At 38.3% G+C, this 144,179-nt stretch overlaps 1 protein-coding gene and 2 pseudogenes across 1 annotated transcript; 1 reads left to right on the top strand and 2 right to left on the bottom strand.

Moving 5' to 3' along the window:
- Nucleotides 1–25,413: 25,413 nt before the first annotated feature.
- On the bottom strand, nucleotides 25,414–28,303 carry LOC143390191 (coiled-coil domain-containing protein 34-like). The gene is made up of 3 exons (XM_076842729.2): nucleotides 28,181–28,303; nucleotides 27,501–27,642; nucleotides 25,414–25,529 (listed from the first exon to the last, which is right to left on the bottom strand). Exons 1-3 carry the CDS (start codon nucleotides 28,301–28,303, stop codon nucleotides 25,414–25,416), a joined length of 381 nt encoding a protein of 126 aa, XP_076698844.2.
- An 11,054-nt stretch (nucleotides 28,304–39,357) lies between these two features.
- On the top strand, nucleotides 39,358–103,163 carry LOC143390181 (short transient receptor potential channel 7-like; annotated as a pseudogene).
- Nucleotides 103,164–117,150: 13,987 nt separating this feature from the next.
- On the bottom strand, nucleotides 117,151–117,665 carry LOC143390180 (DNA-binding protein inhibitor ID-4 pseudogene; annotated as a pseudogene).
- Nucleotides 117,666–144,179: the final 26,514 nt, after the last annotated feature.

The raw sequence follows: 144,179 nt of genomic DNA, 5'->3' as shown, positions 1-144,179 counted from the left end.
AATACAACAACCGTGCTGCTATGCTGCTATTCTGTACAGCTTGACCCCTTGACAGTGGCAACCTGATTCTGAACATTGCCTTGAAACCTCTCCATATTGCAAGTTGCTTTTACATATATGGGTCTGCTGGCTGCACCATGTCAGTCACAAGTCATTTGAAAGCAAATGGCAGATCCACATGGTCCACCACAGATGTTATATCACACACCTGCACTTTACTTCTCAAGGCCCACTTCTCAGAAGGCTCCAACTTGCTGGCATCTCTGTACTACACCATTTTCATGAAATCCAGTCAATCAAGCCACTGTCTGGTACAGTCATGATCAGCAACAGGACATCCAAACATACTCCAGTGCCACCTGGTAATGGGAATTTCAAAAATTTCATGGTATTTCTCTAGCCATATTTCAAGGATGAAGTAGGAGGCACCATGGGATTCAATTCATTCAGGAACCATTAAATGGTGAGGGATCTCCTTTCAATGAAAGATCTGGAGAACTCTCACAGGCACGGCTTCCCAAAGAGTAGCCAAAAGGGGACATGAATCCAGACCCATTGTGGTCTACCATGTGAGGTCCATGTGTGTTTTGACTTTCAACTATGGCTGCCAAGTCTTTAAGAATAAAATCATGTGATATGATATCTTTGCTGAGATTCCCAGTGCTGTGTGGACAGCCACCCTGGGCCTAGATCTCAGTTTCCATGGTTGACTCTCATGTGTGGCCACCTAAAATCCCAACTCAATTCATGGCAATACTTCTCTGAGGTTAGTTCCAGCACTCAGTCTCTAAGGGGAATCACACTAGAGTTCAAATTGAGGTTGATCAAGTCATCTCTTCCAACCGCAACACAAATTACCACATTTAAAACCAAAACACTCCCACATGGCCCTCAACTTCTTCCATATAGACACTCATCATAATCTCTGGCTGGAGGTTTCTATGAGGGGGACAGCCCAAGACAGTGTCCAAAATAAGCTTCCATGCCCCTCATTTGCCTAAAATCAGGGTAGTTTGGACACCCGTCCTGAGAACCAGGAGAGATCAAATAGGCCTGCCGTTAATACTGCTCCACTTCTCAAATTTTAGGCCTACTGACTGTCGGTATAGATTCTTTATGTGAATTGGAGTCATGAGAAAACCCAAACAACTATGGGCTAGCCTCTGCAGGGCTTTAAAGACCTCATTTGACCCAAAGGATCCCTATTATCACTTCACGGAGGTCAGGAACCTTACAGAGAAAGGCAAGAGACTTCAAGCACAAAGACTACTCTTTTTGACATTTTTGTTTTGGATACACACTTGGGATCTTTATTTAGATTTATCAGGTGCTGAGAATCCAAGCAACAGCCTCACACAAGGCCAAGAGGCTGTTTCAGACTCATCCCTTTACAAAGCAGTTAACCAAAGAGCCACAGGTGATGCCTCTTCATTTCCATTTGGAAACTGTTTTCTTGAGGCTTCACAAAGGGGTGGCCTGAGGCAAAGACCTTCCTGACATTCAGGGTAACAGAACAGTAGGTAAGAAAAAGGCCCAAAGCAGGGTTTCTCCACTGAGACTTTAATGGTCACACTGATATCTGAGTTTTCTGAGATGCAAGGCATTCCCTTCAGCTTTCCAGTACATGGCATGTCACAGAGCTTGGAGGTGATACATATCTTGGTCACAAATTCATGAGCCTATTCTGGAGAGTGGCCAGAATTTAGGAAGCATACAGAAACTTAGGAAGATAGTAGGTTTTGCCCATCAATAAGGCAAGCCACAGTTCATTCATAAATTGCGCAGGATGAATGCTGGGAAGCTTTCCACTAGACAGGACACATCCATTGATGCATTCAGTTTTCTAATGTCTACAACCACAGACACATTGGGATACATAGAGGTAGAAACACTGGCCTTGAGCAAACGACTCACTAGAAACAGTTCACTCCAAACCAAACAAACTGCCTTTCCTACATATTCTCAGAACATGAGATAAAACCACAAATTCAAACACACCCACAAAGGCACCTCCTTTCCCCAAGTAGGTCTGCGACTATCTGGAGTGTCCTCTGATGGTGGGCCATACTATATTCCACGGCAAAGACCTATCCTGTCTTAGATCTGGTCTCCTTGGCCAACTCTGTGAAGTTGTCAGGAGCCAGTGATGAGCCACTACCTTCTTTCTCAGAAAAGGACACTCTTCAGAGCTTTCCTGGCATTTGGCCATCCTCACATCAGTAGGTACCAAGAAACGCTGACTGTCTCCTTGGTAAACCCAAAGAAGTGAGTCCACTGGGACTGGGACTGGCTCTGGGTGCCTCCCTACCTGGATTCCAAGTTCAGAGAGTTCCATTACCAAGGAAGTGTGGTGAGGTCACTTCCTGCAAGGAACTGAATGAGGTCACTGCCTTGGCAACTACTTTGTCCTAACAGTTGCTTCCAAGGGTCCCATGAGATGGAGGCTGCCCAATCTTCCTGTGACTCTTTCACAAGTTAGAATGGTATATAAACCATAGGCACCTGGGAACAGCTATCCACTCAGGCCTGGTTTGGTCCATCTTCCCTGCACTGAGAAGACAGAGGCTGATTCAGACACATCCCTTCATTCTGATTGGGTTGTTTGCCATGGAAGATGACTTTTGCTCTCTCAGGTCCTACATAGCTGCCTACCTCTTCTCCAGGGATAATTTCTGCATCAAACTTTGAGGTTCTCAGGAGGTGTAGGATCCCCTACATTCCTTTATTGTAAGATCAACTCTGTACCTGCTCTTCTGTAAAGTTAGACTGAGAGAACACTGTATGGTTAGGGTTAATAACATGTTTGATCTGGGTTAGGAATCATTCTGCTGATGAATACTGGTATTGGGTACCTGCAATATTTATAAGAATATATAAGTAAAATATAAGTATGAAAACAGAAATCTGGGTAAGATTTGAAGCACAGAAGGGCATTGGGCCCTAGATTGGGATACAAAGGTTTGAGTTAAGTTCTGTACAGCTGTATCAGATAAATCAATATACAATGGCATAAGATCTTGTACCTCGGATTATTGAATGTAGAAGAGAACATCCAGTCAAAAAAGAATAGTCGGAAGGATTAGGAAGAGAGTTGGTAGGTTTAAGAAGAAGAGTGAGTATAGCATTTGGACAAAAAAAAAAAAAAAAAAAAAAAAAAACAGGAAAAAATGTACCTGGACTAGTCACAAAATAAATAATGTATAAATTTTGAACAAATTCCATTAAAATGTTAAGTCAAATGTTAAAAATTAGAATTAGCCAAAGACCACAGAGAACTTAGAAGAATTAAAGAATTATTTTAAATAAGAAAAATGTAATTATATTTAATAACCTACAAAACCAATGTGTTAGCTTGCATAATGTCAGTGTTAATTTTCAGTGTTTACCATGTTTTCATTTCAACAATATTACAAATGTATAACATTTTTAATAGGGTAACTATAAAGGGTTAAAACAATTTTTTAACTCAATCGCACAGAGATGTCTAAAACAAATTTAAATGTCTGTTACTGAAATCAAATTTATGAATGAAATGAGCTTTTTAATGATTCAACTATACTTTAAGTTTTCCTTTAAGACGGGCACAGTGGCACTCGCCAGTAATCCCAGTAGCTGGAGAGGCTGAGGCAGGAGGATTACTAATTCAAATCAATCAGCAACTTAGTGAGGCCCCCAGTAATTTGGTGAGACCCTGTTTCTAAATAAACTACAAAAAAGACTGGAGATGTGACTCAGTGGTTAAGTGCCTCTGAGTGGTACTGAAAAAAAATTTCCTTTAAATGTTAAAGGAAGAAAATAAGAAAGCAAGAATATGTTCAAAAGCAAATATTATCTTAATGGTGTAATTGTATATATAAAGAATAAAATGATATATTAATGCAATTTCATATATTAATAATGTAATTAGGTGTTATCTTAATAGACTTTTGCATAAATAATAAAGTGTAATATTAGTACCATCACATACATTAAAAATATCATAGATCATCTTAACAATGCAATTATATATATTGTATTAATATGATTAAATACAATATTAATAATACAATTGCATAATATTAAAACACAATTATCTGCCATAAAACAATAAAATATTCAGTGTTCAGATATAGAGTCATATATAATTTCATATGAGGTTATCATATTAATCATATGTGATAATCATGCAAAAATTCTTTATAATATTAACAACTTAATCAAGGAAGATATTTTCTTTGTGGTATTCATTTTTATGCACTTTCTTTCTGAGGTAAAAACCGAAGCACTTCATGGAAGCAAGCTCACTCCACCCAGAACCCACATCCCTGAACCATTTCCAAGGCACCGACAAGGTCACACTGGGGCAGATATGGATTCTCCTGAGAATCATGCAGTTACTCACTTGGGGTGTTCAGATGGAAGAATCGGATTCCTTCTTCCTTCTTTCTCCTTTCTATACTTCCCTCACCCCAATTTCCTCGTCTCCCCGCTAAATATCCTCTGAAGGTATCCCTGAGAGATGAAGGAAAGGAGGACATAGATACATATTAGGGCATTTTTGTAAGATTTTTTTTTGCAGGAGGGTACCAGGGATGGAGCTCAGGGGCCCTTCACCGCTAAGCCCCGTCCCCAGCCCTATTTTGCATTTTATTTAGAGACAGGGTCTCCCTGAGTTGCTTTTGGCCTCACTTTGGCTGAGGCTGGCTTTGAACTCGCCATCCTCCTGCCTCAGCCTCCTGAGCTACTGGGATTATAGGACTGCACCACCACGCCTGGCCAGAATGTCTTTTTAATGCTGAATAGAATTCCATTCTGTAGCTATAGTACATTTTCCTTATTGGGTTATTTGTTGTTATTCTTGATATCAACATTATTCAAAGCTATACTATCACAGAAAACAAAGTCACATAGAACATGTGCTGAGTTTCTCTGCATTAGCATCTTTGGGATCCATCTAGTGACATGGACACGGTATCATTCAACCCACAAAGAGATCAGTTGACACCCGTGTAGCAAATTCCTCATCTTCTCATTATTGCCCCAGTCACATAAATCCCATTTTTTTTTGCTAATATAAGAAGACCATAGTATAAAGGACCACTTGCATGTTCCAGCTCAACTGACACGTATGTCACCTCCTACAAGAAAACCAAAGGGGGTCTTCTCCTTCCTCTGGCAGAGGTGACTTTTAATGGCTCAGGGTGCCCATAAGCCATATCTACAGCTGACCACGTGCATGTGTGCAAACGATCTAGTACAAGAAAACAGCATGTATGCCACACGAGGATAAATTGCATGGATTTACAATCATGCATGATTTTATCTATAATTACATATGTGCACATATAATCATTGATAACCCCATTTGTTCCAATGATTCAAAACGGAAGGTCAGTCTAAGACTAACTATAACAAAAAAGGATTTCCTGGTCAAAACATGTTCTTTCCGCCTTCCATAAGCCAAAGCCAATGTATAAACCAGAAGCCATTGGTGTATACATCAGGGAACAGAGTCTCACCTCTTGTGGGTCTGGAGGGAATTTTCTAAAGCCATTAAAGATACTTTGTATCACTTTATGTAGGTCCTATAAATAGCTGTCCCAATAAGAAGATGGGACAATGATTTGCTCATTCATTCTCATCTCCCCACATCTGGAGGCAATATTTTGGGAGGGAGGAGAGCGCGTGGTCTGGATTCTGCCTGAATTCCATGTTCTCAGCTGCTTAACTTTGGATAATTGACTGATCTTCTTCATTGATTCCTCATAAGATTTTAGGATAGGAATATCAATACGATCCATTAGTGATATCAACATCCTATGCATATTTATCTGTTTTTATTTTTTTCACACCTATACATCCATATTTCAATGAGAAACACCTTTTAGCAAAGAAATAAAACAAAACAAAAACAAAACCCATCAATCAAACACCAATTCCATGCCACGGGTTCCATGAAGCAACCAGAGCCGACCAGTAGGTGGCGATCTCTGCTCTGTGTCCAGAGAGCAACCTTCTGAGGCGGGAAAGGAGGCAATTGCAGGATAGCAAGATGGTGTGCCTGGGAAGAGTGTCACCAAGGGCCACCCTAGCGGCCAGATGTCCGGTGTCCATCTTCCTGCACACTCACCCCTGGCCCTCGTAGCACAGGAGAGTGCGCTGTGGAGTTGCATGGCCCAGGAGCACCCTGTACTTCTGAAGAATCCCTCCCAGTTCCCTAGGCATCGCCTCCATCCCATCTTGGATCTTTTCCACCATCAGTGAAGAAGTGGAGCTTTGGAGAAAGACGCGCCTGGGTCCACCCCCTTTAATTCACTGCACATCGTCCCGAGTATCACACTGGGAGCTGACAACGAGTCAGCCTGGGGTAATGGCCACTCTGCAGAACCCAAGGTGGAGATTTTATTTTTCTTTTCTTTCTTTTTTTTCTTTTTTTGTATTTGCAAGACTGGGCTTTGAACCGTGGACCTCGGGCCTGCAAGAAAGGGCTTTATCAGGAGCTAACCCCAACTGCCCTATTGAGTTAGTCATCCTTACTGAACCCACTTGTAGAAAAAGATGACGATGACTTCGAAATGATGGGACGTGGTGTATGCAAAGATATCTATACATATAGTTTTTATACATATAGTTTATAATATATAAATAGATAATACATAAAATACATTCTATATTAAGTATATGAGTATATATTATTTATAGATATGTTTACATATAACATATCTATATATTTAATATAGAATGTATTACATATTACATATCTATATATTTGATATATAATATTTTATATATTCTGTATCTTTATATAAATGTATTTCTATATTTTATGAATTTATATGATATATAAAAAATACAATATATGATATTTATATAATATATAAAATCCATCAATGATAAATTTATCTAATATTTAAAATATATATTTGAATATATAAATATATTTGTATATTTATATTTTTATGTAGATATATTAAATATATAATATATTTAATATACTAAATATATTTAAATATATACTTTTATTTATTTATTTATTTATTTTTTGATTTTACTTATTTATTTTTTTAATTTTATACATATTTTTTTAATTAATTTATTTATTTTTTCATCTTCCATACATTTGATTCAAATGAGTTATGCATTTCCATTTTTACCCCAAATACAGATTGCAGAATCACATCAGTTACACATTCACAATGTTTACATAAAACCATATTAGTGACTGTTGTATTCTGCTGACTTTCTTATCCCCTACTATCCCCCCTCCCCTCCCCTCTCATCTTCCCTCTCTATCTCATCTGTTGTTGTTCCATTCTCTCCCTTCCCCCCTTTTCCCCTCACAACTTTGTATATGTGATTTCGTATAAAAATGAGGGTATCCTTCCATTTCCATGCACTTTCCCTTCTCTCTCCCTTTCCCTCCTATCACTCGTCTCAGTTTAATGTTAATATTTTCCTCATGGTCTTTCCCTCTGTTCAGTTCTTAGTTGCTCTCTTTAAATCAAAGAAGACATTTGGCATTTGTTTTTTAAGGATTGGCTAGCTTCACTTAGCATAATCTGCTCTAATGCCATCCACTTCCCTGAAAATTCAATGATTTTGTCATTTTTTAGTGCTGCATAATACTCCATTGTGTATAGATGCCACATTTTTTTTATCCATTCATCTATTGAAGGGCATCTAGGTTGGTTCCACAGTCTGGCTATTGTGAATTGTGCTGCTATGAACATGGATGTGGCAGTATCCCTATAGCATGCTCTTTTAAGGTCCTCAGGGAATAGTCCGAGGAGGGCGATAGCTGGGTCAAATGGTGGTTCCATTCCCAGCTTTCCCAGGAATCTCCATACTGCTTTCCATATTGGCTGCACCATTTTGCAGTCCCACCAGCAATGTACAAGTGTACCCTTTTCCCCACATCCTTGCCAGCACTTATTGTTGTTTGACTTCCTAATGGCTGCCAATCTTACTGGAGTGAGATGGTATCTTAGGGTGGTTTTGATTTGCATTTCTCTGACTGCTAGAGAAGGTGAGCATTTTTTCATGTACTTATTAATTGACTGTATGTCTTCTTCTGAGAAGTGTCTGTTCAGGTCCTTTCCCATTTGTTGATATACTAAATATATTTAAATATATACTTTTATTTATATATATATATTTAATATATTGTGTATCTACACATAAAATATGGGAACATTTATATTTTGATATATACACATTACATATGATTATATATGATGTATAAATGTATTATGATTATAATTTATACATGTAATATATAAATATGTATTACATATAATATGATACATTACATAAAAATATATACAAAATTTAATGATATATTTTAATATATTATATAATAAGTGCTATTATATATGAATACATGTTCATATATAAATATTACATATTGCTCAACTATAGCAATATAATATATAATATTGTACATTCCATATAATATATATTATATTGCTGTAGCTGAGAAGTACGTATAATGCATATTATTATGTCATATGCATCCTATAAATACACATATATATCATATATGTATGATATATATTTTTTTTCTCAACTACAACAGTTACAAGCAATTGAGAACCAAAATAGGGATTTAGTTGTTTTGCATCACAGTGAAAACTCTGATGTCAAAGTAATTTCTTTTCTCCTTTTATTAAAGATTCCACTTGAAAATTTATTGTGTCTTATAATATATTGTTTTCCACTAAAGGAAAAAAAATTGCCTTTCATTAGAATGTACTATAATCGTTTTTGATTCATTCTTTTAAAGCTAAGAGAGGAAATTCCACTACCAAATGATTTCTTAGAATTCTTTTAACTTCAGTGCAATCGAGGGATGTGGGTTCAAGTATTTTTTGTTTTGTTTTGTTTTTTTTGGGTGGGAGGTTTAGGTACCAGGGATTGAACTCAGGGACCCTTAACAACTGAGTCCCATCCCCAGCCCTGTTTTGCATTTTATTTAGAGACAGGGTGTCCCTGAGTTGCTTAGGGCCTCACTTTGGTTGAGGCTGGCTTTGAACTTGTGATCCTCCTGCGTCAGCCTCCTGAGCCACTGGTATTGTCGTCATGTACCATTATTCTTGGCTCTTTTTCTTTCTTTCCTTCTTTTTTTCATTCATATGAGTGCAGAAATGAAAGGGTGATTATTTCTGCCATATGCAGATTCTCAGAATGTGACCACCCTCGCCCCAATCAAGTTTTTAAAAGAATCAAGCTTTTAACTCATTTGTGCTTAAACATGAGCCTGAGTTTCCTCAATTCACCTTTTGCAATAAGGGAAAAAGTCTGGCCTCTCCCGCCTTCTGAATACCTCCTCATGTAGCTAAATGCTCGGGATGACACTTGTGGTCACTACAGATGGAGCCCCCTGAAGTATAAATGAGAACACTCTCCTTTGCTCTTTAACAGGTGGAACTGAAAAAAGACACTCGCTGCCATTCAGTTCTTTATTGTGCCCAAGGCGTCGCAAGCTTGGAGCTTGTTATTGCAGAAACCAATGAGGAAGGGAAGTCAGGTGATTGATGTTTTATTTAGCACTACACCAATCGAGTCAGCTTTGATTAAAAGTGTGAAATGCAGAGTAATACTCCATTGTGTATAAATGCCACATTTTTTTTATCCATTCATCTATTGAAGGGCATCTACGTAGGTTCCACAGTCTAGCTATTGTGAATTGTGCTGCTATGAACATCGATGTACCAGTATCCCTGTAGTATGCTCTTTTTAGGTCTTTAGGGAAATTAGGAACAATGTAAAGGGCGATATTTTGGTTTCGTGAGTCACTAATTCAAATATTTGTACATATTCCATTTTTCTGTACTAACACATTTTTTAAAAATTTAAAAAGTTGAATCTGTTCAGTAGGCCTTTACAATCTAAAAAGGGAGGTAAGACACAACCATACAGAAGTTAAGTCATGTTACTTAGAGTTAATGATTAAATGGTAAGTAATGAGAAATCAGAGGGGGTACTAGGAGTATGGGAGCAGAGATGGGCAGGTAAGGCAGACCTTTAGATCAGGTTACAAAAAAGCTGGAGGAGTCATTTTGTATTTGAGTGATTATACTTTTGGACTGCCACTGATTAGTATAAAGGGGACAAAGCTCTATCTCTAGTTTTAGATCTGAAACTGTACAACTTTTTAAATTCAAAAATTTAAACAAAGCTCATCTGTTCTCAGTATTTATCAGAAAATTACCACTTCTAGGGAGGAAAAAAAACAAATCTATTGTAGAGTTAAAATATAGTTATAGTAAATTTAAGTAAAAACCTAATTATTTAGTTTTATACTGAACAAAATTGCAGGAATTGAAGGGAAACAGTTATTCCCATTCCCATTATGTAGGTGTGTTGGTCAGCTTTTCATCCCCGAGATCAAAATACCTGGAAAGAACAACTTGGAGGAGGAAAGATTGATTTTGGCTCAAGGTTTCTGAGGTTCACCACAGCTCCAAGGCAGAAACATCAGGTGGAAGAGTATATTGGAGAAAAACTGCTCAGCTCAAGAAGGTGGCAGAAGTGGAGGAGTGGGGGAGGAGGAAGGGGCCAGGGCCAGATACAGTTTTTTAATCTTTTTTATTTTTTGCTTATAAAACCCTTCCCTGAACCTTGCTGCATGGGGGGATCATGATTTTACCACAAAAGCTTTTGGGGTACATTCCACATCCAAACCATAATGGCATACCAGATAATGTAAATGCATAAGCTTACAGGGGCAGGATGATAAAGTAATTATCACTGCCTGGATGGGAGGCAATAGGCAGTGTTAAGAACTGTGTGTCTGTGCTTGTGTAGGGGGCTGGGGATGAAACCTCTGGCACTGTGCACATTAGGCCAGCACTCTACCAGTGAACTATATCACCAGCCCTGTGTTTTTAAAATAGAAGATACAATGACATAAACATAGGCTGTTTTTTCCCTCACTGACACCATGAAATTACAGTTTCTTTTCATGCATTTAGTGTGAAATCATGCATTGTTCTCTGTGAATAATATTCTATTGGAAATATTTCAAACACTTGTTCTGTTTGGCAAAAGCATTATGCTGGATGAAACAGAGTCACCCATGTACATTCATAACCTGTTTTAGTCTTGATAAATTATTCAGTTTGGTTTTAGTTTCTATTTAAGACCTAAAAATAAAGTTCTTTCTTTAATTAAATTCCACTTATATCTATGTATAAATGGTCTTCTACCAAATGACAACCTATCATATTAAAGTAGAAGAATACCAAAATATCCAGTATTTACTAGAATCAACAAAGCCTAACTTTTAAATTTATGGATTTTGAGGCAGCACTTTTTAACTTTTTATATGAAAATAAATTTGGTCTTACAACAGGTGAGCACATACTATTATTGAGAGTTTCCCTGCACCTTTCACCCATATTCCTCTTAGTTATAACCGTGGTGCATTAACACATAACCATGTATAAACATTTATATAACCAAGGCACATTTATCAAAACTAAGAAACTAACATGGCACAACACTGTTAACTCAACTGCAGACTTCATTTGAATTTCTGCAGTCTTTCCATCGATGGCCTATAGTATCCTGGGCTACTATACTGCTTTTATCTTCCTCCTAAGTCTCCTTTGATCTGCAATGGTTTCTTAGTCTTTACTTCTGGATCCTTTGTACTATCTAGATGAAACATTGTTTTCCAAAGTTATTTAGGTTAAGTCCTTTCTTCCATGTCCCTTCCAGAGAGGTTATTTTTGTAATATATTTTGATCCATTTGTTAGTCTGCTTTCCATACTGGTTAATTTTTAAAATTTGCATGCAAGAAAAATTACTTTTGGGGTATACAGTTCTATGTGTTTTGAAAAATGCAGAGTCATGTAATTCAACAGCATGGCACCAGACTAGCCCATCACCCCCAAGACCCCTTATAAAATGGGGCAGCATTTTTATGCAAACACTTTACTCTTTAAAAATCAAATATAAAATTGACTATAATAATTATTTCTAGACTAATATTTTTTCACATCCACTACATTTAGGTTTTTTCACAAAATATCATATTCTACTTAAAGGAATCTTCATTTATCAAATTCTAAAATTCTCTCTTGAAGAGATATCAAGACTTAATCACTAATGACATATATAGACAAAATAAATACACTTAGAATCCCAAAACAATTTCCCAACACATCTGATTTCTCTCTTGAAACAGTTATTGCAAAAATATTTTTATGCTAATTCAGAGAAAATAAAATCATAAAATACTTACAAAAACAACTTCATAATATAAATCACAGTCAAAGATAATATTCTTTATTGCCAGTTCTCTGAATCTCTCACATCACTGCTCTTTCCTTGAACTAAGATTGACAAAAGTTGATTGTCACTCTGTTCCCCTTTCCTTTAAAAATTTAAACAACTATTTCTGGAAGCCAGAATGATTTCATTGCTTTCCTAAATTCTTATATTCAAAAAGGGAATAAATGAAGGTGAGTCATTTAAAAGAAGGGGTGCCAAAAGCCAGACATGGATGAAATAAATTGTTTTCTGGTTAAAATTCTAAAGGAGAACTCTTAGGAAGCCAAGGCTTGTAGAACCACAGTAGCTAGAAGCCTAAGTTAGTGACTTGGTTAATCAATAGGTAGAAATCCAGAAAATGCTCAATTGGCAGGCTGGAAAGACTAGCAGGCACCAAGGGATACTTCTTCTCAGTCCATTGCTTTTTAGAATGGTAAGGAAAAAAAGGATTTCTCCTAAGGCCTCAATGAGTTTAAACCTACTAAGGGTTGAACAGAGATAATAATTCTTAATCCTCAAGCATATCACCTGTCTTCAGAACCCAAGCATTGTTTGTGATCTGATGGTGGAACCATACTTGTAATGTGGAAGTCCGTTTAAAAGCTTGAGTGGGGATGGTTTAGGGGTAGTGGTAGAGAGAACCATGAGGAATTATAAGTAAAATTGCACATGTATGTGTACCCAGGTGCATTTTCCTAAGGATAGATAGTCTTTAGATTTTATGAGATTTTTCAAAAAGTTATGTGTTTCAAAAAGGCCAAGAACAACTTGGGTTTAGATTATGGCTAAAGGAATTGGAACCTGCATAAATTTATCCAGTTTGATTCCTGGAGATGTTGGTTCCTTTTTTGTGGATGCTGCTTCCCAGAGTAGGTGTCACCAGAGAGAAACTTCATAAGATCCCTTGCCACCTGGAATACTAGTTCCATCACATCTCTGCTTTCAAAACACTCTTTTTTTCTGGTTTTTATACATTATGCTGGCTCTCCTTCTACAAATCTTTTGTCTACTTAACTCCTGAATGTCTGTTTTTTGAAGGCAGATGTTGCCCTAATGATTGGTCTTCAGTCCTTTGTTCTTCCTATATATGCTTTATTTTTGGAGTTTCACCTACCTTTTTTTAATTAAGTTCTCCAGCATGTAGTGTAATTTCATATTTTTAAAACATGTTGCAATGTTTCCATTTGGATAGATGGCACCCTCCCCAAATTCAGCAAGTATAAAACACACTTTTGTGATTAAACAAAATGAATTACTTTTGTTTTAGGTCTGTCCAACCTAAAACAGCTAATCTCATAGAAATTCATAGTAGGTTGGAGGTTACCAGAGGCCAGGGAGAGTAGGGAAGAAGAAAGGATGGGGATATTAAGTGCCATTTGATAAAAGAAAGATATTCTCATGGGCTACTATATAGTAGTGTGACTATACAATAATGTACTATACATTTTAAAAAGCTAGAAGATTTAAATGTTTTCACCATAAAGAAATAGTAAATATTTGAAGAAATAGATATGTTTACCTCCATTTGAACATGACATAAAGAGTGTGTGTGTGTGTGTGTGTGTGTGTACGAAAACATCACATGGTACCCCATAAATATATATGGTTTTATGTAGCAGTTAAAGTTTCTTTAAAAATATATAATTTTTTTTTCAATATTGACATATTTTGTTGTTAGCTTCTGTTAAGAATAATTCTCTGAATTTCTTGAAGTCAAAAAACTAAATTAAATCAAAGTATTATAAAATTTTAAAATCTAGAGGACATAGGTAACAATTATAGACCTATTAAAACAATTAATTATAGTATAACACAACAAGATTAGTAAGAAAAATACATAGGAACCTTGATAATAAAAAAAGAGTCTCAACCCAGTAGAGTAAGGAGTGAGAGTAATCTCTAAGGAGATAATCCCCACATTGAGAGATTTGCTGATTGCTTTCAAAACTTCAATTTTTTTTAAGAGAGAGCACTAGAGTGGGGTGGGTTGTGGCTCAGTGGTAGAGCACTAGCCTAGCATGTGTGAGACCTTGGGTTCAGTTCTCAGCACCACATATAAATTAAATAAAAGGTCCATTTACAACAGAGAGAGAGAGAGAGAGAGAGAGAGAGAGAGAGAGAGAGAGAGAGAGCGCACTGGAGAAGATAAAATGGTGAGGCATTCTAAAAAGACAGGAGAAAACTAAGCATAGGCACACAATTTAGGAATAATTGGTCTCTTCTGGAAATTTTCAGAAGTTTGGAGTATGAGAAGTTAAAGTAACAAAATAGAGCTTGGTGAAAGATGAGATTAGAGAAAGAGGGATACTTCATAAAGTGGTTTTGTATACCATATTAAGGGTCAAGCCCTTTGGTAGAAGAATATGTCTCAGAATGGAGAAAAGGGGACAGGGGAAAAAAGAAATGGTGGAGAGAACAAAGAGTTTCTTTCCCAAGATTCTAAACACTGTACCACGGAGTATACATCCAAGTAGGCTGAAAATCACCATGTATAATACTCATCGAAGGACCTGCCTGTGTTATACTGGTAAATGTTGTGGAGCCAGGAGGTAAAGATGTTGGAAAAGATAAAGGCAGAAGCATTTGACATGGTCATATTTGTATTGCTGGGAGATCACCAGGTTTGCCTTGGGGAGGATAACTGAAAAGGAAGTAATTCAAGTGACCTTTGACTAGTGTCATAATAGTGGGTATGGAGAGAAGTCATATTTGAAAAATTTTAAGACAGTGGTTTCTAAACTTGTCTGCACATACTACTTAAACTGGCATTCAAACATCTTAACATTCTAATTCTAACTTACTTTTGTAGTCCTACTTTCTATTCATACCCAGTATGACACCAATTTTTTTGATTATTTCCCAAATATATTTTATACTTCCTTATCCTCTGAGCCCTGAATACTCTACCTATACCCTGCAAGCCTACCATGTGCCTTTTTCTGCCAAGCCAAAATCTACCATCTTTCAAAATCTAGGCCTTGAACGTGAGGGCTTCCTTGGCCACTCTTTAAGAAACTTTTGGGGTTGGGGTTGTGGCTCAGCAATGAAAGCCCTCATCTAGCTGGGTTTGATTCTCAGCACCACATAAAAATAAACAAATAAATAAATAAATAAATAAAGGTATTGTGTCTAACTACAACTATAAATAGATAAATAAATAAAATAAAGTAATGTCTTCACTTTTTGAAACCATATAGTACTGAAACATTAAAGCCCTTCAGTATCTAGCATTCCCAAAGATGCTCTTAAGTACATTCCTATGAGGAATCTGGAGAGAAAAACTGTACAAATTTTTTGGCACACTTTCATGGCTGGAATTAAAAAGTAGAGAAAAAGGAAGCCTGGCAGTGACATTAAAGTTTGTGGGTGTGATGGCTGGAGTCGTCTGTCCTGATGGGTTGAAGTATTTATCAGTGACATCACTTAGAATTGCCAGCACATGGTGATAAAAAAAGACCAGAATATTTTAGTCAGCTTTATTATTTTCAAATTCTTTACACAGAAATTGTTCCTTTATTTCCTGATCCCAGAGTGGACTCAGCCTCAGTTTGCAATCACAAGTGCTTTTGAAATACTGTCAAGTATCTCAATAATTTTGTGAACCAATCGCTGAGAGAATATTAATTACATAGAACATAAGACTGTAACATAGGCTATGGGAATCAATAAAAGTGTAGTGGCCATTAAAATGGGAGTCTCATATCTACTGCAGAAGCAGTATTTTATCTGAGGCCGCCCTGCCAGTGGCCTACTTCTTGCTTGTGGTTCAGCACAGAAGGGATTCTAAAGCAGGCCCATAACTGCAAGTGGACACCTCTGCAATTTTGGTTGGAAAACTCATCAGACTGGTGGAACTTTTCTTAGAACTGCATTGTAATAAGACTTTTACTACCAAACTGTAATCCTTTTCTTCTCTCCTCCACAGGGACCAGACTTGCATCATGGTCTCTTGGCATTCATTGGCTTCATTCCCATTTACCCCCAGGCGATGACCCAAATAACCTCTTAAATGATTAATATTATTTTAGTGTCTGTTTCTTAGAGTATCAAATCAGACATAATAAAGTGATAACTTTTGAGAATTTTTTCTAATTCATTCTTTATGAAATGTGAGGAATAATTTCCCATCATTTCCACCAAAGACAACTTACATAAGTTTCCAAGAGACATATTAACCAAGCATCAAATTTAATGAGGTAAAACAACCTAGGCAGAGAAAACCAAAATGTTCCTGAATTACTTTATGAAATTCAAATGGAAGAGTACTACAAAATAAAAACAAAAAAAACTGGTTATACTAAATGTTCTATCTACATCATTAAAAGATAGTCAATCCTTAAAGCATCACCTATTTTCAGATAGATATCTGATCATGCAACTTCCAAAGACCCAATGTTTTACAAAACAACAGCAAAATGACACTAAAATTGAGTGAAGAAAATGTCAAATACTTGACAGTATTTCAAAAGCACTTGTGATTGCAAACTGAGGCTGGGTCCACTCTGGGATCAGGAAACAATGGCAAATTCTCTGTAACTGCACAAAATGTTGGTAAAATTGTACATGGGTATGTCTGGTGAGCATTTTACTGAGAGATACTTTCTCTGATTCACCTTTTAGATTTAGCTGTGTGGGCACTTTGCATCTCATCCTATACCAAGGGAGGAAAGCCTTTGGCTGAGGGAGTGGGAGCTGTAGACACGTAGGTGTTAGGTGGTTGTTTTGGTAAATTTATTCAAACTAAGAAGGGCATATACTACTTCCGTTATTAATAAGTACAGTCAAATGACATAATAAGCAATTCCATGTGCCAAACATTGTATTAGGTACTTTACATGATTAATCTTTGCATCCACCTATGGACTAAGCTTTATTGGGCCCATTTTTTAGAAGAATTAACTGAGGCTTAAGGGGTTTAGACTTGTCTAAGTCCCCACAAACATGTACTCAAACTCTGGTGAGTCGCTACTGCTCTCCTGAGTCCTACTACCTCCCAGCAGGAGCTGGGCATGGCCCATAGGAAGACTCCCTGAAGGAAGCTGTTTTTATTTCACATATACCCTTGTACAAAGGAAATGATGCTGCTCTCACTGTCCTTAGTAGAGATTAGTAACCAACATCTGCACCCTAAAATTACAAAAATTAATCACTCAGAATAATAAAGTGTTAGCATACAAAAGAGGTTTTGAGATCATCCAGGTTAGGGTCTTTAATGAACAGATAAAACTGGTGAGCATTTTACTGAGAGACACTTTCTCTGAGTCACCTTTTAGATTTATCTGTGTGGCCACTTTGCATCTCAGCATACACCAAGGGAGGAAAGCCTTTTGTTGAGGGAGTGGGAGCTGTAGCCAGGTAGGGGTTAGGTGGTTGTTTTGGTAAATTTAATCAAACTAAGAAAACATTCCACTCCTACACCACCCTTTGTTGCCACTAAAAAGGAACAATGAGAGATTCCATCTCCCTCTGGCCCTCAGGTGTTTCCCAGGGCCGTAAAAGGTAGGCTGGAGAGGCTTATCCTTTTTCTAAGTTCTGTGCTGATTCTATAAGCAAGAAGAACATGAAGGAGAAAAGGGAAACAGGGTGGGTGGAAGGGCTCTGCAGTTTCTAGGCAAAAAGGGTCATGTTCCTTGCCAACTTTTGCCCCTGTACATATAGCACAGCTTTCTTATGGTTGACAGATAATTGAATGTATTTTTAGTTTTAAGAGGAAATCCATGACACTGCTGTCCTTTCTGAAAAAAAAAAATATTTTCTATCAGGCATACTGCCATTATTAACAGTAGGTAGGTAAAGTAGCTTGGAGGGGCATGTTTTTCTCAAGCCAACATTTGATTTAATTTAGGATATTAATGGGCAATAGTAAGAAAACAAATATTGTTTTCTGTTTGAATAAAGAAAATTTAGTTTTTACTTATAAGGTGTAATTGTTGTAAACTACTCCATACTTTTGTTATTCACCTGGGCCATGGGTATCATAGTAAGCAAGTCAATGAGAGTGTAAACACTGAATTGCCAATTAGTTCACTGGAAATTTGTTTTTCAAATAAATAACCCATTTTTGTCACCTCAGACTTTGAGGTCACAGAAATATACTATTTATATTTACAAAATATACTATTTTTAACCTCAAAAGCCTCAAAGTATATTTTCCCATGAAATGCTTAAGATTTTCTTTACAAATGACTAAGAATTTTCAAATTTCCTTTATAATTTTGTATTAATATGTCAATGTGTACAAACCCTCTGAAAATCCCTTTGTTCTTCAAAAGCTAACATATCATCTATGGAGTTCTGAGTCTATTACTAATTCTTCAAAGTTCTGTTTAGTTGGGTGGCTCATCCTGAGTCTGTTTAATCACTCTGAGTGCCACCTCCTCATAGGGCGAGTATAAGATTAATTGTTGTTATCTCTGCTGGCATGTAATAAGCTCTTACAGTTTTCAGATTAGGACAGTCTTGTTCACCCAGAATCTAGCACCATGTTAGGGATTCAGTAAATAGTAGAAGTTCTCACTCACTCATTCTCCCTGAACCTTAGCTTTACTTGATGCTACAGAACACCTTTGTGAAAGTACCCACTCTCACTATAGGAGAACTCTCTTCATGTTCTCCTCCCATCACTTTTGGTACTCTTCAATGGCTTCTTTCCCTCTGCCTTACTTCTATGCTCCTTCCTCACATTCCATCCTAGTCCGTCATCTTCTTGCCAGCACACAGTGGACGCTTGATAGTAACATGTTGAGTGAATAAATGAAATAATGTCATGCTTCAGACTTTTTGGGATATGCTTCAATAATGATATTAATCTGATTAGGTCTAAATATCTATCACTAAGTGAAGTTTCTCAACTCTGGCAACAAACCTCTATCTCCACAAGCATATCTATAGTAATATGTTCAAAAGGAAACTTAAGAAGTCCAATTAAACATAGCAGATTAATCACACACAAGTATTCCCTTTCTGTCCCATTCCTTAGCATAATAGCTAAGAAATTTTCTGAAGAAAAAATATACAAATTTACAAAGACAAAGATTACAGAAGAGAATACAGTAGTTAACTAAAAATTCCACCAAATGTTTGTAAGAAAGCAGATAAAGGTGAAATGTCTGAATTAGAAGTCAGTATGAATGCAGTATTTTTTTCTCATCTTTAAGGACATTATAATAATTTATGTTTTTTCTTCTTTTTAATTAGTTGTTTCCACTGAGTTCCTTTTTCCTATCTTTTCTCATTAACCATCTAAAGTTTTCTAAGAATTGATTACTAAAGGAAAGAAGAAAGGAAGAGTAGGAGGAGAAGGAGAAGGAGGAGAAGAACAACTAATTTGGCCTATAGAACCAAGGAGAGGACAGTTTATGCACTGGCAAGTCTGAAACCCAGATAAACTGACAGTACATAATTTATAATAAACTCTGAGACACAGAACCACAGTTCATTATGTGTTATGGACTGTCAGTTTATCTCATTTCAGGCCCTGGAACCAGGCTTATGTCCCCTTAGAAAATTAGAAGCTGTTTCTCTAAGAAACTTTACATCCCCAGGGAGAATGACTTCTAACACGTTGGAGGTACCAGAAACAACAAAAATATCCACCACTGACAAGCCCTACCTATGCCCATATGGCTTCTATTCAGCTCTTTAATGACCTGTTCCTAAATACCAACAGACAGGGATTTGTATTGTGAATATAATGTCACACAGAGATTAATAAACAATTGAGGGAAACTTCTGAATATGATAAAATGAAAGGGAAAAAGGTATCCAGAGCAAAAAGAGCCAATTAAAATAGAAGAAAAATTGTAATTAATGTCTTTAGAAATGAGAAGATGTTATATCCATAAATAAGTATAGGATGCTATGAAAAAGGAATAAACAAAAAAAAAAACGCTTGGAATTTAAAAATAAGGTACCATAAAAATTTATCTAAGAATTTGAAGATAATACTAAAGAAATCTCTCAGAAAATAGTCCCCTCACTAGGTAGAGAGTCATGGTGGTAGGAGTAAGATAAAAGAAAAGCAACATTTAAAATACAGAATTAAATCAGAAATACCGACAACTGCCAAACAGGATTCTAAGGGGGAAATGAACAAAAAATATTATAGGAGAAAATTACCAAAGAAAAAAAAATAATATCCTCCTGAGAGAAGCACTAAGAGATAGTGAGAAGTGAAACAAAATACTATTTTCCTAACAAAAAAAATTTAGTACTATTTGACTTAAAAAAAGAAAAAAAAAATCTGGGCACGGTGGTGCACACCTGTAATCCCTACAACTGAGGAGGCCCAGACAGGAGAATCAAGAGTTCAAAGCCAGCTTCAACAACAACAAGGCTCTAAGCAACTCAGTGAGACCCTGTCTCTAAATAAAATACAAAATAGGGCTGGGGATGTGGCTCATTGGCCGAGCTCTCCCGAGAGTTCAGTCCCCTAGTACCCTCCCCCCAAAAGACCTTCAGTTTCCTCCCCCCAAATCTGTCCTTCATTTTGGTGTTCTCTTTCTCTGCCAATATTATTACCAATTATCTTACCAATTTGTTCTAAAACAGCCCTCCAAGTTCTGCTGCTGATGGATCTTTCAAACATCTCTCTCCAACCCTATTTACCTTGTCTGATCCTCACTCACCTCTCCCTGAAATAGTTCCACAGTCTTATTACTGGTGGCTCTGCCTTTGGTCTCTACCCATCCGAACCATCCTACTACAGGCATGCTTTTGAAAGTTGTTCATGCCTGTAGTAACCTCCTGAAAATACTGTTTTCCCTCTGAAAGTTTGAAGCTTGATACTGGTAGATAGGTGTCTTCCCCCCCCACCTTGTTTCCAATATTATTTCCAAACAACTTCATCCCCCCTTCTTCCTTCAAAACTGCCAGATATTCTGAAGATTATTTCATCTGACCATACAAGACCATACTGTTCCTCTTCACTGTCATTTGGGTAAGACATGACCTCACTTCACTGAAATTCTAGTACCTGGCTTACTGTCTTCCTCTTTCCACTACTTGTGCCACATTCTCAGCAATTTTAGTACCCATCTTTAAAAATAATAATTCTCTTCCTCATACTGGGGCCTCCCAAATACAACTCTCTCTCTCTCTCTCTCTCTCTCTCTCTCTCTCTCTCTCTCTCTCTCTTTCTCTCTCTCTCTCTCTCTCTCTCTCTCTCTATATATATATATATATATATATATATATATATATATATATTCATTCTATCTGGACCACCCACTGCCATGGTTATACTCTGGATACAGTCACTGCTACTCTCTACCACAAGCTCCTGCCCCTCCAGTCTCCTTCCAGTTCATCCATCCTTTGTGACATCTTAACAAACACTTTTCTACTAAAGATCTCCCCCTCTATTTCACCCCTCTTTACCCATCCTTTGTGAAACATCATGTTCCAGAACTATAATCACTCCCTGAAAACTCTTTAACTCCTTTGTTCCTCTTTCTCTCCATCCTACTGTCTACTTGTCTAATCATGAATAAACCTTACTCTGGGCCTAAATCCACATAGCTAAACTCCTCTTCATAAATGGAGAAAAACATGATAGAACAATGCTAATTGGTTTTACCCTATAATCAAAAATATCAAATGGAAAGCACCATTGCCAATTGGCTCTTCAGATTTCTCTGAAAATTCTGTTTTTCTCTCTCGAAAATGCTTATTACTCTATTACCTTTTCCTCCAACTTATAATAACCTATTCAGTTTTTCTGCAGATGATATTGCCTTTACTTCATACCTACATCAACTTCCTATAATACTCTCAATCCAACTACTTTTCAATCTATGAAAAATGTGCTCTCTATTAAAATAGAAGAAATTTCCTTACTTCTATTTAGGCCACCATTTTTGCTATTTAAGAACTGCATTTCTCAAATCATCCTCTAATTCTCAAATCATTTCTCTAATCTCTCCTAAATTTTCAAGTCACCTTTCAACTATAGCATTACCATCAGCCGAAACACATTTAATATTACTTATCTAATACAAAACAAAGTGACCTTGACCTTACATTTCCTTCCAGCTCATATCCCATTTAGCTTCTCCTTTCACTATAAAACTTTTGCAAAAAGTGGCTTTAACTTGTGGGCTCTGCTTTCTTACCTCCAATTCTCTATGAAGTCTACTTTGTTATAGTTTCATTCCAGTTTTTCTTCATATATATTATATAGGAAAGGAAATAAATCTGATTGTTAAGCTTGAAACTTAACCTCTTGCGCTCTGATCCATGTTCCATGATTTACTATCAATAAATGCAATATAATTTCTCTGTATCTCAGTTTCCTCAAGTATAAAATGAAAATAATGAAAGTAACTATCTCATAAGATTGTTTTGAGGATTAAATAGCACATATGAAAGCATAAGAATACCAGGACTGTTGAAATAATTCAATATATGTTCACTATTGTGTTAACAAAAAACTTCTTTCATCTTACCAAATCCAATAATGAAGGCTCTTCTTTGTCTTAGTTCTCAAGAGGCAGTAGACAGAGTTCACAACTCACTTCTATTCATGGATCCTGTGACATCACACTCTATTGGGTTTCTTCTACTCTACTGGCTGCTGATTCAGGATTTGGTGACTGTTTAACGTCTAAAAATTAGAATATTCAGCCCACCCTTCTTACTATCTAAACTCTTCCTAGGTATTCTGATCAAGTTTCATGTTTTTAAATACCATCTATGTGCTGATGTTGCTCAAATTCATATCTCCAATCCTGGCTGCCTTCTGAGCATCAGATACATATATTTAACTACCATCTCCACTAGGGTATTAAGTTGGTACTGAAAACCTAACAAATCAAGAACTGAATTCTTAAAGACCTCCCTCATTCTTCATCTTAGCCCATAAATCTGCTCTATTAATCTTTCTATTTCTGTCATAATTATCATTATTTACATAGTTATCAGGCCAAATAACTAGAATTCATATCTCATTCTTCCTCCTTCTCAATCTGATATCCAAATAATAGCAGGCCTGTTTGCTTCATCTCAAAAATATAACTCAAATACATCTCTACTTCTTATTACTGCTGCCATATTAATCCAAGTTATCATGATCTCTTTGCTAGATGATAAAAAATCTTCTAAACATTTCCCTCCTCCATTCTCCCCTCCTCCCAATTAAGTAATTTTCTTCAGAGCATCCAATGTAATCTCAAAGAATAAACCACACGTTATCAATTCCCTGTTTAAAATCTTCAGAAGCAATTACAATTAAATCCAGGCAGAGTGGTAGTCAGCTATAATTCCAGCAACAAGGGAGGCTGAGGCAGGAGATCACAAGTTTGAGGCTAGCCTCTGCAATTTAATGACACCCTAAGCAACTTAGTGAAACAATGTCTCAAAATAAAAAAATAAAAAGGGCTGTGGATGTGACTTAGTAGTAAAGCACCTGAAGGTTCAATCCCCAGTACTGAAAAAAGAGAAAGAATAAAATTCAAACTACTGATATCTATTGAACTCAGGATATACACTAAAATGATTAATGACTGAATGAAAATTCTTGCTAGAATAGTTATATTTAACAGTTAATCTCAGCTGTGAAATAGAATGTTTATTATAACAACTACATATGAAACCCTCAGAAATTCAGATGCTTCAGATACACATCTCTCTCTTTCTCTCTCTCTCTCTCTCTCTCTCTCTCTCTCTCTCTCTCTCTCTCACACACACACACAGAGTTATATAAATCTAAAATTGCTTTTATAGAGAAAATGCACATATATTTTTTAACAGAAAAATATTGCTACCCTGAAAAATTCTACATTTTCTCTATAAAGGCAAATTTACTCAAATAGAATGATTATCTGGAAGTATCACTATTTCAGGAGTTCTAAGAAATATGTTCAAGGGTCACAAGGGCCAGAAACATAGCTCAGCATAGCTCAGTGAGTGTGAAGCTCTAGGTTCAATCCTTAGTACTGCATAAAAATAAACAAACAAACTAAACCTAAATCTCACCAACATTTTGACTAAACAAACCCTACTGATTGCTAACAAATTGTTCTATGCTTAGAAGTGCATTTTTCTAAAGTTGTGATTACATGAATACGCTTAAAAAATTCTGCTGTCCTTGCATTGTTCAGCAAACTACCTGATCACTAGAAACTTGGCTGGTGACTAATCTGGCAAAAATATGGAATATATTCTAAATATAAATCACTTTCAAATGAATAAATTTTCATTTCTTTCTCAGGCCCTAAAAAAGATAACAGGCTTTTCCTAAAAAGCATATTTAATAAAATTTAATACAAATTGTGTGCTATTTTAGTAATCATTTCAACTTTTATCCTTAAAATGTGTTTATTAATAAGATCTGTGATTTCAACCTCAGCAACATAAAACTTAACAATTAACATTTCAATATTAAAAAATAATGCAATGACAATCCTAATTTCAAAGCTAACATAGAAGTACAATTAATGCATAAGTATTTTTACAAAATAAAGCACAATATTACTAAGGTCTCAAGATTGTGACACATCAAACTAAGATGCAGAGCATGAAACAATGTATTTAGATTTTCATTTGAAAGTCCAAACTCTTATTTCTGTAACAATATAAACTTTTTCTCAGTTATTTTTAAAATATCTAAATGGGAAAAGTATACTAAAAGCCATAAACAAAGACTGTTTTTGATTATTCTTGGTTTCTAACCCATTTAGAAAAGCATGCAGTTTAGAAATGCATATTTGGACAAATTAATCTTAATGTTATGTTCTTAAACATAAACATCAGCAAACAATATAGAGTATGAAATAATACAAGAAAAAATTTTGGTTTTCTGGTTATTACAGTGTGGTTTTAATACAAGCTAAACAAAATTGTTAGATTTATCATGCAAAACAATATGCCAAGATCAATCTTAAAAGAAAAACCAAAACGTAAAAAATACCTTTCTCAATTAATCCTTCAGACTCCATATAAAATACAAAAATTAGTATGTCAATAATCACATCAAGTACTAACTTGCTGATTGGGAGGTAAAAAATCTTTTTGATTTCAAAATTAAGTAGCTTTAGGTAAAAGCATAGTATTTTCCACATATACTATCTTTCCATTTTGCACAGAGTTCCAAGGCAAAGATTGCTTCTGGCTTTATGAATTACCAGAGATGACCTGTGTGGCTCTCTTATCACAGGTGTTTAATTCTTCTTTCCTGATAGATGGTTAGCTTCTTTGGGAGGTGGCATATGAATTGGTTTCCATGGAATTGGATTACAAAAGGCTGGTTTGGTATAGGAAGTTCCACTGTAAAAACCTACAATCATTGAAAAATCAGAAAAAAAACAAAACAACTAAACTTCTTGAGAAAAATTACTTATTTGAAAATTCCTAGAAAATGTTAAACTGTCAAAAAAGCGAACTATCACTGACACACCAAGCTAATCTGAATACTTTTAAAAAACTAGCACTTTCAAATATAGCAATGTAGTAAAAGATAATTCTGAGAAGCCAAACAATATTGTTAAAACATATACAAAAATTAATGCTGAGAACACAAATAATATTGTTAAAATCTATGCAAATAATAATACCTGCAAAGTTTTTACTATGGAATTAATTTCAGAACTATAAAATTGAATAAAACCTTTATTTTCTTAACCCTATCTAGGAAATGAGTTATTTGTGAACTAGATTCCCCTTGTCAGAGACTAAAATTTACAGAAATAATTATTTTGCTCATACAGCTAAAGTGAATCAAGATTTTTGTTTAGAACCAGGGAATTTTGATTTACTGTTATTCAAGTTAATATGATTTCACAGAATCAGTGCAATTTTATTACTAATTAGAGAGCATCATTTGATGAACATACTATTTAAAACTTGTGATTCCTGACAATAATAACTATGTGAAGGAAGAACATTCTGTGAATTATCTTTAAATCCTTTGGTCATTATAGGCACACAAATTCCTTTATTTCATAATTCATAAAAATGATAGGATAAAAAATAAAGACTTAAGGGAAGTACAGCATGCAGACAAATATGTTGCCTATTAGAATGAAGGGAAGGGATGGGGATAGGAAAAGAAAAGAGTGAAATGAATTCAAAATAATTTTTATATAAAGTATATAAATACACCATCATGTACATCCATAAGAATGGTATGTCCCATATTTGTATAGTTATATCAAAATGAATTCTTCAGTCATGTATAACTAAAGAGAACCAATAAAATAAAAAAGAATTAAACTCATTTAGAAAGAAAAGTAATTTAATAAAATAGTTCATTGATTTAGCAATTAATATCTAGTCAATATGTATATTACCATCTAAAATCTTAGCTTTACTATCTAATCATTAGGTTAAAATCACTGCTTATTGACCATTTTTTAAGCAAGGAAGAAAGAGATGGAGGCAGGGTGGCAGGGAGAAAGGTGGGGATAGGAGGAAGAGGAGAAGGAGGAGGAAAAGCCATCCTCAGTAGCTAAAATGGATTAATGGATGTAATGAATGACCCCTATGACATATAAGAGAGGCCTAATCCTGACAGCAGGAATGTGTCTTTCAGACCCTGGCAGCCCACTTTGACTGCATAATATGTCAACTCACACTTCACCAAGATGGTCAAAACAAAGTCTGGAATATGTTCCATTGTGTGAACAAAACAGAATGGGAGTATTTTTAATAATAAACCATTTATTATTGCGAAGACAGCTGTCATCAAGGTATGAGCTTTCAACATAAAGCACAAAGAAAAACATGCAATGCCATTTATCATCAGATCAAGCCTAAAGGCCAATCGGTTCTGTTTGATCATGTGCTATCTATATCCCACCCTGTAAAAAGAATGTGCCAAAGACACTGGAAGCTCTGCCTTAGAGAAGGTTAGAAAAAGGGTAGGCAAGATGAACCATTAAAAACATCCTGAGTAAGGCTTTTTCATCCAAGAATGTTAGAGCATTACCAGGGATGCTAGCAATTGAACCCAGGGAAGTATGCATGCTAAAGACATGCTCCATGACTGAACTACAACTTCATCCCTGAGAATTTCATTTATTTCCTAATGTTAGAAATCATTGCTTAAAAGTGTAAGTTTGAAGTTTTACAACTATTACTTTTATATACCATTTATGGTATATACCAACATAGTATAATTTTCTAAAAGATAGTAATTTGAAAGAAAAATAAATTTTATGAGTTTCTATTTCTGTGAAAAAGAAACAAAATGTATAAAATTTGCTTCTGCAAACCATACTTATGTAAGACACATAACATAAAAACTAACCTGTAAGTTTTCCATTCGAATAACCATAGCTCTTTACAGCTGGACGAGGTTTACTTTTTGCATTTTCCAACCATTCCTTAAACTTTTTATCTGCTATTTCCTTTTTCTCTTGTAATTCAGCTTGCTGTTGTTTTTCTTTTTCCTTAAAATGACAAGACCAAAGCATTTCCAAGATATTCTATAAGTAAACATTCCATTCAAATTCTACTGAGTCTTTTCTCCCAGTTGCTTCCTCTCTCTTACTGGCCACAATATTGAATTATATTTCTATAATTTGAGAGTAAAATTGAACATGATCAGGGATGTGATATTAATGTGTCTTCCTCTAAACAATAAGATAAAAAAATAAGAAAAAGAAAGCAATCCGCCTTCCTTTTAAAGTAATTTATTATACAGTAATATGACTAGATAAAAGTATATTGAAAAATATTTAAAACAACTAACAACAATTTTGAATATGACTAAAAATATATAGGCTTATTGAAATTACTCAATGTAAGGAAACCAAAAGTACATATTCATTTTGAAGCTTAAAGACAGCATAATCTAAGTAAGGATATTTTCATATCTTTATGCTATGATACAGTCAATTTTCTAATCATATACTTTTTTCTAAAATATAGTTGGCACCTTTGAACACCAAAAACACATATTCTAACTGGCTACTTTAATAAAAATACCTTTTCTTTCTTCTTCTTCTCACATTCTTCAGCAATTTTTTTCTTTAACCATTCTTGATATTTTTCTTTTGCTTTTTCTTGCAAATGTTCTTTCCCTAGTTCTTTCGTTGTTTTCTCCTCCATTTCTTTATTCACTTTCTGTTCTCTTTCTTTCCTTTTCTTAAATAAAAATAGAAATTTTAATTGAAATACCTGTAATCATTCTCACATAAGGAAGGATTTTTATGTGCAATAATTTTTTAAACTTCTATTATTCTTAAAATAAGTGGTGTAACAGTGGTTGGCACAATGTTGTTTATGAGAATATATAACATACTGCAATTACCTGTTCAATGTCCATAACAGGTAGTTACTGCTTGGCTGTAAGTTTCATTAGGACACTGACAAAGATCTTGCTCACCAATGTATACCTGCTACTGGGATAGTGCTGAGTAAATAATAGGTGCTCCATAAATATTCTTTAAATAAATTAGTGAATAAATATTACTATCTGTTAGACTGCTGAATTCTAGTATTTTTAATGGATGTTTACCCTCATGTATGTAAACATTTCCTAGATAGACAACTTGTCAATACAAATACTTCGATAAGTATTCACCAAAAGTGAGTTATAGAGTTCAAATGAATAATGCCTCCTGAAGATTGCATATAAGGACATAATTGGGCAAATCTTTAGGTATACTGTTTTATATAGATCAGAGGCTTGCAAACAAGGCTAAATGTCAAATTCAGCCCACAGGTCATCTGTATTTGTAAACAACATTTTATATAAGTATGGCCAACTCATTTCTCTTATACATTTGCATATGGTTTCTTTTATTCTACAATAGCAACGTTGAATAGTTCACACAGAGATTGCATGGGCAGAAAACCTGAGATGTTTAAGATCTGGCCCTTTTCAGAAAAAAAAATTGACATAGACTATAACTCAATGCTTTTCTTCTTTTTACTCAAATGATAACTTACCAACTGTAGTTAAATTCTAAATAAATAATGGCATAGATAGTTCTCTTTATCAAAGTTTTAGAAATTAATCTGAAAGGTATAAATATATATATATGTCAGTTTTCATGGAGCAAAGAAAGATGATCAAAAAAGAGAATTTCCTTCCCTGAAAGTATCTTGTAAAATACTGTAATATAAATTAACACCCAATTAACAAACATCAGTTACATACAATATATGTCCTGTTCAGTGCTGAGCAGCAAAAGCAAGTATTGAAAATCAGGGCTTGCACCATTCATCAAGTTGGTATATTTCTTTCTTGCTGTGCAGCCATTAGCTGTGAAAAGGAATCTTTTCATAACAAAACCTCAATAGCCAATGGAACAATAATGGGTTTTAATTACTCCTCACTGGCAGAAAACCTACAAACTGAAAATGGTCTTGGAATATATCTCCCTTAATCTGTGTGATTTATGACTCTCCTGCCTAACCTCACCAACAAGAAATCATGCAGTCCCTACAATGTTTTCAATGACAGAAACTAACACTTCATTTGTATCTATACCTCACACTATTCTATGTACTTTATTATACATATGGACCATCAGTTAATTCTTACAATCCCAGTATGAGGTAGGTACTATTATTATCCTATTTACAAAGGAGGAAAGGAAGGCACAAGAGGGTAAGTAATTTGTCTAAGATCACACAGTAAGTAGTAGATCACTATAGACCACAAAGACTTTAAAATGGAAGAATGCTAAAAAGAATGTTATGCCAAAAAAATTTAAACCAAAGTGAAATGTCAAAACTCCTTAAAACATACTACTTCTCAAAATTAATTCAAGAAGAAATAGTATCTGGATAACCATTTATTATAAAATAATTCAAAATTTACCACAAAGTACTCTAGCTTCTGATAGCTTCATTGGTAGTTTGCAGTGCACATTTAAGGAAGAAATAATACCAAATGACTACACAAATTAATTTTATGTTACAATATAATATCAGAAACAAGGCAAAATAACTGCTCTATAGTCCCAAATATGAAATAATTAGAAATACATGTAACAAATGATGCATAATACCATCATTAAAACTACATAAAACTGATGAAAAATAAGACAAATAAATGGAAAGAAAAAGCATATTCAAAGAATTTAAATTTGATATTACTAAGAGTCATTTTCTCCAAAACAATCTGCACATTTAACAAAATCCCAATAGTGCCAGGCACTATTCAAGCAGGCGTAATTAGCAAATCTCATAATCAGATGCTGAATTACATATAGAAAGGTGCAAAGAAACTAAAATAAGTTTGGAAAAGAAGACAAAAGTTGATTTATATTATCTATTTTTTAAAAAGTATAAGTTCAAGAATTATAGAGCTGTAGTAACAAGTTATTACTGCTGACACAGGATATAAATCAATAGAAGAGAATAGAATTCAGAAATAGATCTGTGTGTGTGTGTGTGTGTGTGTGTGTGTGTGTGTGTGTATGGTCAATTGATTTTAAACAAAGTGTCAAGGTAATTTGATAGGGAAAGGATTATCTATTCAATTAACAGTGGAACAATTAAATATATGTATGCAAATGAATGAATCCCAACATTTAACTCAACCAGATACTAAAATGAATTCAAAATAAACATACAGGTAAAGCTGAAGTTATAACTTCTAGAAGAAAACAATAAATAATTTATACTCTTGAACTACACAATGTTTCTTAAATAAAGACATACAAACCATAACCATAAAAGAAAAAACTGAAATATGGAATATTGTCAAAATTTAAAACTTGTGCTCTTTAAGTTGGGCACAGAGGTGCGTGTCTATAATCCCAGTGAATAGGGAGGCTGAAGCAGGAGGATCAAAAGTTCAAGGCCAGCCTCAGCAACTTAGGGAGGCCCTACATAATTTAGCAAGATTGTGTCTCAAAAAAAAGGATGGGGATATATCTAAGTGGTAAAGTCTACATGGGTTAAATCCCCAGGGAAGGAAGGATGGAAGGATGCTCTTTAAGATATATTATTGAAAAAAATAAAATGGGCCATGAGTAATGGCACACACCTGTAATCCCAATGACTCAGCAGACTGAGGCAGGAGGATCTCAATTTCAAAGTCAGCCTCAGCAACTTAGCAAGGCCCTCCTAAGCCACTTAGTAAGACCCTTTCTCAAAACAAACAAATAAAAAGTGGCTGGAGATGTGACTCAGTAGGTAAAAATCCCTGGATTTAGTCCTGGGCAAAAAAAAAAAAAAAAAAAAAAAAATTAAACGGGAGGAAATATTTTCAATGCATTTATCTGACATTGGACTTGCGGTCTGAATATGTAAAGAATTCTAGGACTGGGGATTAGCTCATTGGTAGGTGCTAGACTAGCCTGATTGAAGCCCTGAGTTCAATCCCCAGCACCACATTAAAAAAAAAGAAAAGAAAAAGTGAAGAGAAATGTACAAATTCACCCAGTGTCACATGTACCTATATTCCCAGCTACTTGGAAGGCTCAGACAAGAGGATCACCTGACAAGCCCAGGAATTTGAGGCCAACCGGGGTAACAAAGTGATATCACCAAGATCCCCATCTCAAAAGAAAAGAAAAGAAAAGAAAGAATAATTCCTACATGTCTTTTGATGGAGGAGAGGAGGCTTGTTGAGGACTGGACACAGAGCCTGCTAAGCATGCTCTCTGCCACTAAGTTTTACTCAACCGTGAATTCTTACAAATTCTTAGATCTTGATAAGAAGTCATATAACCCCTTCAAAAAATGGACAAAAGACTTAAACCGATACAAAACAAATCCAAAAGAAGCTAACAGCATATGTAGTTCAGTTGTAGAGTGCTTGCCTACCATGGTCAATAAGTATAATAAACTGAATTGTGTCCTTTTAACTCCTATGTTGAAGGCCTGTCTCCCAGTGTGAGGAGATAAAACCTTCCAAGAGTTAATCAAACTTAAATGAGGTCTTCATCCAATAAGACTGATGTCCTTTAAAGAGGAAAATACACTAAAGATATGTGTGCACAGAGGAAAACCAGAAGACAAGACATCTGCAGGCAAGAGGCCTAAAGAGAATCCAAACCTGCAGACACCTTCATCTTGATTTCCAGTCTCTGGGACATGAGAAAATTTTCGGTTGTTTATACCACCCAAGTCTGTGGTATTTGGTTGTAGCATCCCTGAAAGACTAATACAATGAGCTTATAAAAAGATGCGAAACAGCATTAGATCTCAGGGTAATGAAAATTAAAACAATGGTATATACTATACACACACTGGAAGAACTAAAATGAAAGATTGACAATATAAGGTTTGCCAAAGATGTAAAATATTTGGAACTTTCTTAAATAGTCATGGGAACATAAATTGGTAAAAGCACCTTAGAAAATACTTTGGCAATTTCTTGTAAACACATTCTTACCACATAGCCCAGCAATTCAGCTCCTAAACATTTACCCAAAACAAATGAAAACAAATGTCCACAAAAGCCTTGTATATAAATGGTCACAGAATCTTATTCATAATATCTCCTAATGGAAAACAATCCACTGACCATCAACAATTCAATGGATAAACAATTTGTGCTATTCCATTGGAGACTACTAATCAATAAAAATGTATCAACAATATATGAAATATCAGGATATATTTAAAAACAAAAGAAGTCCAACACAAAGAATTCCAACACATTCTTTCATTCTGCTTTTAAGAAACTATAGAAAGCACAATCTTATTTACAGAATAGAAAGATAACCAGGATATTTGGAGCTTGGACTGGCTATGGGAAGGGAATGGGGGTTGGATGCGAAGGGAACTTTCCAGAGTGATGAAAATGTTCTATTATCTTGACTCTGGTGCTTATTAATTATACAGGTACATATACCTGTCAAACTCATAAACTTAAAACAGGTGTATTTTATTGCACAGCAGGCAGTCAGAATAGTCACTGCTAATGAGAAAGCAATCAGCCATTAAGTGGCTTCGGATTTTCTAGCACACTGGTTGTATATCACAGAGGACAATAATTAATCTTCCTTTTCTAAAATGGTGCCCTGAAAGAAACTTTGTTTCTTACAAGTAAAAGAAATGAACAACTGGCTACTTAAAGTTTTTGACTTTCTATTTTAATTTCTCTAATAGGGCCTGCTTGGCACATATAAAAAGCTAAGTAAACATTTGTTGTAAGTATGAATAATACACTGATAACAGTGTTATCAATCATACAACTTGTTGATTTGAATTAAGTCTTTCAAATAAAATATCAGTGTGTTTTGAGAATTAAAAACAATTTTATTTTTAAATAACTTTTAAAACATTAAAAGTAGAGGCCTTTTTCAAAATTTGTATTAATGTGTAAAAAATTAATTTGGAAAATAAATTAGCATAACAACACAAATATTAAGTGTACTCAATGAGATAAACCATTTGTTTTAAAAGGATTTCACAATTTACAGTCATATTAGAAGAAAGCAATCTTACTAATGTATACACAAATTCTTTTTGTCTGATTTTTTGATAAAACACAGTGAAAATGACTTAGAGAAAATAGCAGCCCAATATACAACTAAAATGAAGCTGGAGGCAGCAGAGGACCACACACCATGAAATGTAAACAGAAAGCTAGATGCCAGACGTGAAGAGAAGAACCAGGAGAGCAGTCTTTACAAATACAGGTAAATGTAACTAAGGCTTAATAAAAAAAATCTGATAGTTTTAAGGAAAAAAAAAAGGAGGGATCGATTATTTTTTAACTTGTACAAGAATGCTGAAGAATAGGTAAATTAATTTTTCAAGGTTCATCTCTGAGTCATTTTCTACCTTATGGAATCTTGCTTTCAATAATTAGTGATTTATGTTATGGCAAGCCACTTACTCCAAAAGATTTTTTTCCTCAAAAATAATTGGATTAGGTCTACTACAACTAACTAAAACAGTGAGTATATATCATATATAACTCAGCAGTATCTTGCATTCTTAGAAAAACAACAATTATGTTTGATTCGCATGGTAAAATTAGCTAGCTAAGGACTAATTGGAAGAAAGAATTTGAAAAGAGATGTTGGAATATGTGTATGCATTTTTTTTTCCTTTTTACCTGTCCATTCTTTTTCTGAACCCATTCTTTGTGCTTTTCTTCAGCAATTACCTTTCTTTTTTCACGTTCTTCCATTTTTTTTTATTTTTTCTAGCTGTTGATTTAATTCCTGTGGATTTCATTTAAACAAAAGGCAATGTTTTATTGTTATTATTATTATTATTATTACTTTTTAATTTATGGTGCTAATTGAACCCATGGCCTTAAGCATGTTAGGCAATGTTTAATGGAAGTACCCAAATCACGTATTTTAAAAAAGACTAAGCTTAACCAAATTAAACAAGAATATAGTTTCCATTATAGAATATATACCACTACTGATAATAAATTACTTAGGTAATTAGTCTACAATGAAAGAAAGCATTGGTTAAAAGTATAAGTCATTTTATAGAAATGCAAATAATTGCTTGGCAGCAAAACACTAGTTTCTTAGCTAAACTTCAGCTAAATTCCCCTCATTGAAATCAACTTTCCCACACATAAATTTTGGCACCACTGTAAGCTATTGGCAATAGCTCAAGAGAATTGCAACTTTTTTTACAGTTATAAAAAGCTTCAAGATTCTTGCTGAAGATAAACAATAGGAATTAAGTAATCCCTAAATAAAAATTTTAATTCAGAGTTACACCAAAGAAGAAATATAAAGAAGGTATTCAGTTTTCCATAGAGAAAAAAAGAATCAGAGTTTTCTTCACAGATTTTATAGCTGCTGGGATATAAAATAAAACCAAATTCATACCCCAGATTATTTAACTGCCTTGCTGTCACCAGAATCTACATGTCTGGGCATTTCCTCAGGAGAAAGAATGTGGAAGGTATGACCAAATAAAACTACAAGTTGAATGCCACCACTCTGTCACTCATCAGCTAAATTATGGCATTAGTTGAGAAAGCTATTCAAACTAGACTTCTCTAGGACTCTACAATCATAATTACTGGTTAGTTTTCTTCCTTCCTTAGATACTAATAATCAGATACATTTATGAATCTTCCATTGGTCCCCCTTTCTCTTTCCCAGCTTTCCTTTCTTCCCAAATACTTACCTCCATGAGAAATTTTCCAACTCTCAGGTTAATTCCAGGATCTTAAATGAAGATAAAACTTTACACCATGAACATATTTTTTTGCACTTTAGAATAACTAATTAAAAGTTACTTGTTTACCATGACTTCTGATCTTAAAATTCCACTGCAAAGAAAATAGTTGCCCTATCTTGCTTAGAAAATCTTCAAAATTTGAAATACCATATCCCACAAAACAATTATCCACCTTGATAGGATTCTTCACTACCTCATAGCTGTTATTCCTTCATTACTCACTCAATACACTTTAATTGAGTGCCTGCTATTGATCTAACAAGAACTGAGTGTGTACACACACACACACACACACACACACACACACACACAGAGAGAAAGATGAAATCCTAGAAGTCTCTCATCTAATCTTTTCTCTATATACCAAAGAATAAAGAGCTACACTGTGAGTTACTGGGTATAAAAACAGGAGTTTGGAGAAAAGAACGAAAAGGGAAGACAAAGAGAAATGGTTTGAACCAGGATAGTCAGAAGTGAGCAGTTTCTTAAAATCGTGAGAGAAGATGACTTTAAAAGAAGTGAAAGATGCGGGTGGGGATGATGATTAATTTAAAGTGTGATACTAATTTCCTTTTTAGATAGAAAGAGGTTTTTTGAAGACAGTAAATTGAACACTATGATGAAGAATACAAGTCAAAAGGGATAATTTAGAGCTCTTATTAAGACTGAAGGCTGAGTTTGAAATGATCAGTACAATTCTGAGGGAGATTGATTAGAAGGTTACGACAATATACCTAATAAGGGGAAGACAGTCTGGACTTGTGCCAGAAAACAAGTAAAAGGAGAAACACACAGAGTGTGTGTGGGTGTGCAGATACGCATGTGTGTATGTATGTGTATATACATGTGTATAAATATACATATAGTATATGTGTATAAATATACATATATGTATATGTGTATATACATGTGTATAAATATAAATCTGTCAATTATACATTCGAGATTTTCCAAACCAGTTCTAAATTTTCTTTTAAAGGAAAGTTTAAATGTATGATTAAGCATAATTGATTACATTTATATAAATGTATGATTAAGCATAATTGATTACATTTATATACTTTTTAAGAGTCTTCAGGTAACTCAAAAGGGGGAAAATTAAGATGTTGCATTACTATTTTATGAATGCCAAATTTTAGTTAATGTTGATATAGGGCATAATAAAGAAAAGATCCAAAAGTACCTAGAAAATGCAACCACTGACCTGAATAGCACTGTATTCTTATAATGTCTATTTAAGTATTTGCCTACCCAGAATATACATCACATTTTCAGACACTACCCTCTCTTCCAAGGCTAGCTCCGCTTAGAATTTCCCATGCTGAATGGCTCCATCTGTTCACCACCGAGGCAGGCCTCCTCCAAGATACAGCAGGAGTCTTCTTTCCAAAAGCCCCTGCGTGGTCTTCTGGTACACCACTGAATTTCAACAGAATTATAGCTATTTTCCCATAGAGTAAACATTTGGTTATGGAAAACCAAACTCCAAAGAGGGTCCTAAACATGTATCATTATTTCAATACATTTTGCCTATTTTCAAATATTTTTTTTTTTACTATTGAAGGTAACAAAAACAAAAACAAAAAACAAACTGACAATTTTGAGTTTCACCAACTCTATATCCTACCCTATTCCTTCCTTAAGGGCTGATAAATTAAATAGCTGAAGATTAAATGGTGAGGTTAAAAAAAAAAAAACAGGAAAAAAAGTACCTGGACTAGTCACAAAATAAATAATTTTTATAATTTTGAACAGATTACATTAAAATGTTAAGTCAAATGTTAAAAATTAGAATTAGCCAAAGACCACAGAGAACTTAGAAGAATTAAAGAATTGTTTTAAATAATAAAAATATAAATATATTTAATAACCTACAAAACCAATGTGCTAGCTTGCATAATGTTAATGTTAATTTTCAGTGTTTACCATGTTTATCATTTCAACAATATTATAAATGTATAACATTTTTTAATAGGGTAACTATAAAGGGTTAAGACAATTTTTAACTCAATCTCACAGAGATGTCTAAAACAAATCTAAATGTCTGTTACTGAAATCAAATTTATGAATGAAATGAGCTTTTTAATGATTCAACTATACTTTAAGTTTTCCTTTCAGTGGGGCATGGTGGCACTCGCCAGTAATCCCAGCAGCTCAAGAGGCTGAGGCAGGAGGATTACTAGTTCAAAGCAATAGCAACTTAGTGAGGCCCCCAGTAATTTAATGAGACCCTGTTTCTAAATAAACAACAAAAAAGGACTGGAGATGTGACTCAGTGGTTAAGTGCCTCTGCATGATACTGAAAAAAATTCCTTTAAATGTTAAAGGAAGAAAATAAAAAAGCAAGAATGAGTTCAAAAGCAAATTCTAAGTCTGATCTAGTTATTTCTAAAATACTTCTTGATACCATGGAAAAAGCACATAAATTGGAAATCTAAAGAACTTAATACCAGTTCCAGCTCTGCCACTAACCGAAACCTTGTCAAAGTTACTTCTCTGGCCTTCATGCTTCTTAGCTTTTATAAGTATCTGAAATAAACCATTCCTTATGGTCAAAAATCTGTGCTTTTAATGACATGGTTTGTAAGCAAATTAGGGAATAGAGTAAATAAGGACAGAAAAATAAGGGAAATCCTGAGTTAGGAAATAAAGAGAAAGCCATGAAAATCCAAATAGATTGAATTGCCCATAATTATTCCTTTTATTTTTTGCAGATAAAGAATATTTTCTACCACATAGTTTAGCAGCTTTTTCCCTTTGACTCTGCTATACGCAGAATTAGAGGTCTAAGCTCTGGCCTCCAATCTTTGGTTTATACCAAAAATCATGCTGGCATAGGTCAAAAGGTAAAATGAGAAGTAAACTACATGGAGCCCAAAATTAAAAAAATTCATAAGATTAATTAATAGTTTTTTAAAACCTCAAAACCCTAGGTTTAATTTAAAAGTCTTGCTCTGTGATTACTTTTAAAAATGGCTTGTTAAGCTGGATTTGTGGCTGAGTGGTACAGTGCTTACCTAGCATATGTGAGGCACTGGGTTCAATCCTCAGCACCACATAAAAATAAATAAATTAAATAAAGGTATTGTGTCCACCTACAACTAGAAAAATATTAAAAATGGCTTAAGTGAAACACTAAGTATTCTTTATGCATTAAGACATAACTGATAACAAAAAGATAATTTTCTTGGATCATGAAAAATAATTTAGAAACAAATTCCTAAGAAATTATCTTTAGAATAGATACGTCTTGTTAAAATGGATGCCGTTCAATATTATTTGAATAGTGTCCATGGAAGCAGAGTGAAGAAAGGGAATAGAAAATTCAGGAAGGGTCAACTGGAGAATCAAAAAAGTTTAAGATGTCTAAGTCAGTGGAAGCTGAGGGATCATCTGGCCCAGCCCCCTTCTTCGGTACTCAAGGCTAGCTGGAAATGGAGCATACTGACTTGAGCTCAAATTACATGATAGCTGTTAGTTTATCTCATTTGCCATTTAAAACCTTATTAATTTCTTAGGTAACTTGTTTAAAGTCACAGACTGGCAAATGGCAGAGCCGGAATTCCTACTTTAAACCTTCTGACTTCAAATACTGTCTTTGAGCCTAGCTTCACTCACCTTCTTTATTTGAGATGAGGATAATAATGGTGCCTTCCTCATAGGTTTGATACAAGAATTAACACATATGTGAAGTTAGCACCTATATATGTTAGCATAGCACCTGTCACATAATAGGTACTTAATAAATCTTAACTGCTATGATTAATGGTATTAATAATCACCTCTATATTACACAACAGTGAGAAAGAATATTTAAAAGTGAACCCAACATTTAAGTTGATCTATTCCCCCCACCCATATAAAACTCCAGGTTCAGTCTTAAGAAGTTACAACTGAACTCCTTCAGGAGGGCTGATTACAGCCATCAGCAAGTGGCAATGACTCTAGTCCTGCTCCCTGTCACATTTTTTTTTCTCTTAGATGCTTAATTTTCATGGAGAAATATATACACAGGCCTATGTGATCATACTTGCAGTATGGCAATGTACTGGGGCAAGACATTTGAGGCAAATGTGGCAGTAACTGTGGTGGACACAACCCTTGTAGAATGGGGGTAGATGCAAAAGAACAGAATAAAAGTAATACTGCCTACTTTCTCCATTCAAATTACTTCATTTAATCCCCCCATGGACCCTATTGTGCAGAAAGTTTTCTATGTTGTACCTAAGAAAACAAAAGCCCAGGGGAAACAAGTGACTTGCTTGACTACACAAATGGATAAAACAGGCCTTTGCCACACCCCTCCCCCTCCCCCTCCCCACACTCTACCTCTATCTCCCATCACATTCTACATCAACCCACATACAGCTCTGCTGGACTCCTGTACCCAAGGGTAGAAAAACTGGATAACTGAAGATTCTCCATTTGAAAAAAAAAAAAAAAAAAAAAAAGTTCAGGCAACTATTTGTCTTGATCTGGGAGTTTAAGACAATGATTTCTAATTAGATTTCATAGTTTGTAATAACGTTCCAATCATGATTTTTTTTATCTCAACAATTTTTGTTTGTTCTGCCTCTGAGGAGTCTGCAGGCCTCTGGGAATGTAACTGAACTTCTTTGCCTCATTGTCCCACAGTTTGGGGAGCAGCACCTTCAAAAACATGCAGTGCAGGCACACGAGCTTGAGGGAGAAGGGCCCCCGGTAGGCTATTCGGGGTCCCGCCTACATGTTCAATGCGAAGGGCACTTGCCTGACGCCTGAGGAAGAGCGCTTCCTAGACTCAGGCGAGTATGGCAACATTACAGTGGTCAGGAAACTGCTGGAGGAGTCCAAGACCCTCAATTTCAACTGCATGGACTACATGGGACAGAATGCGCTGTAGCTGGCCGTGGGCAACGAGCACCTGGAGATCACGGAGTTGCTGCTCATGAAAGAGAACTTGGCGTGGGTGCGGGCCGCATTGCTGCCGGCCATCAGCAAGGGCTACGTGCACATTGTGGAGGCCATTCTCAACCACCCGGCCTTCGCACAGTGCCAGCGCCTGACACTTAGCCCGAGGAACAGAAGCTGCAGGACGACGACTTCTATGCCTATGATGAGGATGGCACATGCTTTTCTCACGACATCACGCCCATCATCCTGGCGGCCCACTGCCAGGAGTACGAAATCCTGCACATCCTGCTGTTCAAGGGCACCCGCATCAAGCGGTCCCACGACTACTTCTGCAAGTGCATCTAGTGCACCAAGAAGCAGCGGAAAGACTCCTTCAGTCACTCGCGCTCCTGCATGAATGCCTACAAAGGACTGGCAAGCGCTGCCTATTTGTCACTGTCTAGCGAAGACCCCGTCCTCACCGCACTGGAGCTAAGCAACGAATTAGCCAGACTAGCCAACAATGAGACTGAATTCAAGGTAACTCTCCCACTCTTGAGGGCAGATTACCCAGTGGGCTCTTTTACATGTGCCCAGTATCAAAATGGGTTGTCTTCTGGTCTGAGAAAGGGTGAAAGCCTCAGGCTTTTGTCATTCAGGCTCACAGAGAGGAAGGGTTACACATCTCACCTGGATCAGATGTAGAACTGAGGGAAAAGCAGCCCACTAGGTGAAATATTTAAAAAAAAAACATAAATGTAAATAAAAGGTGACTTTGCACAAATCAATATGGTAAAAAACAAGGAATTTGTGGTGCTGGGGCAGACACCTCAGCCCTATCCATGGTCACTTAGGAATGTCTAGGATACCAAGGTTATTTCCTGGTCTGGTCTTAGACTTCATGATTGTTTCATCTGCATGGTTTTGATTTGTCTCATTCACATCTCTATCCCATGCTGAACTGTGCTAATCTTAGGTTCAGTCTCAGCCCAATGTTAAAAGACACAGGATCGTCTTTCTTAAACCTCACCAGCTATTGCTATTTTCTTGTCAATGGGATGAGATGGCATCACATGAAAAAGCAAATAAAATTGTACAGTTGCTTGTCATTCCAGTAAATGGTCTAGGGCAAAGCCCTACAATTTAGCCACTCTGAGAGCACCTTACCTATCAGGCCAAAGGATGGATACTCATTTCCAAAGTCCATTATTTAAGAGTGGTCCTGTGCTTTTACTGTCAACTGACACTCCCCTGAAAGAGAAGACTAGGACAAAATGTAAGAAACTCTTTTGACATGATGTTTCATAAAAGTAACAACACTTAGTGGGCATTTACTATATGCCATGCACTAACTGCCTTACTTATTGATCTTGGTTAACAATAACCAGTATGCTGCGGGTACTACTACTATCCCCATTTTGTATGAGAGCACAGAAGTAGACAGAAAGCACACAGTAAATAAGTAATGAAACCATTGTTCTAGTCTAGGCATCCAGAGCTGATTCAGTCACTCCAGCAAACCTGTGCCAGAGGTCTTGTTCATACATTGAGCTTCTCAAAATTTTATTGGCCTTTACCTGAATGATGAAGGGATTCCTCACTCCAGGTGTGGCTGGAAGAGTAGTAACTACAATTGGGCTCATTATTTCCCCTTTTGGCTATGGAACACACAAAAAGGCATCACATGGGGGCTGGCCATCAAACTGAGAAAAGATGTCATTTGCAAGTAAAAATTTCATTATCCAAAAGTAAGGCAATGCAAGAGCTATACCTTCATAGAATACAATTAGGTGACCAAGGATGTGTACCATTTCATAGCAAGGAAGGCTCTCCTGGGACATGTTGTTCATGGAGATCTCAAAGGATGGAATGAGATCAGGTCTTACTGAGCAGTAGGAGGTGGACCCAGGGGGAAAGAAGTATCTGGTGGCATTTGGATGAGCAAATGAAGATGAGGCCCAACAAAGCCCAGAGCAGGGAGGAGATAGATGAGGAACTCCATGTGACCAAAATACCGACTTCTTGCTGGGGCACCCAAGAGGAATGCTGAAGAGATGAAGTGGGGGGCAGATCTCAGAGGGCTCTTCATGTAAGGCTGAGCACTCTGAATGTTATTCTGTAGGAGGAAATGAAAAGCCACTAAAAGTTGATGATTCAGGTACTAAGTAGTGAAAACTAGAGTTTTGGAAATTTATTAACCTAAGACGAAATGGAGGATTTGGACTGGGACTGGGTGGGGCACTAAGACTAAAGATAGGAGCAATTCAGGAATGCATACATAAAGCCAGAAAGAAAAGGCTTGTCCCACCAGCTAGGGATAGATAAACTAGGCCAAGAGAAGGTAGCATGGCACCACAGATTGTGAATAGATAAAACACCCTATAATTAAGCTCATTTTATTTCATCTAATTCCTTAACATTATTCATGGCCTCATCTAGAAAACATGGTGGCTATTGATGCCGAGATTACCCAAAGAAACTCCAAAGAAATATAGCTATTGTCTCTTCTTTTCTCACACCAAGGGCAATGATGTCCCAAGCAAGGCTACTGGAACTTTTCTTATTCCCCAGCCTTCAGACCAATCCTAAACAGGCTCTAAAAAAGAAACAGCTAAGCCAATTACTTCAGATATTTCTGGCCAAGAAGGAAAAAAAAACAAGCAAAAAATGTGCTTTGGATTAGATTATCTGGATAATTGCACAATTCTCTACTTATCTCACATCTGGGAGCATGCCACCCTAAATAAAACAATGCTACACTAACATTTGTAAACACATCTGAGCCATTTGTTTCATTTACTAAAACCCAAAGTCTGGCATATTTTAGTGTACATAATATCTAAAACTGGAAGTTTGTTGAAATAATTTTCTATGATTTCAAAAGTAAATTATGGAAATTGTGAACAATTAAGAACACTACTAACATGATGGCAAATCCTTTCTATAATGCAGTCATTTACTCAGAATAAGAACTAGCATAAATACATTTGCTGGCTGTTAACATCCACCTAGTAACGTTTGTTTGAAATAATGTCTTTCAGATTGTTGACAAATGGTGCATTATAAATTAACATAACAGTTCCTTTAGAATTTTATTACTTATTCAACTATCCTTGTTTGTTCATTCCTGACATTATAAATCTTCTTAGAGAGCAGTTTAGCAGGAAAGAAGTCAAACTGTCATGAAAGAATAAAGAACCAGTGAATGTGTTATAATTGCACTCTTGATGAGTCTGTTCTGCTTTCTAGGGACTACATGTGGCTGCTTGTTGTCACATATTATGGAGATGATCTAGTGTCATCAATTATGTAAAATACTATCAGAGTTTCATTGGAAATATGTTACACGTCATCCTCCATATCTTCTAAAATGCTCACTCTGGAGTGACATGTCCTGACTAGTACATATCATCCAGGATAAGCTTGAATTTGGGGAGTCATTTTAACTTACTACCAGAATAGAGGCTAGTCATTCACAACCAGTGCAGCCAATGTCAAGGTCTCCAGTAAATTGTGTCTGGAATCAGATGCCTACTAGAAAGCCATATTTTTTGGTGGGGAAATTGTGTAGTTGTTCAAGGATTGCATATGTCTCTCTTATATTCTTGGGTCTAGAAAGATATTAAAATTCAACTGGTCAGTGGAGTATCCCAGTGCCTTAAATATACCCAGTAAATTAGTAAGCATTCCAGAAATACGTGATGAAAGGAATGAAATAAATCCTAAAAGAATAATCATTCCAGCTGCTGAAGCAAATTATTACTTTTATCTATGGCTCAAACTTAATACATTTATGGATTTCATAGTAGTATTTGATGAACATGGTGAAATGGGAAAGTTCTAAAGAAGACTACAGCTGGTAGCCAGGGATAAAACCTTCACATTCAATGACTGAAGACTAATCATATGTTGCATGTCTTCTTTGTCTTACCTAAAATAGGGTTTGAGAGCACTGCCCAAAACTGACATTTTGATTGATTGGTTTATCTATGCACTAGGAGCCAGAGAAAGGGAAGATTGGTGTGATCTGGACTATTCAGGGTGCTTTACCCTGGTGGAATGGGCTCTCTCTGTGTAGAAGCATCTGGGTTAGCAAGAAAAAATAAAGAATATGTCTATCTCGGTTGGGTTGTAACTCCTGCCACGAAGAATATAGAGGCCTCTGTATCTTTCCTGAATTAGTCTGCTTGGTTTTCTTTGCTGATCATTCTCTTATAAAATTGCTCAAGGTACCCCTTTATTTTGTTGATATCTTCCTAGATGCATTCCTAGGCGATTTGTCTATATGTGTTGCTCATCTGTGGAAATGATGTTTCAAAATGATTAGAAGTCAGTATTTCTTCCATTTTAGAGTAGGTGACAGCAGTGCCCTAGGGGCAGGGCAGGGGATGAGGAAGAAAAGGGTGACAAGGGAATACTGCAGGGCTTAGGAAAGAAAGGAGGATGGGATGGAGGGGTCCCTCTTGCTCCCTTAAATTTTGCTTCAATTTGAAAGCATCTACTTTCACCAAGTCAGAGAACTGTGGAAGCCCAACAAACAGTGCAGCTCAGTTATTTAACGTTTGCCCATTCTGAAGGCTAGAAAAGCTGCTGCTGAGGAAGATCTTCCTGTTGACACAAGAGCAGCATGGAGACTTGTGCTTCAGTCACAGCAATTTATTCTGACAGACCTCAGAGAGGAATCAAGAAAGCTAATGTTGTGACTGATTCTCCTTAAGTGTTAATGACCTTTGTCATTCCTGGTGGAATGGGCTCTCTCTGTGTTTTTCAATGGATAGTTAACCACGGATATTATGAAAAATAGATAATGAATTATATATTGATGTTGTGCTGTCATTTTAAGACCCATAAAAACCCTCCAGGCCTGAAATACCACAAATTAAAAATGCAAATAATGATAAATCAGGCCAATTTGCCACCTGCTATGATTTTAGTGAGATCCCATTGTGGACGGTGAATATGTTGAGATGACAGTTTGTAATCTGCTTGCAATCTTATCAAGACAGAAAAGGGAAGAGCTGGAGAGAAAGAGGAGTGACTTTGAATTTTGGTGCTGAGTGCTCAGAGTACACTTGAACTCTGGCCATCTGGGGCTAGGAAGACAAAAAGCTGAGTGAAGGTCCAGCCTAGGCTGGAAGCAGTCCCCAAAATTGAGTAAGTCTTATGCCCCACCCTCCAGTGTTTGTACTAGTTTCTCATATGGTTCGAATACTTTCAGGATTTTTAAATATTATAGACTAACACCCTAGGAAAATATATTTCCTTGAAGTTTGAAAGTTTTGCTGGTAGTATAAAAAAATGCCTGCTTAGCATGCAGGAAATGATTTGAAAATCATTTCTTTTTCCACTGGGGAAATATTTTTCAAGCTGTGAAGGTGCAAGTGTGTGGTGTATGTGTGTATAAGAGAATCTGGCAGAAAAGCCCTCAAAGCACTCACTTATGTATCATCCCTGATACACTAAGGAATCTGACTAGGCCACTCTAGGCCTGTGCTTGAACATCTAATGATGCACAATGACCAGAGAAGAGAATGACCACAGAAGGCAGGTGATGAGTGGAAGGGCCTGGCCCTCACTAAGCACATGCAATGAGGTGTGCTCTATTGTTGGTCAACCTGGGGCTATGGTCACAGGCCCCTGTACTTGAGAAGACTGGCTTATTTCATGAAAAGGGATAAAGGTGACTCTGCCCAAGGTAGCTTTGTCTTTCTATTTCATTGCCTAAGTATCTGGAGGAGCACTTTTGATAGAGCATTCATTAATGAGTCATAACAGGAAAATTAGCTAATTAATGTGTTCTTTAGTGACAGTTTTTTGAGATCACAAATAATGCCTAAAATTAGAATGCTCTTCTAGCTTTCTGCCAAGAGTATCAGCCTCTGAAATACAGGGAGACAGTGAAAATTGTGTTAGAGGTATTCAGGTGAGATGAAGGAAGCTATTAAACTAAAACATAGGTAGAGTCAGGCTCCAGTAATCACACAGTGTAGTCATGCTTTATTTCCTGGACACAGAAGAGTGGAGAGCAAAAGCTTGGCCCTGGAGCCAGTCAGACCTGGGTTTCATCTCCTACAAATCATGTAATTTTGGACAACTACTTGAAGTTAATTGTCGTATTTCAAAAATGAAGGATGGGAGGGAAGGACTATATACTTCAATCATAACTTCTTCAAAATGGATTGCTTCTTCCCCCACCCAAACATTTTCTCTTACCCTAATCTGCTCATCCCAGGGACACCATGATTTACTAAAACTTTGTGTACTTCATCCCACTTAACTTCAAGAAAGTGCTGGCACAAATGTGGTGCTCAGTAAATAAATAAGTTGGTAAATTTATGAATAATAGCCTCTGTGTGTTGGTAAGGATTAAATGAGATCAAGAATATATCTGTGAAGAGAACTAGACACATAATAAGCATTATTAATTTTTCACTAGAGAGCTCAGTGGCAATTCCTTTCCCAAAGCCCACTGAATTGTAAGCACTGCAACTTTTTTTTTTTTTTTACCATTAATACAGCTTACATTTCAGCACCTCCTCTATTCATAGGGTCTTTTTGATTTTGGCTAAGCTTCCTATCCCCTCAGCAGAGCTTTTCAGAAAAAGAAAAGATCTAGGTTGTACGTGTGAGCTCTGTGGTTAAAAATAGGCCAAGGGAGATGTTCTCCAATTGGAAAAATGCAGACCACTAAAACCAAATAAACTAAGAATGCTGCTCAAATATTACTGTGAAAAGAAGTGATGTGTGCTAGAAAGATAGAAAAGCAAAAGAGAGGGGGAGGAAATGGGCAGGCAGAGCTCCTGACAAATGCAAACAGAGATTTTAAAAAATATCTGTGGAAAAGATTCATCACCACACACTAAAAAAGGGGGAAAATCATTTCCTACACAAGTGAAAATATCTGTCTGAATTATCAGAGATACAGAGAAAAATGGAGATGGTTCTTCAAGAAAATTAGCCAATAAATAGTAGCACAAATTAAATCAAAAGAAAACACAAGGATTATTTCTCTGAAAGAGAAAAATCACAATGCTATATAAATTAATCAGAATGGGGGTAGCATTAATCAAGTATGCTGCACATATCATTGGCATGGAGGCATGCGTTTTAATTAGCAATAAATTCACACTCAGATTAAATGGGGAGATACATGTCAGGATGTTGGGAGAGGGGAAGAGTCTATAGACTCACAGAGTATCAGAACCAGATGAACCCTAGATATAGAGCTGTCTGAAACCCAAGCGCTCATGCCATAAATTCTTTTTTTTTTTTTTTTGGTACCCAGTATTGAACCCAGGGTGCTTAACCATCAAACAATTTATTTTTTATTTAAAGACAGGGTCTCACTAAGTTTATTAAGACCTTGCTAAGTTGCAGAGGCTGGTTTTGAATTTATAATCTTCCTGCCTCAGCCTCCCCAGCCACTGGGATTACAGGCAAGAGCTATCGTGCCCAGCCATGACAGATTCATTTTAAGCCTCTAGCCTAAGCAAGCCTCTGGGTTAGGTGCTCAAATAAATAATGAAGGTAAATTTCCCACCATCAAGGAGCTCATTGTCTAATGGAGGAAACAGACATTCTTCATACAACCACAAAAATAAACACAGCAATACAAATTATACACTATAAACCATAAAATTATAATCTCTATAGTTTTCAGAGAGTTGAGTCAGTGATGCAGATGTGTGTGTGTGTGTATGTGTGCATGTGCATGCACGTGTGTGTGTGTGTGTGTGTGTATGTGTGTGTGTATGTGTGTTTACATGCTCATATTTGAAGATTTTCAAAGAAGGCAATATTTTACTGAAACCCAAGGGCATAAAAGAGTAAAACAGACGTCAAGGAATGGAAAACAGGGTTCTGGGCAAAGAAAAGTTACATGAAATAACACACTGCTGAGAGGGAAAAGGAGGCTCATTCAGAAAATTGCAGGTTACATGGTATGGATTCATTGCAGGGAATCAAAGGAAAAATAAGCAGGTGATAGGGATGCTGACCAGGACCTCAGACAGGGCTTTACCTTTAGTGACCATGTAAAAAGCTGGACTTCATTGTAAGGTGAATCTGGAGAGCCATTGGAAGCTTTCAGCAGGTGAAAAAGTGACTCACATCTACAGTTTGAAAGATACAATCTGCCTACTGTAGAAAATGGATTAGAGAGAAAAAGAAAGGAAGAAGTTAAAGATTTCTGAGGAAGATGAGATCATCCCTGAATGAGGGTGAATGGCATGAGTTTCCAGAAGGACTAGCACATCTCAATCAGTGGGTGAATCATCACAGATGGACCCACAGCACAGTTAGAGGATGTGATTGCCTCCTAGACATTTTTGTTGTTATGAGCTTCCCAAGGCCCTGCTTCTCTCATCTCTGGTATCTATTGGGGCTACACAGGGGTGCACCAGGCAGTGGAGAAACACATGAAAAGGAAACAGAATATACCAGGGCTTTAACTTCTCCTCTAATTCAGAAGCCCAATGGAATAGGAAGAGGGCAAGAGAGTAAGGTAGATCCCAATCTGCCACCCTGACCTTTGAAGGAAAAAGTTGTTGACTTCCAGACTTGGCCAAATTATTCTCTGCAAAGCATTGGCAGCACAGAGATATTGGGAGGTGGAATCAAAAGTGATAATCCCAGTATTGAAAGGATCCCACTGATTTTTAATCTTTGCACTGCATGTTCCAGACTCTGAATACATCTTTGTCCCATTTTAATTTTTCATTCAAGTGAGAGAAATTGTTGAGTCATATCTATAATTTGTGTTAAACTGGAGTTCATTTTAGAATAAATATAAGCATGGAGTAGACCTTTTCTTCCTCCTCCTTTCCCCTTGAGGTTTTTGGTGTTTTGACAGACTACAAGGAGACAGAATATGGGCAAGGTTTTCTGAGCACCCAAAATCCCAGTTTAGTCAGGGTGGGTGTATTGGTTTTCTAGTGCTACCATAACAAATTATTAAAAATTTGGTGATGTAACACAAGAGAACTTTATTGTATTACAGTATTTAAGGTGAGACATTAGCAGGGCCATGCTGTCTCCAAAGGTTCTCAGGGAGAAACCATCCTTTCCTCTTCCTAGTTTCTGGCAGTTGCCACTAATATTATCTCATCAACACATCCCTCCAGTCTGTGCCTCTGTCAGCATGTGGTGGTTTTCCTGGATATTTCTATGTCTCTTCTCATAAGGGTGGCAGTCATTTTGGACTAAGGGGCCACCCTGCTCTAGTAGGACTCCATCATAACTAATTATACCTGTAACTACCCCATTATCAAATAAGATCACCTTCTGAATTTCTACTAAGGATAGGCCTTAGAGTAGGGGACACTATTGAGCAATACACTGGGAGAAGTACCAGGTTCACATGAATTAGAGAAGGCTGAGACCAGGAAACAAGGCAAATATTCAAAGGAAAGGAAGAGAAAAAGTCATAAATCAGTTATTCTGGATAACCAAAGTCAGTCCTACACTAGGAGGTCAGTCTGAAAGAAAAGGGTAAGGCTGCTGGTACCACTCATTGACAGAGACACAAGCACAGCCAAGGATGCTATACTACAACTCCATACAAGTGAGTGGGGGTGGGAGTGCTGGGGGAAGGAGGCAGGGTGGATAAAATGTGGGAAGGTAGGGACAGAAGCAATGGAAGGAAACTTGGTATTGAGGGCATTGGTCCTTTCAAGTATGAGGAAGGCATTTTCTTTTTTTCTAAATATTTTTTTAGTTGTTGATAGACCTTTGTTTTATTTATTTATATGTGGTGCTGAGAATTGAACCCAGTGCTTCACATGTGCTAGGCAAGCGCTCTACCACTGAGCTAGCCCCAGCCTGAGGAAGGCATTTTCAAGTGTTGGATTTTGGGGTAATAAAAATAAAATACTACTAATTCTAGAATTTTTAGAAAATATAAACTGTCAGAGGGGACAAAGAAGTGAGCACTAATTCCAGCACCTAAGAATATTACGTGTTTTGGATTGTTCTGCATAGAGTTTCTCCTATCCCAGGTGCAAAATTTGAATTATTACTGTGAATCAGATGATGGAATATTACCACAATATTTTTGTTACCCTTCATAATTTCTCTCCATTCCCATTCTCTCATACTAAAAGAGTCAAACATTGCAATGTATTTATATATTTAAGAATGTTGATATGTATCATTCATTCAAGGAACATATCTGATGCCTCTACAGTACTCTCAAATTCTAGATACTGTGAATACCTCAAGATCATTAAAAACCACATCATTTCTGCCCTCTTGAAGTTTATATTTTATTGCAGGTTACAGAAAAATAACTGTTGATTGGGTATGTTTGTGTGTTTATAAATTACATACAAGGGTATTATGGCATAAAAAGTTGTTCTTTCTTATTCTCTGTCACCCAGTGCCTTTTCCCCTGTTGTCTCTGTGTTGCTGTGGGTAAAAATGGTTCATTTCTTCTGTCTACCATCTAGTCTTTCATCCTCTGCACAGTCTTAAACTTATTCCTTCCCACAGGGATAGCATATATTGCTTCTAACTTCTTCTTGTCCCTACATTGCTTCTAACTTCTTATTACCACAAATGATGCTGCAAAGCCATCATTGTACCCTCTTACAATCTCATTAAGGTACTCCAGATTCAGGAAGGAACATCCATGTTTAACTTCACCAAATACACTGCTGCCCAGAAGGCCTGCCCTGGTTACACTCTCTTGGGGCTGCAGTTTGCCACATGATGCCAGCACTGAGTACTATTCTGCTTTCCATTGTCTGCCAGTTTGAGCAATGTGAAGTCACTTGATTTACATTTCTCTAATCATTAATGAAGCTGAGTACTTCCTAGACTGTTTAGTCATGTGAATTTCTCCTTACCATGAATTGCCTTTTTCCCATCTTTCCTTCACTCACTTTAAAAAATTCTTTATTTGTTCTTTTTAGTTATACATGATTGTAGAATGTATTTTGACACATCATACATGCATGGAGTATAATTTTCTATTTTTGTGGTTGTACATGATGTGGAGTTACGTTGGTCATGTATTCGTATATGAACATATGAAAGATATGTTCTATTCATTTTACCATCTTTCCCATTCCTACCCCCACTCTCCCTGTCTAATCTGGTGAACCTCCCCCCTCTCACCCCCTCACCCCCACCTATTGTGAGACAATATTAACATATGAGAGAAAACATATGGACTTTGGCTTTTTGGAATTGGCTTATTTCATTTAGCATGATAGTTTCCAGTTCCATCCATTTACTGGTAAAAATCATAATTTCATTCTTCTTTATGAGTGAGTAATATGTGTATATGTACCACATTTTCTTTAACCATTTATCTGTTGAAAAGCACCTAAGTTGGTTCAATAGCTTGCTTATTGTGAATTGAGCTGCTATAAACATTGGTATAGCTACATCATTATATTTTGCTGATTTTACGTTCTTCGATATAAATCTAAGAGTGGGTCATCCATCAACAAGTGAATTCACTTTCTTCTCAGCAGCACATGGATCCTTCTGTAAAATAGATCATATATTATGCCACAAAGCAACTCTTAGCAAATACAAAAAAAAGTAGAGATATTACCCCACATTCTATCATATCATAATGAAATGAAATTAGAAATCAAAGATAAATAAAAAATAAAAGCTACCCCAACACCTGGAGACTAAATAATATGTTATTAAAAGAACAATGTGGTGCAGTAGACATTAAGGAGGATATTAAAAAAATTCTTAGAGGTAAATCAGAACATTGATACAACATACCAAAATCTCTGGGACACTATGAAGGCAGTACTAAGAGTAAAGTTCATTGCATGGAGTTCATTTCTTAAGAGAAGAAAAAGAAAAAGTCAACAAATAAATGATCTAACATTACATCTCAAAGTCCTAGAAAAATGGAACAAATCAAAACCAAAAGCAGTATAAAACAGGAAATAATTAAAATCAAAGCTTAAATCAATGAAATAGAAACAATTTAAAAAACTGACAAAACAAATTTTGGTTCTTTGAAAAAATAAATAAAATTGATAAATGCTTAGCCATGTTAATGAAGAGAAGAAGAGAGAAAACTCAGTTTACTGACATCCATGGTGAAAAAGGAAATATCATAACGGACACTACAAAAATACTGAAGGTAATTAGAAATTATTTTGAAAATTTGCACTCCAATAAAATAGAAAATATCAAAGGCATCAACAAATTTCTAGAGTCATATTAATTGCCTAAACTAAATCAGGAGGATATATACAAGTTACAAAATTCAGTTTCAAGCATTGAAATACAAGATGCCATCAGAAGCCTATCAACTAAGAAAAGCCCAAGACCTGATGGATACACAGCTGAATTCTATAAGACCTTCAAATACTCCTCAAATTATTCCATAAAATAAAAAAAGAGGGAACACTTTCAAACTCATTCTATGAGGCCAATATCATCCGGATTCCAAAGTCACACAAAGACACATCAAAGAAAGAAAACTTCAGAACAATATTTCTAATGAACACAGATGCAAAACTTCTCAATAAAATTCTGGCAAATAGAATACAAAAAACATATCAAAGAGATCTTGCTCCACAATCAAGTAGGATTCATCCCAGGGATGCAAGGTTGGTTCTACATATGGAAATCAATAAATGTAATTCATCACATCAATAGACTTAAAGATAAGAATCATATTATCATCTCAATAGATGCAGAAAAAGCATTCAACAAAATACAGCACAGCTTTATGTTCAAAACACTAGAAAAACTAGGGATAAGAGGAACATATCTCAACATTGTAAAGCCCCAGGCCAACATCATTCTAAATGGAAAAAAATTGAAGGCATTCCCTCTAAAAACTGGAACAAGACAGGGATGCCCACTTTCACCACTTCTATTCAACATAGTTTTTGAAACTCTGGCCAGAGTAATTAGACAAAAGAAATTAAAGGGATATGTATAGGGAAAGAAGAATTTAAATTAGCACTATTTGCTGACCATACAATTCTATACCTAGATGACCCAAAAAGCTCCACCAGAAAACTTCTAGTACTAGTAAATGAATTCAGCAAAGTAGCAGGATATAAAATCAACACCCATAAATCAAAGACATTTCTGTACATCAGTGACAGATTCTCTAGAAGAGAAACTAGGAAAACTACCCCATTTACAATAGCCTCAAAAAAATTAAATACTTGGGAATCAATGAAGAGGTGAAAAACCTCTACAATGAAAAATACAGAAAGCTAAAGAGAGAAATTAAAGACCTTAAAAGATGGAAAGGTCTACCTTATTCTTGGATAGGCAGAATAAATATTGTCAGAATTAATATTGTCAAAATGACCATACTACCAAAAGTACTATACAGATTTAATGCAATTCGAATCAAAATCTTAATGATATTCCTCATAGGAATAGAAAAAGTTGCTAGACCAATGGTACAGAGTAGAGGACACAGAGATGAACCCACATAAACACTGTTATCTCATATTAGACAAACATATATTGGAGAAAATATAGCCTATTCAACAAATGGTGCTGGGAAAACTGGATATCCATATGTAGCAAAATGAAGTTAAACTCCTATCTCACCAACTCAACTCAAAGTGGATCGAGGACCTAGGAATTAGACCAGGGACCCTATGCCTAATAGAAGAAAAAAAAGGCCCAAATCTTTATCATGTCAAATTAGGCCCTGACTTTTTTAACAAGACTCCTATAGTGCAAGAAATAAAATCAAGAATCAATAAATGGGATAAATCCAAACTAAAAAGCTGCTTCTCAGCAAAAGAAACAATCAGTGAGTTTAATAGAGAGCCTACAGAATGGGAGCAAATTTTTTCCAACACACATCAGAAAGAACACTAATATCTAGGATATATAAAGAACTCAAAAATCTTAACATCAAAAAAAAAAACCCAAATAATCCAATTAATAAATGGCCAATGAACTGAACAGACAATTCTCAGAAGATGATATATAATCAATTAACAAATATATGAAAAAATGTTCAACATCTCTAGTAGTTAGAGAAATGCAAATCAAAAATACTCTAAGATGTTAACTCACTCCAGTCAGAATGACAGCTATTAAGAGTATAAACAACAATAAGTGTTGGCAAGGATGTGGGAAAAAAAGGCACACTCATATATTACTGGTAGGACTATAAATCGGTGCCATCAATATTGAAAGCAAAATGGAGATTCCTTGGAAAACTGGGAATGGAACCACCATTTGACTCTGCTATCGCACTCCTCAGTTTATATCTAAAGGACATAAAAATAGCCTACTACAGAGACACAGCCACATCAATGTTTATTGCAGCACAATTTACAATAGATTGTGGAACCAATCTAGCTGCCCTTCAGTAGATGAATGGATAAAGAAAATATGGCATATATACACAATAGAATATTATTCAACATTAAAAGATAATAAAATCATGGCATTTGCAGGTTAATGGATGGAGTTGGAGAATATCATGCTAAGTGAAGTAAGCAAATCCCAAAAAACTAAAGGCTGAATGTTTTCTCTGATTAGTGGATGCAGATCTATGATGGGGGTGGGGCATGAGAATAATGCAGGAACATTGGACTGAGCACTGGAGGGTGAGAAGGGATTATGGATGTAGGAAAATGATGGAGTGAGATGGACATCATTACCCTAGGTACACATATGATTGCACGAATTGTGTGTCCCTACATCATGTACAGAATTGAAATGTTGTGCTCCATTTGTGTACAATGAATTGAAATGCATTCTGCTGTCATGCTCAACTAAGTATAACAAATGAAAAAAATATTAAACAAATAAATAACATTTAAAATAAATAAATAAATAAACAAACCTAGGTGTGGGATAACTGAATCAAATGGTGTTTCCAAGTTTTCTGAGGAATCTCTATACTGCTTTCCAGAGTGGTTGCACCAATTTGCAATATACCCACCAGCAATATACGAGTGTAGTTTTTTTTCCTCATATTCTCACCAACATTTATTATTACTTAAATTCTTGATAATTTCCATTCTGACAGAAATGAGATGAAACCTCAGTGTAATTTTAAATTGCATTTCTAATTGATAATTAAATCTAATTGCTAGTGGTGTTGAACAGTTTTTCAAATATTTGTTAACCAATCATTTATCTTCTTCTAAGAAGTGTCTGTCCAGTTCCTTTGCCCATTTATTAATTGGGTTATTTGGGTTTTATTGTTAAGTTTTTGAGTTTTTTATATATGCTGGAGATTAATGCTGTATCTGAGCTCCATGTGGCAAAGATTTTCTACCATTCTATAAGCTCTCTTTTCACATTCTTTATTGTTTCCTTTGCTATAAAGAAGATTTTTAGTTTGATACCATCCCATTTATTGATTCCTGATTTGACTTCTTATGACTTTTTATGCTTAGGTTCAATGGAGAATGGAAAGTATGACTGAACAAGAATATGATCTAATAGTAATAGTAAGGCCTGTCTAAATTCTTTGTGGCCTCTTCTGTGTACCATTCCTTCCCTTGAATATAAGGGATGACTCCTCTAGCATGAGGGTCTGTGATGTAATTTTAAGGGGTGGGTTAGAAGTCTTGTTAAAGAATTTGGTTCCTAAGCCAACATGATGGAGATCTGAGCCTACTGTTTCTTCTAGGAGGAGCAGGATCTCTGGTCTAATGCCGAGGTCCTTGATCCACTTTGAGTTTAGTTTTGTGCAGGGCCCTTTACCACTCTTCAACATTATTTCTGTCTTGCAGTATTTTTTTTCTTGGAAATATAGGGGATTGAACTGAGGGGTGCTCCACTGAGCTACCTCACCAATTCTTTTTATTTTGTCACAGGGTTTCACTAAGTGGCCTAGGCTGACCTTGAACTTGAGATCCTCCTACTCAGCCCATGGGGTAACTGGGATTACGGATATACACCATCACACCCAGCTTGTCTTGGGGTATTCAAATTTTTCTTGCAAGAGTTCCTTGTATATTCTACATAATATTTCCTGGCCTATTTCAGACATTACAAATATCTTCTTATAGTCTGTCACTTATCTGTATTGGAGTAAAAAGAGTGTCATGTCTTCTTAACCTATCACAAGGGTCACAGCTGACATTCCTGTAACATAAGACAGGTAAATAAAAGAAAAGCATGACAAATTTATTTAACAGAGTTTCACAAGTCATAGGATTCTTACTAAATGTAGACTCAAAGACCTGGGAGAACCATTCTATTTTTATGCTTAGGTTCATTGGAGAATGGAAAGTATGACTGAACAAGAATAATATCTAATAGTAATAGTAAGGTCTTTCTAGATTATCTGTGACCTCTTTTGTGTACCATTCCTTCCCCTTAATATAAGGTAGGACCCCTCTGACATGAGGGTCTATGACATGATTTTAGGGGGTGGGTTAGGGCAGGAAATTACTTGATGGCCAGCTCTCACACAGAGAGAGGGGAAGGTCTGATGTCGTTCTTGCCTCTGAGGTCCTCCCAATCTCTTTTACTTCAAAGTCTTTTGGGATAGTGTCTTTTGAGCCCTAACTTCTGATAAACATCTTGCATCATTTCTTGAACAGAAACCCTTATCTTTTTGTAATGTTTGTTTTTTTAAAAAAATAGTTTTAGTTGTAGATGAACATAATGCCTTTATTTTATTTATTTATTTTTATGTGGTGCTGAGGATCAAACCCAGTGCCTCACAGGTGCTAGGCAAGCTCAGCTCCAGAAGCCCTTAGTTTTGAAATTTTTTATGTGTTTAGTTTTGCTGAAACATTCTTCCCCGCCCAAAGTCATAAAGACATATATTTTTTCCTTTCTTTTCTTTTCATAGATTTACCATTCATTTAAGTCTTTAGTCAAATTGGAATTTCCTTTTGTTTACAGAGCAAGTTTTTAACAAGGTTTTCTGTTCCACATAGTTTCCCAGCATCATCTATTAAATAATCCAAATTTTCTCCACTCATCTGCAAAGTCTCCTTCATTAAAGACCAATTCCCAAATGCACAAGTTTCTGTTTCTGGGATTCCTATTCCATTCCAGTATTCAGTATAAGTATTACTCCTACAGTTTCATTTCTAGATTCTTTTATAACCTTAACCAAGTAGGAAGAATCAGGGCTTTTTTTTTCCTTCTGTGAATAGATTTGTTTGTCTTTTACAATTATGGCAAGACAATATAGACAATTTGGAATCCTACTTTTCTCACTGAATATTTTAACTTTGGCATTTCCCCTGTGTTATGTCAACACTTGATAAATACCAGTTCCTGTCAAATTTTAACATTGTAATCAATAAAGCTTTGTGGTAACTTCCTACCCTAGGACATTTCTGTCTCAGGCTAGGGTGAGGATGGGCCCCAGGTGCTAAAGCAGAGACAAATCTATTCGGGGAAGGATATTCTTTAAGAGGATCAGGGAAGGGAACTTAGTTAAGAAGAATGAAGGGGGATACCAATAAAAGGGACTACTAATTTGCCAATCAAAGCACAGATATCTTTAATTCACAAATAATTTTTAATATTTTTGTGATTTATATTTATATGTAATAGTAGGTTTCATTGTGATATATTTGTTATGGTTTAGATATTATGTGTCCCCAAAAGCTCATGTGTGAGACAATGCAAAAAAGTTTAGAGGTGAAATGATTGGGTTATGAGAGCCTTAACCTAATCAGTACATTAATCCCCTGATAGGGATTTACTTGGTGCTAACTTTTGGCAGGTAGGGTGTGGCTGCAAGAGGTGAGTCATTAGGGATATGCTTTTGTGGTATATATTTTGTCTCTGGTGAGCAAGAGCTGTTTCCTGATTTCCATGTCCTGAGCTGCTTTCCTCCACAATACTCTTCTTCTATGATGTTCTGCCTCACCTTGAGCCCCTAGAATTGGAGACAACTTTCTTTGGAATGAGACTTCTGAAATCATGAGCTTCAAAATAAACTGTTCCTCCTCTAAAGTTGTTCTTGTCAGGTCTTTTGATCACAGCAGTGACAAAGCTAAATAAAACAATATTCCTACCTGCACATGGCAAAATTTGGTCTATTTCATTTCCCAGTACCTCCCCTTCACTTTCACAACTCTCTTCCCCTAGTCCCCATGTTCTACTCTGTTGGTCTCCATTCTATTTTTATGCAATCATTTTTTCCCCTTTTCCCTCTAACTTTCATATATGGGAAAAAATATGACCCTTGACTTTCTGAGTCAGGCTTATTTCACTTATCACATTCTCAGTTCCATCCATTTTTCTGCAAATTATATGATTGTATTCTTCATAATTGAGCAAAACTCCATTGTGTATTTTTCTTTATCCATATTTTTTATCCACTTATTTCTTGATGGATACTGTTTTAGCTAGTTTCTTTGTGGCTGTGATCAAAATACCTGACAAGAATAATTTTAATGTGGAAAAGTTTAGTTTGTAGCTCACAGTTTCAGAGATCTCAGTCCATAGACAGATGGTTCCATTTCTTTGGGCATGAGGTAAGACAAAACATCATGGCACAAGTGTGTGGCAAAGGAAAGCAACTGGAAATATGTCACCCAAGAAGGAGAGAGAGAGAAAGGGAGAAAGATCATGTGAGCTCTGTTCAACAAGGACAACATATAAAACCCAAAGGCATGCACCCAAGGAGCCACCTCCCCTAGTCACACGCTACCATTCTACAATTACCAACAAGTGTCTCCCTATTAGGGGATTAATAGACTGATGAATTCAAACCTTTTGTAATCCAATCATTTCATCTCTAAACTTTCTTGTACTGTCTCATACACAAGTGTTTGGGGGACACCTAATATCTAAACCATCTTGATTTGTTCCATAAATTGGCTATTGTGAACTGTGCTGCTATAAACATGAATATGCATATATCACTATAGGATGTTGGCTTACTTCTTCTAGATAAATACTAAGGAGTGGTATAACTGGGATACGGAACCTCCATTCTAATGTCTATGGTGGTTGTACAATCTCAACAGTGTATAATAATTTCTTTTTTCCACTTCCTTGCAAGCATTTATTAATATTTGTATTCTTAATGATTGCCATTCTAATTGGAGAGGATAAAATTTCAGTGCAGTTTTGATTTACGTTTCCTTGATTGCTAAAGATGTTGAACATGTTTTCATATATTTGTTGGCCATTTACATTTCCTCCTTCAAGAAATGTCTCTTTAGTTCATTTGCCCATTTATTGATAAGATTGTCTTAATTTATTTTTTTGGTGGTAAGTTTTTCAAGCTCTTTATGTATTCAGGATATTAATCCTCTGTCAGAAGAGTAGCTGGCAAATATTTTCTCCCGTTCCGTAGGTTCTTCCTTCACCCTGTTTTCTTTGCTGTGGAGAAGCTTTTTAATTTGATGCCATTACATTTGTTAACTCTTCATTTTATTTCTTGAGTTGGAGGAGTCTTATTGAGAAATACAATGCCTAAAACTGTTGAAATGTTGACCTGATAATTTTCTTCTAATACACTCAGCGTTTCTGTTCTAATTCCGATGTCTTTGAGTTGATTTTTGTTATGTGTGAGATATGGGAATCTAGTTTCATTCTTCATATGGATGTCCAGTTTTTCCCAGCAAAACTTGTTAAAAAGAAAAAGCTGTCTTTTCTCCAGCATATTTTTTTGGCACAATGTCAAGAATCAGAAGACTTTACATATGTGGGTTCGTATACATCCTCTATCCTAATTAATCATGGTCTACATTTTGTTTTTATGCCAATATCACGTTGTTTTTCTCACTGTAGCTCTGTAGTATAATTACAAAATCACATATATGAGGTTATGAGGGGAAAGGGCGGGGAAGGGAAAGAACTGAACAACAACAGATGAGGTAGAGAGGGAAGATGGGAGGGGAGGGGAGGGGGGATAGTAGGGGATAGGAAAGGCAGCAGAATACAACAGTCACTAATATGGCATTATGTAAACATTGTGAATGTGTAACTGATGTGATTCTGCAATTTGTATCTGGGGTAAAAATGGAAGTTCATAACTCACTTGAATCAAATGTATGAAAAATAAAAAAAATAAAATAAAACAAAATAAAATAAAATAAAAAAGAAAATTCTGTATTGTGATGCCTCCAGCTATTTTTGCTCAGGATTGTTTTGACTATTTGATCATTTAATCTTCCAAATAAATTTTAGGATTAGTTTATCCAATTCTGTGAATGTCACTGGTGCTTTGATAGGTATTAAGTTGAATCTGTTTATCAGCTTTGATAATATGGCCATTTTAATAATATTAATTCTGCATATCTAAGAACATGGGAGGTCTTTCCTTCTAATATTTTATTCAATTTCTTTCTTTAGTGTTCTATAATTTTCATTATTATTATTTTTAAATCTTAAATTTTAAAAATATTTTTTAAAATTTTAAAAATATTTTTAGTTGTAGATGAACACAATACCTTTTTTATTTATTTTTATGTAGTGTTGAGGATTGAACCCAGCACCTAACACATGCTAGGTAATCATTCTACCACTGAACTACAACCACAGCCCAATTATATAAAAAAAATCAAAAAACATCTTTATTAGATTTATTTTCAGGTATTTTTTTTGGGGGGGACTATTATGAATAAAATTATTTTCATTATGTTTAGGAAATTTCTTTTCATCCACAAATATTAAACAGGAAGTCAAAAGCATTATTCAGTTCATTTTTAACATTTTTTTCAGGCTTTAGATTATTTTAGTGTTTGGTATTTGTGCAGTACCAGTAATAAGTCATAGTTCTTTTCTTTGCCCATCAGCCCATGAGTTATAATAAGCTCCTGAATGCCACTGCCGCCTCTAGATCCAAGGTATAGTACTATTTAATGCCAATCAAGAAAAGTGAGATAACTGCAAGTAACTGAAAAGTGAAAAAAATCTCCATCACTCAGATGTAACAAGCCAGAAATCTCTCCTGAGATTGATGAACTAAGTGTATCTCTCTTTACCATTTACAAGCTATGTGATTGATATATACCATAGATGTCACAGATTAAAACACAGTGTAGCAATAAATAACTCTGAAATAAAGTCTTCTAATATCCTGGCACAGACTTTCTTTCAAAATATACACTGCCTGAGCAACAGAAGGTCATACACTTTTCTATCAGCACCAAATAAAATGTATCAGGTGGTGTGGTACCATATACACTCTTTTCTTGACCCCTAAAGGCCAAGAATTGTAGATAAGTAGGGGTACATGCTCAGGTAACAGTTGAGGTCATGTTGTATAAGATATAGAAAATCAAGAAAATTTAGATTGTAAATATTACTAAAATTACTGGAATAAAACAATTATTAAAGCTAAATTTTTCTAAGTACTATCAGTTCTCAAACAGAAATGGGCTACCCAAATTCTTGGTAGCATGATCATTTTTCATATTATTGTGATTTCTCCATCTCTCATACCTATATCATGGAATTAATAATAATAGCCTGCTTTTCTTGACTTCACATAAATATTACTAGTTATTGATTGACAAAAGCTTTAAAAATTCAGAAGGGACACATTGAAATGCTAAGCACTTCATCTCTTTTCTCTTCCCCCTGCCCCTCCTCATATATTCATATTCTCTCTCTCTCTCTCTCTCTCTCTCTCTCTCTCTCTCTCTCTCTCTCCCCCTCTCTCTCTCCCCTCCTCCTTTCTCTCTCCCTCTCTATCTCCAGTATCATTACTCAGAATGCAATTGCTTGGAGGTCAGTGTTCATGTTTTAATTCTTAGGAGCAGTAGCCTGCAGCTGCCAACATTCTGCATGATGTGAATTAATGTTCTTTACTGTTGAGTTAACAGCTTCTCCTACACACACATTCTTTGAAAACAGTACTTTGAGCCCTTTTCCATCTCACTTAGGACTGCTGGACAAAAAGTCTTTCTGATGACAATTTCTCTTCTCTGGTAATTATTTTGTTTATACTCTAAAGAATCTACCCAGTATTTTCCCAAAGGACATCAGAAACTTCATATTTTATGCACTTAAAACATATTTTAACATAAAAATGAAAATTGAGCTTGAAAAAGTTGGCAAGAAGAGGAAAAAAATATTTAAATTAGGCTGAAAAAAAAATCAGGAGCCAGAATTTATTACTCTAAATAGATTCTCCTCTAAGATTGCAAATTTAGAAATCAGAGATGAAGCATAGTGTTTGGATCTGTTTTTAACCCAAATATTTTATGCAAATATTTGAGGAGCAATTGCATGTTGGTCCTATTAAGGAGATTACTTGAGGAAAGCAAATAGCTTGCAGCCTTATGATCAGACTCTCCTCAGGACATGGCATATGTCTCAAGTTATATAGCATCAGAAAGGAAGATCCTTTGGGACAATACTAGGATATGTCCTTGAAGTTTCCAAAAGCAGAGAAATGGAATAAAAAGACCTTGAGTCAGGAGATTCAGGCTCTGCCATGAACTTCCGTGTGAGGTTGGCTGAATCATTTCACTGCTCTGCAGCACATCTTCCTCATTCATAAAGCCAAGTGCATGGATTAAATAATCCCTTAACTCCTTACTTCTTTCGCTTTTTCTTCAACTCCAGCAGAACATTTCCATAACAACATCTAAATTGAAATTTAGAAACAGATTATCATTCCTGTTTTACAGATGAGGAAACAGAATAAGAATGGTTAGAATAGTATTATCAAGGTAGTCTTACCTCTGCATGCCTAACCTTGTGCTAGGTCCTAGGAATACCAAGTATGAATGAACTCCAGGCCCCAACCCCAAAGAAAGGGAGAGACTGGACTGTAACAAGACCATCACTATAGGGTAACATGAGCAAACTGCTAGGAGAAAAGAAAAGAGTGCAACAAGCTACGTGGCAATATGAGAGAAGCCTTCTCAGAAGAGATAATAGTTTGAAGTGATTCTTGAAGGATGAAAAGTGGCATCCTTCTGTTTGATGAATGAGAGAGAGAGAAAGAAAGGCATAAAGGTAGAAGAATGAGTATGTACAAAGGCATGAATAGGCTTAGTAATTATGGAGGATAGGTGCTACTGAAGGGAAGTTGTGTTACAGGAAGGAACTTGATGTTAATAATGTGTGATAATAAAAGGCCCAAATTTGCTCTTGTAGCTTTTGAATCAAGGGAGTGGTGTTTTAGCATCTGGATAGCAAAAGGAACTCTAGTTAGTAAGTGGCCCAATTAGTAGGCTAGTACAAATGTCTGGACAATAAATGGTGAGAATTTGACATAATAGTGTGAGTATGATGTTTAGATGTCAAACAAAAAAAAGATAATTTGGATAAGAATACATACATCTTGGCAAGTAACTGGCAGAGATACCATAAACCCAGAATTTCTAGCTCCAGAGGCTGAGTATATAGGGACTCTTTCCTTAAACAGGAAACAGAAGATCTGGTTTTGGTGTTAGATGGAATATCCATTTGTTTTGCTTGGAGCATGCAGGACTTACAAGTGTAGATGAGCATTTTCCAGTTGAATACACAAGTTTGATCTTTAAAATACAGTCTGGAGGGGATGGTTTTGTGGCTCAGTGGTAGAGTGCTCGCCTAGCATGCAGGAGGCACTGGGTTCAATCCTCAACAACACATAAATGTAAAATAAAGATATTTGTCCACATAAAGCTTAAGAATAAATATTTTAAAAATAGTTTTAAAATATACAGTCTGGATTTGGAGGTAAAAGCCTAGGAATAAGCACATAAGTGACCACTAACACTGTGAAAATAAATTAAATCATGTCAAAGCCTCAGTCTCTGAGTTTACACAATAGTTATAAGAACTACTTCCAAGTGTTATCCAGTCTTTCATTAAATAAATCAGTTCAAAGCAAAAATATGAAATCTCATTTTCCTAATTAGATTAAAACTTTTTTAAAAGCAATCCTTACTCATTTTTCACCTCTGCCTTCTCTAGGACTTTTAGAAAGTCACTGCAAACATCTAAGCATAACATAATGGCTGTTAGCAGCCAGCTTTGGTTTCAAGATCATAGTTTTGAGCCAAGTTATACTGCTTTATTGCACCCAGGTCAATTTCCTTCTAGCCACATACCAACATTTACTTGCTCCTCAGCTTGTGATATGCCCTCAGTTTGGCTATCTCTACCTCTCACACTGGGTAAGTGAATCTTTAGGATTCAGCAATGGCTTTATTTCTTCCAGGGCAACTTCCCAGACACAGACATGGCTGAGAACCTGTCTTTGATACTGACGTCTGAAAGAACGGAGCCAAGCTGTGTCCCTTTTATCAGTCAGTAATTGCCACACTAATATTATGTAACAGACCACCTCAAAACTCAGTTGTCTATGAAATTAACATTTATTTTTATAATTGAAATTCTAGTGTTAGTAAAGGAGGCTGTATTAAGTTTTATTCTGGAGCCCAGTAGATAGTGGATATCTACCTAGGACACATTCTCCTGGCAGCAGTCAGCTCTCAAGGGGACAACAGAAAATCCATGATGTTTCTTAGGCCAAGAACCCACACACCGTCATTTCCACCCACATTTCATTTGCCTAAGCAAGTCTTATGACCAAAGCCAACATCAATGTAGATCCTTCTCATGCAGACAGAGAGGAAGGAGGGAAAAATTTGCCAAACAATTATCTAGCCTATACTACTGCTCATTTCAATGGTAACTCTATCTTACTAGTTGTTCAAGCACAAAACCTCTGATTCATCCTTGTTTCTTTCTTTCTTTTTTTTTTTTATACTTCATATGCGGTCCATCAACAAATCCTCTTTACTCTTTAAAAGACATTTAGAATGGTACACTCCTCATCTCCTTGATTATTTACTTTTCACTTCTCAGATACAAGCCACCATCTTCTCTCCTCTGGATAATTGCAACAGCCCTAGAATTGGTCCTTCTGGTCTAGTCTTGCCTCTATAATTTATTCCATCCCAGCAGCCAGAGTGATCCTCTCTCAGAACATAAATCAGATCATGTAAGCTTCACTTCCTGAAACTTCTAATGACACTCCCATCTAACCAGAGGAAAAACTGGTCCTGACAAGTACCTATTAGGGTGTGGGCCATCTGATCCCTGCTGCTCTCCTGGCTTCATCTCTTCCTTTTCTCCTCTGGCCCTCTTTGCCCCAGTCACCAGCCCCCCAGCTATTTCTAATGAACTCCTAAAGCTCTCCCTCTTCTCCCTTTACACTCTTCTCCCTCTGTGACTGTGACACTGCCTAGAACATCTCATAAATCTGTTTTACTACCTTCCTTACCTCCTTCAACTCTTTATTCAAAATCCCCTTGAGGGCCAGGTGCCAGTGGTGCAGGCCTGTAATTCCAGTGGTTCCAGAGGCTGAGGCAGGAGGATTGAGAGTTCAGAAATTTAATGAAGCCATAATGAACTCAGTAAGACCCTGGCTCTAAATAAAATATAAAATGGGCTAGGAATGTGGCTTAGTGGTTAATAATCTCTGGGTTCAATCCCTGGTACAAAAAAAGTCCCCCCAGGGAGTTCTTGTTTCACCATCTATATAAAATAGTGATTCCCTCTCTACAATCCCTACTCCCCTATAAAATAAAAAGTACCAAAGAGTAGAGGCTATATGTTTTGCTTATCACTGTACCTCTAAAACGGAACAGCTCCTGGCACAAAATGGTTACTTAATGACCACATGCTGCCTGAATGACTAGCACTCACCACATGATATTAAAGAGATCCGCTTGTGCAATAACTTCATGGACGAGGAGTAATGCCATCTTACTCCTCCTTTTGTTTCCAATGCAAGGCACAATTTCTGGCACACAGGAGACTCAGTAAGCCCATGTTGAATAGAGCAGAACGTCTCCATATGGGTGACTCCTAGAAGTCACTCAAACCGTTGAGCTAACAGACTCGTTCCTAGTTTCTGCAATTTAGCAGTTGGGTTTATTTGGAAGGAAATGTCTTGCTAATAAATAAATGTGAGGCCGGATATAGAGGGACTCAGGTCTAAATTGCAAAGAGGAGAGCTCACCATGCCACTTCACAACTGGACTCTCATTGTCTACCTTGCCCTCAAGTCTGCCACATCCATGAGAGCAAAACTATGCCTGCCTCACTATCCATTGCACTGTCAGGACTCCAGCATAGTATTTATCCCATAACAGATGATTACTGATTAAATGAATGAATTTATACATGAGGTCTACCATGAGCCAATCCATGCACTGATGTGGCTGAGCTGTGTGCTTTGTGGGTGAAAAATTTGGAAGGATCCAGGATGAAGAAATCTTCTACTTTAGCACCACTATGAAACTAGATTGTATGCTTTAGCCCAGTAGAGCAAACTGACCCCCCAAATGTGCCAGTTAAAAGCCAGGGCATCATGAACAACAGTCACCATGCTGCCCCCTGACGGATTGAAGTAACATAAGTAATGCTGTCTCATCCTACCATGCCGTTTCTCTGCGTGCCTGAGAATTGCGCTCCACGATTCCCCAAGTCACATCAGGAGGGAACTCAGCAATCCCTCTACTTACCCCCATCCATTTCCATAATTTTTCACCACCACTGATGGAACTGGAAGACTCATTGCAGAATAGAAGTAACTAACACTCTGATAAGAGTCATGAGACCAAAGAGGGTACAGGGGAGTGGACAGATGGACATTTTTCTCAGAGGCTTAGAGCCTTGGGAACAATAGGATGGGCCTATTTATTAGGGACAGCTTCTATACCATGTCTTTCTGATCATAAACATACCTACTGGTAACCTAAGAGTATGAAGGTTAATCTCAGATCCCTGGATTCAGCTGGCCTCCCCTCGCTAACCATCTCTTAGGTATATCAAAAAAGGGATTGCCTTACTTAAATTCAGTACCTTTGTCTCATAACAATAGTCCCTCATCTTTCTCTTTCTTTTCATCAGGAAGGACCTTTAACACCCCTATCACACCCTGGCCTGCAGAGTCATATTCAGGTCATGAGGTAGGGCAGTTGATATTTTTATCAAATAAGTACTTACCAATGTTAAAATCATGGGTTTGGTGTCAGTCATACCTGAGTTCAGATCTCAGCTGCTACTGAAGTCTCCGGGCTTTAGTTCCCCTGTCTACACAGAAGAAACATGATAAAAACTACTTCCTAGGTTTCTGGTGAGAATTTAATGAGCTAAATATGTAAAACAATCAGCTCAAGGCTTTGTACATAGTAAACAATAAATAATAACTAATAGTAGCAACAATAGTACTATTCATATCTTTTAATGTTGTCTCTTAGCCTGTTTTATGTTTCTATAATAGAATATCACAGATTGGATAACTTATAAAGAAATTTATTTCTCATGGTTCTCTTCAGAACCATGAAGATTGGGAAGTCCAGTGTCAAAGTGTCAGCATCTGGTGAGGGCCTTCTGATTGCATTATCCCATGGTGGTAGGTAGAAGGGCAAGAGAGTGCCAGAGAGTAAGGAAAGACTGAATTTGGTTTTATAACAAGCCCACCCATGCCATAACTAACCCACTCCCCCAATAATGACATTAATCCATTCATGAGTGCAGAGATCTCATAACCTCATCACCTCCTATTAGACCGCATCTCCCAACACTAGGGATTGGGGATTAAATTTCCAAGACATAAACTTTGGAAGAAACATTCAAACCATAGTTTCTCACTGTGAGAAGTGAAGAGACCAATCAATCATACTTAGGCCAACCCAGGTGGAGGCAGGCCTGAAAAAAGGTGGAGTTGCTTCTATTTAAGTGAACCACAGGACTGCTGGAGGTTCCTCTTTCAACTTACATGTCCTGGCATATTTCCTAAGTCACAGTTTAGAGGAGTCACTCTGCCATTGATCACATACCTATGTTGGCTAGAGTGAGATATGTGTGGTAACAGCATGGGGCAAAGCTCCCATAGGTAGACCTGCTTCCCAGTTTGGGTTCACTGTGGTTCTAGCAGGAAGAGCAGAAAGCTTAGAGGTTCTTCTGGAAGTTCCATAAGAGACACAAGCAGCATCTTTAATCCGGATAAGTATGTACAGAGTGTACACAAATTCCTCTCCAGATACATAGCATATTGATGTTCACTTAATTCTGAGAAATTATGTAAAATATTGAATACTGTGCATATGACCATGCTCTGGTTAAAGTCAGCTAAGCCATACATGTGTGAATATTCTCTCTTCATGGAACCTTTGCACTGGGAGCTCCCTTTTTCTGGAATATCTATTCTCTGCTACCTCTTCTTTCACTTGCCTCAGCCCCACTAACATCTACTTATTTCAGGTGTCAGTTCACACTCTGCCTTCTCTTTGAAGCCCCTGATATCTGTACCTAAGCTAGTGTGTCCCCACCCTGTCTTTCTCCCCAAGGCACTTATATCAACCTGTGGCTCTCATCTGGTTACTTGTATCCTCTTCAGGAAGACCCTGAGCTCATCAAGGGTGAGGATTGTCTTTTATCTAGATCTGTATTTCCAGAGCCCAGCACTGTGGGTGCTAAATCAGTAGACATTATACCTGAGTTGCTAATGAAATACCTGAGATGCTTCCTTAAAAGACAGCCTATGTTCTTAGGCAAGCTTCTGAATCCAACAGAAGGGACTTGTTAAAAAATCAACAAGGAGAACAATCCATTACTTCTGGGAATTCACAAATATCATTTTGAAGTGCTAAGAGCTGCTCACAATGTCAGTAGCTGCCAATTAAGTAAACCAAAAACCAGGTGGGAAACTGAAGTGTCTACAGAGTCACTGTCAACTCTGCTTGGTAGAAGAAGGTGGTACACAGTGCCCTGCATACTCAGTGCTCAGTACCTGGGTGCTGCTCCTGCATTGTGAGTTAGCAGAACTCTGCCCCAATCTCCATACTCTAATCTTCTGTCCAACTGTTTGTACCTTTTACGTAAGGACTCACACAGAGTAAACTTTGGGAGTGAATCCAATAAGAGGATTTGTCAGCTGTATTAGAAAAGGCACTCAAATTGACAACTAGCCATATTGCTAACCTGAAAGTCCATATCGCTGTAATATTGGCCAGTTGTCATTTATTGTGTTAAGAAATTTATTTAGATTATCTTTTTCAGTTTTCTCTTTGCAACAAATTACAAAGTAGACATTCTTATCATCCCTGTTATGTAGACTTAACTAGAAAATACTGAGATGAAATTTTGTACTCAAAAATATACACGCAGCATGCAGCAGAGCTGAGATTAGAACCCGAACACTAACTATCCAGCAATCCTTCTCATGAAAAAAACTAATCAGTAAAAATTCCAAAATCACCAATCTCTCTCTCTCTCTCTCTCTCTCTCTCTCTCTCTCTCTCTCTCTCTCTCTCACACACACACACACACACACACACATACACACACACACACACAGACACACACACACACACACACTAATCTTTCCCAGATCTTGAAACCCTGATGCACAGAGATGCGTTTGGAAAATGCAGGAACTACATTTAGGGTGAACAAAAGAAGACTTCCTGCAGAGAGCATATCAACTCAGGATGACAGTGAGTAAGCAATGGCAGAGCCTCTATGGGGGTCTTGGGCAAGGACCTAGGTCTACCTGACCCTACCCTCAGGGCAGAACCCTGGATGCTGAGAACCAAGGAGTTATCTAAATCTCCCTGAGAAAGCTTCGAGAAGTACTGGATTTCTGTATCATATGCAAAATTTGAACCACATTCCTTAGATCTGTGCTCCTAAGTGGAGTTTAAATACTGAAGAGTATTTGCTTTGATGATCCTTTGGATTATGAGTTTTGTGATATGGTGAAGGTTAATGAAACAATTAATTGTATGCATGAAACATAAAAGATGGATTGAAGCCTTTCAGTTTTCATCTGCAAAAATGAGCACCAGGCTCAGGTTCTTACCCAGCATTTCACTTTTATTACTTATTTCAATGATTACAGTTATAATTAATAAGAATTCAGTCATATTTGTTAAATATTAGCATTCAGAGTTTTCTCATCAACAAAACAAGTGAGGGGATGTGCAGAAGGGACTTCTAGGGTAGGATGCAGCACTGAAGTCCTGTGAGCTAAAAGTTACTGTGTGTGACCTGTGTGTCCAGCACTGTGCTTCCTGCTTTATTTGCCTCACTTCACAAATCCTTAAAACATCACATAACTAAGCTTCTCCATGTAATTGCCATAGGAAGCCACTGTGTCCCAGATCACTCTTGGGACCTGTATTGAATTCTCCAGAAGATTCCTCCTTTCCCATACTCCACCCTAATACCTGCCTTTTTCTTCATTCCCAGATACCCTCTCACCTCATCCACTAGAAGTCATAGTTCCTCCTCAGCAAAGGACCCTTGTCATTGACTCCTTCCCTGAGAGATACTCCACCTTGTTACTCTTTCTAAAGATTGGCTACCCCTAATGACATAGTCTCCCCTGAAGTCCTCATAACTGGGGCTGGTTTTGTTCCCACAGTCTTCATAGCACTGGGCCTGGCAATGGGATGGGCATCCCCTTGCTATTCCTTGACTCTCCATACCTTTCTCCATCTTTCCTCCCTAAGAGCATCCATCTTTGAGCCATATTTCATTAGAGTACATCTGCCACTTCCCTTTTTGGTACAGTCTGCAACAATGGGTCACTCCCAATCATTCCCCATGATTTCAGTTCCATCTGTTTAAATTCTTGGCATTTTAACATACACATAGATTGTTCTTCCAACACCCTGACTCAGTTGGATTCATCTCTTCATATTCCACACTTCTGTTGGTCATCAGCAGCTTACTTGAGCCTACCCGTGTTCTGATCAATGAATGTAAATCCTCCATCATCTAAGCATCACCAATCACACTCTCAGAATAGCAGCTCCAATGTTTCCATCTTCCTTGACTACACCAGTTCTGTCAGTCTCTTATCTCCTCCAGTACCCCAAACTCACATAACCCTTCTTTCATTTTTTAACTTCCCCTCAAAGTTCTTCATGCCAGTTTCAGTTCCATGACTGTAATCATAAGCACTCCTTCATATACTGTTCAACTTCTCAGCCCCTCTCTTGATTTGTATACAAAAAACAACCCTGGTAAAATCTTTATCTATTCCATGCTGGCACCCAAGAAAATGAATGTGGTAGGAAAATAAATCACCACATTGACTGACTTCATTTAAATTGAGGACCATCATTCTCAAATGGGCTCTTATTTTTCTCCATATTCATATCCTAACTGACCAATCTTTGCATTTTTATGTTCCCCTAAACCTATATCAGACCTCCTCTCCTTGAACTTCTACTACAACCTTCTTTATTTCCAATCTCAACTAATCCTTTTTAGTCCTTTTTCACTGAAAGAAATTAAGGCAATAGGAAGAAAATATCTGTAATCTTCCTCATTCATGAATTAACCCTACTAGCTTCCTCACCTACAAATTGACTTTCCCTCCTGTTACTACAAATAAACCATATGTGATTCTATATAAATTTATTCTTCTACTTATACACTATATTCAATGCTCTAAATTGCTAAGCCTACTGGATTAATATAATGATCTACTAATATCATAGACAATGATTAGCATAACTATCTACTGAAAAATTTCCATCAGCATAAAAAAATATTCTCTCATCAGGAGGAGGAAGGAAAAAAGGAAGGGGAAATGGAGGATGAAAGAAGAAGTGAGAAAAGAAAGGAAAGGAAAGCTTCTCTTGACCCTACTTCTCACATCAGCTACTAATTCATTTCTCTTTGCAATAAAATTTCTCACCAGGGCTGTCTAAACTATTGGCTCTAATACTTCTTTCATCTTCTGGTGATGCCCCTTATTCTCCCAGTAGTACTCCAGTCAAGGTAACCAGTGACCTCCAATTTTAGTCAATTCTCACTTTTCTCATTTAGGGTTAATGGCCTTATCTGCTATATAAGACACTTGTGACTGTTTAGTAACACACTAAAATGTTTAGAACATATTTATTATTAATTATTGTCATAACAACCATTTATTAAACTTAACCTTAATGTCAAAAGCAGAAACATCTCCAAGGTTTTACAGCATACACACATCTACTGACTTACCTCCTTTTATATTTCACTTGAAGCTTTCCATACACATTCCTTTCAAATAACTACATTCCTTAAGGGAGGGGTGGGGGAATGTATTTGAAGCCCACACTCTTTTAAAATCTAATTTCTAAGGTCTCCATTGAGAAATGAGTGTTAATTATTCTGTATTGTGTGGGTGTCTCTACAGCATCCTTCTGAGAAAATCATTTCACTTTTGACCCATCAGTGTAATGAGCTTCTCTCCCTCTTTTGTTTTAAGTTTGTCAATAGCTATTACAAAATTGTAGAGTTGGAATTTTTTAACCAAAATCAAGCAAACTAATCATTTCCTTAAGTTGATGCTGTCAAAACCATAGCCTCAGCACCAAAAGTTTAAGATATCAATTTACCTTGTTGGATGGTTTCAGTTTGTCCTTTGTATTAGGACTAGAAATGCATCTCAGTAATAAATAAGCTTGTGAAATTTAAGAACACAAAGAAAGGAAAAGAAATTCTCGGCTACTAAGAACCAAAGAATTTCAGCTAATATCTGTTGAACAGAAAACCAGAAATAAAGGGTGAGTAGTTTTAAAACCGTTTAATGTGTTGACTACATAAAAAGTATGGAACTAATAAGTTTGAGTTGAAAGATAACAAAAAACAGGGATGAGGGGTGGCTCAGTGGTAGAGCACTTGCCTAGCGCGTGCAAGGCCCTGGGTTCAATCCTCAGCACCACATATAAATAAATAAAATAAAAAGATCCATTGACAACTAAAAAATATTAAAAATTGAAAGATAACAAAAAACATTCTTTGACAACATTTTCTTCTTTAAAACAATACTTCATAAGTCAAAAAAATGTAAAATAATCATTCTGAGCATTTTATCAGTCATATTAATAAATGTGTCTAAACTATGTGTTCATAGAAGGTCAACAATCGATATTTTCAGAAAATATGTTTGTTCATATGGAAAAATCTCAAGAAACCAACAAAGCACCAATAAGTGAATTTAGCAAAGTCATAGGACATAAGGAAAACAAACAAAAGTTAATCATATTACTATTTAATGAACAATATAAAAGAAAAAAGTAAATTTTAGTAGTTGAAAAATTAAATACTCAAATACAAATCTTACAAACATATGTAAAACCCATATGTTTGAGACCACAAAACATCAGTGAAAGAAATCAAAGAACACCTAAGTAAATGGAGATAAATATCATGTTAATGGTTTGAAAGACTCAACAAAGAAGTCAATTTTCCCACAAATATTTATATATTCAATAAAATTCCATTAAAAATCTCAGAGTGGGCTGTGGATGTGGCGCAACTGGTAGCACGCTCGCCTGGCATGTGTGTGGCCTGGGTTTGATCCTCAGCACCACATACAAACAAAGATGTTGTGTCCGCCAAGAACTAAAAAATAAATATTAAAAAGATTCTCTCTCACTCTCACTCTCACTCTCTCTTTAAAAAAAATCTCAGAGTAAGTTATTTTAGATATGAATAATCTTATTTTAAAAAATTTATATAAAAATGGAAGGAATGAAAAAAAGTCAGAGCAATTTTAAAACATAGAGCATAGTTGGAGGACTAAAAGTATTTACTTTTGATAATTGACAGAAAGCAACAAAAATAAAGACATTGGGTATTAGTGAAGGTAGGAAAAGATAGGCTATAGGAACAGAATAGAGAGACTGAAATAAACACATATTAATATAGTCAGTAATTTTGGGCAATTGTGTCAAAGCAATTCAATGGAAAGAGGATAATTTTTCAACAAATGAGACTAGAACAAGTGAAAATCTATGTGCACATATTATATAAAAATTAACACAAATGGGTCATGGCTAAATATGTAAACGAACCTATGAAAGTTCTAGAGAAAAATTTTCTTTATTAAGGAAATATTTCTTAGTTGTGACATCAAAAGCATAATCATAGAAAGAAAACATGATAAACTAGAGTTCACCAAAATTAAAAACATCTGTTTTCTGAAAGTTACTGTTAAGAGAATAAGTCACAGACAAAGAGAAAAGAGTTGAAAACTTACATAATTCTTATATAAATATATAATTATATCCATCATATAAAAAGAACTCTCAAAACTCAACAATAAGAAAATTAACAATTCAAGTTTTTTAAAAGGACAAAGAATTTGAACAGATCTTTCCTCAAAGAAGATACAGAGGTGGTAACGATGCACAGAAAAAGATGCCCAACATCACTACCCATTAGTGAATGCAAATTAAAACCACAATGAAATACCATGACACAGAAAATAATTTGGCAATAGCTAATGCTGGCAAGACTATGGAATAGGGCTGGGGATGTGGCTCAAGCAGTAGCACGCTCGCCTTGCATATGTGTGGCCCAGGTTTCATCCTCAGCACCACATACAAAACAAAGATGTTGTGTCTGCCAATAACTAAAAAATAAATATTAAAAATTCTCTCTCTCTCTCTCTCTCTCCCTCACTCTCTCTTTAAAAAAAAAAAAAAAAAACTATGCAGTAGCGGGAGTTCTCATAATTTGATGGTGGTAATGTAAAATAGTATATCTATTCCAGAAACAAACTTGTAGTTTCTTACAAAGTTAAACATGCACTTACCATATACTCAACAATCCCACTCCTATATAGTTTTTCTAAAAATAAGAATTTATTTTCACACAAAAACTTATATGTGAATATTTATAGCAGCCTTCTTCTTAATTGCCAAGAACTGGAAACAACCAATCAATCAGTGAATGAATATATAAATTGTGATAGAAACATATAGTGGATGTTAAACAGAGAAAAAATAAGTTTTTTTCTTTATACATGTACTTTGGATATTAACGATCATCATATTTCACCATCATTTATAACCCCATGCCCACTCCCTTTCCCTCCAACCCCTCTGCCCTATCTAGAGTTTGCCTATTTCTCTCATGCTCCCTCTCCCTATCCCTCTATGAATGAGCCTCCTTATATCAAAGAAAACATTCAGCACTTGGTTTTGGGGGATTAGCCAACTTCACTTAGCATTATCTTCTCTAACTCCATCCACACCTTCAAAAGCCATGATTTTATTGTCTTTTATTGCTGAGTAATATCCATTGTGTATATATGCTACATTATTTTAATCCATTCATCTATTTAAGGGTATCTAGGTTGGATCCATAATCTAGCTATTGTGAATTGTACCACTATAAACATTGATGTGGCTGTGTTCCTAGAGTATGCTGTTTTTAAGTCTTTTGGTTATAGACCGAGGAGAGGGATAACTGGGTCAAACGGTGGTTCCTTTCCCAATTTTCCAAAAAATCTCCATATTGGCTGCACTAAATTTGCAGTCCCAGAAGCAATGTATGAGTGTGCCCTTTTCCCCACATCTTTGACAACACTCATTATCATTTGTATGCATAATAGCTGCCATTCTGACTGGAGTGAAATGAAATCTTAGAGTGGTTTTGATTTGCATTTCTCTAGTTGCTAGTGATGATGAACATTTCTTTCATATATTTGTTGATTAATTGTATATCCTCTTCTGAGAAATGTCTGTTCATGTCCTTGGCCCATTTATTCATTGGGTTATTTGGGTGGTTTTTTTGGGGGGGGGGGTGTTTAGCTTTTTGAGTTCTTTATGTACCCTAGAATTTAGTGCTTTATCTGATGTATGAGGGGTAAAGATTTTATTAGAGACTTGGCCCCTAGGGTGGTAGTAACTTTAAGAAGTGAGGCCTAGTAGAAGGTCCTTAGGTAATTTGGGGGCATACCCTTACTACCACCCTTGGAACTAAGTCTAACACATGATCCAAACCATAGCATTCCTCAACTCCCCATTACCTTTCCTTGATTTTGTTTTCTGGAAATTGGATCCAGGGATATGCTACCACTGAGCTACATCTCCACCCCTGTTTTATTTTTCATTTTCATACAAAGTTTCACTAAGTTTCCAGGTTATAAGAGAAAGATAGACATCAAGGCTAGATTTAAGAATTGTTTGTCTAGAATAACTGAAACTGTGGGGGAAAGAAAATGCGGTAAAGACTCAATTCAAAATTTTGGTTAAATTTGAAATATGCCTATTAGACATTTGAGTGAAGATATAAAGTCGACAGTCAGATATATGAATCTTTAGTTCAGGGGAGAAGGTTGCATTAAAGATATAAATTTCAGATTTATCAGTATATGTACATTACTGAAAGCCATGACACTAGATAAGATCACTAAAGCAATGAGTGTCAATAGATAAAAGGAGACTTTTGAGAACTGGACACATCTTTGGGGTATTCCCAAATTAAGACATAAGGAGAATGAGTATGAATCAACAAAGAGTGAAAATAAAAGTAGTAATTCAGGAAAAATAAACACAAAAATATATGTTATACTTGAAGCCAAGTAACTGTATATCAAGTAAGAGGAAGTGATCAGCTATATCAAAGCACTTGATATGTAAAATGAGGACTGAGAACCAACTGTTGAATTTAGGAACATGAAAATCCTTTATGACTTTACCGAGAAGAGTCAAAGTAAATTCTGTGGGCAGGAAAGCCTTATTAAATGGAACAATAAAGAGTACAAAAAGGGCAATTGAAGACAATAAATGTAGAAAACTCTATTGAAGAATTTTGGTGTAGAATGGAACAGAAAATTGGAGTAGCAATTGGAGAAGGAAGTGGGGTCAGGATAAATTTCTATTTAAGAAAAGAAAAATAACCACATGTTTGTGTGCTGAGCAAGTAGGGAGAGTAGAAGTTAACAGCACAGGAGAGAACAAGGAAGATTGTAGGAGCATCGTCCTTGAGTAGGCATAAGAGGATGATTTCCAGAATGCAAGTGGAGGAGTTGATCTTAGAGAGGGGCAGAGGCAGTTCATCCAAAGTAAAAGGAGGAAAAACAGAATACATGGACACAGATGTGTGTGGGTACATATATGTGATGGTGTGAGCATGGGGAGCTTCCTTGCTGATAACTTCTATTTTTCTTAATAAATAGAAAACAAGGTCCTCATCCACGAGTTAGGAAGAAGTAGAGATTTTTGAAGGTGTAGGGGGGAAAGGTATGAAATGCTTGTTTAAGAGTAAAAGAGTAAATTGCCAGGAGCACTAAGGACTACTTGAGGTTAGAGACAGTTAACAGGAAGATGCATCAGGGCAGTTGTCTCTTCTCAGACACATTTACTGTACAGAGGCAGGACCAGAGTGGTAGACAATTAGACTCAACTAAGACCAGGCTTTTATCCAGTGAAGGCTAAAAAAAAGTGAAGCCCAGAAAAGTTGATGATGTGTGCAGAGGTTATCATATAATTAACAATGAAATATAAGCTTTTTAAGGAGGAGAACAGTAACCTAAAGAGGGGAGTATAAATCAGGGTAAAAGATAATGGTCAATTGCTTGTAGGTCTGGTGAAATTAAAAGATTACTAATTGGGGTCCCAGAAACAGTGAGTTGGATATATAGGGAGGCGGTGATTGGAAAGAAAGATATTTGTAGTTGCAGTCATGGATGATACACAACTACTGAAATAACTAACAGACTGAGTGGCTGAGTTTGGATTAAGATGAGCTCACTGGAAAAGGATCTGTCAAGAAAGTGAGAGGACAGGGTATTAGGAAAATCATCTTTCAATATACTGAAACTGCCAAGAATAACAAAGGCAGTAATGGAGGGACAGTGGGAGTGAGATAGGAGTTCAAATCACCAAAGGTGAGAGAGTGACCCATAGATCAGTAACTAATACAAGAAAGAGAAGTGTATTCATCCTGTTTTTCTCTCTGTCTTAGTTTCCTCATCTTTAAGTTGAAAATGGTGATAGCCTTTCCATCATGACTTTTTATAAGAATTGAGCTAGATGACACTCCTATCACCCATTGGGACTGGGGAACCCCAGAATATAGGAATATATTTTTTAAAAATTTAAAGAGCATGTCTGATGTCTTGATCATGTATCTCATCTATCTCAACTACAGTGAGGGGTATGTCTTGTAAGGCTCAAGAGCTCAGGGTTGGCCCAATTAAGCATACTCATCATAATTCTTTAGAGGTTTCACCTATAACCCTCTGCCACCATACATGACCATAGATTCTCCTCTCTGGCAGGCCTGAGTTCTCTCTTTTCCCTCCAGCCACCTGCAGATACCAGCCTTATTGACATACAGCCTGTGTCTAAGAAGACAAAAATGTATTTATACACTTTGGCTGCTCTGGTGCCTCCTTTTTGATGGGCAGGCTAGGTAAAAGAGCCCAGGAATTTGACAGCTTCTAATGAAGGAGCACTTCCTGCTTCAAACTCTGCAGAAACCAAACATGTATAGTACCATACAGCCTGACTTGTTCCCAGTGTGGGAGCTTAGATCAGGGCTAAGGCAAGCCTTTTCTACTTAATGTACCCATTCATGCATTCAGTTACAGGTAGGAGTTTCCACCAAGATTTGATGTATAGTCTAGCCAACAGGTTCCATTTTACCAGGAAAACTAACATTCAAAGACAATTCTGGTTCTCATTGAAGAGGCAATAGGTTGATGCTTCAGGGGAAGGAGATTCAGGAAAAGTCAGTTGTAACAGAGGGACTGCCAGAGTTGAATGGGTCAGGGTGAATGTGGTGAGGTGAACCATCTTCTGCATTTTGCTGAGCCCAGTGTATTATACGTTGAGATTCCCAACTTTGGCTCATTGGCACTCTGCAAAATGTTTTAACCAGGACAAACTTTGTGCAAGTTTTACTTGGCATTACCCTTTATGGGACCCTAAGGATGGATCCCCAGCCTCCTTCAGCCCTCACTATTTAGAAATCACATTGACCTTGTTCTCTGCTAACTTAGTGTCTGGTATACAGTAGCTCCAAAGCACAGAATTACAACTCTTCATGTCACCACCCAACCACTACCCAATAGATGGCCAAACCTAGGACACTCTAAGTATCTTACCCCAATTTTTCTCCATCACAATCTGCCTAAGCTGAGCAGTCCTTTTTCTACTCGTAATTTTCAAATTTCCTTCTTCTACCTAAATTATACATAAAAATGAAAGGTATCCATTCTCATCTGAAAATATTTTCATGATCATTTTCCCTTTCCCAGCAAGCAAGCATTTACTTACCTCTTTCTCTAATGTGAAGTGACATTTTAATGCAGCAGCCCTGGAAGGAGACAAAAAACATTAACTCAGAAAAATAGTTGAGCTCCTGCAGTTTGCCAGGCTCCCACCTATTTGCTGAAGAATCTGGGCTCCGGAAAAGCAAAACTGCTCTCCTATTGCCAACTACTATTTATGAGTCTGAGGGTTGTTGACATTGATTAACATTGAAAGTGACATCTGGTCCTTATGTAGTTTCTAAATAGACTGGTTTCAACCAAGAAAGCAATAAGGAAGCCTCAGGAGGATATATTTGGAGGAAAGTAGTGGTATGAGAGTGACATGAAACATTCTTTTTTCCAACATTTTGGATCATTATCTAGAAATTAAGCTGTGTGTTTGGGAGGGAGAGAAGTTGGTGTGTTTCTAGGAAAGGAAGGGAGGAAATTTCTCAAAGATAGTTGGAAAGATATACCTAGGGGAAGGAAAAGAGTATACCAGGGGAAACTCATTAAAGAAGTGAAACAACAAAAAGTTCAAGACGAAAAGTGTCTACTCATCAGTCAAGTAATTTAAGGAGCCATGATTTGCCATACAAATGGATTTGTAATAAAAAAGAATCCTGTAAAGTGTAAATTGCATTGGAGTTTTAAATGTGTAAGTTACAAGCATTTTTCTAGCACATATAGAAATAATACCTGTGTATAAATTTCTTCCAACTTCAGTGTGTCAGCCTTATCTTTCTAGTAAATTCCTATGCAGAGCAGTCACTATTTTAGGTTGGTGCTAAATGAGTAAGGTATTATTTCTAGCATCTTAAAAGTTCATTTCCTTATTATTCCTCCCTTACAATTGGCTAGTAATCAGGCCCAAATATTCGCTGCTTTGAAAAAGCCTGGATGGGCTATGGCGGGTACTCAAATCATTTAAAGAGCAAACTTAAAAAAAATACATTCCTGTGCCTCATTCCCATGGATTCTACAATTTTAGCATGATCTAAAGTAACTCTAATGCAAGTGATCTGTGGACTACACTCTGACAAGTGCTGACTTAGAGAAGATGTCCTCTAGGTTGTGTGTCAAGAGAAACATCTCTGTCTTCTGAATCCAGCAATTGCCCTTGGTTCCAATGTGTTCCATTAAGTTCACACTTGGTGGACAATTGCTGATTGACACTGCTGTGCTGGACAAGCTTATCTGTAGGGCTCAGTGTGACACACCCCTGATTTTTCTTTATTTTGTTAGAATGATTACAGGAAGTTATCTATGCAATGCAAGGATTTTGTGGTGGGCATGCTGGACCTGTGCTGAGACACAGAAGAGGTAGAGGCGATTTTAAATGGTGATGTGAACCTCCAAGTCTGGTCCAACTACCACCATTCAAGTTTGAGCCGGATCAAACTTGCCATTAAATATGAAGTCAAGAAGGTAAGATTTCCCATCTTTCTTGGCCTTCCTGCCTCACTTCACAGGGCAGCTGGCCTAGCTTTGTGCTCATATTTCATGTTCCTGTAAAGTGACTGATTACACGCAAATTCTCTCCAGACAGGGATCTGCCAGTCTCACAGGGCTGCTAAGATCCCACCACCTTTTCCCACCTCAATTCCCAGCCTCCAAATAGAGAGAGAGGAATCATGAGTCAGCCCATGACTAGACCTTTAACCTGGAGAACAGAAGAGATTTTCAGACTCCAGACTACTGGCAGTAGTGTCACAGTGAGGAATCCCATTATTGAAAGCCAGTTCCAAATCTTGAAAAACAGATAACTCAGGTCTTTCAATAGCATTTATTGTGTTGAAAATGGTTTAGAGTAAAGGATTTGTGGCATCCATGGTCCTCAAAGGATTAGAGAAATTTATTTCAAAGTCATATGAAATCCCTTAGTGGGAAGCTTAAGTAGACTTTCCCAAAAGTAAGCTTGTTCCACCTCCTCAATAGATATCAACATGTCTGTAATGATTCTTGTCACCCAATAACCCTTGCATCGTAGTGTCTGATCAGATTAGGTCCTAAGGAGCAAAAATCACTTGTATTTCCATTTTATATATATTTTAAGTCTGTAGAATCTGCTCTGTTGGCTGACATTATTCGTCCTGATGAAAACTGGAAAGCTCCAAAAACTTGTATGGTTAAATGTCAGTGGACTTTCTATATGAGCAAGGCAGAGTGGATCTGTCTTTGAGGATTTGTTTTTATTTGGGGGGTGGCTATTTCACATGTAAAACATAAAAAGTATTTTTAATACCTCCCAAATTGGCCACTTGAAGTGTCTCCTCTCCCCTGATTATCTTACTTTGTGTGAGGTCAACCAGTCTTCAAGAAATGACATGGATCTTTGGGATTCATCTAGAAAGAGCTTCCAAGTTTGATAAAATATTTCTGCCATTTTATTTCAATAATAGTCACAAATCCTAAGAAAAAAATTGATTTTTTCCAAGACTCTGAGTCCCAAAGATCATATTGATAAACCATGGAAAAGGTAGCCTTGAGATTCATATTAGAAAGCAGAGAGTTTATTGCGGTGCTTGGAAAGGTCAGATTGTGGTTTCAAGTATAATAATATTTTCTTAGCTCAGGGAAATACATTTTTTTAAACTAAGCTAAGAACTCCCTGATGTTTTTTACTAAAGCATGGCAATCACTTCCTGAAACTGCTGAGATATCCATGCCCTTGAGTTCACATAAACCTGCGGTAGAGGCTGCACAGCACTAGTAAAGGTGAGCTTGAATTTCCAAAACTGCAAATATTTTCTTCCCTCCCCAAGCCAGAGTGTCTTTTTGCCACTTAGCACATGGGAAAAGTGAAGATGTCTTTGAAAAGCCAGAGAACAGGAGATGATGCTTGATGTTTGAAAATTTACAGTCACAGTTTCAGCTATTCATGAGCAATTTCAAGAGTCCATGGCATGCAGATATTAGCCATTTTTCTGAAACATAAAATAAGTCTAGAGAAACTGTCACCAATGGTAGAGTGCACAGTAAAGCCAGAAGTCTTGACACTTCCTCACAGCTATATGTTCCCTCTCATTGTCAATTACCAAGTACAAATGGCCCTGATATTTAATGACAAGAAAAAGTGAAGCCCTCCATAAGTATGATGGTTTAGTTCAGAATAAAAATGTTTCATGAGGGAAATTATTTGCTCTGGGGTATTTTCCAACTAGGAGAGTCAGAAAGGTCTCAGGAAATATCCATCATGAATGTCAAATGTCTGTTGCCATCCATAGGCAGAAAGATGATCAATGACCAGCATAAAATGCCAGCCTTGCTCATTTCCAGGGGATAAATTCTTTCAAACCATGTATACCATTATGCAATAGTAGGCAGACTCAAAGCTTTCCTTGACATTTATTCTATCATGAATTACTGGTGAAAATATATAATATCAAAAGGCATACTAATATTATAATGCACTTCCATTTTTAATTTATTAACTTTACCATGCTTGCGTAGGCACAATCTAACCTGGATATTTGAGTTATAAACTAACTAGCACCAAGGCCTAATTACAAATATACTGCCTTTTATACCTGATAAAGCTAGAGTATTAAACCATAAAAAATTCCTATGGCTCTGTCTACATGATGTAAAAATCAACCCATTAATCCAGTATCAAAAAAAAAAAAATAACCTAGTTTATCTTGGCAGTTCCTTGAGTTGCTAATAAGGTGTTACCTTAAAAAGAAAAAGATAGTGAAAGAAAATGTGTTGTGTTCAAATAGATTTGGAGACCTTAAATTAACATAGTCAAACAGATTTCTATGCTTAAAGACATTATTGAGTCCTTAATGTACATCACTACTCTAGACCTCCTCATCCAGGGCTATTTTGGATAACAGTATTCTCCATCTCTCTATCTTAGCCCCGGGGAAACATACCTAAATCTCCTTCTCAAAGGCCTTCTTCTCATAACATAAACTGACTCTAAATAAATGCATAGGGGATTTCCAGCCCCACCAATAATGAAGACCCAGTCTGGATCCCAATTTGGCTAATTTGGACCCAGGCTGTACCCCTAAAGTGAACCCAGTGTGTGTTGTGCTCAGTGACATGTCACAGACATCAAGACCCAGGTCTTGGTGTCCTGTTCAACTTGTTCAATGGACCAGTTGTCTATTGGACAACATGTCTCAGTCTTCTTTGTTGCTTCTCCATCTCTGGACTTACCATAATGATGTTTTCCCTTCCTTTCCCTATATCATCTCTTCTCATTCCTTCCTCCAGTCTGCCTTAATTAGGATCAGGTGAATATCCTAGTCACTACAAGAGAACTATGTGGTCATTAGTCCTGTAGGCTCAATTGTTCAAGGAGGATGGAGCAAAGAAACTCAGAATGTCCTGTTTGCATGACAGAAGGTATAACTTTATCTTAAAAGGAGATAGACATAATTAAGCAAAAGCCTGCTACTGAAAAAAATCACAAGAAGACATGAGAATATTTTTGGCAAAATAGATTATTATCAGAACAGAAAGCATATCTGTTACCATGCAGCATTTCCAACAAGGGTAATTAGTTCCATCTAATCAATCATTTTAGCCACCACCCATAGGATCTACAGACACTTACCTCAGCCTGCTAGAGAACCCAAGGAGAATAAGACAGTGTATAAGCTATCAGTCTAGTGAGTGATTTGGGACAAATATCCCATGACTTTAACAGCAGCAACCTGTGCACAGGAGGGCGTCCCTTAACTACTTAACTATCTGAGCAAAGTTAAATTCACTGTCTAATCTCTGTTTCAGACTTCCAGTTGGTTCCCAGTTCTATCATTGTGGGGTGCAGCTTGGCTTGGACTCTGATCATGGTATGAGCCATCTTTTCATTCAGCTGAGAGGCTCCCACTCTCCTCAAGAAACAGTTTCACTGCTCCAAAGTCTTCAAGACCCAAGAACTTAGGGGTTATTCCTGACTTCAGAAGCTATTCTCACACAAAATAAGGTTCTGATACATGTCCATGGGGAGGAAGATAAGCGCACAGGGTCCTGGGAAGGCCCTACTGTCTCTACCTCAATAACACACTTCCCTTTTTCCTCATGCTACTGAATTAAGGAAATAGTATTTTCTATGATTTTCATTCACTTACATATTCCTCATTTAACAAACACTCAATGATGTCTACATATCACCAGTTCTGTGCTCAGCACACTGGAAGACCAAGGCCCAGGCTTTGCTCTTGAGGGGCTCATGTAGTGATAGCAGAAATAGTGAACAAATGATACAATCCTGTCTGAGCAGGGCACAAAGGAATGGGAAAGGTGCAATATAGAGGCCAAAGGATATACTGGCTATCACTGTTTGGGACCTTAGTAAAATTTTCCCAATGATATAGTTTCACAGAAATATCTGTGGCGGGGGGCAGTGGGGGAGGCTTCATGAATGGGAAGTGCTAAATAGGATGGCAATTTAGGCAGAGAGAGGTAAAAGTGAAAAGCCACAGATCCCTGAGAAAGAGAAGCATGTTCAGGTAATGTGTTTAGAGGAGTGATCCTTCCCTGTGGCTTTATCATTACAGGGAAAGAAATAGGCTGAAAGTTTGCCAAGAACCAGACACTTGAAGGCATTCATGCCAGGTACTGTCTCCTGAACTTGATAGTGCCAGGACTTTCTATGATGGTGGAAATGTTCTATTTTCTATTTTCCAATATGGGAGTTATAAGCCTCATGTGGCTAATTAGCATTGGAATTGAGGTTGGTGTGATTATGGAATAATTATTTATATCTTTATAAATTAATTAATTTAAAGTTCAACATGTGGCCTGTGGTTACCAAATTGTACAGCATGGCTGTGTATCCTCATTTGTACCTTCAACAGGCTTTTACTGAATGATTACAAAGTGTGATTTACCAAACACTGGGGACATAATAATGAATGAAAGTAGCATGATCTTGGCCATCAAGAGGGAAGACAGACCTTAATCGAAGCATCACACAAATAACCTGTAATACTCCAATTGTAAGTATTATGAAGAACATGAAATTATGAGAGCTTCTAAAAGCAGATATGACATAAGTAGGGAAGTGAATGAAATTTCTCTAAGGAACTCATACTTCAAGAGCAAAAGAATATAAACAGTCAACCAGTGGTGGGGATGGCATTTCTGGCAGAAAGATCATATTTAAAGTATATCCAAAGGTCCTGAGGTGAAAAGAAACCAAGTAAGAGGAACCAAAAGAAAGAGAATGTGACCAAGTTAGACGGCATGGGAAGTGAGGTGTGGGATGAGGCTAAAAACAGGCCAGACAATGCAGCCTTCCAGACAATGCAAAGTTCTAAATAATTTGGTTTTTATTTTTGTTTTGGTTTTTGTTGTTGTTGGGTGTTTGCTTTTTGTTTTCTGGTTTATTTTATTTTATTTTATTTTTTGAGGGTTAATCAAGAGTGATTTTAAAGATTGGGATATCCAGGGAGACAGCTTATCATCTGAGAAAGTCTTAAAACAAAAAAGGATGGATGTGGATACAGCATTTTGTTGGATGAAAGGGACAGGATATTAGTCAAGATAGGCTAACTTGTGCTGTGTTGACAAAGAAAACCAACATTGCAGTGACTTTTCAACAAATTAAGATTTATTCATTGTTTATCCTATTTCCATCTTAGAACAGGATCCACTCCAGGAATTCAAGCCGATAGAATAGCCAACATGTCAAATGTTTCCACTATGCCAAGAGGTAGAAACCTAGAGCCTAGACCTAGAGACTCACCCCAACAATCACATGCTTTTACCTGGATGTGGCACTCTTTGTTCCTGTGCACTTTATGAAGAATTAGTCAGACCTCCTACACTACCTCCAGAAGGATCAGGGAGTAGAATCATGCCATGGTTTGAATGGAGAGAAAAACAGAGCAATTTGGGAAATAGCACTAATGATCACCACAGGAGAAAAGCTGAGGGAATTCATACTGAGAGCTTCAACTTCTCTAAGTAAGAAGCAGAATCACCACCTGAGGTAGAAGGCAGACTGAGAAAGTAAAAAGAAAATAATGTTCATGAAAAGTTCTGTGGGATACTGCAGAGAGAGCTGAATAAGACTACAGACTGTAATCCTTTGTCAGTCGCCTGCATTCTTAATAGAAGTGGAAGGAATCCACAAAGAATGGTAACATGCCAAGCCAGTGTTCTCCATAAACTTCTATTTCCTGATGCCAACTTCAAGATTCTTTTTATACATTTGGAGCCAGAAGAACAGAAAATGTGTCCCATGGAAGGTTTCCCTCAGCAAAGAATGTCAAGGAGGGAGGGCAGTGGTGGAAGGACCATTTCCATCTATATTGCCTGTCTAACATTGAGCCAAATGATCATCTTCTGCACACTTTACAGTCATGCCATAAATGGCCCCATTTTCTACTTGGAAAAACTCCTAGTAGAAAGCAGAATTTGTTGAGTAGAAGTATAGTGTTATGGCTGGAAGCCTGGCTGCTTGAGTTCCCACTTAGTAGATACGTGGCTTCAGACAAGGCATTTCATTTGCTAGCCTAAATGCCTCACAGACAGAGCGGACACTGCTGTAACCCTCAAGAGCCTCTCAGAGACAGAATGATGCCCAGGAGCAAGTACACAACTGGCATACATCCTCTCCCTAGTGTGGTGACCATGGGTAGGACACTGGAGAGAGGGTAAATGACCTCTGCTGGGTCCTGTTTCATTTCCTCTGTCTGCCCAAAGCACAAGGCAGAGCCAGTGAGCACAAGAGACCTGGGGACATCAGGCCTTTCTAGAGGACATCTGAGGGGCCAGTCAGACACTCACATGCTCTGAGCAGACATTCCCCACTGTGTTGTCCTGCTGAGGTATCATTCTAACAGATGCTCAGAGTTAAGGAGATCAGAGCTGTCACAGACAGTTTGGCTGGTCAGGCACTACCCCAACTGCGCTGCATGATACCAGTAGCTGCCAAACACTGTTAGTGTCAAAAGCATCAATCATCATCCTCTTTGGAGATTCCTCTGAGCACTTTCATGGCTCTAGCCTGGTCATGTGGCATAAAAATGATCAGTTTATTAATCACCTGGCTCAGAAGGGCTATCTTTTACATGAGGAAATTTTGTTTTCATCCAACAGAAAATCTTGAAAAACAAAAGAAAAAATATATTATGTAATTGTGATACCCTTTTGCCTGGAAAAATCCCCCCCCCCAAAAAAAAATAGAACCTATTGGGCAGTGGTAAAATGTTGCGGCCAGAGCCTGACTGCCCATGTTCGAGTTACAAGTCTTTTACTTACTAGCTATGTTCCTTTGAATAAATTATTTAATTTCTGCACCTTGATTTTCTCATCCATATAACAGGAACAAATTATAGTACCTAATAAACAATGGTCAATGTTTCTTACCACACATAATGTCCCTAAGACATGGTAAGTACATAATAAATTAGATAAAGGAAGCTGTTTGGCATCTTGGTTTTATAAGAGAACTACCTTTAAGACTAAATCAGCAATTCCCAACCTCAGCACTACTGATATTTAGGCCATATAATTCTTTGCCATGGGGATTCTTCTGTGCATTACAAGAGTTTTAGATGAATCCCTGGCCTCTACCCAATAGCACCCTCCCCTCAATTTTGTCAACCAAAAAAGTATCCATCCAGACTATCTCTAATGTCTTTGGGGAAATTGGGAAGCCAGAATCATTCCCTGCTGAGAACCTCTGGGCTAGTTTTCAGCATCTAGGCCATGACCCCTTAACTTTAAGGCCCTGGGGGCAGGGATTGTAGTTATATGGAATATATTGTATCTCTCAAGACCAGTGGCTCTCAAATGATGGGCCCAAATTCCAAGTAAGAAAACTACTTGGGAGCTTTGTTAAAAATACCACTGCCACAGACTGTCTAATCCAGTTTGTCTGGGTGGGCACACAGCAGCTGGTATTTTCTAAAGATGTGCTAATTATTTCAAATTTTATAAAGATGGAGCTCCTACAAGGTGGGGGCCTCTCTTCATTTATCTTGATCTCTGATAGCTGATAACAATACACATTCTATATATAATGTAAAGCCTCCAATTTGACTAAATGAATAGTTGGTTTATTCAGTGGGACATCAAAGGCTTTACTGCTTCTCCAATTGTAATTCCCACTTGTGATTAAAACCCAGTAGAATCCAGGTGACATTTGAGACTGGCCCCAGTGTTTGGGTCTGTCATATACAGTCCTTTCATTGCCAACTGCATGCAGATCACTGAGTGAGTGCTTCACTGAGTGCTATGCAGAGGATCTTGAGAGTGCTCCCTCCTGTTATTAGCCTTCATTGCTGCCCCATTCCCACATCCCACCACACTTAGAGTGAAGAGGAAGGGAAGAAAGAGTCTGATACTTTCTCTCTGCCCTTCTTCAGGCATGCTGCAAATCACCTGACAAGACTTTCTCTAATACACTGATAGCGCTGTGAATTTGCAAAAGAGATTTCAGATCTTTAAAGTAAGGATTGTCACAGCAGGGCAGAACATGATTACCTTTGGATGTTTTGCTGCCTTTCATTCAGTTCTTGTAATACATAAATATTTGTATGAAAGGATAATTCTTCAAAGCATTGTTTTTCTCCTTGGTTATTATGTTTTCTAAACCATGTGGACTTAGCTTGTTTAATCAAACTATATTCATTGTGTGCTGTGTTTGTTAAGAAAGTCAGAGTCTGATTACTATTACCTCCTTATTTGGGGATTATCAGGAAGAGAAATTTTTATTTACCATTCAAGACAAAAACATATACCCACTTACTGCCCTCCAGAAAAGATGCAGTCAGAAATATTTACTAGCCCAAAGTGGGAAAGATAACAAAAGCCATTTTCAAATTGTCACGTTTATTCCAGAATTAAACAGATCTTAGAAACTACAATCTTTCCCAAGGACCCGTGACTAACTCTAGTAATTAAGCTAAAGACCTACTGCACATTTCTATCACATTATTTTTGTACTATATGCTCATAAATAGATTTAGACTTTTAATGAGCACTTTAACTTTCACATATTCATCCCATTATATGCCAAAGTGCATTATTCTTTTTAACATTCATCTGCCTAAAGCCACTTGCACATTTTCTTGATAAAAGGCAAGTTTTGTAAGTATAATTGTAGATGAAAATTTCTGTTTAATAAGGATACTTTATGTAATCTAAGCCATAGTTATATTATGCCTAGAAGATGACAATAGCGTATAATTAACAGGTCTGCCTTCCTCTTCTCTTTTCCCTACAAATAGACAGACAGACACATACCTACACACACAAACACACATGTACACACACACACACACACACATACACACACACACCAAGAAAAAATTAAATAATTGAATTATTTCAGGCCCCAGCTTATATCTTTCATCTATAAGCCAGGTATAGTCTGATACTCATCACTACTGGAAGCAGAGCCTAAGATAAGGGCTCTTGAAAGTACTGTTTTACTAAATCATGATCTCATGAGAAACCTACATTGATGGGGCAGAGTAGGATGGGGAAGGAGAAGAAGCTAAATTAAGAGGTGGTTTCAAAGAAGTCAACCCTCAGTTTGATCTGGAGAGGCGCCTCAGAGTGGAGTGTGTTGTAGGTCCACAAATTTGCACGTTATTAAGGCTAAGGGTTGGCCTTTACCTATTTGTATACCTATATCAGTCAGTCACCAGTTGCAGGTCTCCCAGGGTGGGGGGTGGGGGTTACATAAATATTTCTGGACAAAGTGGTTCCCATTGGCTGGAGGGAATTTCTGAAAAAGAGTGTATCTATGAGCCCTCAGCATCCAGCACCCCAGCATGTAGGGCTGGGTGCTCTTTACTAGTAAGAGGGATCTTGGCAAGAAACCAATATCCTCATGCTCTAAAGTACTCAGGTTTCAACCACTAACTATGGCCTACAAGCTGCTGCATGATTTGGCTCCTGCCTTCCTCTTTAACTCATGTTAGAATAAACGACTCACGTTCCTAAATTACACTAACAGAGGTATACTTTTGGTAAGAGGGCAGGGGGAATTAGAGGCCCCTTTGGAACTTGGAGGAGTTTGTGGTAAAATGCACAGCACAGAGCTCTGAAGAACCTAAAGAAAGCCTAGGCCCATAGTGCATGGGGAAAATATTGGAGCAAAGAACAAAGACAGAGGAAATGGAACTTGGGAGGGATGCTTACGAAGAAGGGAGGTTGAGTGGTTCTCTCTGATTAAGTGCCAGCAGGAGCTGTGTCTCTGCCCCTCTTGTACATGCTGCATCCTCACATCAGCCATTGTCATGCTTTCTCTGTTTTACTAGTGAAGCAACTGAGACCCAGAGAGGAGGAGCAAGTCTCATAAATTTTAGCCCAGAAATTTACATAAATGGAATAACATAAGAGGGCATCTTTTATAGCTGATCACTTTCACTTAGAAAAACATTTTGAAAGTAATCTACATTGCAGCATGAATAAGTGTTTCATTTTTTAAAAATTGCAGAGTGACATCCATTCTGTGGGTGTTCTATGGACCATCACTTTCATTTACCGACCCCCTGGGTCATGGGCACATCTTGCCTCAGTGTCTCTTGGCCAACTTGACAGCATTCTTGCTTTCTGATGTGATAAAACGTTCCAGAATCTCCTGGCACATGTCTGCTCCATGCCTGGAAGAGACTATTCTCCAGGGTGAACCTGTTCCCTTGAGTGGGAAATGAACTGTTAGGATCAAAGTCTGGGTTCTGGGAAGCCCTTAGCTGCTGGGATATCCACTGATGACAGGATTTGCAGCAGATACAGCCAAAAACATCTTTTGCTTTGTTTACTTGATTGTTTTTTGCTATTTATAATAAACTATGTGGAGTTCATCCTGGAACTTCTAGTTCAAATGTAGGGCCATGGTATTCTTATTTAGCCTCATCAACCTTACCTTTTTTTTATTGTGGTTCTAGAGATCAAACCCATGGTTTTTATTTTTGCACTCTAAGATTCCAGGTTCACAGTGAACCAACATAACCATTCATTTTTGTATTATCTCAACACACACACACATACACACACACACACACACACACACACACACACACGTTTCAATTAACAATGCCAAGTTTCAATTAACAATGCCAACACTTGCAGGAGCAATATTTTGACTGAAAAGAGTTTATGATTTGCTAGCGGTTGCTTTTTCCTCACAGAAGTGCTGCTGGGATATTGGTTTGCAATGCATTTTTTCAGCATGTGGAACAGCTCCTCTGGGTGATTATGCTCTCAACCGAACACTATCTAATTTTATTTGGTTCACTTTACTTTTTATTTTTAAGGATTTTAAAACTGTTTTATTATGTAATAAGGTTAAATCTACAAAATAAGATTTGTCCAAAGAAGCTTAGCTTCTCTTCCTATCCCTTCTATTGTATTCCCTCATCTTTCTGTAGACAACCACTTACAGACATTTATCTTCCCAGGTCTTTTTAAAAATTTTAAGGAAATTCTCTCTACATCCACACCCCCCTCCTTTCCTAATCTATTATAGTTGCTGTTTTTCATTTTGCTGTTTCACTTGACCATAAATATCAGAGATTTATGGAAAAGTTTCTCATTGTTTCTGACAGCTGCATAACCCTAGTACTGGGCAATACTGTAGCACCCAGTTAATTCACTGGGCACTTCACAGATAGACAATCTGGTTGTCCTAAGTCTTGTGTATCTCACAATTGGAACTGCAATGAATTGAATTTACATTTTGAAATTTACATTTTCAAATTTTTGCCAGTATATTAGTGAGTTAGGTCCCAGGATTGGGCTAGCTAGGCTTGAAAGCCTTATATTGTCAAATCTGGATTTTTTTCCAATGCATTAATTCATTTAGGGTTGCAAATGGTGATACTTAAATCCCAACACTCTTTATTTATTGATTAGAATAGTTCTATGATGACAGATTTCCTTTTACTACCTCTCAGCCCAAATACCTGCTGGTTCACAACAATGAAGGTTCTCAGGCACACTCCAGAAGTAACAATGAAAAATTTTGTCTGTATGAATCATAAGCATATAAGTTTAGCCATATTTGGTGTATTTCAATACATTGGTATCTTATAATTTTAATTTGCATTCCTCTTATGAGACAGGTAAAAGAAGTTGAATATCTTCCCATGTTTCGAAGAGTCAGTTGCATTGATTATTTTTTTCCACAAAATAAGTGTTCATATTTCTAGATTTTTTTTCAGTCAAGGTGTTTTTTTTTTCTTTAATAAAAACATTTTTATGAGTTAAGTCTATTGATGGATATATGTACTTTTCCCTTAGTATATCATCTGCCTTTTTACTTATGCTTTTTTTTCCATATTTTTTTTAGTAATAAAATTAATCAATCTTATTGCTTCTAGACATTAAACCATATTTACTAAGGTTTTCTTCATTCTCAGGTTAACGATGAATTTGCCCAGTTTTTTTTTCTAGGACCTAATGGTTTTCTTTTGGTTTTTCCATTTAAATATGCAACAACTTATCCTAGCTTACAGCATTAGTAGATTCCACTTTGTTTCCCATGGGGCTGTACAGATATGCAAAGCTGTACAGCTTTGATCTACTGACTTAAGATGTGTTGTTTCTTGTATACTAAATTTTCATAGTCATGTGAGTCTGTCTCTGGATTTTCTCTTCTGCATCCTCTCTATCTGAGCACCCACACGAAGCTTCTTAAAGGATAGATACATCACACTGTGTTGACATCCCAGAGGTCTGGCGCCTCCCTCTCCCCCACAGTGCTTCTTTCTTAGGGTGTTAGTCATACTTGCTTGTTTGTTATTCCAAATGAACTCTTTCATCAGTCTACCTGCGGCCCCCCCCACCCAAAAAAACCTGGGGATTTAAGAAAATTTAGATTGCATTAAATTTATTTATTAATTTGACAAATCCAATACCTTGTGTTTCCAATAACTTTTTTAATGCAGAGTCCCATCAAAGAACACAGGTTGGCTTGGCACCTGTGTACTAGTCTGCTTTTGTACCTTCCATGAGTGTTTTGTGGCTTTATTGTGGATTAATAATTAATAAATGAAGTGTTTTATGTTTTTTTCACATAGGGTTTGGACCCTCTTTTGTAAGATCCACACCTAACTTTTTCTTCCTTTCTTTTTCCCCCAAAGGCGTATACAGGGGTTTGTTTATGAAAGTAGGTACATATTCAAAGGGTCATAGGGGTCTCTCAAGAGAGAAACTGTGGGGTAAAGCAAGGACACATTTTCAAGGGAGAATGCCCGCCAGGTTTTTATGATGTGTACTTATTTTTCTCTGATAATTTTAAACTTTATTCCTCACTAAATTCTCTTAGTGCCATAGTGTCTTTCCCTTTGATTCTTTTGAATTTTCCACATATGTAATCAAAAAGTGAAAAAAAGTATTTTATATTACCAACTCAAAGAAATGTTTGAAATCTGAATCTCTGAGACAGTGTGCCTCTTGGGGCTGGGATTATGGCTCAGCCGTAGTGCACTCGCCTAGCATGGGCGGGAACCAGGTTTGATCCTCAGCACCACATAAAAATAAAAGCATTGTGTTTTGTTCGTCTACACCTAAACAATAAATATTAAAAAAAAAAAAAAGAAAGAAAGAAGTACTTCTCAGGAACCGTGTGAATGCAGTCGATGCAATTGACAAAACTTGTGGGAAGTATATAAGGAAAAATATTGGCATGGAAAGAAAATAGAGCTTTTTACCGATTTGTTGTTTTATTGGTGTATTACTGTCACATAATAGCAGCATTCATGGCCGTATTTGTACATGCACCTGATGTGATTCCATTAGTCACGTACCCCAGCCTCTTTCCTCCCACCTGCCAATGTGCCTGCTCTACTCTATGGATCTCCCTTCTATTATTGTCACCATTATTTTAATTAGTGCATTATAATATTTACAAGAGTGGGATTTGTTGTGATATAACAGACGTGACAGCTTTTTTAAGTGTTCATCTTGCAATCTCCAACTCATAAGGCTAGAGAAGCATTACAAAATGATGTCACTGTTTTCTTGGTCCCTCTGACAGCCCTTTTTTCCTGTCTCCTTTACTATGTTTTCTTAGGAGAGTCTCTGCGGCATCAGGGTCTGATTTCCTCACGGATTCTCTACCTTTCCACTGTTTAGGGTTCATTTCAGCTCCTCTTTATTCTTCTGCTTGTGTCTCCTGTTTCTGCTTCTCTTATTTTTGCCATGTTTTTTGTTTATGTTTCCATTGGAAAGAACATTGGAGTATAATCAGGACTACACAAAAAGACATCCACTGCAGGCAGGTCTTAAAAATATGTGTAAATCTTTCCAGACATGTCTTTTTATTTTATTTCTGGGGGGGAAAAAAAGAGTGTTTTCGTTTTGTTTTGTTTTGGTGCAAAGGACCTAGCACATAGCACAGCTCTTCCTGAACATAATAGGTAATAAGAATGATCATGAAGATCTCCATCCCATGGGCAGCTCCTCAGCGCCAGGTACACTGCCAGACATGGGGCTAGAAACTCGTCCATTCCAGATACCGTTTACCCTGCTGTGCATAAAAGGAAACCTTGGCCCTCACTGAATTTACCTTCCAGTAGGAGGACAGAAAATTATAAAATGAATCCACAGACTGAAGAGGATATTCTTCAGCTCTGCCTTTTCTAGAAAGTGGAGGTTTGGGAGGTGCGAGGCTGGGGCAAGAAGAATGTAGAATGAGGACACAGAGGTTGAAGGTGAGCTGGAAAGGGGTGTGGCAGGTGGCAGGTTCTCATGCACCAGAGTCCTGGGGAAGGGGCTCCCAAGGACGAGTGTCTGGGAATATTAACAAGAGACGTTCCTCAGCCTCGGCCGAAGCCATCTTCTCTGTCTACTGGGAAACTTATCCCCACAGAATTTAACTTCCTCACACTCCCAGATCATGCTATCTGGTGGCTTATCAGAAAGCCAGACCACTTTGTTAAGAAGGTGATGGGGCAGGGGTGACGCATTGAACAAGGGGAAAAAAGGAGGCAATGGTGACCAATGGGGAGGACACTTTGTAAGAGGGTGAGTCTTGTCACATGAACTCAGAGAGGAAAAGGGGTGGTGGTGGAGGGCTTCTAAGTTCCCAGAAAGACACTGGCTTTGACTTGGCAGGTGATGAGGAACCACTGAGGAAGGGCCTGGAGCAGAGCGCTGACCCATCTGACTTGTGTTTTCACAGGGCACAAAAGCCCTGCACAGGCAGTGATTCATCCTAGAGTACATGAAAATCTTCCTGGTAGTCACACAGAGAAGGTGGTGGAGCTAGCATGTGAACCCAGGTATGAGGCCGAGGTCCCCGCTGTACCTACGAGGAGCATTTCCTGCCTGATATACTAGTTGCAGTTTTTTTTTTAATTTTTTATGTCTCTTTTACACCTCCTTTTCAGGTCTGTGCATTTCTGGTTGGTGGAGAATGAAACTGTGCTCAGTCTGTATTTTTTCCCTTATGCCCCAAATGCATATTCATTTCTGCCATGTGCATGACACCATAAATTGCACCACGAACGATAAAAGAGGTGGACAGCAAGGGACTTTCTCTCAAGATATTTATAGGCTAGCTATAAAGAGAAGACAGAATTTTTCTTTAAATTGTTTAAATCCAATGATTTCCACTTTTGGCGGGGGGCAGGGGGTTCTTGCTTGTTTCATTTAATTATCTGAAAGAAAATTGCTATTTCTTTTTCAAGAACACCTCTATCCAAGAACCAGAAGCAGATAAAATATGGGATTCCCTCTTTTATTTTATAGATTTTGTCTTATAGCTTGACTGTTCCGTTAGCACAGTAAAAGATGACTCCCTGGCTCCCCACCCCTAAGCCTTGCAAGCCCAACCTGTGATCAGGAAATCCAGCTACGTGCATTCTATTTCTTGCCTCATTGCCAGGAATAAAGATTCGGCAATCCCTGCTTAACTGACAGTATTGCCAGGGACACCTGAGGCACAGCAGAAACCAGCCCAGCAGTTCTGCTGAAGCTGAGCTGCAGCTTCTGGGCAGCAGGTAAGTGTTCAGTACCAGAATATGCTCCTCTCTCTTTGATGAGGAGATGTGACAGCTGAATATGGGGTTCTGGGTCAGAAGACACTGCTGTCTCCCTTCCAATGCTCCTTCAGTTATTCTGAGGACTTGAACCCAAGAGGTGTGCCCTTGGAGCCCCTGAAGGAGGCCAGAAAAGTATCACATTTTAGGGTAACCAGCCCCAGATGAGGATCACAGGTTTGAGGTCTACCCTGGTCACCATCTGTCTATGGGATATGTGCCCTCCAAGAAACAATTCATGGAGTCGACCCATTTTGTGTACTCCACACATTTGGGTTTTGCAGAGTCCACAGGGGAAGCCAACAGGATCATACGTGGCCTTTGCAACTCCTATAATTCCTGTTTGAAAGCCTATCTGTGTTCACCTGAGTTTGCGTCTGTGGTCATGTGACTGTGCAGTCCCTCTGGCTCTATAGATCAGAATAAACCCTCTGTATAAGTCAGCTTTTTGTTGCTGTGACCCAAAGCCCTGACAAGAACAACTTTAAGGAAGAAAGGTTTATTTTGGCCCACAATTTCAGAGGTTCAATCCATGGTTGGTCAACTCTATTGCTGTAGGTCTGAGATGAGCAGATCATCAAGGCAGGAGGACACTCTATGGGAAGTCAGTCACCTACAGCAGCCAGGAAGCAGAGTGTGCAGGTGGAGCCAGGATCAGAGCATAATCCACAGTTATGCCCCCAACGACCTACTAACATGCCCACCTGCCAACAATTTCCACCCAAAATCCATTCAGATTATCAATCCATCAAATGCATGAATCCACTGATTGGGTTTCAGCTCTCACAACCTAATCGCTTCATTCTGAACATTGTTTCGCTGTCTAACACCTGAGCTCTTTGGGGGATACCTTATTTCCAAACCACAGCACCCACTCATGGTCCTTCCAGAAGTATATGATGACCTTCACTTAGCCAGATTGTTCTCCAAGTTCTTCCTCTCCAGCCAGTGAAACTCTGTGGAGATTTCTGGCAGCTGTTCTTCACATTCTGCAGTTCTGGAGCTGCCAACCATTGCTCACCACAACTGCTTCTCACCTGGCTATGTATGCAAGCCATTCATTCACTCAGTCCTCCAGTTAATACGTAAGTGTCAAGAACTGATTGCTGCCAGGTGTTGTGACATCTAGAACCCATCCTTCCCCTTGGGAGGCTGATGCTCAGGGCAGTTTGTCTTTATGCCTGTTGCTTTCCTGTTTGAATATCTTTGTTGTAATAATATTACAAAAGAGTAAACCTTTCATGGTACTATGAGCTCTTTACTGATCAATTTTCTATATTGTAAAAATCTCCAAGATTCAGTATTTAAAGTCATTATAAATAGGAAGTCCTGACTTATTTATCTGTAAATATCTACTTAGTAATGGTGAAATCCCCTCTCCCAGGTACCAAAAATGATAGAAATGAGGCTACTTTTAATTTCTTTCTTCCTCCTCTTCCTCTTTCCTTCCTTCTTCTTTTTCCTTTTTGATTAAGTTGTTTGAACAAGTTCCTCTGGGCTACAAAAACAGAAGCAATAGTGGTATCAGTCAGTTTCTGAAATAAAACTTTAGATATAACTGCTGTATTAACTAGGCAAAAGTTTCTACTGAAAACAAAATACACTTGAAATTTGCAAAAGTTAGCCTGTGAATAGTTTTGTATTGATTTTGAAAAACTTACAATTCATTTTTTAAATGTTGAATTGAATTTACATATGGACTACCAAATAGTACACAAGTATAAGAATCTAGTTATTTTCAATTTTCAATATCAATTCATTTTATTTGTTATTCAAATGTATTTCTGTCAATTCAAATTTAATTAAATATTTTTGTGTGTGATCAAAGTAAATACCAAATGAAGGTGATGGGGTGGATCATGGGAGTAGAAGGGTAGCAAGATTTGGGATGGAGGTCTTAACAGGGATTCTACACTGTAGCATTTCTTCCTATGAGAACAGCCCCACTTCTATCCATAATCATTATATTTCAGATTTCTTATCTCATGTGTGTGTGTGTGTGTGTGTGTGTGTGTGTGTGTATGTGCATGTGTGAGGTCACACAGAGCAGAACTAATCCAGAGAGCTTCACCTTCTACCATCTTGGAAATCAGCAGGCATCTTAGAGTTGACAGGGTATGTTCTGGGTTTGATAAAATATGGTTAGTGGTCTGGATTGCAGGAGTCTTCTATCCATATATGGTCATGCATGTAGTATGTACTTATGTCCTCTGTCTTGGTGAACTGAATTTATCTGCTAAAATGTTTTCCATTAAATCTAAAAGTCTTGGAGAAACTATATTTGGGCTCTCAGAGCATTCCCAGGTGTGATAATCAGTTGGCAAGGCCAACTGATTTCTAGGACTACCCAACAGTGAGGAAATACCTTAGATTTTACTAAATCCAAGGATGGAGAATGACTCCTCGGGGTCTTCGTTGTCTTCCAAAGCATCTTTTGAGTGCCTACCATGTGCACTAAGGATACGGTGGTGAGCAAAGCAGGTGAAAATCTCTGCTCTGGTGCACTGAGGTTCTAGAATGCTGGCATGGGTGTACACTCCTTGATGCAGCATTAACCTTCAGTAGGAGTGCCAAGATGTTCATTTCCTTTCTTTCCTGGTCAAGATCACAACCTTGAAATGAGAGGGAGGTCCAGCGTCTACGCATTTACTCCTCAGCCGGCTCTTCTGTCTCTTGATGTTGTTTTCTTGCTGCAAAACTTTTGCCATGATGCATTGGAAAAAGACATGTGGTTGTTCCTATAAGGAGCATGGCTGGAAGAGCCGCAGCATACATCTGTACACATTAGAGTCTAAGAAAGTGTTCCCAATCCTTTAAGAAAACCATTACTTGACTCACTGCAAGATAATTGCATTTATTCAGTCAAAGTGAAAATGGATGCAGATGGGATGAACTAAGAAAAATTCCTACTGTTAAATCACAAAATAAAGCCACTTGTTCTGTAGACTCTATGGCCTGGGATACAGTTTTTAACCAAGAAGTGGGAAATTGCTTGGTAAATTTCTCTTTTCTGCTTAACTAACTCCTTTAATTAATTTTTACTGACCTACTCCTCCTTCAACATGAAAGGTGTGAATAGATAAAGAATTGGTCTTGCAGACCTGCCTTCTAAAGTCAAAAAGTAAAGAGGGAGATGGATTCGTTCTCTTTCAATTTGGGATAGAGCTTTGGTGTGTTAAGATCTGCAAACTGATTATTAGCCACAATGGTACAATGTTATCTCATTATCCCATTATTTCTACTTTGGCATGATAAGAGCTTATGTTTTAGATAAAATGCTAAGATGGGATTAATGACTAAAGCAAGGAGAATCAAGTTTTAATGAGAAAAGTACACAACATCAAGAAAAAACTTTGTGTGCTGTCTCTACTTAAAGGAGACAGGCTAAAGCTCTAGCACAATTTCTTCTATCTTGAAGAGCCACCCTATCTACTAGTTTGATCAGATGGCACCATATTGTCATCTTTTCATTAGTAAACAGAAGGTGTAGTGTCATTTAGAAACTTGTTTCCATGTGGTAGAAATTATAATTGGTTCTAGAAGTGTTCTTTTTTTTTGCAAGATGTTAATGCTGATCACCAGGGAGGCCAGCAGTCCAGAGCACTGTGGTTCACTAATCTTATCATCCCTGAAATTTATCAGTGACCTGCAGAAAAATTCCTATTGAATGTCCAAATTGTTGTCTTATATTGTCCAATAGACGGTAATGCAGAGAAATAGATACACAAGGTTATCAATCAGTGATCAGATACTTAGTATAATGAAGAATTTATTTTACTAGTAATACTGTAATCTATCATTTTAAATTATCTGGATTTAGTTGTGGCCCTGGCCTTGATGATAATTTGGCTTTCATTTAAGCAAAGAATACTTAACAGCCTGTAGGACTCTTCTAGTTAATTGTAAAGGACACAGGTAATAAGGTAATCCTAATCACGTTTAAATATTCTTTGAGCAGATTCAAACATGCAGCAAGCAGGGAACACCCAGAGTCAGACTCCTGGGATGTCAGCCATGAGCCTGGCCTTCCAGTTGACTGGTCAACCAGAGTGAAGTCTACAGCACAGGTCAGGGCCTTTGTGAGGGAAAGGGACCATTCCTCATTTTCAGTATCCTGTAGGGCCTCTGACAACAGAACAACTGAGAGTTTGGTAACTCCTAAGACTGCCTGTGAGATAGGTTTCATGAACTGTGTGTTCCATCTCCAATGGGGTGGCCTCCAGTTCCACATGACAGGAAGGCAGGTGACTGCCGCAGTCTCTGGCTGGGCACAAGATCACGAGCCACTCGAACAGGAACAAACTTTATTTGAAAGAACCGCCAATAACACGTCCGCCCGGGAAGCTTCCCGATCCACCCACGCGGCGTTCTGCTGGTTCCTTCCCGGAACTCTAGCGCAAGCACCTCCCCGGAATTCCCTCCTACTGCACTTTCCCAACCAATGGGAACTCTCCAGGAGTCCCGCAGCAGGAGTCCGGTATCCATATGAATGTAATTTTTAACATAATCATATCATCTCAATGGCTAGCTGGCATCACCTTTCAATCAAAAATGCCATGCATCATATTAATTGGCTGTGGCTCCCAGCAGGTGACATGTCAGGTCAGGGACAAATGGGTACCCATCTTCCTTATGTCACCAGGCAGGACCTCCACTTATGAGAAAGGCACTGCTGATCTTGGCAGCTCATGGGAACATTGAGGCTGAGGGTGACCAACCACCCAAAATGCTGCTTAAGACCCCAAATGGGGATGTTCTGGATATACTGGACAGAGCTTCTCACCTTGTCAGAAGGACATCTATACTTTGCATAGCTATCATCCATCTACCTACCTACTTTCCTATCTATCAGTATATGTACATGTATATGTATGTATCTTTACACAAATGTGTACATATGCATATGTATACATACAGACAGATATGCTTCATGGGGCTGACTGTGAAATGTTTGTTGCCTTGTTAGTTTTAGCCTTAGGATTATTCCATTGTAAAAAAAGAAAAGAATTGTAAAAATACTTTGGCTAACAGTCTCTTCAAAATTCTCATGTGTATAAAAGCCTATTCTCTGCATTGTAATTTGAAACTGATGATGGTGTTGCTGTTGACCAAATCTGACACATAGCACAGGAGTGTCTGAAGTGAATTGGAGATATTATCATCATTTAAGCTTTTCAGAATTTTAACAATTCAGTAAAGGGTGGAGGCAGACTCTCTAAATCGCAGCACATCTAAAAATTCCCCTTCTTCCTGGGTAGCAAGGCCCATCTGTTACGAATCTCTTCAGGTATCTTTCCGCCATTGTGAAGAAACATGAAAGACACAAGTCAAATAAAGGTAAGTGAAGTGTCCTTGGAAGAATCAGAGAAAATGAACACTGCATCTCACGAGGTTCAAGGTCTCCCTTTCTCTCCTCCTTTGAGCACCATGATTCTTCCGCATTTATCCAGTCACTGAGCTGGAGATGGAGCCCTCAACCTGGGTGGTGTCAGAGAGTCTTCAGGTGTGAGGACCAACGGGAAGGGGAGGAGGATATGGACAGAGTTCCAGAAATCAGGATGTGTGAAGAGTCTTCTTGCTGTCAGAGCCTGAGCCTGCAGAGTTCATCACCCCTGGTGTGGTGTCCAGGTGTCTGGAAGCCCACTGGCCTGTCTGCAGTGCAGCAGCTAAGCTAATATGCACTTCTGTAGGCAAATAGAACATTTTGCAGGTAATTCTGATGAACAGTACCTAAGAGTTCCTTGGGCTTCACATAATTAAGAATAAACAAAGAATGCTGTCAGTTCCCTTGCGTTCGCTATTGACTTGATTTCACTGGTGCTCCGTGTCTCCAGTGGACCATTTTATTTGATCCTTGAGCTACTTAATTTCTGTGTCTTGCTCACACACACTTCTGCTCCCCTAAACATGCTCACGGGCTTTAACTCTGTGCAATAGGAGCTTCTTTCTCCTGAATCTCCACTGAGCATGCTCCAGGGGATTACTGGGGTATGGTCTGGACTGCCACATCCCACCACCTCTCTCTTTGAAAGGAAAGGTGGTTCAGAGAAGGGCAGAGTGAGGAAGGGGAGAAAAGGCATTACTTCTCCATGATTCCTCAGCCCCCCAGACCTTCTGAGATGATCCCAGCCAGATCACCCACAGCACAAGGCTTGGCAGGAGCTGAAAGGTGGTTCTTCTGCCTCCTTGCCACAAATCAAGTTCATACTCTTATCTTTGGCTCAAACTCTGCTCATTCAACCAGATGAACATAGACTCAGAGCCTTCCATGTAACTACAATGGAGACAACGAGGCAGCATAAAGGCTTTCTGGCAAAGCACAGATAATGGCATTATATCTCATCCTGTTTTAACACGAAAACACTAAAGACGCTTCTGGAAAAAAAGGTGGGAAAGGCAAAGCTGGAGATCCTGAAATCTTGGATAAATGTTAGGGCTTTAGCCATGTCTCTAGTCTGGCCTGGTTTACTGTTCAAGGCAAAACATGACCTTAGAATCAACCAGTTCAGTCCTTTCCTTTCCCAAGTGAGAATCGGGTGCCCAAGGGCTACAGCCACCTGGCCATGGGTCACAGAGCTGGTGAAGGCAGACCAGCAGGGGACCGGCTCCTGACTTGCAGTCCAATGTTTTTTTGTGGCAACTCAGAGCAAAACAAAAGCATAGGGCTGTCTTCCCTGTCCAGGCTCCACACAGGGAATGGCATGATGGCCAGAAGGGTCCCCGGGGAGAGGAACCAGAGATTGAAAGGGGACGGCCCTGCAGACTCATTAGCCATTCCTGAGCTACTTCTTTCTATGGATCTTCTCCAGGATCCCTGCCACACCTCCAGAGGGCTCCATGCAGCTCTGGGAATGGCAATTTTCTCCATGCTTTAATACTAGTCTATATCAGATGGATTAGTGGACATCATTCTAGGTGAATTTTAAAAAGTCTAATGTTGCCTGAGCAATTGTGTTCTGCCTTGTCTTCCTCACTCCTCTTTTTTTCCTCTTAGGTTCTAGTTTTTCAAATTCAGACAGAATCCATTGTTTTTGTGGTCCCTTTCCGTCTGCCCTCTCTGTTGAGCAGCAGTCTCAAAGCTAGACAGAAAGCAGGGACCGGATCACTGTGAAGTGCATCGAGATCCCTCAGGTCAATGCACAGCCTTGAGCAGTCCAAGGCAGGTGCTCGCCTTGGCCCTGTTTGAGTCAGTGATCTGCAGCCTTGGGCTGAGCTCTCTGCTTGAGTCTCTTCATTTAAGAATGAGGATAGCTCTGAGCACTCTATTTTACTCAGTGTCATGAAAATAAAATGTAGGTCCAAAACACATTTATAAGTCTTCAAATATTAGATACTGTGTAACCAGACCCTACATGTCTATTCTTTGAGGGTCTCAAAGGTCTCTGGAAAACTGTTAAATTTAACAACAGAAGCTTTGCGTTAGAAAACAAGCTAGTATGTTTCAAGGACTCCTATGTTTATTTAGGAAAGAAAAGAGAGCTTTCTAATTTTTCTCATGCAAAAGAGAGGGGTTCTGTTTTAGAATTCTCTAGAAGCCCTCTGCCCTCTGGGAGCATAATTGAGTGTTACAATACTATTTATTGCTCCGTGTTCCTCTGGGCGCTGTAGTATTGAGCTGTAGTGTTGAGGAAATAGAGAGCTATGCAGTAAATGGCCAGTTCACTGGAGTTCAAATGGGAAGGACAAACTGCCCTCTCTCTGTGCTGAGTATGCATCCCAGGGGCTCCCATTTTGGGGTCATCTTAATGAGTTGTAAACAACCTCGTTTTTGCCCAGTAAAGGTCATAGCAATAGATATGGTTTTGAAATGGAACACTTAATGATCACATTGCTGATTTAAATGGTTCTGTGTAATTATATAACAATTATATTCATGGGTGGCATCTATTTAATGTCATTTTTTTCCTTATTAAAATGTGTATCATTTTGTGTGAGGGAAATTAGATATTTCATAAAATCCAATTTATTCTTGTTCCTTAACATTGTTCCTTAACATACATTAGTGTATTAGTTTAAAACTGGTAGAAAATAATGTTGTGCTCTATCGTTTTTGTTTTTGTTTTTTTCTCACATCTTGAATCAACTAAATCAGTTAATTTCATTTGCTTTATTTTTACCCCTTAAGTGCTTGGGATTGACTCCATGGTCTTGTGTGTGCTAGGCAAACTGCTCTACCACTGAGCAATATCCCTTTTTGCCTCACCTGCTTTTTAAGTTCATCATGTGGGACATTTGCCCCATGAGATTTTCATGAAGTATAATAGAGTTTATATTAAATGAGTTTTCCAATGATCTGCCCCTTGACAGTTGACTTAAGCATGAAATGTGGTATATAATAGAAGTATTGCTTCACTTTTAATACATTATATAGTGATTTATTATTTTGTTTGCTTGTTTGTATCTTATAAGCACAGACTCCTAAAAAGTTCTGTGAAAATCAAATTTCAAATATTCTTATTTCTGCTTTATAAGCTAAGAATGTTTTATTTGAACTTAGAGTACTGAATTGAAGTTTATTCATAAAAATTTCCTATGATTGAAGAGATGTATTTTTAAAATTTTCACTATTTTCCCAGATTTGTAAGTCTACAGACTTATTAGGATAATGAAGCATGAAGAATTTAGTTACAGTTTCTAAGTGTTATTAAATAAAGTTTTGATTGGTGACATTTAGAAATGTTAGAAAGGACAAAATCCTAACTCTGGGTATAGATTAATTGTCTTCTAATTGAAAGAGAAAAGGTAAGATCTTAGAGGGTACAGTAGTTTTGTAATACTTAACAATGAAGAAGGCATTAACCCTGTCTTCACAGAGTTGTGCAGTGATGAAGGTTGAACATCTGTATCCCAGGTCTACATTTGAATTCATGTCAACCATTTCCATCATTTTTTGGTGATTTATTTTATAAATAGGAAGTTATTGGGGCCTGAACAGATGCAAGAGTACCTTTCAATAAGAAGGTACATTTCAACAGGCCTTCAGTTTGTCAGGTGGTAGATGTCATACTGTACAACTTGCCCTCTTTGGTGGCAGATATAAAGTTGGAGACTAGCATTGCTTTCCCCAGAGTATTTGTTTACATGGTTTATTAAGGCTTGACTGCCTGCTTTTGCAAACAAAGGTTGTGAAATATGGCATTAATTATTAAAACAACTAAAGAAATTTCCTCTTATAATTGCGATATTTGTACAATGAAAATAAAAGCACTATGCATATTTTAACCTTCATTTCATTGGGATAATGTAAAGTCAAAAGTCTAGCACAGAACAATCAATACACTTGAAGAACAATCAATTGTACTAAACTTGTGTTAAATGAAGGATCAGATTTTTTTAAAGTCAGGAAATGATAAGAAGCTGTAATCAGTGAAAATAAGCAGAATGAACTTCTATGGGCATCATATAATCATGATGTCACAGGACAGTGACTGTCTGGTTGGGCACAAAATCACGAGCCACTCACAGCTTTGTAGATTCAAACAGCAATTCTTTATTCCTGAACTTACACCGGCCCTCTACCAACACGTTCTGGGGCAAAATCCCAAATACTCTGTGAATCCCGAGAGAACTCAAGGGGAACTCCAGGAGCGGGCATGCCTGAGGCAGCAGGATACGCCCTATTCCCAGCAGGGTACACCTTAAACCTGGAACTGCCCTAAACCCAAGGAGAGCCATAAACCCTGATCTGCCCTAAACCCGGATCTGCCCTGGTCCTTGAGCAAGGTCACTTTACATGCAATGTCACTGCAAATGACCTGGGTCCAATATGGAGAGTCCTTCCTCTAAGCAACACTGGGTAGGCTGACAAAGAAATTGCCATGTGTCATTCCTACTTGGCAATGGCTCTAAGCAATCTTCTCAATGCAGATAATGTTCAATTTAAAATGGTTTGGCTTATAATTTTTTTGACATTACCATGATACCAAAGCATACCCATTTTTTCATAATGTTAGCACAGTATTCAACTAATTACATGATACATTCAATATTTTATTATAAAATAAGCTCTGTGTTAGATGATTTTCCCCTAACTGTGGGATAATTAAGTGTTCTGAAAACATTTAAGGAAGGTTAGGTTAAGCTGTGATGTTTGCTAGGTTAAGTGTATTAAATGCATTTTCCACATCTGATGAATTTACTGGGATGTAGCTCCTCTTATTTTTTTAAGCTGTACTCACCCTGAGTCAGGTATACACATAGACCCTGATCTGTCTGTTATCAGCCACAGTCTTATCCCCAAGTTTTTTACTGTTTTCCCACACCTGAAGAATGTATTGCCTGTTTGCAGGCAAAACCCAGAAAGACTAACTCCTGATATTTTGCCACTATTTACAAGAAATGGGTGTTACTTCAGTCCTGGGGCACACCAATAGTATGTCAGTGGAGTGGCCCAACACCTAAAATAACTGAGCATGCATTTTGAGTTTTTAAGAGTTCCTTGACCTTATCATGCTCACAGATAGGACTGAAAATTAATGAAGTTTCTATCATCCAAAATTCAAGTCCTGGGCACATGCCAGAAATTAACTTTTAAATTGACAGCAACCTAGTTTCCTACCCAAACCTGAATTGAGTAAAATGGTATTCATTAAAGAAGTATAAGGCAGCATATTATCCTTCTAATCCTCTAATGTAATATATATTATATAAATATATATATATATATATATATATATATATATAATTAATTGATGTCCCCATCAATGCCTTTGTCTTTTTGACAATTCAGCTCCACTTTCCCCTCCTAAGCTCTCTCATATAGTGAAGGGATTGCAAATATGGCGGCGGGGGCAGTATGTTATTCTGAAACCCTGCTAGCTGAGCACTAACAAACATTAAATAAAAAATGTTGGTTTGTGAAGTTGGAAGAAGAAAAGTAGAAGAAGCCTCCTTGTTTCTCAAGTAGTAGCAGAGATAGAGGCTGTGGACTTTAAAACACACAAAATGTTATAGTGACTTACAGGCATTCTACTGTGAATTGTTCACACTGTCAGAAAATCCCCTATGATTCTTGCATTATCCTGGATCCCCCAAAGCTAGAAGCAAACACTGGATTAAAAGCACTTGTTGCTCACTCATCTGGGAATGTTTGCTGCCCAGATACCCACTTGGCTCTCAGACTCATTTAATTCAATCTTCTGCTTGAATGTCACTTTCTGACCACTGGATAAGAGTGTACTTCCTTCAGGTCTCCTTTCCTTATTCTTCATTGTACATATTCCATTTATATTCTTTACTATATGCTTATTTATTCATTGATATGGGATGTCAGTTCCAGGAGAACAGTGACTTTGTTGTGCTCCCTGCTGTAGCCGTGATATCTAGAATAGTACCCAGACCACTCAAGGTGCTCACTAAGTGTTTGTTCAATGAATGAATAAGTGTTAAATACAATAAAAAGTACTTAATAATAACAATAATAATAACTAACCTCTATGAGTGGTTCTATATGCCAGCCTTGTGCTAAGTATTGACATACATTATCACCTCAAATTCTTCAACAGAGAATTCTCCTCATGCAGTGATACAGGAGGAAATGAGAGTTACTTCCCATCATTCCATTCTCCATGAGGCAGTGTTTGGCTTAGGGGTAGAATTCATAGTGTCAAAGAGAAGCTCAGAATCTGATGGTTGGAGGAGAAACTTCTTTCTTCTTTATTAGAAGCAGGAAGCATGTGGTATCCTGAAGCAGGATACCACAGCAATTGTTCCACTACCACAGACTCAGCTTAAGGTTGAAACTAATAAGAATGCAAAGGAAAGAGAAGGAAATAAGTTGGGCTCATGCCCGACACCATACAGTTGCTGAACCAAACCTTACCTGAACTTTGTTCTATTTATTTTATTAATATAAACTAATAAATTCCCTTGATTATTTAATCCAGTGTGTGTGTGTGTGTGTGTGTGTGTGTGTGTGTGTGTGTGTGTTACTTGCAATTGCAAATATCTCAACTAACCCAGGTAGGTATTATTTAGTAGCTGTGGGCTCTAATACAAATTATTGAGGCTCTCTTTTATTCTGTTCCTTCATCTGTAGAGTGAAGGAGAGAAGTTAGATCTGGCTTTTTTTGAGGATTAAGAGACACTGTAGATAAAAAACACTGCATACAGTGTCTAACATATAGTAAGCAGTTTATGTATAATTTAATATTATTTCAAGAAGCATTGAAAGATAAGAAAGAATAGAGGACTGTAATTACTTTATGTCTGATGTGAGATATCTAACCACACTTACTCCCATGGCCACCTCTACTTGATGTCTCTATTACCACAGAAATTCATTTCAATATATTGTTAACATGTCAAATTCCTGAGCTATACTGTGAGCTTCTAGAATCTGGTAGACAACACAATGTCTTAGTATTCTTTGTATCTGTCCTGATGCCCAGAATTGTGTCAGGCTTATGGCAAGGGATTTCATGAAGTTTATTGAGCTATAGATTGAACTTTCAAGGAAGGCACCTAAAAAAGGAGCAGCTGTATGATGTCAGCATGGACCCAATTTATTTCCCTCTCTTTCCTTTGCATTCTTATTGGTTTCATCCTTAAGCTGAGTCTGTGGTAGTGGAACAATTTTTGTGGTATCCTATACCTCATGCTTCCTGCTTCTTATCCAGAAGAAAGGAGTTTCTCCTCCAACCATCAGATTCTGAGCTTCTCTTTGATACTATGAATTCTACCCCTAAGCCAAGCACTGCCTCATGGAGAATGGAATGATGGGATGTAACTCTGGTTTCCTCCTGTACCACTGCATGGGGAGAATTATCTGTTGAAGAATTTGAGGTGATAATGTATGTCAATACTTAGCACAATGCTGGCATATAGAACCACTCATAGAGGTTAGTTATTATTATTGTATTATTAAGTACATTTTATTGTATTTAACACTTATTCATTCATTGAACAAACACTTAGTGTGCACCTTGAGTTGTCTGGGTACTGTTCTAGATGCCAAGGATACAGCAGGGAGCACAGCAAAGTCCCTGCTCTCCTGGAACTGACATCCCATATCAATGAATAAATAAGCATATAGTAAAGAATATAAATGGAATATGTACAATGAAGAATAAGGAAAGGAGACTTGAAGGAAGTACACTCTTATCCAGTGGTCAGAAAGTGACATTTGAGCAAATCTATGGGGGCAGGTGTGTGGATTGGTCCAGGAGTTCTCTCAGCACCTCCATTTTTTCAGCACTGGAAGATCTGTTTCCAATTTGGATCCTGTTTATGAAGTGGCTTGTATTGCCAGAGGGACTTCAGATGTTCTTTTTGAACTTCTCCAACAACCTTTCCCTCCCTCTTCTCTACTTTCCAATTGCCAAGGCTCCTTCAGACAAGCATTCTTCTATGAGAGAGAGAGAGAGAAAGAGAGAGAGAGAGAGAGAGAGAGAGAGAGAGAGAGAGAGAGAGAGAAAGAGAGAACTGCAGCATGATGCATGGCTAGCATTTTGCTCGACAGAATAAAAGAAAGCCAGGCTTTCTAGGTTTCACATCCGTGCATAAAATCTTAGAAAATAAATATATACCATAAGTAAAAGCTTTGGGGCAAATGCATTGGCTAAGCTTAAGACTCAGTGGAAAGTTCCTGGAAGAAACATGAGATAACCCAGTACCAGTGCTGCATGAGTGACTGTCCCAGATGAGGACTGATTATTACCAATGATGATGATACTACATGTATTCATTATGCTTTACATATGCTCTCCACACTTACTCTAGTTTGGTCCAAGATGACTCTTTGTGATCACTACTGTTATTCAGTGAAATAAAGTAACTGACCAAGATTACATGGGCAGAACTTAAGCACATGTTCGTCTAATTAACTTTGCTTGTAAACACTATGTTCTACCACTTTCTTAGCAGGAAAGAAATAAAAACTGATAGTAGAATTCATCATATCAGTCCTTTACTATCTGTTTTGTGTATACTGTTTGTGGTTGCATGTTGTATAATGTGGCTTTTATTCCACAGAGTGAATTCATTTATTTTTTAAAAGACCTTTGCCCTCTGTAGAAATATACCTGTAAAACAATACCTACAATAATTCTGGGGATAAAAGACAAACATAAAAATCTCTGAAAGTAACTGGAAACCATATTAAAATATTACTAATATTCAAAAGAAACAAGGGGAAATTCAAGAACTGAAAAATGCAATAGGGAAAAAATTTTAAATATTTTTTTAGTTGCAGGTGGACACAGTAACTGTAATTTATTTATGTGTGCTGAGGATCGAACCCAGGGCCTCATACATGGGAGACGAACTCTCTGCCACTGAGACACAGCCCAGGCCTGCAATAAGAAAAATTAAAGACCCAAAGAATGTATTTAATTAGGGAAAAAAGAAAAAAAGAAAGAAAAATAAGTGGAGGGAGGGAGGTACTTAAGTACATAGGAAGTTTAGCATTCATTTAATTGAAGTCTCAGATGAAAAGATAGAGGGCAGAAGTTATACAAAATTTCATTGCTGATACATATACTCTTCACATTTTGCCTTTTCTGAAATCAGGATGTTTCTTAAAATTGATAGAATGTACTCAGCATTAAAAGAGAATAAAATCATAATATTTGCAGGTAAATGGATGGATTGAAGAATAAAATGCTAAGTGAAGTAACACAATTCCAAAAATCTAAATGCTGAATGTTTTCTCTGATATAAGGATACTGATTCATAATGGGGATAGAGGAAGCTTGAGAATAATAGACAAACTTTAGATAGAGCAAAGGGGAGGGAGGGGAAGGGAGGCAGCATGGGGGTAAGAAATGCATTTGGAATGAGATGAGCATCATTACCCTAAGTACAGTATGAAGACACTAGTGGTGTGACTCTATTTTTTCATGTCTCTTTATTCTCAGAGACATGAAAATTTGTGCTCTATATGTGTAATTGAATCACATTTGGTTGTCATATATAACAAATTAGAATAAATTACAATAAGAAAAAAATTGATAGAATATTATTTTTACTAAAACTGGGCAGCAGTTGTCAATGCTCATTGCCTGTGTCTTAATGCATATCAAAAGTTTATAAGCATGGTGAGGCACAGTGGTACACACCTGTCATCCCAGTGACTTGAAAGCTGATGCAGGGGGATTTCAAGTCAGAGGCCAACCTCAGCAACTCAGAAGCCCTAAGCAACTTAGTGAGACCCTTAGCTCAGTGGTAGAGTGCTCCTGGGGTAAATCCCCTGTACCAAAAAGAAAAGAAAAGGAAAAAAATGTAAGCATGGCTAGAAAGGGGGTCAGTGGTTTGGAATAAAATCCCAGATACAATAATGAAGCACTCTTCTCATGCCCTACAAAGTTAATAGTCATGGGAAAGAGATGAAGGGGATCAAGCAGATATGTTTTCTAAGAAGTCAGTAATAGGCTACTTCTACATACGTCCAAAGCCAGATGAAGAGTCCATAACTGATGGTTTTTAGTTCTTTCATGGAAGCTTTGAGGAAATACCCCACACAGACAGTAGACAAAATGTGGCAATTTATTTTGTGGATATTTTCCTTATTGGGTATTGTGATTATCTGTCAACTAGGCTGGGCCATAGAGCCCACATATTTGAGGAAACATTTTTGTTTCTGTGATGATGTTTTTGGTTGAGTATTTTACTTCCATCAGTAGATTTTGAGCAATGTTTTTCCCAACAATTTATGTAGGCCTCTTCAATCCATTGAAAATCCAAACAGAAGAAAATGTTGACCTCTCCCAAGCAAATGGGAATCCTCCAACAGATTGCCTTTGGAATAGCATTTTAATTCTTCTCGTCTCCTCCCTGTCAAATTTTGAACTTGTCAACCTTTCACAACCATGTACGTCAATTTCATAAAATACACTTGTGTTCCCATTCCCTTTCTCTCAAGAGGATGAAATGTGTGTGTGGTTATATTTATCTGGAGAACCATAATACAGGCATGAACAATGAAATATGTGTATGTAGCATAATTGTTCTAATAAAAGATAATTTCTACATAAAATATAAGGAAAATGTGAATTACAGAGGTATATGTTAAAGTTTATTTAATTGGCTGCGAGATTATTTTTTATTTTCTTGGTGCTATAAATTAATGGTGCAAGTATAAAAGATAGTGTTGTGAACATGATGGAAATATTGTATTCAAGAGATAGTTATTGGAAAAATTTTCCTGATAAAAGACATCCATATAGATTCCACATGTACATTGAATTCCCAGAAGGAGAAAGAATGGGGAGGGGGCAGAGAAGGAGGTAAGGAAGGAGAGAAAGTATCAAATATAATGAAACTATAGAAAGACAAGGAGAAAATCTTAATACTAGCAAGAGAAAAGGATTATTGGGAAAGTAACAAAGTAAGACTGATACCAAATTCTGCAGAGCAGAGATCGAAACCAGGATAGTGATGTGATGTGATAAAAGAAATACTTGACAAACTATAATCCTATAACCAGCCAAATATCCATCTAGAATAAAGGTGGGATAAGAGGATCTCAAGTAAACAAAACTTCACAGATTGACAATGGGAACTGGTCTAAAATGTGCACACCCCCTCCTTGGATTAAAGGAATAGTCCCAGGTGACAATCAAGAGATACAGGAAGAAAGCAAGCAAAATGCAAAATCAGGGGAATAAATCTAAATAAACATGATACATAATAATAACTGTTTTTTTTTCTTGTGGGTTCATATATACATCCAAAGCATCAGGTTCGGGGAGCAATTGGAGTGAAAGAATGCCCAGGTGTTAGAATTGTCTGGAAGAAGGTAAAAATACCATGTGCCACTAGATTTTGGCAAGTCAGTGATGCATGTTATAATTTCTAGTAAAATCATTAATACTAAAAGAAGGTATACATTCAAACTGATGGAGAAAAATAAAATAGCACGCAAACAAACAAAAATTCCCAAAGAAGGTGACTAAAGGGAAAAAGGAAGTATAGAATAAGCAAGAAAAATAGAAGGCAAATTAGATTAAACCACACTAAATTGTTGGGTTGTAGTAAAAAGAATGGTAAAATATTGACAGTTTCACATAACCTAACCCACACTAAGATAGCAGATTTATACCCAAATAGGTGAGAAATGATAATACTGGTATCAGATTTCACATTAGCAACATGGGATGAGCCAGAGTTACTGAATATTGATCTCCATACTGAGTCAACTTGTTAAGTTTCCTATCCACACAACCTCTACTGAAAAATTATTCAAAGAAAAATAGAAACAAAATGAAGAAACAAATCCAAGCTAAGAGAATCACATGGAATATAGTAAACAGTAGATCTGGGTATAAACTAAGAAGTAAAAGGAGAAAGAGAAAGAAATTAGCACTACTTGGAAGATTCTTTGTCAAATGGCAAACTTTTAATGTATAGCATTATTTCTCAATCAGGACTATTTTGTCCCCTGGGGAAATTTGGCAATATCTAGGAACACTTTTGTTTTTTACAACTAGAGTGGGTATTGCTAGTGGCACCTAGTAACAGGAGGCCAGGAATGCTGTTAAGCAGCCTACACTGCACAGGACTGCTTTTCATAACAAAGAACAATGGGTCCCCAAATGTCAATAGTGTGAACATTGAGAAACCCTGATGCCTAAATAGAATGTAAATGGAGGCAGACTATACATTTCCTTACCTTAGATCACACCATATTACTTAGCTCTATATAAATGTCATATAAATAATTATAATAACATTGAGAATCCTTCCTAGGTTTATGTGAAATAATAGAACACTTTTTATATGACAATATAATTAAAATTGAGGGTGAAAAAAGGATAAAAAGAAGGGCACATTACAAATTCCCTGGGAATCTTACTAAAACATACTTTTTATTTTTAGGAGGTTTGGGTTGAGGTCTGAGATTTTGCACATCTACCGAGCTTCTGGATTTTTTTTTTAACTTTATTTTCCCTCCCTGAAAACATTGCATATTTATTTCCTTTTTATCTGTATTTCACCAGGAAAACCTTTACAACAAAAATTTATCAACCACTTATTTTATCTTTGTTCTTTTTACTTTATTTGAACAGAAACATCATCAGCTGTATATCATTGAAGCCTCTTTTGTTCATTTTAAAGTACTAGCAAGAAAGAAAGAATATTGAAATATGTCTCGCTTTAGTTACTTATGATTTACTTTCAAAGAGGAATAAGAGTTTTTTGTTGTTGTTGTTGTTGTTGTTGTGGGGGTGGGTGGTACCAGGGACACTCAACCACTGAGCTACATCCCCAGCCCAATTTTGTATTTTATTAGAGACAGGGTCTCACTGAGTTGGTTAGTTCCTCATAGTAGCTGAGGCTGGCTTTAACTCATGATCCTCCTGTCTCAGACTCCTGAGCTGTTAGGATTACAGGCATGAGTCACTTGCCTGACTGGAATGAGAGGCTTTTGATTGCTTTGTATTTTGATTTTACATTTATCTCCCCTCTGGTCTGACTTTCTAAGGCCAGAGTTTAGTTGACCAGATTGCTAATGTAAAAACATTTTGTAGCATTTAATGGTCACTTACAAGGTGTCATGTTCTGTTAAGGATTGGGAACACAAGGTATATAAGCTGGTTAGAGTACTTCTGAGAAAGCTTTTGTTTCCTCCAGAAAAAGGGATACCGCTATATGAATATTGAACTCTCCTTTTTTTCTTGCCTTGAATGTAGGAAGTGACCAGAGAGATCTGGGAATTGCAGAGAAGACATCCATCTCAGCAGGGACAGGGTGCCACAGGACCGGCCATCCCTGAGTGCTGGGCAGGACCAGTTACATATTCTGAGGGGCAAACATAAACAGGAAAGTGAAGTTCTTTGTTCAGAAATCATTAAGAATTCCAAGACAGTGGTAGGTAGCAAAGCCAAACTGTGCATGCCCGACTATGTTGAGGACCCTGTTCAGTTCACAAGATGTGTGCCTAGGGAGTGGGCCATGATGCAGAGGGACATTTGCCCAGGGACAGGGAGGGTGTCTGCATTCTGGGTGCATGTTAACTTTCTAATGGTCTGATTGGGAGATCAGAAAATTCCAGCATTTCTTCCCCCAGGAAGAGGAGTGTGCCATCACCATTTTTTCCACCAGGATCTGCATTTCCATGGTTGTGGTGTGGCCATTCTCAAAATGAGACTGCCATGGCCAAGATCTTAGACAAGTCGCCTCCTGATTTTCCTGGCACTACCTTGATGCCATTTTCTTGTCCTCCACATAACCCCCTGACCCTGAGGAGAAGGTGGCAATCAATGTCTTCTTTCATTCTATTTCTCAGGAACACATTCTGACCTGCTCCTTTGTGCATTCTTTGGGAGTAAGGGATTGACTAGGGGCAAGAAGGCTGAGATGTGATCAGGGAGGGTAAGGGAAGGGGGCCCAGATTACCAGAGCATGGGGGTGGGGTTGGGGGGGAATGGCAGCAGGAGCATGGGGATGGGGGCGGGGGCTGACAGCAGACACAGCTGGTGGAGAGACAGGCAGCAGGCTGCAGGGTGCTGTGTGGAGGAGCTGCATGAGTGAAGCAGGTCAGGATCTGTGAGGACCTCACCTCACTGCTGTCCTGCACGGAAAAGACCCACTGGAGAGGCTCAAGAAATGTGTCCTGCAATGCTTGGGCACTTTAGGGCATTAAATAAATTAGGCCAGAGGGGAAGCCTTCTGGGTGAAAACATGGATTAAGAAAAGAAATTATTCATAATATCTAATGTGGAACAACAAACTAAATGTTCTCTGGTGGAGGAGTGGATAAGTAAAATGTGGCATATATATATATATATATATATATATATATATATATATATACACACACACACACACACACACACACACACACACAGAGACACACACACACACACCCAATGGAATATTATTTATATATATATATATATATACACACACACACAGACACATACACACACACCCAATGGAATATTATTTGGCCTCAAAAAAAGGAAGGACATGCTGCCATTTGTGACAACAGGTATGAGCCAGAAGGACAGTGTGAAGTGAAGTGAGCCAGGCCCAGAGAGATGCCTCCTCCACCTGAACATGGCATTGAGACTATCAAGACTCATAAAGTAGAGCTTAGACTTATAAAAGTTGGTTGAGGGGAAAGGGTTAGGGAATAAGAAGATGCTGGCCCAAGGGTTCCAAGTCCCAGTCCTACAGGATGAAGTTCTAGAGCTCTAACGCATGGCAAGGCAACTGGCGTTGACAGTACTGTGTCAGGTACTGAATATTTTCTGAGTGTCTCAGCACACATACACAAAGAGTAATGTGAGGGATGTGTCGCTTAACTGGATTGCAGTGACCCTTTCACGTTGTATATGCATAGCAAAACACCAGATTCCATACATTAAATACATACAATTTTATCAGTCAATTATATATCAATAAATTTAAAAATGAAAAAAACAAAACATAACCTCATGTCTTTTAATTCCTTTACTGCTTTAGACTCCGGTTTGCTTTCACCGCAGAGGTGCACCTTCAGAGAAAGTAGTGCTCCCAGGGAGAGTTAGAGCCCTATGCCAGCATGGATCAGCCAGGTTGAAGCTGCCCCCTGACAGGGGGAAGAGACCTTCTTCAGGCCATTGGCCCTTCTTAGGGTGCAGTGTGCCCTAAGATTCAAAAGAGGGCAGCAGATGACTCGCACTGCCGGCAGGGCTAGGTGGCTTGTAACCCGAGGAATGTCAGCAGCAAATTTGCTGGGTTTTCGCAACCCTAGGCAGGCTAGGGCCACTGTGCCAGAAATTTGTGTTTCTAGAACTGTTTAGATTTAAAAGTAAATGCTTGATTAATGGCCTTTGATGAGCCGTGGCGATGTTGAGGAGCAGGTGAGGCACATTGCCAACTGCAGCAGCCTCTTGCCCTGTGAGCAATGCAGAAGCTGCCCCAGCGGTGTCAGCAAAGTTAGGGCCCAAGTGCAGGAGAAATGGCCACGGAGCGCACAGCAGAATGGCTGCCTGGACATTTTTGCTGCGTTGTAATTGCTCCTGCTGTATCTGCGATGAGCAGATCCTCTTCATCTAGTGTGCACACTCCTCCTACCTGGGAGTTTGCAAGGGCTGCAGGAGAGCAACTGGGGGCTGTCATTCTCGGCCGGCTCCCACTCTGAAGAGAGGGAACGCCCGCTTCCCGCCACCCTGCTACCACCCTCCTGCATCCCCTTTGTCGTTGGTTCCAGCTGCCACCGGGCCTTTCACCGGGTCGGTATTGAGCACAGTGAGCGGGGTCCCAGGCGGCGCTGCCGGACAAGATCTGGCCAGGTGGGTGTGGCGGCGCGGGCGGTGGTGGCTGTTGCAGCAGAGCCGGGGTGCGTCTCCAGCACCAGCTGCAGGTCCAGGATGTAGTAGATAACGTGCTGCAGGATCTTCACTTTGCTGACTTTCTTGTTGGGCGGGATGGTGAGCACCAGCCTCCGCAGGCGACTGTAGCAGTGGTTCATATCGCACTGCAGGCACAGCGCCGGCTCCTTGGCCGCCGCCTTGGCTACCTTGCAGCGCGCTGCCGCCGCCCTGTGGCCGTGTTGAGCCAGACAGCACAGCGCCAGCTCCCCACTGCTGCAGCCCAATGGAGACCAATACCTCAACAGTCTCACCTGGCATGAGACTGTTACATGAAATAGGGAGCCCGAAGGGCGCACCGGGCTCACCGCTTTCATCGCGCGCGCCCTGAGCCCTGCGCCCTGCCCGAAAGGACTTGTTGGGGCGAGCGAGGGAGGTAGGCAAGCTCCGCTCGGCCCCCGCCTGCGGCCTGCTCCTCTCCCCTTACCTTAGCGCTCTGCGCGTTCGGGGCTCCCGGTGATCCCGAGCCCAACAATTGATGGAAAGGTCGCTCCGGTTTTGGGAAATCTCTGCTCAGTGGGCGACACTCTGCCTGAACCTGTAACTCTGCTTCACCAGGAGTGGCCATTAAGAGCATTTCCAGATAATGCCATACATCCCATATAATGGTGGTGGTGGGGCTCATCTCCAGTTGACCATCCTCCTCCCCTGTGCTCCTTGAGTTTAAGTTCTCTGGGTGAGGGTTGGAATGAACTGAGGAAGAGGAAGATAGAGGGAAAGAAATCAGGAAGAAGATGGGTTCTTGAATGCTTCAGCCCCTGCTGAGCTCCCCCCACCCAAACTCACTGACTAACAAGTTGGCTGTGTGCTAGATCACCCAGGGAGCATAACAAAGTCCACTTGTGAGTCCAGCCCCAGGGTTGTGAGTTCATTGGGTTGGGGTGGGCCCTACGAGCATTTCCTTCCCAAGCCCTGTCTGTCAGTGACTCTGATGGGCTGCCAGGGTTTAGAACCACAGGCAGGTGGCCACCTTGAAGCAGTGCTCAGCTCTGCAATCAGCTTGATATCATCCTGTCTTTGGATGATATTTCTCTGAGCACATACTGCAGTGAAGTGGAACAGGTATCCTGCTAGCTCCCTTAGACTTTCCTGTGGACCACAGCACCCTGTGGGCTCCCTGCATCTGCATTTGTGCAATAATCTTCTCAATCAAGCTCTATTTTTTGTCTCATCAATATCATCTTGAAATTTTGTCAAGACCAGTAAAAAAATTTAGCAGAGTAAAAGTGCAGAAAACAATCGCTGAATGACTATTTGACAGAAAGAACCATTTAAATAATTCTGTGGATTGGCTTCTGGATCTAGATAAGTGGTCCCAAGTTCAGCAAATATTTGAGGATGTACACTGTGCAAATAAGGGCGAGGCTTGTCTTCCTGGCCCTAAAGAACATTATAATCTTACAATGATGTAGATCTTGGATCAACACCAAAAGTCACACTAGGGTTAAGTGTCAAATGTAAAGAACTAATACAAAGGTAAAGAACTAATGTGACACACAACTGCTGTGGAGATGGGTAAGATCTTCCTAGAGCAGAGAGTTTGTAGAGAATGTAAAACATTTTTATCATTCCCATATAAATGCTCAGCAGATTAAATGAATACAAATAAAATAGTAATAAAAAAAACTATTGACCCCAAGTGAAAATAATTTAAATAAGAGTGAAAAATTATAAAATGTCATTTGATGTCTTTTTTGTTCAATTTAGTTTATTAATTATTATCATTTGTGTACTGGGGATTGAACCCAGGGCCTTGCATGTACTAGACAAGTGTTTATCATGGAGCTATATTCCCAGCCCAGTTTGATCTCTTTTTCAAAGTGCCATATTAAAATACATTTTTGCATCACTGATTCATTCAAGACCTTGTATGGAACCAGGCATTATGTCACACTATTGTCAACCCAGTGAATAAGGAGGATGAGGCAGGAGGATCACAACTTTGAAGCCAGCCTCAGCAATTCGTGAGGTCTTAAGGAACTTTGCAAGACCCTGTCTCAAAATACTAAGTAAAAAGGGCTGGGAATGTGGCTTAGTGGTAAAACACTACTGGGTTCAATCCCCAAGACCACAAAGAGAGATTGTAAGGGGACAAATTCTTCCAGCTGCTGAAAATATCTTTTTTAATTAGAGAAGAATTGGTGATGGAATAATTATCAGCTGATTTCAAATTTGATCATTGTAAAGAGGTGTGTTTGAATACTCTTTTTTTTTTCTTGGAATGTGTTCTTACTGCCGAGCTTTACAGACTGAATTGTGATCTTCCCCCAAATTCACATTTTGAGCCTTAAGCTGTAGTGTCACTGCAGTAGGACACATTGCCTCTAAAGAGGTAGCTGAGGTTAAGTAAGGTCAGAAGGATGGGACACTAATCCAATATGCCTGTTGTCCTTAGAAGAAGAGGAAGAGAAACCAGCATGCATGGCACAGGGAAGGCCACGTGGCCACCTGCAAGACTTGGAGAGGGCCTCAAGGGAAGCCAACCCCACCCACACTTTTGACACATCTACCATATCTCAGTACTTGAAAAGAGTCTAGTTTATTGGAATAGTGAAACACCAATAATTCACTTGCTAGCTGCTTGGTTTGGGAGAGGCACTCTGAATTTCTCTGAAACCCACTTTTCTAAGCTACGGAACACTGCGTATATTGCAGGCTTGCAATCAATACTATATGCAGAATTTTGGACAAGCAGTCCTGCTGTGGAGGACATTGGGTAAATGGGCACTACTGCTGCCTTGGTACCTCATGTGGCAGAGGCTTTTTCTGACCCCTGAAATGCATGTGGGCTGTCTGATGACTTTGTCATGAAGCCAGGAAAGCAGAACTGAGGTTGGCCAGAGAGGCCTCTGGCAATATCTCTGTGCTCATGTAAGTCACCCCCAACCAGGGCCATTACCTGTGCTGTAATTTGGTTTGCCAAGGAACCAGAGGCCAAGAACCCAGCTACTCATAGGACCGGAAGGGAAAAGCAGGGCCAATGTGGAGGAGGGCTTTCAAATACTGTGAACCAGGGCAATGCTTTTATGAACACGTTTTGCCCTAGAGGATGGTTTTGGCTCTTCTCTGACTTTATCTGCCCAAGCAGGAGGTGGAAAGGTTGGACAGGGCCTTCGGAGGTGAGGTCAAGGAAGGGTGGGTCAGGCTGCCCTGTTCATAGATCAGCATAGGTTTGTGACTGGACTGTGACAGGGACAGAGTTATGAGGAGAAAAATCTTTCTGTCCCCATGCTGGCCAATATGGAAAGCATCCACAGTGACAGGCCATTCCCAAGCAAAACCACAAAATATTCCTTGTTTATTCTCCAAGAGCCCAGCTGTTCTGCTTCACGTCCCCAGGCCCCTTCCCTGTGCCCCTGTTGGTTCCTTCCACTGACTCCTGCCTATGGTCCTGTCCTACCTCCTCATGAAGGGGGTGCTCATGAAATGTCAGACCAGTTCCTCAGGTCTGGGAGGTGGGTATTGGGAGTCTGTGTTTTAACCAGGGCTCCCTTGGTGCTGGTTGGTCATAAATCCTGGAACCAGGCACCAACAGAGCAAGAGATAATGGGCTCTGATAGGGTGGACAATCCCAGACACTGTTTCACTAACTCACCTGCAGCCATCCCAGATTGAACCTCTGTGTCCAATTTGGGGCTAAGTTATTAGTAATTAGGAATATGATTCTGGAAAGCTCAGAGGGCCTTTGGGTGGGTCACTTGGGGCTGTCGACCCCTGTGGTCCAAGTGGTGCAGGAGGAACCACATACTTGGCTCTGTTGCAAGCCATGTGGCTGAGGGGTTTTCTTCGTGGCAGGTAGATGGGGGCATGTGGAGCCATCTGACTGTTTCCTGAAGTTATTCTCTGGGTAGGCACATTCACAAACCTCCCTGTCCCTTCTGTCAGGGGCTTAGAGCAGCCAGTAGTGGAAGCTCAAGGAATTCTGGTACCTGCTGGGTATGAGATGAGATGAGAGATTGGTAACATTTTAGTGAAATCAATTTGAGTGGAAATGGGAGTTGAAAGAAACTACTTTAAGAATAACTTGGGGGAATTCTCATTATTAATAATAATAAAACTTTGCGTTTTTCACTTAACTTTCTGTTCTGGGCAGTTTAATACAGTGATGGTGTGGTGAGGCATCCCTCCCATCTCCCGACTGGCCTTTCCTAACTCCTAGTACTTTAATTCTCTTCATGTTCTTAGTCATGCCAGAATGCATGACCTGCTCTCGAACACAGATGTCTGCTGTTGCTTAGGATGTTGCCACCAAGAGTCAGTGAAGTTACCTCATCAACATAGACTCAGAAATGCCTGCAGAATCCCAGTGTGTGGGAATTCAAACTGTCTCTCTGCTTCCTCCTGGCTCCTGCAGCAGCCCAGAAGTGGTAATCATCACAGCACAACACAAAGCATATTTTTCTAGACCACCTCATATCACAGGAAGAGTTGCTGAAAAAAGTCTCTGAGGCTTTGTGTCCCCAGCAGACAAAGAGGTGAGATTGCGGCTCAGCACTCTGACTTGCCTTTTCAGGAGGCCAGTGTGATTTTATTCCGTTTGACAAACTTGACACTTGCCATTCCTGAGCTAGATGGACCATCCTTCTTGCATACTCTCTCTATATTTACTTAATTCAACCTGAAGGAGTGCTGAGTTCCTTGCTCTCTGTGAGTTTGCATTAGAGGAGCAGCAGCCTGCTGTTGGACAGAGGTGCTATTAATTAGTTAGGGGTAACAAGCACACAGCTCAACTCAGGGTTCCCTCAGAAAATAGAATGATGGAAGAAAGTAACACCATCTTGGGGAGCTGTGGTGTGTGTGTGTGTGTGTGTGTGTGTGTGTGTGTGTGTGTGTGTGAGAGAGAGAGAGAGAGAGAGAGAGAGAGAGAGAGAGAGGGGCATCTCAGCTCTTCTGTCATATAAACATTAAAAATAAAATTAAAGTACATAGCCCATAAGTCCTCACCTAGAGAAGCAAAATGAATTGAAAATCATCTCTCTAATTCCTAGTAGCTTTGCCCAGAGAACAGCCTCTTTCTATTCATCTGGATGCAGGATCTTCCTCGGTCTGCTTCTCAGACCAAAGTGGATATTCACATCTGGATGTTGGCCTTGAATTGTCAGGACTCAGGTATGCAGCTCAGTTCCCAGGGCTCATCCTGGGAATTGGTGCTGGAGAATTCCAGAATAAGTAAGATTATCCAACTCTCCAGCTGGGGTATCACCATTTTGAAGTTATCCTCAAAAGGTGCCTGTTGGAAACTGAACCCCCAAGGCAATCATGTCGGGAGGGGTCTACAGAGAGGTTATGAGATCATGAAGGCACAGTGGATATGGTAACACTGCTGTCATAGGAATGGATTTCAAGTTGTGGAAACATACTCCTTATAAAAGGACAGACGTTTGCCCCCCTTTTGTCTCTCTGTTGCACCCTTTTGGATACTGCTAGAAAAGATGCTGGCTTCTTGACCTGGGGCTTCCCAGCCTCCACAACTGTGAGAAAATAAAATTTCTTTTCCTTTCAAGTTACTCCATCTGCAATATTCTGTTATAGCAGCAGCAATCAGACTGAGACTGATGTCTGCTATCGATTAGGATGTTGGCACCAAGAGTCACAGCCTACAGTTTACTAATGACCATAAATTCCATGACCTTTTGGTGCCTCAGTTTGCTCATCTGTAAAAGGCAGAGATAAGGTGTGATCTGCTACAGAGATTCCTTGGGAAGCATCATGGAGTTCAAGCAGGTGAATTCTCAGTATGGAGGTGAGCACAGATTCTTGGATTATTACCACCTATTGTCATGGTTGTCATTTTGGAGACCTTGCATTTGACTTCACTAAGAAGACACCTTGATCTAGTGGAAGGAACTCTGGGACAGGGCAGTGGGGCCAGTGCACACCCTGCCCTGGCATCCAGTGAGAGTATAATCACCTGGGTCCCACACTGCTGGCCTGTGACCTGTGACCACTGGGATGGTGTGTGTGTGTGGGGGGGGTGATGTCCAGTTTGTTGATTTCCTTAGATTGCTCTGAAGATAATGTTAGGTGCATAATACCAATGCTTTTAAGTAGATGTCACTAGTTTTTTCTGCTTTCAGTCTCTGATGCATCTTTTTTTCCTGCCTGCCAAGTGGATCAAATCCAATTTTGTAATTCAGACATTAGATTGGATTGCAGAAGCTCAGACACGAAGATGTTAACTCTTTGGACTGTACCATCATCCAACACACTGGGCTCATCATTTTCTGGCTTATTAGAAATCTCTTGTGTTTATTATAGAATCTCATTCAAATTTATATGTTTTGACTTGGCATTTCTGAAATGACACATATCAAATGGCAAATATGTTGCTTGTCACCATCTGACACAGTGCAGAGTTACTTGTTAGTTGTCAGTGGATTTTCTGCTTCCTTGCTCTGGAATGGAAACTTCACATGTGCAGGGGTGGTTTTCCTCACTGCTGGATCTATAGTGCCTAGCAGCTGGCCTGACTCTGGAGTCTCTCCATAGTTATTGAGGTGGCGAGTCATGTCTCAGTGACATAATTGAAACATTAGAGCAACTGTCCATCAACAGTACCAAGTGTTAAGGAGAGGAAACAACCAGAATTGCTTTAGTTGCAAGTCATGGGCAGATGCCACCTGAGATGATTGTGAGACCTGGGTTTTGTGGGACCAAGGAAACCTGAGACTTCCATCCTGACTGATAGGGATCTGGAAGTCGACTTGGAGAGATGACATCTGGAAGGAAAGCCAGGAATAGGCAGGAAAAGAGTGAGTGCTGACACTCACTCTGCAGGAGAGGATCACTGGATAAGAGGGAGAGAAGGTGTAAAAGGAAAGGGGAGCGAGCACTAAGACAGAAGGGGGAGGGTTTTGTGCAGCAGCAGATTCCTGTCCTTGAAGGACGCATGGGATTTCATCAGGAAAATGAGATGAACATCCCAGAGGGGGAACATGGAAAGACTTTCAGCCCGTCAGGGCAGTCCACGCAGCGTGATAAGAACAAACCTCCATCTGAAGGTAGAGGAGGAAGTGGAAGGTGAGCCCAGCCAGGTGGGGAGGATATCTGCGGAAAGACATCGGGGCTACTGGTCAGTGTTGCCAGACTTTCTGATCATATGAATGTCCAAAAATAGGAACACTGCTTTGACACTATTCTGGGCTTACTGAACTGGAACGTCCACGATTCTCATTTTAAAATTTAAAATTTAAACCCATTGGTCAAGACAAACTCCTCAGGAAAGTTTGGGTAACACAGAGGGTATGCGATGGACAGACACCAACAGTTTTGAGCAGACAGGAGAAGATGAATGCTGTGTTTTTAGAAGACTAATGGAAGTGATTGATGGAGGTTGGCTGATGGAGGAGGAGCCTGCTGAGGGAATCCAGGCAGGTGGATCAGGCTGGACCCACAAGTGAAGTCCATGGGTTACCATGACCAGACTCCACACAGAACAGCCAACCATGGGACCAACCAGAAGAGGAAGTCATTTACAACTGGGTGACTGCAGGAATGGCATAAACATTTTACAGAAAGAATAAAATCCAGGCAGGGGCCATTTACACAGCGAGTTCATCTCAGAGACACCATGTTTCTGGTGGTGTTGGGTGTTTCCCTGGAAAAGTTGATCGGAAGTTGGGTTTGTGAGCCTGGCATGCAGGAGATAGTCAGCGCTGGATAGTTGAACTGGCCCTCTCCTGGGGGGGCGGGGACAGTATATTTGCAGCCGCAGCCACAGCACCCACATTGGGAGGTGGAAGCTTGAGCTCACCGGGTGAGGGTTACAACCCCCCAAGGTGTTGTGCCTTTCCGCTCCCATTCATCAGCTAATTCCTTGCAGGTACTGTGTCCTCGACTTGTTTTGTTCAAAATACATCTTTTTCCCCCTTCAGCAAAATAGAACAAAGTCGACAAGAAGTTTTGACATTTACTCCCCGTACAAAAAAATCACTCTGCAGCTGAGCTGTGCAAAGCCCAGGTGGGGCCCGGGTGCATTTCAAGGGAAGCCCTCCCAAGACAAATGGCACTGAGTGCTGTAATCACAGCTGTGCAGATGCACAGAGGGCGCTAGGCCCAGCTGGGTGCTGATTGCCAGGCCGGAAGGGGTTTTCCAAAGAGCCTCTGAGAGGCTGTTGGAGGAGAGGCAATGTGCTCCTCGCTCTGCAGCTACCTGTCCTTGGGAGACGCCCAGGGAATGAGTGAGCACCGGAGGGGTTCCTCAGCCCCAGGATGGTGTTCAGCTGACATGGGGCGTGCCCATGGTGATCAGTGTGCACAGCCCCCATCCATCTCAGGGTCTGTCCTGAATGCTGTCGCCTGATTAGACAGGATGCTAATTCGCACAAATATCACTCTGTTAATCTAATTAAGTAAGATTAAACTCTCATATTCTCTAAGCACAGGGGAAGCACTAGAAATATGAAAATAGGTAGCCTTGTGTATTCCTCAAGGCATACATGTGTGCATGCAGGGTAGAAACAGCCCAAACTCCAACCTTTGGTATAGTAGAAGCACCACTGAGTCCAGTGTTTGAAGGGTGCAGGAGGCTTTTTGGAGCAGGACACAGTGAGGGGACCTGGAAGGAGTGGGATACACTCCATGGTCCATTTGGGACATGGTAGCTGTTTAGATGGGCAATTGCAGGGAGTCCCTGAGTGGTATTACCTGTGCTGGGGAAGTGTGAGATAGCATGAGAGTCTGAATAGGTTCTTGAACTTCCCTTGCTAAAATTTTGACTAACAGAGTGATGTTATCATATTTGCAAGTTAGCAAGACCTTCCCAGCTTGAGAATAAAATAGCATAAAAAGGGGCCAGAGAAAGACTGGTTAGAAAATACCATTGGTTCCTTCATTCATTCAACACATATTTCTTGAATGTCAAATCTATTCCAGGTCACAGGCAGGATGCTGGAGATAAAGAAGTTACCAAAACAGTCAATAATTCAATGGGAGGGTGGGATTTAAACACAGAGATGCTAAAGTGTGTGTGTGTGTGTGTGTGTGTGTGTGTGTGTGTGTGTGTCATTTTAATGAGTGACCAGGGACAGGCCTCCTTAGGAAATGGCACCTATTCTGAGACCAAAAGGATGGGGAGGACATACCTGGCTGTTTTGCAAATAAAGAATAGGAGCAGGTAAATCTGTCCAGAAGCTGGTTCCCTGGCAAGGAAGAGGTTGTGGCACTTGGAATGTGGGAAGACAGCTGCTGAAAGATGGCTTTTTGGAGAGGGAGTTGGCAGAGGTCCTGCAATCTGTTGAGAAGCAGATGCAGCTAGGAAGCAATTCAGGGGTGGTAGTGTGGATTTGAGAGAGATTTAGAGAGGAAAATCCACAGGACTCCGTGATGAGTGGTACAGGGTGTGGGCAAGGGCTGGTGGGCCCAGGGTGCTTTCTGGTTCTCTGGCTCAGTAGCATGGGTAGATAGTGGCAAGATGAGCCAGGAGTGTAGGGAGGAGATGTGTCTGAGAGGCCTGTTGGCATATCCGGAGATTTCTCTCATTAGCATGCAGGCGAATATTGGACTGGCAACTGTAGACTAGGAACCAAGTACAAGGGCGGATCCAGAATGTGTGTAAGATTGGGCGAAACCACGGCTGGGTCAGGTGCCAGAAATGTGAATTGATCCTGTGGTGCTAAGTAACATCCTTTCATCAAGCACGAGAGAAAGAGACAGAAAAGAATGTTGGTGAATTGATATACAGGGTCACTGTACCCCTGAGCTACATCCCCAACCTTTTTACTTCTTATTTGAGTCAAGGTCTCACTAGTTGCCCAGGCGGCCCTTGCTTGAGCTCTCATGCCTCACCCTTCTGAGTGGTTGGGATTACAGGTGTGTGCCACTATGCCCACTTATAACCATATCCTGTTGCCCTTTTTACTCCCCTAATAACTCAAAGTTGGTGGGCAATCTTGATTTAATGAAACTTATTTTTTTTTTAGTTGTAGATGGACACAATATATTTACTTATTTTTATGTAGTGCTGAGGAGCAAACCCAATGCCTCACACATGCTAGGCAAGTGCTCTACCTCTGAGATACAGCCCCAGCTTAATTTAATGAAATTTTATTCTTTTCATGGAAATCTCATTCACTAATTAGCAGCAGTTCTCTCTGGAGAATAAGATTCAGCAGAGGTGATTGAGAAATTTTTCTTATAAAATTATTTTTTAAAACTTAGGTTTTGCAGCAAATATTGCTTATATACATAACAGATAAATGGGGGGCTTGAAAATGCTTAATTATAATAAAATTGGATTTCCTTCCTATGTTAAATACACTTGAGATGTACAGTGTCTAGATGGTTCACTTTAGGTGTCAACTTGACTGCACTAACAGATTTGACATACCTAGAGAGCTGGGTGAGTCTGAGCATGTTTCCCCCACATTTGAATCAGTGGACTGAGAAAAAGACTTGCCCTCCCCTGATGTTGTCTGGGCACACCAGTCATCAGGGACTAGATAGAACAAAAAAGCAGAGAAAGGTCAAATTCTCTTTCAGTGCTGGAGCCTTCTTTTTCTAGTGCCTTGAACATCATAACTCCAGCTTCTTCATGTTCTAGACACTAAAGCATGCACAATCACCCTGTCAGACTCCTAGGCGTTTGACTTTGGAGTAAGAATTAAACCATTTGGCCAGGTACAGTGGTACACACCTCTAATTCCAGCAGCTCAGGAGCCTTAGGCAGGAAATTTCTGAGTTCAAAGCCAGACTCAGCAAAAAGCTAGGCACTAAGCAACTCAGTGAGACCTGTAAATAAAATACAAACTAGGGTTGGGGATGTGGCTCAGTGGTCAAGTGCCCCTGAATTCAATCCTCAGTACCCCCCCCCAAAAAAAAAATAGAATTACACCATTGGTTTCTCTGGTTCTGAGACTTCTGGATTTGAATTGAGCTACAACCAGGTTTCTTGCTTATCATTGACATACTATGAATTTCTCAGACTCCATAATTACAGGAGTGAATTTCTCTAAGAAATCTTCTCTTATATATTTATATCTTATCTATATCTACATATTCAGGAAGGTTCTGTGCTAGCAGATTAGACTAAAGCTGTATCTTTACTGAAAACATGCAGATATTTTTCTTATCATTATTTCCTAAATTGTACAGCAAGACTATTATTTACATTGTATTAGGAGTTATAAATAATCTAGAGATGATTTAAAGCACACAGAATTTTCATAAGTTAAATGCAAATACTATGCCACTTTATATAAGGGCTTGAGCATGCATAGATTTTGGTAGCCAGAAAAGGTCCTGGAACCAATCCCCACGGATACCAAGGGGTGACTGTATATCCTCTTGGATCTGTCACTCTTAAGAACCCAGACTAATACAGTTTTATGACTTTTTATACACAAATTCTCAAAAAAAAAAGTAACTCCCCCCACCCCCTGTTTAATTCCTGACTTGACTGCCGTAAATTCTGGTGAGTTGGAGGTGATTGGGGAAGAAAGGACCCATGACACTCAAACATTGAACTACAGCAGTCCCGTCTTGCTGGGCACCATCCATCGATTCCAAAAGCAGGCAGACACATTCTCAACATGTAGCACGTTTTCTCTGAAGCCACAGATTGTAGAATTCCTGGAGTGAGGAACGAGTGGAGGGAGAGGTGTAAACAGGAGATTCTGTGAATGGACAATCTATGTGACTCAGGAAACTCACCAGACTAATTTCTCCAGATTGTTTTCATCTTCTTTCTCATTCCATCTATGAACTTAGGGGGAATATTCAAAGATTGTGGCTGATTTCATAATTCCTTTTGTTTTGGCTTAAACTCAGTAACATTCTTAGGGAAAGACAAAATGTGCTAATGAGTTTTTTTTTTTTTTAAGAAGATAAAAGAGGCCTTTGCAGGAAGGAAGTCAGAGATGGTTTTGCCATGGAATAAAAGAGTGAGGAGCAGCAGGTGGTGATCAGCCTGGCCTTCAAAGAGTCCAGGGCTTCCAGATGTGGCTCTCCATCTTGCTCTGTTTTAGTTCAATAGCACGTTTTATTCTTAAACAAAGAAAAATGAAAGAAACCTCTTTAAAAGTAGATCAGTGTAAGAAAAAGGTATTAATACCAATAATATTTGACTTTTCTCTTTGGGACATCTGCTGTATGGGGGAGCCACTACTGGACAGGTGGGCTGTATTTGGAGGAACAATGAGGGAATCATCTGAAGTCAAAGAAAAGTCAGGTGATTGGTTAACTGGTTCTTTGTGTGTGGTTTCTTCAGCCATTGATTTGTCCTGCCTCCGATGTATGTTAATAAGGGTGCATATCCCTGGACTGTCTGTGTGCTACAGCTCTGGAAACAAAGGGAGAAAAATAAATCAAAGAAAATATCCTTCCCGTCATCTACAAGAGAGGTAATTCACTCAAAATGACTTTTTTTAGACATTTCCAAAACTCCTTAAAATGAAGTAGGCTGCTTGGGAATTAAAGATTATAAATTTAGAAGACTAGAAAAGCCATAAACTTGGAGGACACTCTTTAACAGTGCATGCAGGAGTCAAAGTCTCAGTCCTGAAAGATGGGTGGATTGTGTTGAAGAAGGCCAACCACTTGGGTAAAGTAATCTTTTTCACAATTTTTGTATTAGTACCACCTTGCAAAATTCTGGATCCACAAAAGCTTTCTTGGCATTAAGCTGGTTTCGGAAGTTGGAGGTCTGGATCTTTTGAACATGACTGAAGTCTTAGCACTGGGGGAGTTCATTTTCATCCAGTGGATGTCCCCTGTCTGCCAGAGAAGCTGTCAAATGCTGAAATTTCAGTTTTCTTCCATGAAAAGACTCATGAGGCCACATGAATTTTCCAAATGATCATCACTTGAACTCTCATCCTGGTCATTTGCAGGAAAACCAGTTCAATTCTCCAAGGATATTGTGAAAGCTTCAGAGAGTTCTTGGATGTCCCCTTCTCCTTTGGTTGCCAGAGCAGCTTCCACCTCTCTCAGGACCATCACTCAATCTGCTTTATTCATGATCCATGTGGCTGTTCTGCAAGTTGCCCCTACAGCCCTAGAGAGCTTCCTTCTCGTGGCTGCTGCCCTCCAGCTCCCTGATCTCCCTTAGGCTGAGCACCACCCTCCAACCCTCCAGTACATGTCACCCAAGTCCCTCTCCTGGAGCTCCTTTTTGTTCTTCTCCTGGGAGTCATCACACTGATAACCACTGTGGACAAGGATAAGTCTTAGTTTTGACAAAAGATGATGTGGTTTCCCTTGCAGATTCCTGGCCTACTTACCATTGCTATCACCCTTGACCAAATGCTGGCCCTGCCTGGACACTTGACCTTTGTTGCTACTGGCATCAAACCCTCCATTGCTTTTTCTGCTGCAATACCATAGCCACCCCCACTGACTGGGCTGAGCTGCCTCTGTCCAGGGCAGGATGCCCTGGCTCTTCCTTCCTTCCACCAGAGGAAGTTGCAAAGGGGGTTGCCTTCCATCATTGAGTGTCTGCCCACTTGATTTCCCAGATGGAGTGAGCAGTTTCACCCCTCTCCTTCAGAGGCTCTTGCTCCATGTATTTAGACAATTCAGGGAAATGCCAGGACAGAGCTCAGCAGTGCTTCAGGCTGTTCCCATGTTGTATATTTCATTAGCCAAGTCACCAAATGTTGCCTCTTTTGCAATATTGTAGTGTGCTGTTTCTGGCAAGAATCTCACCAGAATCCTGTATTATCTCCAAATAGTCTCATGAATCACCTTGTGGCTTTATCCACAAAATAGCACAGGCTAATTTCTGCCTGCCTTCTGAAACTGCAGGGTACAGTATCTGGGTACTAAGCTTACATTTATTGGTCCCAGAATGATTAATTCATGTACCTATTCATCCACTGAAGAAACACTCATTTAAAATCTCCAAGGACTAGTGGTAAGGAAGTGGTAAGGAAGGTACAAATGAACTGGAGATGTGGGTTAGATCTTCCAGTACCTTTCAATCCAGAGGGCCAAGTTCACATGTGAAACTGTCTCTGCCTCTGTATTCACCTGAGTCACTTTAGGCAAATGTTTTAAATCCTTTGGGCCTTAGTTCCCTCATGAGAAAATGAAGAAGGAAACCAACTATCAGGTATGTTTCTTTGTACTGATAGACAAGGCTGGGTCAGTCAACACCAGAGAGCACAACTGGGCCCAGCAGTGCAAAGTCTAATGCAATGGCACGAAGACCATACTAGATTGCTTAATATGGTCTCAAGATGGACTGACCCGCATGGCACTCCTACCAGCATGGTGCCTCCCCCAGAATGAGCTCTTCATTCCTGCAGGCCTTGGAGCACAGACCAGAGGTTGCTTGCTGGAGCACCAGCAGTAAGATTACAAAATTCAGTCCCCCAGAGCTTTGTGAAACATGGAAGCAGATAAATTAACAGTGCAGGGTGGTCTTAGTCTTTGGGTGGAGATCTTTTTATTTAACAGTCATGGGACATCTACTAGATGCAGAACCCTGTGTGCTCTGCCCAAAGAGTATGAACAGCAAGGAGAACAGATTTCCTATCCTCATGGAGGAAAATATCATGTGAGGAGATAGTTACACACAGGGTGAGAGAGAGAGATTCAAAGGTAGGTGAGCTACCACGTCCAGTGTACCCCAAGGGTGCATGTGGTGTGCTCTTCCATGTTTATCTTGGGTCAAGGTTTGTAAGAGAAAACAGAATCGCACTGGGCCTTTGGGCAGGAGGAACATTGTAAGTGATAAAATGAGGGGGTTAGACAAGAAATGTCACCCCACTGTGTTCTCAAACTTGAGATACAGGACCTTGTAAGAATATATTGACCTTTCAGGGTTGACCAAAACAATTTTTTATTATAAAACTATTTAAAAACAAATATAAAACTAAGTATACATTTCTCAGAAGGATTTCATAAGCATATTTGTAAATTACCTACAAACTAAACCATAAAACCTCTAACATTCACTTTTAATTTAATTTGATGGGCATTTTTTTCCCTGACCCTAAATTGCCTACAATGGACTTAGGAATGGGCTTATGGTTTCCTCTTGTCAGACTGACTTACAACTTTCCTGAGGATGGCCTGTCACCTGAGTAACTGTCACAGTGAAATACCCACTACATGTGGGTAAAATTGTCGATGTTAAAGCCTGAGGTCGCCACATGGAGGTTACGTGGCCCTGCATGTTACTTTACTTCTCCATCTCTCACTCTCCTCATCTGTAAAATAAGGATGAAATGCTAGCACTTGCCTCTGAGGGTTGGAGTAAGAATTAGAGGATGTGACACATTTATAGAAATTAGTGACGTGTTTTAGAAGGATGCCTTACACATAGCATGATGTAGCATAAGTGTCCTTCCAGTGTCAGTTATGAATTTAAATGTTCCTTTCTAATTATGACTTTATTTGAAATCTGTGATGAATTATTTTGATGAACCAGTTAATGCAAAAGTGGTTCCCAAATCTAATGGCAAAGCATAAAAATAGCATCTAATGAAAAATGTCATCATTAAATCTTTACTGCTGTGCTCATTGCCAATGAACTGCTGCAGGTGTGGATCTGAGCTGCTCACCTTGAAGCCTGAGCCAGGGGCTCTCTCCTGCTGTGCAGGTGTTGAGTAGGCTTGGTCATGCTCCACAGTACTGAGTGATGACTCAGTTCTCCCACCTCATCTCTCTGCTTGGAGGACTGTGACATCTCTGTGAGATCTTCTGTAAAGGAATTTGGACTACACCTCTCACAAGCACAAAAACAAGGGAGGAGCAAGTGCTTTAGTCTGTTGGGGGCTATTATAGCCAAATTGCATGGACCCTGTGACTTCGTGGCAACAGAAATGTGTTTCCCATAGTTCTGGGGGCTGGGGAGCCTATAAGATCAAGTGCTAGCATCTGGTGAATTTAGCATCAGGTCAAGGCTCTCTTCCTGGTCCACAGATGGGGCCTCTCACTGTGTCCTTACATGATGGAAGAGGCAAACTAGCTCTCTGGGTTCTCCAAGAAAAGAGCATGTTATGGTTTGGACCTGAAATATTCCCCCAAATCTCCTATTACTGCAGAAATATTCAGTGGTAAATTGTTCAGATTTTGAAAACTGTACCTTAATCAGTCCATTCTACTTTGAGTGGACTGACTGGGTGGTAACTGTAGGCAGGTAGGGCATGATAGGAGGAGGAGGGTCACTGGGGAATGTTCTGGAAGGGCACATCTTCCCCTCTCTCTTTTGCTCTGCTTCCTGTCTCTGCCATGAGCTAAGCAGCTCTCCTCTAAGACCTTCTCCTGTCATGTTCTGCGTATTTTGGGCCCAGAGCTATGGAGTCAACCATCTCTGAAACCATGAACCCAAATAAGCTGTCACTCTAAGTATTTTTTTTGGGGGGGGGGTTGAACTCAGGGACACTTGACCACTGAGCCACATCCCCAGCCTTATTATATATTTCATTTAGAGACAGAGTCTTACTGAGTTGCTTAGTGCTTTGCTTTTGCTGAGGCTGGCTTTGAACTTGCAATCCTCCTGCCTCAGCCTCCCGAGCTGCTGGGATTATAGGTAAGCACCACCGCACCTGGCCTTTAAGTTGTTTTTCTGTAGGTTTTTTTTTTTTTGGTCATAGTAATCCAAAACCTAAGTAAAATAAGTCCCTAATTCTATCCTGAGAAATTTTCCCTCATGACCTAAGCATCTCTGGAAGGCCCTACCTCCTAATACCACCACCTTGGTGTTAGGATCTCAGCATATGAGTTTTGGGGAAACATGAACTTCTATAGAACATGGCTTAAGAAATCCTGGTCCTACATGATTGCCATGATTCAGATGATGACAATATTACTTTAAGAAAAATATGAACAGAATTCTTGTTAAGCCTGGGTGCTGTTGAAATATATTATATCAGGAATTTGGAAAGGACATTGGTTTAGATAACTCCTTAAGGCCTTTAAAATATTACCTAGGAACCGTTCAACATGCCAGGCATCATGACAAGTCCTTTGTAAATGGCATCTTGATTAATCCTTAGAACCTTCCTATTGTGGGGACATGTTTATGATAAAAAAGTCAGAAGTTTAGGGATTGACTTCCTGAACATTGTTGAAGCAAATGAAAGAAGTATGAAGAAGTAAATGAAATGAAGCACATTCTCTGACCTGTTGGCCTGCAAGGCCCTGCTCCTACCCATCATTCTCCTGTTTCCTTGGGAAGGACTATAGGGAAAAATCACACTTTGTGGGACCTGAGAGGTCCTGGTCTCAGACACTGCAGCAAACCGGTTGCAGCCTGCCATATTCCACATTTACATAAGTAGGTAAGTTATGGAGTGATCCCACAGCATGGGCAGATAAAAGCCACACTCTCAAATCTGAGCTAAGACAAACTGGGGATGAGGAGAGTCATGCAGTCATGAGCACCTCTGCTATCAGTCCAGGTTTGAAGAGTCTCACAATTTGAAATATGCACAGAGAAAGGACACCCAGCTCCAGTTACATGAGGCTTGGGCCTTATTATCATTTCTTAGAATACTTGAAACAATCCAATGAGGATTTTTAGTGAATATTGACTGGGAATGTCTAGAAAAATGGACACAGCCATCATAACTACTGTTAATAAATGCTGTGCTGAATCAATTGTAAATCTATGAAAGGCAAGTTTTAAAAAAGTTAAAAGTCATTTTCAACAATATTTTTTTCTGTTATGGAACAGAGAGTGATTGTTCTGAATTTTCTACAGACTGACTCTGACTCTGATATTATAACTGAAATATTGGATTTCTTTACTTCTTTGCCTAAAACTGTTCTAACCAACAATCTTAGTTGACTTCTACTGTCCATCTTGTAGCAATAGCCTGTGAACATTGAGAAAGAAGTACAAGGATTGTTATGGTGGTCTCTTAAGATTATGCTGCTGAGAAATTCCTTTTGCTTTGTCCTTCTTTCCCCCAGATCTCTCTTTTGGTTTTGCTTTCTTGGAAAGAATGATATCTTGTCACTGTTACGTTCTGACTGGCTGAAAAGGAACTGCCAGCCACATAGAAATTGCCATAGTTTAGACAAGAGATTGGCAATTTTCCCCACTCTGCTATTTTTCATTTGGGTAATAACAAGAGGAAAGACTGAGGGAGATGATTTTATTTTACTTGGAAGAAAAGTTTGAATGTAGAAAAAAACCCCAAACAGTTCCCACAGATAAAACAGTCATGGTGAAATATGTCTCCGGTCTCCAAAAGAACAATTTTATCTGCTGCAAGTGAAATGTGTAGAACTATAATGCTGTAACTGTGGGGACTGTAAAACTATGCTGTGTTAGGATTTCATTTCTAAATATCTAAAGAAAATCCTAAGATTGAAAAATTAAGAAAGTAATCAAAAAGACCCTGTACCTCCATCTGAAAACTGTTGCTTCCTTGGGGAATTCTGTCATATCTTCTTGATAAATCCTAGACTCTTCCTTCACATCAGGAAGGATGAGGCTCTCCTTTTTCTTTCCTGATGTCAGTTAACCCTGTAACCTACAGAGCAGGGCACATGTGAGAAAACTGCCCAATCCCACCCATGTTGAACACAGAAGAGTGTCATCATTACAACATCAGAGATAAAACATTGGTATATTTTTTAAAAAATAATGTGCAAATATGAGGCTCTAAAAATAGAAGGGTGGTTTAAAATGAGAAAATATAATAGAGTATACTCTTTTAAAAGATTGAATGAGTAAAAGTCATTTGATTATCTTTATACATTAAAATATGAGAATATGTAATATACATACCAGGCCAATCATTCATTTTTAAATTTTTATGTTTTAATTAGTTATGCATGACAGTAGAATGCATTTATAATTTCTTGCTTTTATGAGTGAACATGTTGCAGAATTATATTGGTCGTGTAATCACATATATACATACAGTAATGATGTCTGTTTCATTTTACTATCCTTCCTATCCCCATATCCCCCTATCTTACCCTCCCTTCACTTACCTCTACTTAATCTAAGGTAACATATTCTTCTCTAGTGCCTCCCACCTTATTGTGAATTTATTTCCACATATTAGAGAAAATATTTGGCATTTTTGAGGGGATTGGCTTATTTTGCTTAGCATGATATTCTCCAACTTCACCCTTTTACTGGTAAATAACATAATTTCATTTTTCTTTAAAGCTGAGTAATATTTCATTGAATATATAAACCACATTTTCCTTATCCATTCATTTATTGAAGGATACCTAGTTTGGTTCCATAGTTTAGCTATTGTGAGTTGAACTGCTATAAACATTAATGTGATGCATTAATGTAGTATGCTGATTTTAAGTCCTTTGGGTATAAATAAAGGAAAGAAATCTTCAGACCAATATCACTGATGAACATAGATGCAAAAATTCTTCATAAAATTTAGGCAAATCACATACAAAAACATATTAAAAAGATAGTGCACCACGATCAAGTGGGATTCATCCCAGGGATGCAGTGTTTGTTCTACATACAGAAATCCATAAACTTAATTCATCATATTAATAGATTTAAAAACAAGAATCATATGATCATCTCAAGAGATGCAGAAAAAGCATTTGACAAAATACAGCACACCTTTATGTTCAAAACTCTAGGAAAAAACTAGGGATAGTAGGAACATACCTCAATATTGGAAAAGTTATATATGCTCAACCCAAGGCCAGCATCATTCTAAATGGAAAAAAAAATGAAAGCATTCCTGCTAAAGACTGGAACAAGACAAGGATGTCCTCTTTTACCACTTCAATTCAACATCAACCTTGAAACTCTAGCAATTAGACAAAAGAAAGAAACTAAACACATACAAATAGGTAAAGAAGAAATCAAACTAACACTATTTGCTAATGACATAATTCTATATCTAAAATATCCAAAAAATCCACCAGAAACTTCTAGAACTAATAAAGAAAGTTAGCAAAGTAGCAGGATATAAAATCAACACCCATAAGTCAAACACATTCCTACACACCAGCAATGAATCCACTGAAAGAAAAATTAAGAAAACTACTCCATTCACAATAGCCTCAAAAAACCTGGGAATCAATCTAACAAAAGAGGTGAAAGACCTCTACAATGAAAACTACAGAACACTAAAAAAAGAAATTGAAGAAAACCTCAGAAGATGGAAAGATCTCCCATGCTCCTGAATAGGGAGAATTAATATTGTCAAAATGGCCATAATACCAAAAGTGTTACATAGACTTAATGCAATTCCTATTAAAATCCCAATGACATTCTTCATAGAAAAAGAAAAAACAATCATGAAATTTATTTGGAAAAATAAGAGACCCAGAATAGCTAAAGCAACCCTTAGCAAGAAAAGTGAAGCAGGAGGCATCACAATACCAGACCTTAAACTATACTAGAGAGGTGTAGTAACCAAAACAGCATGGTATTGGCACCAAAATAGACTTGTAGAACAATGGTAAAGAATAAAGAACACAGAGACAAACCCGCATCAATACAGTAATGTCATAATAGACAAGGGTGCCAAAAACATTCACTGGAGAAAAGATAGCCTATTCAACAAAAGGTGCTGGAAAAACTGGAAATCCATATGAAGCAAATTGAAATTAATCCTCTATCTCTCACCCTTCATAAAAATCAACTCAAAGTGGATCAAAGGCTTAGGCACTAAAACAGAGACCCTGAGCCTAATCAAAAAAAAAACATAGGCCCAAATCTTCACCATGTCAGCCTAGGATCTGACTCCATAACAAGACTTCAAAAGCGCAAGAAGTAAAATCAAGAATCAATAAATTGGATGGATTCAAATGAAGAAGTTTGTCAGCAAAGGAAACAATTAATGAAGTGAAGAGAGAGCCTACAGATTGGGAGAAAATCTTTACCACAAGCTTCGCTGATAAAGCATTAATCCCTAGGACATATAAAGAACTCAAAACCTTAACACCAAAAAAAAAAAAAAAACCAAATAACCCAGTCAATAAATGGGCTAAGAAACTGAACAGACACTTCACAGAAGAAATACAATTGATCAACAAATATATGAAAAAGTGTTCAAAATCTCTAGCAATTAGAGAAATGCAAATCAAAACTAAGATTTCATCTCACTCCTGTCAGAATGTCAATCATCAAGAATATAGGCAACAATAAATGTTGGTGAGGATGTGGGGGAAAGGCACACTCATACATTGCTGGTGGCACTGCAAATTGGTGCAACCACTCTGGAAAGCAGTATGGAGATTCCTCAGAAAATGTGGAATGGAACCACCATTTGACCCAACTATCCCACTCCTCAGTTTATACACAATCATTCTTATGAAAATTTATGGAAAGTTGCCTTGTATAGGATGTAAGGAAAAAAAACCCACAATTCATGGGTGCTGTATATATTCCCATCACACATATGTGTCCATCACACTCCCCACCTGTCAAATACACAAATTCTGTGTCCTGTCACTGCATTGTAACAAGAGCCAATGTCATGTTTGGAGATGGAGAGTAGAAATAGGTTAATTCTATACTCATCATGTTAAATTGTTCTGGGAATGATACAATGAAGTTAGGGGGAAACTGTGATCAGAGTTCTAAATCCTGGTTAGAAAAAGGCATGATGAACTGCCTGGAAAAACCCAACCATAATAGTGAAAAAACCTCTAAGAACAGGAGGAAAATTGAATAAACAGGTTACAGAATTGAAATACAGAAAGTGGCAGTGTTTTTAGTACAAATTAGAATGAAATACACCAGACACTGAGCTATATAAGGAAGCTGCATGTACACCTGTACACCTGTCATCTGGCTGAAGAGAAGCATGCGGCAGAAGTCACGGTGCAGTGCCCTCCTGACCACGTTCTTCCTTGGAGGTGGTGTGTATCTTGAGATTTGTGTTGACCCTTTGCACACAGGTCTATGTATGCATGCCTGGATTCCATCTATGGCTTATTTGATGCCCATGGAAATGGTGTCTGAAAGGGTTCCTTCTGAGCCTGCTTGTGTTGGTTGGCGGCAGGTTGGTGGAGTTCTACTGGGAGGGTTTGTGGGTTGCAGCATGTCACTGCCTGGCTATGGGTTGTTGCAGTGCCAGAATGCAGCTCTGCTTATTCCATTGTTTGGGTGTGAACTTTCATGTACAAGTCTCCTTTTCACAAATGTGAGTGTTTCTCTAGCCCCATGGACCTGCAGTATGTACCAGGGCCTGGGTAAAATTTCAAATATTCTTCACCTTTTCTAGCCAAGCCCAGTTGCTCTCAATTCATTTTCCAACACAGTGTATATAAACTCATTATTTCACACTCTCCCCCAAACATTTGCTTTTATTAATCTTTTTTTTACTGTATCAACTATAAATATGTAAAAAAATATAAAGGAAATAAAAAATGACATTCTCAATATCACTGACAAAACTTTTAGGAATAAAATTTACAAACAACGTGGCCCAGAATTTATTTTTTAACTCTTGAAAAAAGAATATGAACAATGACTTTAGTAAATAGTGATACATTTTCCTTAGTTGCAATGACTCTAAATTGAAGAGCTAAAAATTTTAATCTAATTTATTCTACAAATTCAAAGCCTAAAGTAATTTCCCTCTATGTATTTAAAAAGAGTATATTAATGTATACATAATTTTATGTGTAAGGATATATATATATATATATATATATATATATATATATATATATATATATATAAAATTTATTTTCTTTAATTTGTGAATTACACAAAATAGTTGGGTCCATTTTGATGTAATCATACAGGATGGTCCATTTCAGTGCCCCCTGACTATGTTTCATTCTCTCCTCCCTCCCCCTATTCCACTTTCTCTACTTTCCTGGTCTTCCTTTTACTCATTTATTCATTTATTAATTGATACTCTATATAAATAGTGTCAAGGGTGAAATTCACTGTGTTCTGTTCACTCATGCTCATGGTGTAATTGTGTCAAATTCACCCTGCATTTCCGCCCTTTTCCCAACCCTCCCCCTCCCTCTCAATCTGCTTCTACTCCATTGATCTTCCCTATGTCTTTGGGATATCTGATCCCTCCCATTTTATCCCTTACTTTGCTCTAATTTCAACTCTTAATTCTCTGAGTCTTAGTCATGACTTAAAAAAAAATAAAAGAAAGGGGTTAAAATAGTGCTAGCAAACATTAATCATTTTATGACACACTTAAGTGGTATAGTGCTGATGCAAGACAAGAAGATTGGTCCTCAAACTGGTGGCTCTAGAAAAAAAATTTTCAGGGATAATACAAACAAAAAAGATGGCATCTCAACTCCCTGGAGAAAAGATATACCCTGTGGATGTTATTGGAGATTTTGGCTAACAATTTTAAAATAAACAAATGGAATCCCTACCTGACCATGTACATGCATACAGCTCAGGAGAATTAACTATTTTACAGAAAAAAATAAAGCTAAAATAACTGGATAAAATTTTTGGTGATTATGTGATCTTGAACACAAAGGCAGAAACCACCAAGAAGAAACCTGTCAGCATCAAAATGAAAACCTTCAGCTAAATGATAGAATTTAAGCAAATAAAGAAAAATAAACCAGAAAATAATTTATGAGGGTAAATTGTCCAAGCATTAAAAAACTTCTGTGGATATGAGGAAAAGGTGTACTTCAGTAGGAAAACACAGATAACAGGCAAATAACACAAACAGGCAAATTATAAAAGCAGCAGCATAACACCACCAATAGTCTTGAAAATGTGCATTATAGCAATAATGAGGTACACAGGGATGGCTGAGTTGTGGGAAACAAGCAACACAAACTCATAATGCACTTTTGGAGGGAAATTTGCTTGTTTCAAAAGCCAAATTGTACATCTTTTTGACACAGAAGTTCTAGTAATAGAAATTCGTCACCAGGGAAATTGAGATAGGTGTAGCAGGCAGGTGCACCCCAGATGTGAGTGCCCACCAGGAGCCAGGTAGGCCTGGGCTTGAATCCCAGGGAAAGCACCCACTAAGCCTACCTTTTCATAAAGGTAACAGATAATAATTAATCACACCCTCAGAGTTGTGAGGATAAAAGGGGGAAGCAATGCATGTCGAGAGCTTAACAGAATACCTGGTGCATAGAAAATGCTCTACAAATTTTCGTGACTTCAATTGCCATGACTATTAAGGTCTATTCCTAGTCATTGGAATGAGATACAGAATTAGACACGTTACTGGGAATTACTGGTCATATTCTCTTTCTTTCTAAGATTCAGCATTAAATGAAAATGCAACTTATATAGACAGCATTTGTGCTGTGAATACATTTCTGCCATATGTCTAGTCCTGCCACCTCTAGGTAGGGAAGTGGAGCCACTGCCATGAGGGGAGAGAAAGGGGTCACCTAACATGAATTTGCCTAAAAGCCACAAAAAATTTGCAGTAAAAATAAACAAGAAGAAATAAATGTATTTTATTACTTTATCTTGAAGATCAAAACAAAAAATTTTGGAAATTTTTTTTATTCTTTACAACATTTAAAAACATAATGGTGCTAAGCACTAATGCTTAAATGAATAATGAACTGTGTTGAATGAGTTTGGGGGCATAGATTTTCTTATGAGAGGTGTGTTACAGCAACTATTAGGCACTTACTATGTGCAGTCACATCACAGGCACCAAGGATCCAGCAAACCAGACAACACAAAGGCTTGCTCATGTGGAGCTCGTTTTTTAGAAGGGAAGACAGATGAAGAATGAGTGTAATGGAGCAGACCACATGACTGTCCCATGCCTGTCCCTGGGCATGGAACGGACAGGCTCCTGGGAAGGGAAAGTGAGTATGGTTGACACAGGGGGGAGAGCTCTAGGCAGAGGCAAGATGTGGTGCAGAGACCGTGAACCAGGGCTGTACCTGCATATTTGAGCAGCAGCAATGGGGTCCCTGAGGATGGGCCAGGGCTGGAGAGATAAGAGGATCATGTACAGCAGAGTGAGCAACAGGCCTGTGAGGAGAGGAAAGCCAAGGGAGGACCAACAACTGGACCCCCATGGGGAAGTGACTCAGGAAGGAGAGAGATGACTTGGTGCTGAGGGATCAAAGTCAAGGACCAAGTCACTGACAGATTCCTTGTCTCCCAAGAGCCCGATCCTCCTGGACCACAGCTTCCATGGGTAGGATCAGTTCTATAAGTGGTTATTTCATTAATTGATTTTGCTGAAAACTGTTATCATATTTACTCTCCTTTAAAATATGTTGATGATAATAACTCAATAAACAAGGAAAATATACGTAAAAGTCTAGAAGGTGGCATACTACATTAGCTTTAGTTTTTGCTGGGTATTGCTGCTCATATTCTCTTTCTGTTTTTGGTGACTTTACCATAACCACGTGTAACTCTTATTGCCAGAATAAAACCCAAAACAAAGCTAATGTCATTAAAAGGAGAAGAAAGAATGAAAACAGTACAGAAGTGCCTAAAAAATTAATAAAATTTCTATAACATTTAGTGATACCTCTCCTGGGTCTATGTCGGAAAGAATTAAAAGCAAGGTCTCAAACAAATATTTGTAGTAGCATTTTCCATAAGAGTCAAAAGGTGGAAGAAACCCAAGTGTCCACTGACAGGTGAACATAAATCAAATGGGGGCTATAATGCAGTGGAATATTACTGAATCTTACAAAGGAAGGTCATCTTGACACATACTGCAACGTGGATGAACTTCAAGAACAATTTGTTAAATATACGAGCCAGTGGCACAATAAAACAACTTGTGGCTCCACTTGTATGAGGTAAGATGAGGAGGAGGTAAATGCATAGAAAACACAGTATAGCGGTGGTTTCCATGGGAGGGGAACAGGGATCCTTGATTACTAAGTGTGGCGTTCCAGTTTAACAAACTCGGAAAGTTCTGGAGATCTGCTTCTGACAATGTGAATAGACTTAGCTCTAGTGGACAGCACACTGAAAAAGGGGTTAAGATGGTAAATGTTATGTGTATTTTATGACAAAAATTTTTAAAAGAAAAGAGACAGATTGGAAGAAAGAAAGAAAGGAGGTGGGAGGACTGATGGCCAGCTGATTGCTGAGATGTAGCTGTGCTTGAAGGCTGAGTGGACACCGGATGGGGAGATTCCACACGTGTCCTCTGAGAGTCACTTTTAGTTTTGTGGATCTAGTAAATGTTGGATTCTTTCCTCATACTTGAAAATAAGTCAGTAAATGAAAAGGGTTTTTATAACATGATTTGTAGCCTGTATTTTGAGTTGAGACCAAGAGTACTACAAGAGCCCCACATGAATATAAGTTTTAAAATTTTGGCCAGCTTAGAAGGAAAAAATGGATTTTTTGGACTTATTTTCAGTGTAATTTACTTTTCCAGTCTCTAGTGTACATTATGATTTATATCAAAGGGGCTCTATTTAAGGCAGTGTGGCTTTTAGGAGGACTCACATAAAAGGAAGCCATGGCATCTAATTCATCATTGAGGAACCCAGACTCTGTAATTGCGTGCCAAACATTTCCAATCATGAGTCAGTTGTAAATCTAAATAGAATGGTTTTCCCACTGCAATAATGTAAGTCCCTTTAATTGAGAAGGCCACAAATACTTTGACAGTCCTTGTCCCTGGCTCTCTGTCAACTTTCAGAGGGTGCTTCTCTTTGAGATGTGCAGCTGTACTTTCAGGCTCCACCATCAGGTGGGGCACCTGGGGACTAGGTCCCCTCACTGAGGCCTGCAGATGAGGCTGCCACATCCCCTCCATCATGGGGCTGAGTGGAGACATTACTCAGCCAGTGTTCCTTGATCTCCAGAGAGCAAATGTTCATGTGGCATCTATCTGAATGCTATACTAGCCAGACACAAGTACCACTGCAGATGGAATTGGCTTTCTTGATTTCTATATCAGATAATTTGCTATCAACATCCAGCAATGCTATTTATTTTTAAACAAGGTTGCCAAACTTTGGTGAATTACATGGGTGAATTCCAG

Source organism: Callospermophilus lateralis, unplaced genomic scaffold (assembly GCF_048772815.1).
Source record: "Callospermophilus lateralis isolate mCalLat2 unplaced genomic scaffold, mCalLat2.hap1 Scaffold_300, whole genome shotgun sequence".
In the NCBI taxonomy this organism is placed as follows: domain Eukaryota; kingdom Metazoa; phylum Chordata; class Mammalia; order Rodentia; family Sciuridae; genus Callospermophilus; species Callospermophilus lateralis.
This window is presented reverse-complemented; position numbering and strand designations above follow the sequence as displayed.

Bases quoted from the DNA above. Each gene is read 5' to 3' on its own strand.
- LOC143390191 (XM_076842729.2), bottom strand. From the start codon at position 28,303: ATGGAGGAGAAAACAACGAAAGAACTAGGGAAAGAACATTTGCAAGAA. The intron at 27,643-28,180 runs GTATTTTTATTA...TGTCATTTTAAG, and splicing joins AGAAGAAGAAGAAAGAAAAG to GAAAAAGAAAAACAACAGCA. The intron at 25,530-27,500 runs GTTAGTTTTTAT...CAATGATTGTAG, and splicing joins TTCGAATGGAAAACTTACAG to GTTTTTACAGTGGAACTTCC.